This window comes from Megascapheus bottae, chromosome 24 (assembly GCF_031878675.1).
Source record: "Megascapheus bottae isolate mThoBot1 chromosome 24, mThoBot2.hap1, whole genome shotgun sequence".
In the NCBI taxonomy this organism is placed as follows: domain Eukaryota; kingdom Metazoa; phylum Chordata; class Mammalia; order Rodentia; family Geomyidae; genus Megascapheus; species Megascapheus bottae.
In genome coordinates, this window is record NC_143532.1 from 20818267 (window position 1) to 20962445 (window position 144179).

At 43.7% G+C, this 144179-nt stretch overlaps 3 protein-coding genes across 3 annotated transcripts; all 3 read right to left on the reverse strand.

Annotated features, from left to right (window-relative positions):
- Positions 1 to 23470: 23470 nt before the first annotated feature.
- Lpcat2 (lysophosphatidylcholine acyltransferase 2) lies at positions 23471 to 81227 on the reverse strand. Its single transcript, XM_090357631.1, has 14 exons — positions 81057 to 81227; positions 74675 to 74814; positions 68815 to 69032; positions 66927 to 67039; positions 64780 to 64840; positions 63691 to 63749; positions 62349 to 62383; positions 59750 to 59804; positions 52539 to 52621; positions 49965 to 50090; positions 48194 to 48347; positions 30858 to 30956; positions 28342 to 28477; positions 23471 to 25885 (listed from the first exon to the last, which is right to left on the reverse strand). The coding sequence occupies exons 1-14, from the start codon at positions 81225 to 81227 to the stop codon at positions 25701 to 25703; spliced, it is 1635 nt and encodes a 544-aa protein (XP_090213757.1). The 3' UTR covers positions 23471 to 25700.
- Positions 37894 to 38790, reverse strand: Capns2 (calpain small subunit 2). The gene has a single exon (XM_090357630.1). The coding sequence runs from the start codon at positions 38725 to 38727 to the stop codon at positions 37969 to 37971; it is 759 nt and encodes a 252-aa protein (XP_090213756.1). The 5' UTR covers positions 38728 to 38790; the 3' UTR covers positions 37894 to 37968.
- Positions 81228 to 83743: 2516 nt separating the features above from the next.
- On the reverse strand, positions 83744 to 104408 carry Mmp2 (matrix metallopeptidase 2). Its single transcript, XM_090357632.1, has 13 exons — positions 103965 to 104408; positions 101084 to 101310; positions 100146 to 100294; positions 98877 to 99005; positions 98461 to 98634; positions 95562 to 95735; positions 94933 to 95106; positions 92965 to 93120; positions 91185 to 91326; positions 89981 to 90123; positions 89647 to 89806; positions 86268 to 86377; positions 83744 to 84633 (listed from the first exon to the last, which is right to left on the reverse strand). Exons 1-13 carry the CDS (start codon positions 104115 to 104117, stop codon positions 84530 to 84532), a joined length of 1995 nt encoding a protein of 664 aa, XP_090213758.1. The 5' UTR covers positions 104118 to 104408; the 3' UTR covers positions 83744 to 84529.
- Positions 104409 to 144179: the final 39771 nt, after the last annotated feature.

The following is a 144179-nucleotide window of genomic DNA, read 5'->3' on the forward strand; positions in this document are numbered from 1 at the left end:
AGATGTTTCTCCCTGTATATTTAGGTCTTCTGTTACATCATATTTCCTATTGCTCTGTGTAGCTATGATTACAGGTGTGAGCCACCCGTAGCTGGCTGGAAATTGTCTTAGGATGGAGTGTGACATAGAGCTTTTACTCCATTATCTTTCATGTGACTAACTAAGAAGAGCTTATCTTGGCCTAATCACTAAGTCCTTGCATCTCAGCTCTGGCAGCAAAGAACTCCCATATCTTATTTCTATTGTTGGGAATTTTCTAAGGTTTTTTTCTGTTCTATTGGTCTGTTTATATGTGCTTGAGCAATAGCATATTGGCTTAATCAGCATTGCCTTATAAGAAAATTTCTTAGTAGTAGAGCAATATTCTCTAGTTCTTTTTCTTCTGGGCAGTGTTGGCAATATTTCTCCCTAGAAATTTCAGAATTGTCTTTAGTTTCATGAAAGATGATATTGGGATTTCAACCGTGTTTGCGTTCTCTGCAAATCCATTTGGCAAAACTGATATTTTCACAGCCTTCTGTCTTCCCATTCGAGAACAAGCTCAGGTCTTCATGTATCTTATTAGTTTTGTTTGAAGTATAAAGCATTATAAATACAGTTTCCGGAGGACCTGCAGGCTTCCACATGAACTCCATCCTAAATCCTTTCAAATGATCACTCATGACTGGACCCTGATGGCTCAGGCCTGAAATCCTAGCTACTGAAATCCTAGGCTGAGATCTGAGGATTAGAGTCCCAAGCCAGCCTGAGCAAGAAGGTTCATGAGACTCATATCTCCAGTTAGCAAAAAACCAGAAGTGATGCTGGACACTGATGGCTCATGCCTGGAATACTAGCCACCCAGGAGGGTGGGGTCTGAGGATTGCGGTTCAAAGTAAGCCTCCGCAGAAAAGCCCAGGAGACTCTTATCTCCAATTATCTTCAAGAAAACAGGAAGTTGTACTGTGGGTCAAAGAGGTACAGTGCTAAACTTGAGCAACAGAGCTCAGGGACATTACCAGATCCTGAGTTTAAGCGCCAGGACTGATTCCCCCTCCCCCAAAAAAAGCCAGAAGTGGAGGTGTAGCTCAAGAGGTAGACCCCAGCCTTGGCCAAAAAGCCAAGGGAAAGCATAAGGCCTTGAGTTTAAGGTATAGTACACACACACACACACACACACACACACACACACACACACACACACACACACGATTACTACCTACAAGTGTCTATGGTTTGTCACCTTTTACCTCAGGAAACATTTTCCAATGACTTCAGCCATAAAGCACTTGGATCATGTGATCCAACCCCCTTCCCACTGTGTCACCAGCACTTTGATGGCTGATCCTAGAAGACTCATCAAAAAATGGTTACCTGCAACCTGGGAGCCCAGAATGATGTAGAGGCTAAAAGCAAGGACTTAGGGGTCACACTGCTTGAACAGTAACCCTGGATTCACCTCTGAGTGTCTAGAATTTTAAAGTTAGGTTTATCTGACTTCAAATTTCAAGACTAAGAAGACATAACAAATGTGGATTTCGAATATGACTTTTGAAGTTAAATAATAAAAAGTTGAGTTATTTGCCACTGGATGAAGTTCAGCTTCCAAAATTCAGTCCCCCCCATAAAATGCAGTTAACACTTATTAAGACACTCTGAAGGTCACATTTATCAAGGCTCTGACATGACAAGGGTTACTGCTTTTTCCAACATACATTTTCCCTGTTTTGCTACTTTCCTAATAGTCTAGTATACTATTAAAAGAATATAATCCTAGGCCCCATTTCAGAAATTTGGATCCAGTGAGTCTGCAATGGAGGTCAGGAATTTGGTTAAAAAATAATTCAGCATCAGTAACATACATTTCATAACCACTCAACCCAAGTGGAAAATTGCTTTAGCAATTCTCCTACCCAACCCAAATGTGCTCTCTCCCTAGTCCTGGTATGTCTTCTAATTTGATCTGACCATAGCTAGCCCTTTCCTGGCTAAATCTGATGTTGATCCTTTAGGGACATAGAAAGAGAAAATAGCAAAAGCTTCGTAGTCATGCTCCAGGATTAGGAGACCCCCTTGGAGGTACCAGCAGCATCATAAAACCCTTAGAGCAGGTGAGTGGTGAGTTGAACTCAACTCCCACATGGAGCCCCACACTACACTAGGACACATCTTTCCATGGGAAGGGCAGAGTCAAGACCATCAACAGGTCTGCTAGAGTGTGGACATGGGGTCCCCAAGGATATACAGTCTTTGCAGGTAGATTCTGTGTGGATTGACAATGAGACTGACTCCCATAAAAGCACCGGAAGCTGTCCTCCACCCAGGGCTCACTGTGGCACCGGAGGGAGATAAGTGGCTATAGGAAGCCTAGCAGCCATGCCCTCTCCTAGGCAGGCAGGGAGTGGGTATCCTGCTTCTAGAAGCTTCCATGCTAAGCCTCGAGGTGCTAACCAAAGGAATTGTCTGCCTGAGGATTCTTGCAGACAGTGAGGGACTATGTCCAGTGACTGGGGCTGGCCGGGGAGGGGGTGAGCTAGAGGAAACTTTTCTTCTAAGTGTTTCAGAATTTGCAAAGAGTTACTTCTTCCTTTTTTTTCTGTCTCCATCCACGGCATCATGTGTCCCCACCTAGTTAGAGATGATGACAGTCTAGGCTTAGAAGGACCTGGAGACTTTTCCTGAGGGTATGGCTAAGGCTGCATAGGTCAGGGCTAAGATCGCCTTGAATCATTTAGGGTAAAAACTTCTTGAAGGTGCTGGTCTGGACTGAGCTGTGTAGCCCTTCACCCTCATTCCCACAGAGCGAAATCGGATCTGGGTTTTCTATCCCATAGAGTGTCAAGCCAGAAATTTCCTAACCATTTTCTGTTCACTACATTTGTTTCAGTTTCTTTCTCTATATAGCAGGGAGATTATTTTTTCCATTTAGGATGGTGACCATTTCTTTCATTATTTCTCACTTTTAACCTAAACTTTGAAATTGTGAAGCATTGTAGGCACAAAATGTAGAACCTGGTCTAACAAACACCAGCAAGTGGAACAAGTCAAACGAGTAAAAACTTGACTAAAGCCTCTGTGGACCACTCCTGCTCCTTCTACCACCACTCTCCAGAGTGCAGCTAATTCCCAATCAGGTCCCAATAATCCATAATCAATGACATGTTTCAATATATAGTATATGCCTATTAGCACTAATAAGTAGTTGAACTACATATACATAATGTATAAAGAGATAACAATTTATCCTTAGGGATGAACAACACTGAATGCATGTATAATAGGTATCTAATAAAATCACCAAATATATAGATGCATATATATATACAATGCTTACACTTGTGTATATGACTTACATGTATGCATGTTATTTATACATAGATACATACAATATAGCTACAATGTACTATTATATACATAAGCATGTCTATTTTATCATACACAGAAAAGTGAACTAATTATAAGTGCAATTTTAACAAGGTAAACACAACCAGGTAATCATACCCAGATCATTAAAACCTACCCAGCCATGAAGAAGTCCCCACCATGTCTCCTCCCGAGTGCCATCTTTTCCCTCCTGCCAAAGGTAGCCACTATTTTGACCTCCAATGGCATCCATTCATTTTACTTGTCTAAATAACAGAAAGTCTCATTTTCCAAATGTTTAAAGTTTATATAAATGCTATCATTCTGCACAAAACCTTCTGTAAATGTTCTTGAGATTTGTCCATGTTGATGCTTGAGTTTCCTTTCTAAAATAAATGGGTTTCATTAAGAAGAAGGAGTTGATTCAAAAGTAAACATCATGTACTCTTGGAGAAGTGGAGAATGACAGTGCAGGGTTTAAGAAATCACTGTACCTAACTCTACAGCCTTCCCTTGTTACAGATTTGTAACACCCTATGTGTTCCTAACACAGCAGGAATGAGGCTCTGGCAAGGGCCCAAGGCCAGAGATCTTTTCTATTATGTCATGTTGGCAAGAAGGATTCCTCTCCCCCCAACCCCTCGCCACAGTCACAGATATCAACTCTGTTTCCTCTCCAAGGTTAGTTCTCAACCTTGAACTATAAAGAGTAAACTGTATTGCATCAATTGTCTAAGAATTAAGCCTGAAGTGGGGGTGGGTTTGCACTGGGGGGACAGGGTCCCACCAAGACAGCTGTCCAGCCTTCAAAGTTATGACAAGTCTTTCACTTGGCAGCCCACCTCGGTGACCTATATTTTAATGTGTGCTATTAGATTATTGCTAATGAGACATCTTAGGGATAAAAGAATTATGCTCGCTGCCCAGGCCATGGTAAAAGTACAATTGAATTAAAGGCTGAAATCGTTTAGGACTCTGCTAGACAACCTGTCCCCCAGGCTGGGCCCGAATGCAGATATTAAGCTTTGAAATTACACAGGAAAAATAAGTATAATTGATCTAAGGTAACTTCACTCGTCTAAATTAAATAATGTGATTGTTACAGGCAGAAAAGCTTGGGATGAGGAGCCGGACGGAAAACGCTCGCTATCTGCAAATAAAGTTAAAAGTCAAAGCCCCGGGGAATCGGCCTTCCCCGGTGAGCCCAGCACCCTCTCAATGGCTCCTGAGAGCCCACTGGGCATCAGCAAGAAACGAACCTAGGCCCAGTATCCTAGAACTCAGGCTTGCCAGACTGTTCTCATCATCCCCTTTCTGACACCTGAGTCCATTTCTGTTCCCAAGCTTCCTGCTCCCCAGCAGACAGCATGGCTGCCATCCTCAGGAGTTGCTGGTTAGCATAGATCTCTCCCTGAATGGTTCATGAGCTACATTTTTAAAGCTACTGTCCACCCAAGTAGGACCCACCCTCTGCAATGTCACAGGTCAGTGCCAGCTCACACCTTTGAAGCACACCTTCTCCTCTTCCCCACATGCCATCATGTGTCATTCGTCAGATTGCATTTGCAGGGCTGCAGAAGACCCAAGCTTGTCTCTGTGAAGCACCTTCCTCTGAGCCAAAGTGCACACCAAGACTTTCAGCAAGTCTAGGTCATTTGAGGACAATGCTACTCCTTATGAAGTTCACTAAATGGCAGGGGTCTCTCATTCACCTGGCAGGCAGGTCCTGCTCACCTGTGAGGGCACAGGTCTCAGCTCTCCCCTGCAATTCCATTCTCTACCCCCACTGGCTGATCCCTGAGTCTGTCCTGGCCTCTGCTGGCTGCTTGTCAGGTCAGATATGGCAACCCAGCAGTTGTATAGTCCATCTGGGCACCAGGAGTTCGCACCTGTAACGCTAGCTACTCAAGAGGCTGAGATCTGAGGACTGTGGTTCTAAGCCTGCCTGGGTAGAGCAGTGTGTTGACACTCTGATCTCCAGTTAGTTAAGCACCAGAAAATCTGGAAATGGAGCTATGGCTCAAGGGCTAGAGTATTAGCCTTGAACAACAACAACAACAAAAAAATTCAGGGACTATGCCCAGACCCTGAGTTCAAACGTCAGAACTGACATTATAAACAACAAAAGAAACCCACACAATTAAACTTTAAAAAATGATTATTATTGGCCCGGAGTTTGGCCTAGTGGTTAAAGTGCATGAAGACCCGGGTTCAATTCCTTGGTACCACGTACATAGAAAAAAGCTGGAAGTGGTGCTGAGGCTCAAGTGGTAGAGCTCTAGCCTTGAGAAAGTCCAAGGACAGTGCTCAGGCCCTGAGCTCAAGCCCAGGACTGGCAAAAAAATGATTATTATCTTTAAGTAGTTGTACAAAAGGGTTTTAGTTTAATTGATGAGTACAATACAGCTTGATCGTTGTCATCCTTGTCATCATTTTCCCTCCTCTCTCCCAGCCCCATCCATCCCCTCAATTTCCCTCACACCGTTTTCACGTGTGACATTGACTATACTAGCTGTATATACTCATCCTTCCTTTGATCTCATAGTGTCCCCTTTCTCTTTGATCTCACTTGCCTCTGACAACAGGTTTCCAATTCCTGGTATTCATTTAAGCTAGCTTTTTTGCAGAGTTACACCATTGAAATTCTCCCTTGTATCATAGTTTCAACTATAGTGTGTGCATAGATATGCACATCACCCCATATAAGTTTTCATCTATGTCTATAACATAAACCTTTTACGTGCCACTCTTTGAAGCTGAAAACTAACTGGAAAGTGTAGATAGGCAAGACTTCTTTTTCTCCTTCCATCCTTTGCCTTTCTTTCTTCTCCTTCCACCCTTCCTCCTTCTCACAGAAGTATTTCTTGACGAACTGCTTCGAAACATAACTGCAGTGGTAAACAAGTCAGCAGAGATTCCTTCTTAAACTCTAGTAGGGAGAAAGGTCTAGAAACAAACAAAAGAAGAAAACAAGCAAAAGAAGAGTGAGGCTGAGCCCGGGACATGCTCTGAGCCAAGGTGTTCGCACGTGTGGCTCTCGCGTGAAGAGATGAAGAGATGAGGATACCTGTCTTGTAGGGAGTCAGCGAGGGCTCCCTACAGGAAGTTGAACTGACCGCCCATGTGCATGGGTGGAGATGGGACAGGGATAAGGGACATGAGTCATCCATAGGAGGCCAGTGCAAAGGGAAAACAAGGGAAGAGGCCTGATTTTATGAGAATTGGGGCTTTCCTCAACACAGTGAGGAAACCATTGGGAGCTTTGTTGCTGAGGGACTCTGAATAAGGTTGTGTGAAAGGATCTGGATGAAGCTGAGTGCTGATAAGTCATGCCTAGCTACTCAGTAGGCTTATAACTAAAGATGGTGGTTTGAAACCAGTTGGGGCAGACAAATCCAGGAGAATCTTAGCTCCAACCAATTAATCAGCAACAATTCAGAAGTGGGGGTATAGAGCAAGTGCTAGAGTGCCAGCTCTGAGTGAAAAGGGTAAGAGGAAGATCCCAGGCAGTGAGTTCTGGCCTCAGTACTGGCACAGAAAGAAGAAGGGGAAGAAAAGAGGGAGGAGAAGGAAGGAGAAAGAGAAGGAAAAGACAGAGGGAGGGAGAGAAAGGAAGGAGGAGAGAGAAGAGATGAGAAAGAGAAAAAAAGAAAAAGAAAAAAGGAAGGAAGAAAGGGAGAGGAAGGAGGGAAAGAAGGAAGCGAAAGTTGTCTGTCTGGTTAGTTACTGTGCTTAGGGAGGGTAGGACCAGAAGACTTGCTGAGGAGAATCTGAGTGGCCCAAGAAGGGTAGGGAGAGAAAGAAGCAATGAAGCCTTCCTTCCAATAAGAAGAAAGACTAGCGGAAAAAGAAAGACTAGATAGAAGACCATTCTAAAGTCCATTCTAAAGTCCACCACACAAGAACAATTTCTAACTCAGAAAATATACAAGTATCTAATTACTCAATAAATGTGCTCTCCCTAAACTGTCATACAGATGAAGCCTTGGCTCAGAAAACTTTATCCCATCCAGTCCTGCAGGGGAGGCCATGTTGGGCCTTTCTCTGCCTTTCAAATTTGGACAAACAAGGTTCTTTCAAAAGCTGCTTTACCCTTGACCAGTCTGTGAACACGACAGGGCACGAATTTCCATTGTTCTCAAGCACAACTCCAAACCTCACCCTGTAAACAGAAAGGTGACTCAGTCTGAGGGGCAGGAGAAATTACTTTTCCTCCAAAGCTGGTTATTGAGCCACTGAGTTACATATAAATCCCAGCAAATTATGTTTTTCAGAGCACGAGGGCGAGCTCTTATCTTTCCCGGTATGAACGTCTTTTTCTATTCATTCTGCAGAGGAAAACCTGACTCAGCTCCTGAACTCTTTAACCTCAATTCCTGCTTTGGGCAAGATCCACTGTTTGGGCCTTACCCTTTCCTTCTGTGCAATGGGTGAGATGGCTACCAGCACTCCTGTTCTGACAGCCTCCATTGGTGCCACCCGGAACACATACGCTGAGTAGTGGGGAGCACTGGGGTGGTAGCCTCTAATTGGGTTCTGGCAGGGAGGGATCAAGTGAGAGGAGAGCCAGGGACATGATTACATTGCCTCACTTTCCCTATTGTTTTGGTCACTGAGGTCCTTAGAAAGTCATAATTTCTCTATGGTTGTCTAATTCTCTTTTCTTTTCTTTTTTAAACCTTTTCTGGTTACTCTCAGACTTTGAAAATGACTCATTGCTCATTTCACTAGTTATTAAATTCTAAGTTCCTGGGTCCCATCTGCTGGCTCCCCTTCCTGCCTCAGAAGCCAGGCTTTACCTTTAACTCTTCCAAGGCAGCCACAAGTTAAACCACTGTCAATCATACCTGCGCCTCTAAAATACTATGCTTCTGGATCCATCCACCTCTGCCTATGCCGTTTCCTGTGATGAGGCTCCCTTTTCCATAGAAGAACAAAAAAATCTGAAAATTTTGCACCAGCTGGTGCACCAATGGCTCATACCCATAATCTGTACTTACTCAAGAGGCTGACACCTGGAGGATTACAGTTCAAAGCCATCAAAAGTCCACTGGACGTTATCTCTGGTTAACGAGCAAAAGGCAAGGCTGGAGGCATGGCTCAGGTATTAAAGTATGATCAGTCAAGCAATTGCACGGCCCTGAGTTCAAATTGTAATACTGGAAAATAAAATTAAAAAACAATAAATCACGACCCCACCTCAAATAGGCCAGATGATCCTAACATCCTGTCCTGAAGAAAGGAACTTCAGGGTTCAAGGCCGTCCCTCTCCTCACTTTCTCATCCTCAGACACTAGCCATTTGATATATGCTCAGCTACCACCAAGAGAGAGTGCCTGCTACATCCAAAGTCAAAGGGTGGCAACTGTAGACAACTCTGGTTATTCTCAAGTTCTTTAGGTCAGGATCTGCTTAGGTCAGTAGCTTCTACCTGATGGCTCTGGGTTTAGCTTTTACTCCAGACAAAAGGAGTCGATACTCAACAAGTCTGCAGGTATCTCAGGGATGGGAATGACAGACCCTCTCCCCACCCCTTTCCTCTACCACCACCCAGCTGGGTTCTCTCCTCTTTGGGGCTCTCTGTGTCTATGGTTGTCTTAAAAGACACTTATTTCAAATCAAGTCTCCTGGAATTGCTTTTGGAATTCAGCATCTGCCAGGGACATCAAAGCCAATTGTTGGAGAGGCCACAAGGACACATTTCATCCCTGCTTTGGCCATTGCCTTTCTCGAGTTGCCTTTATCTGGTTTGCATTGATCTATCCCTGTTAAACACAAACACCACCTGCCTGGCCTCACCATCCTGAGAGATCTGCCCCTTCCATCTCACCAGGGAAAGGCTCTTACCATGTGTGCTTGCTCAGGACGGTGCCCGAGGGTCATTGAATATAGGTAGGGTCATAGAGGCAGGTGTTCAAAGTATCATAGATAGAGTTACCTCCATGGTAAGGAAATCACTAGTCTTGTTTATGAGCCAGTCAGAGCTCTCAGTCATGTTGTATTTGAGCTTCCTCGATGCTTTGCAAAATCAGGAAGTCCCACATTAAAATATCTGGTCCTCCAATTTCTCATTAAGCATCAGCAGAAGCTCCGCCTTGAGTTTTAGGGATGGTATGAGTTATTTTAGTGGACCCCAGACTCCTTACTTTCTGCTCATCTTGCTTTTTTCCTGAGATACTTGGGAGTTTACAAACCCCTACCAGCAATGCCTCCCCTAGGAGAGCATTGCCCAGTGGAGGTAGCATTCCCTGGGAAATATTACTCTGCACCTACCTGAGCATCTAGACTTTTCCTTAATCACGGCTTGTCATCCACCTGGACTCTTACTTATCTGAATATTGGAAGTTGTTTCATGGCCAGGCCAAGCTCTTTTGACCTTCCTTGTCATTGCATGTAGCTTTACTTTTCCTAGGGTACCTCTCTTTAACTTCCCCTCCTTCCATGTCTGCTAAACAGCTGTCCATCCTACAAGACCAACATCCACGTCTCTCACATTATTTTCACTTTTACCCCAGAAAATAAGAAAGAAAGCAATCTCCTCTCCTCATCAGAGCTTACTGTCTACTTAGCAACCTTAGAATTGTACCTGTCACCACTACACAGGAGGTGAACCTCTGAGTAGCACACTTAGACTTTATACCAACCATAGCATACACAAGCAAGGGCATGCCAGTCTTTCCCTTCTACCTCATTAAGAAGCAAAGGCTTGGAAAACTAGCTGGGTGAATGAATGCTCTCTGGCCTTCCATAAACAGGAAGTACCAAGTCTAGGGACATATATGGTACTCTGTGGGATTGTCAGATCCAGGTCATGCAGGGTGACCTTGCTGGGTGGGAGAAATGGGGAATGCCTTCTCTGAAGAACATGCTATCAACTTCTTCAAGAGAGGAATGATTGCTTCATCAGTCAAAGGAATGCACTCCTTGTCCTAAATTAGCACGAAAGTGTCAGGACCCTGGATTCCAGAAAAGTACGGAAAAAATGCGGGGATTGCTCCCTAAGGGGGAGCTCTTTAGCTCTAGGCCATGGCTGCACCAAAAAGAGATGGTCGCTATGGTGACATGGTCAGCCATGTGATTTCCTGGCTAAAGGCTACAACTGTGAGACACCTGGATTTGGGCACCATCATGCTTGCATGAGAAGTGAGCTCAGGAAGTAGGAATTAAGAAACAGCCCAAATGAACCCAAGAGGGAGAAAGGTCGGGATGAGGGCTTGTGTTGTGAGTAACAGGTGCATACTTCCTGCCAGGTCCTGGAAGATGTCTGTGCTTCCAGCCTTGTCCCTTGATTAGGAGATAATGTTCACAGAGTTGGAGCATATATGGTCTAGCAATACTCCCTGCCTCCCCAGAGGCCTTGAGCAGGAAGCAGAAAGGTTCACTGCGCCCTCTTGAGGTTGTGTGCTGTCTGCAAAAGGTGAGTGGGAACCCATGGAGAATTCTCCGTGGCAGTTAAGAGGGAAATTAGGGATGGGTGATGTGGCTGTGAGGGAGTCACCAAAGTCATCTCCATTCCTGGGCATAACAGTGGAAGACAGAGCAGCCTGTACAAAGCTAATGGACACTTCCTGCCCCAGCTCAGGTTCCATTATACCCAGCAAGAAGACCTGAAAAGGATTTGTGGTGCCATCTCTTCCTCTTCTCAGAATAAGACTGAGTCCCAGGGCTAGGAAGGAGCAACAGGATAAATTTAGGGCCAAGAACAAGTTGACAGGTTGAGGGTTTTCAGAGTAGCTTTTTCAAGTATGTATTCCTATCTAAGGAACATTTGGGCCAACAACTAGCTAGCCTCAGACTGCAATTCTCCTACCTATGCCTACCCACATGCAGCTGGGATTACAGGTATGATTTGCTGCCCTGCTCATATCTAGATTGAGATGAGATCTGAGTAATCTTTTACTCATACTATCTCTGAATCACACAAGTCTTCAATCTCTACTGCTAGTGTAGTTGGGATTATAGTTGGGAGCCATCTTACTTGAATTGATCCTTCCTCTTAACAGCCCGCAATTCCAGCCACATTAGCATTCCTAATCCTCCATAGAAAGGCTGGTCCCTCTCTCAGCAGCTGTGTTTCTCCTCCTCTTTTCTTGGAGAATCCCACTTCTTCAGGCCTCAGTCTAGAAAGCAAAAGCAGTGGGGTCACATTTTGGTGAGTGCAAAGTCAAAACAAGCACCATCAAACAATAAGATCTGGAGAAAGATGTATTATCTGCAGTAGAGGTGAGAAGAGAATATATAATTATTTCCAAAATGATTTTACAAGGGAAGCATGGAGATTTTACTTAGGGAGCTTCTACATATCCATACAGGAAAGGAGAGTAGGGGTGGGCTCCCTCTTGAGCAAGCTCAGCGTAAAGTCATAGCTCAAGAAGGCAAGATGGCAGACATCTTTTCGAGCATGCTTGTCTCAAGATCATGAAACAGATGTTAACATGATCAAAATGGCAGAGACAGCTGCACTGTGGCATGGTAAGTTTTCACCACAGTTGTAGCCCTACGTGTCATTAGCTATCTGTGTTCCCTTCTATACCAGGAGCTACTGAAGTCTAGAAGCATCCTCCCCACCTATCTTGAGCCTCTAGCAACAGTACTGGTGCCAACTGTGGGGTGATTGGCATGGTGTTCGGGATCTGGCAGGGTTCTGGGCCCAGCCATCAGGGAGTGAACGATGCCACATTACCTAGTCAAACCTGATTCACAGAGAACAAGAGCACACATCTATTTAATGAGGGCCTGAGGGCCTGGGGGGGCTGTTGTTACCACTTGCAGCTCTGTTTGGAAAGGATACATTTATTAGAAGATTGTATGAGTTCCCCCCACCCCCCGGGCTGCTGTAACAAAGCTCCATGGCCAGGTAGCAGAGAGGATTCTTCACAGTTCTAGAGGCAAAGCTCAAAGTCTGAAGTCAAGATGTTGGCAGGCTGTTGGCTCCCTGTGAGACCTATCAGGACGCATGCACCACCTCTTTCTGTCCCTGGGTTTGAAGGTGGTCTTTGTTCTTCCTTGGCTCCTGGCTGCCTTACTCCAATCTCTGCCACCATTACCTGCTCGTCTTCTGCCTGTTTTGTAACTGTGGCCAAATTTATCTTTTCTTGTAAGAATTGGATTAAGACCATCCCCATGACTTTATGTAAAATGAGGTCACATTCCGGAGACACTGGGGGGTTAGCACTTCAACATACTTTTGAGGAAGGACATAACATAGTTCAGGTTAGGTACCAAGATCTATCTTTCACCTCCAGCCAGCCCATACTGCCTCCAAGCTAACGGCCAAAGAATGGCATCAGTAACAAAATCAGCTGAGCTGGCGCCATGAACCAGTACATAGAAAAAGTAATGTCTCTCTTACACAAATGAGGAAATTGAGTCTTAGGGAGGGTTCAACATGACAATAAGTCCATTAGTGGACCCTTGCTATCTGACACTGGCTCACTGGAGGCCTCTCAGGGGAGGCCTGAGAAGGGGTGGAATTAGCTGGAGAATCTACACTGTGTCAATTCTTTCCTAGCCTGGCACTAGTACAGTCCTCTCCTGGGTGCAGCCCTCATCCTGCAATGAGTACAGTCAAACGTGTTGGCCCCAAGCCTGGTGATCTAGCTGTTTGGTTATAAACAAGGCTTTCCTCTTCCCTCAGAACATTAGGTCTCCCTCTCCAATTCTTAGTGTTCCCCTCAACCCCTACCCTGGAGAGCCATGCGTCACAGATGTCAGCCGGTGGGGTTGGGTAACCTCCGCAGGAACTCATCCATAAACATATGGACAATGGCTCGGGAAGTGCAAGCCTTTGATGAGCTGAGGGGCCAGGCGACTCAGCTCTGCCCCTTCTCCCCTCACAGACAGCTTCTGGGTCCTTTCTTCTCTCATCTCATCACATCACTTTGCTCCAGGGCCTCCCAGGTTGACAAAGCCAGAATTATTGCTTCCGTTTAGTCACGGGGAAGTGGAGACACAGAAGTACCCAAGAGGCATAGTGGTTGTGTCCCACTGACCAATAAGTCAGGAGACCACGACTCCTAAGCTACTCTTTCCTGGACCTCTCTCCCTAGAGTTGGAACCAAGCAGTTGACTGCCTCCAAGTGACTCAGTTCCCCCATTTGTAAAAGAGAGGGGGTTGTTTCTTGTTTGGACACACTGATAGGGTCCATAAAAGGTAGCTTCTAGTCAAATGAGAAAATCATTGAGGATCATTAAAAGAAAACACACAAAATTCTGTGCCCCAATATTTTTCAGTGATCTACTGAATCACTGAATTTTCCAGACAAGGATGTATATGGTTGTTTGTGAGCCAGCCCAAGTTAGCAAACAAAGTCATCCAGCTCAAGACTAGTTCCTTGACTCCTTCTCTTCTGAGTGACTCACCGATCATATGTAAATGACTCCATAACTGTTCTCCCTTAGTGAAACTGGTTAGCTAATGGGTGCCCATAATACAGGTATTACAAGGATTGGGAAAACCTTGGCAGTTTCTTTGTCTGGGTTTTGTTTTTTGCTTTTTATTTTTGTTTTTTAACTCTACTGGGGGTTGAACTCAGGGATTCTACTACATTAGCCACACTCCCAATCCAATTTTGCCTTTATTATCTTTCAAATAAGATTTTGTGCTTTTTTTATCCAGGGCCAGACTCTCACTAATATCCTCTCACTCAGTCCTTTCCCATAGCTTGGGTCACAGATTTGAGGCACCATGTCTGGTGTTTTGATTGCTGTAGATGGGGAATCTTATGAAATTTTCATATAGTCTGGTCTCCAATTGTAATCCGTCTGATCTCTACTTCCTGATGAGCTTGCACCAAAGGAACATTCCACATAACCAGCCATCCTTGACTTTCTTTTCCTGGGCAGTTCTAGAGCTTGAACTCAGCACTTTACACCTGTTAAGCAAGTACTATTCTGTCAAAGCCACAATTCCTCAGGAATTTCTAGGAAGAAAAGGTTTATACAATCATGAAACTACAAGCACAAATGAAAATCTAATAGATAGGATCTTGGTGGTATAATAGTGGAATAAAAGACGTTTCTATTAGACTCATGAATGAAAGAAGCTGGACAGTACAGGAGTAACTATTTGGGAAGAACTGAAAACAAATAAAAAAGGTACTGAAGATCCCCAAAGAACAACGGTTCATTTAAAAGTCTGGTAAAAAGCTGGGCACCTGTAATCCTAGCTACTCAGGAGGCTGAAATCTGGGGGGGTGCAGTTGAAAGCCAGCTTGGACAAGAAAGTCCATAAGACTCTTATCTCCAACTAACCACTAAAAAGCCAGAAATGGAGCTGTGGTTAAAGGTGGTAAAGTATTCATTTTGAAGGTTCAGGGAAAGCACACAGGCCCTGACTTTAAGACCCAAGACTGGCACCCATCCCCAAATTAAAAAAAAAAAAAGTCTGGTAAGAAAATTCCTTCCAGACATAAATACACATTCTTCTTAGAATCCCATGAAATTGTCTCCAAAATAGATTATATTTTAGGACATTAAGCAAGTCTATGGGAGAGAAGGGGTGATATTGTTCAAAAGAAATGTACTCTTTATCTGACTATATAACTTTAACCCCCTCAATATCACCTTTATAATAACAATACAAAACACACCAAAAGAATACAGAAATTACCTCCTGTATTTCATCAGATTAAAATGGAATATACTAGAAATTAACCTCAAAAACTCATAAAATATTCAAACACATGGAGATTGAAAAATATACTACTGAGTAATAAAAAAAAATCCAAGAATAAAATGGAAATTAAATATAATGTCCAAAAACCTTTGGACACAGCAAAGTGAGGTTAAGAAATTTTAAGTTTAGGAAATAATCTAAGGATTCACTTCAAGCTCTTAGGAAAAAAAATAAGAACAAGCCAAATCCAAGTAAAGTCAGGGAAGAAATTAAGAAAATCAAGATTATAAAAACAATTGTATTTGGTTATTTGAAATTGGATAGGGAAGGGGGGAAAACAAAATGAGGGGTGGGGGTGGGGGAGATGGAAATGGGGACCAAGACATGAGAAGGGGTATCAATGTATGTGAATTAATGCACCTTCTATCTGGCGAATATAACGTAACCCTTCTATTAATTACAATAAAAAATATATGAAAAAAAGACAATACAAGCAGGGCACGGTGGCTCACACCTGTAATCATAGCTACTCGGGAGGCTGAGATCTGAGGATCAAAGCCAGCCTGGGCACAAAAGACCTTGAGACCCTTATCTCCAATTAATCATCAGAAAACTGGAAGTGAGGCTGTGACTCCAGGGCTAGAGTGGAAGCTGAAGAGCTCAGGGACAGCACTTAGGCCCAGAGTTCAAGCTCCATGACCCACAAAAAAAAAAAAAAAAGAATCAGTGATTCTTTGGGGTTGGAGTCATGGATCAGGTAGTAGAATGCCAGCCAGTGAAAGCAACTGTCAGACACCAAATATAAGTCCTGATCTCAGAATAAAAGAAAGAAAATTGATTCTTTGAAAAGATAAATACACTTGGTAAACCTTTAGCTACACTAACCAAAAGTAGGCAGGAAAAGACCTGAACTAGTAAATTTAGAAATAGCACAACCAAGACCAGCAAAATTCAGAAAAGAATAAAGGGATATGTTCTAATAAACTGCAAACTCTAGGCATGTTATTTTTCTCATTTGTGTCCTCAACATTTTTTCTCCCTTAAATGGCTCCTTTGTTCCATGCCCAAGAAATGTTATACTCTGGATGAGACATCCTTCAAATTCAGAATAGTTAGGGGAGTTTCTTTTTTTTTCTGTATAGTGTAGGAGACATACAGGTGAAAACACCTTTCTTTGAGAACTGAAAATCAGGCAAGTTTATTCTAAGAGGTCACTTGCCTTGTTACCTTTCTTTCAGACAAACTAGCTTTTGCCAGCTTTGTTCATCTTCCTATCTTACTTGCAAATTGACCTTCCTAGTTGATTCCCCAAATTTCCCCTTCATTGCCTCTTTCTTTTCCTTCCTTCCTTCCTTCCTTTCTTTCTTTCTTTCTTTCTTTCTTTCTTTCTTTCTTTCTTTCTTTCTTTCTTATGAATTTTGCCTATACAATGTTTGGTACCTCAAAAGTTTCCAGATTATTTTTCATATTTCAGAATGTTTATACATATACAAGGAAATTTCTTGTGGATGAGCTCCAGGCACAGACACAAAATCAAGTTAAATTTCTAATATAACACACACACACACACACACACACACACACACACACACACACCCTAAAAGCAAATGTGCATTTTTGGTACACCTATCAATTTTTTTTTTGCTGCTACCTTATCATCTGAGATCAGGGGTAGAATTTTCCACATGTGACCCCATATCAGTGCTCAAAAGAGTCTTGAGTTTTGAACATCTTGGATTTCAACTTTTTGCATTAGGGATGCTTGACCCAAGTCCTTTGAGACTAAGGACTCTTCGCCTGTTCACCATTGCATCCTGGTGTCTACACAGGCCAGGCATGGTGTACTAAGCAAAAATACAAAAATCATAAAGAAATCTGTCCTGTGGCTTACTTCGAATCCATCTTGGCATGCCTTCTCTCTATATTACAATTATCATTGATGTGGCTTTAAATACACTTCATGCATGACACAAGTTCTAATAAATCAAACACTTAGAGGGTGTTACTCCTGTAAAGTTCTTTACTATTTTGTAGCCCCAAAGCTTTTTAGGCTCTGCTTATCAGTTTTGTACATTCCTCCCCCCGACACAGTGACCACGTCAGAAGGCTGCCTGGAATTTATGAGTGATCCAGGAGGAAATGTACATGTTTATCATATGGAGTCAGCCTATACATTTACTTACGTCTCCCTAGCTTTTTCTCGCAGCCTTCACTGAATGTATTTTCGTAATGTTTCAAAATTTTCTCAGTAATGCTCTTGGGAATGGATTTTAGATTAAATCTCAAGTAGCTCTTTCGAACATTTCATTCTGCCATGGATAATAGTCTTTCTTGCTAACTCTCTTGTTAATTCCAATATCTTATCTGTATATACCCTTAAACTGAGCTGAGGGCTTTTATCTAACCTCTCCCATGATCTGCTTTTTCTTGTCTTCCTGTGTTTCTAAACCTCCTCTGTGGGGAGGAGGGTATGCAGGAACCAGGACAGCAGATTGTTGCCTTCCTTCTGGTTTTACAGGAATGCTTTCATAACGAGGATTTTTACAAGTTGCTGCTAGATAAGTGAAGGAAGTTTCTTCCTCCTTACACGGTCATGGTAAGTGAGGAATTCTGTAAAACATCGTTTATAGAAAAGTAACATATCTTTAAGGAATCATCTGGGATTGCTATGGTTCAGATAGGTTGGCTCCCCGCCACCCCCCACCTCCAAGACCGTGTGTTGTAGGCTTGGCCCCTGGCCTGGAAACTATTGGAGACAATGGAGTACCTAAGGAAATTAGATCGCTCAGGAATCAGGGTCCCAGTACCCCATGTGCTGCCTTACCATGGGCCCCAAAGCCACTGAGCCAAAAGACCAAGAATTGGAACCTCCAAAACCCTGAGTAAAGGTAAAACTTTCTTCCAGGCACCTATAGCTCACATCTGTAATCCTAGTTACTCAGGAGGCTGAGATCTGAGGATGGCGGGTTAGCCTGGGCATGAAAGTCTGTGAGACTCTTGTTCTCTTATTTCCAAGTAACCACAGAAAAAGCTGGAAGTGGTTCTGTGGCTTAAGTGGTAGAGCACTAGCCTTGAGCAAATAGGAACACAAGGACAGCACCCAAACCCCAGGACAGGCGAAAAGAAAAAAAAAAGTAGAAAAGAAAAAGCTTTCTTTTTTCTTTAAGTTGACTATCACAATACTTTGTTACAGTAATGGGAGTTGACTAGCACAATAATGATACTGTGACTTTTGCTTCCTAAAGTATACAATAACATTCTTTAAGGGAGACCCCCTAAGACATACAATAACATACTTCAGCGGAGATCCCTTATTTCCTGAGATGATTGAATAGGCTACTTTATATGGCAAAGGAGAGTTAAGGTTGTAGATAGAATTAAATATTATTGGCTACCTTGTCCTGAGTTACCTAGTGGGGCCCTTGAATGAGGAAAAAGCAGGCAGGGAAATTAGGATGGCATGAATCCAGAACAACTTGATTGTCTGTACAACCTTGAAGATGGAGAAAATAAGCCATGAGCCAAGAAACGTGGGCAACAGCTAAGTGATGTAACAGATACCCCTCCATACACTTCTTAGAAAGAGGAAAAGCAATTTTGCAGACACCTAGATTTTAGCCCTGTGACCTAATAATGATTTATACTATTTGAGCCACCAAGTTTGTGGTTAAGAGATGCCAAATGAGCTTGGCATTGTGGCTCAGGCCTGGAATCCTAGCTACTCAGGGGGCTGAAATCGGAGGATCTGAAGTCAGCTCAGGCAGAAAAATATGGGAGACTCTTATCTCCAATTAAATACCAAAAAACTCCCAAAAGAACAGCACTGACAAAAAAACAGAAGTAGAACTGTGGCTCAAGTAGTAGAGCATTAACCTTGAGCCAAAAAGTTCAGATGGTACCCAGGCCCCGAGTTCAAACCCCAGTACAGGCACAAAAAAGCAAACAAAGAAATGACATATAAAATTAATACAATAAGAATTTAGACACACAAAAATACTTTCTAATGTTAAAAACTGTTGAATTCCTAGAATTAATCCAACTTGGCCATAAATTAATTTCTTCTGTGATTTTAAATTAAATTTAATAGTTCAACCTATATTCATAAATGAAGTAGAAGGCATATTTTCATACTTCTTTATTGTGGTTCTTTTTTGCCAGTCCTGGGCTTGAGCTCAGGGCCAGAGCACTGTCCTTGGACTTTCTCAAGGCTAGAGCTCTACTACTTGAGCCTCAGCACCACTTCCGGCTTTTTTCTATGTATGTGGTATGAGGAATTGAACCCAGGTCTTCGTGCATGCTAGGCAAGCACTCTACCACTAGGCCAAACTCCCAGCCCCATTCTTTATTGTGTTTTGGCATCAAGATTATTTTTCTAGCTATATACCAGTGGTGGCTCATGTCTGTAATCCTATCTACTCAGAAAGATGAGATGTGGCAGAAAAGTCCATGAGATGGAAAAAGATGGAAGTGGAGATGTAGCTTCAATGGTAGAGCATTAGTCTTGAGGGGGGAAATGCAGGAAGATACCTAGGTCCTGAATTTAAGGCCCAGTACTGGCGCATGTACACAAGAACATAATTTTCCTATTCTATTAAAATACATACATTTCTAAAATTATCTATTTCGTGAATGTTTTAAGCTGAATGTTTATCTATTTATTAAATGTTTTAAATTTGTAACACTACAGATGTAGTTTCAGGCCACTAAATTCTTATTATGATTCCTCCCTCCCTTCCTCCCTCCCTCCCTCCCTTCCTTCCTTTCTTCTTCTCTCGATCCCTTCTTTCTTTCCTCTTTTGCGCTGATTCCAGGGCTTGAACTCAGGGCTTGGGAACTTTCCCTGAATTTTTCTGCTCAAGGCTAGTGCTCTACAACTTTGAGTCACAATGCCATTTCCAGCTTTTCTTTCTTTGGATCTACTTTTTCAAAAACTTTGGCAGAACATATTTTCAAGGTGACTGCCTAGAAGTTAATAGGGGATAATAATCTTTCAGACTCTTCTGCTTGGACTCGCTGTGATCTTCAGATCTTAGCTTCCTGAGGTGCTAGTATTATAGCATGAGCTTGGCTCCTTCTTGTTTTTCAAAGACTTTTAGGTGTGTGCGTGCATACACACACACACACACACACACACACACACACACACACACACACAAACACACATGTGCGTGCGTGTCCTGGGCTTGAATTTAGGGTTTGGGTAGTCCTTTATGCTTTTGCTTAGTTAATTGGGATAAAAGTCCAATAGCCTTTCTTGCCTCGCTGACCTCAAACTGCAGTCCTCACATCTGAAGCCTGCTGAGTAGCTAGGATATACAAGCATGAGTCACTAGCACCTGGCTTGGAATTTTCTAATTTTACTGGATACTTACAGGGTATGAGGTGATATATGGAAACACATAGATATATCTATTTTTCATCTGGGGTTAGATTTTTCTTGAACTTGTTTATATAATGTTTTTTTTATTAATCTTTTCAAAAACATTGACAGAACATGTCTGTCTCATAGAGTGCTGAGAGTTTAATTTTTTTCTCAATATGTGCTTATGCCCAGTTTTGTCTTCCTTAAATGTTTTTTCCCCCAGAGGGTCATAAAATTGATCCTTTTTTAAAAAATAAATGTAGATTCACAAGCAGCTTTGGGAAGTAACAGAGAGATCATTGACCACCTGGCAAACGTCCTTCAAGGTCACAATGGATATCACAGCAAGGACAATGACCTTGACACAGAGCTCCTCCATCACACGCTTTCTTGTGCTGCTACCAAGAGCCTCTCCATCTCCTTTTTTCTTCCACCTTTAGTCCTATAGATTCTGGAAAATGCAATCCATTCTCCATTTTCACACTTTCCTCCTTTCAATAACATTATGTAAAAGCAATCACTATGAACACTTCTACATAGTGAGGGATTGCCTCTTCTCATGGGGGTACACTCTAGCCCTCTACAGATCCTTCCAGAAAGTAGACTATGTCCATAATCTGTTCCTTTTCACTCCATGGTACAGACATTTCACAGGTTACTTGTTCACCCCCTGATGGATATTTGGGTCATTCTCAGCTATGAATAAAGCTGCTATAAGCAGTACTACAGTGGTAAGGTCATGCAGCAGCATCTTATGTTTATACAACATTACACTCCATCACTGCAGAAAATACATTCTTTCAGGGGCACATGGAATGTTCACCAGGTTGAAAATAGACACGGTTAAAAATGAATCTCCAAGCTTTTTAAAGCTGGGTGCTGGTGGATCAAGCAGATCTCAGCAGGCTGAGATCTGATGATTGTATTTTGAAGCCAGCGTGGAAAGTCTGTAAGACTGTTATCTCCATTGACCACCCATAATTTGGAAATGAAACTGTGGCTCAAGTGATAGAGTACCAACCTTGAGCTAAAAAGCTAAGGGACATCACCCAGGCTCTGAGTTCAAGCCCCAGGCCCTGTACAAAAATAAATAAATAAATTTACCATAGAACACTTCCCTATCTAAACCCCAGGCCCAGATAGAAAACATCCTCATAATATTGTTTCTTTGACAGAAATTTTTTCTAGGTCATTCTTTTCTTGATTGATAATGTAGCCCTTCATATATCTTCTTGTTTTTCTCCCCTGGGATCTCAGTTCCAAATCCCAGCTTTATATAAAAGCTAATCTTTGGTGGCTGGGAATTTGGCCCAGTGGTAGAGTGCTTGCCTAGCATGCATGAAGACCAGGGTTCGATTCCTTGGTACCACATATGTAGAAAAAAGCCATAAGTTGGTGCTGAAGCTCAAGTAGTAGAGCGCCAGCCTTGAGAAAGTCCAAGGACAGTGCTCAGGCCCTGAGAACAAGCCCAGGACTGGCAAGAAAGAAAGAAACAAAACTAATCGTTGGTCTCCCAAAGCTATAAGGCACAGAAGCCTTTTGGGGGCATCTGTTTTCAGGGTAACTGCCAGTTTTGTACTCCGATCCTGGTTTGCAGCTGTCTTTTCACTGTTGGTTGCTGGAGACAACCTTAGTATTTCACATGTTCATCCACACACTAAAAATACGTGTGTGGCATTCTTTTCAGTATCCCAGTGGTATTGTGGCTAGAGTGTTCTCAGATTATCTAGTTTCCATGTTTCTGGAACTTAAAGCCTGACGTGTAATTCTTTGGTTATTTTATGGGCTTGAATTACATTGGTCTAATCAAAAATCCCCATGTTCAGAGCCAGACAGATTTGGGTTTGAATTCCAGCCCCATTATTTACTCATTATATAACTCTACGCAAAGAACTAAAATCTCTCTCAGGGACTTAAATTTATGTATGAGTTTTGGAGAAAATAATTCCAGGTTTTCAAGTTCGTTGTAAAGATTTTCTCTCTTCTTATACCACAAGAGACACAACCAAAAACTGCTATTATTCATACATTCATCAAATATTGAGTGCTAACTTTGTGTCCAGTATATCTTCTAAGTGCTAATAATAAAAGTCAATCACGTTTATTTGCACGCGCACGCGCGCGCGCACACACACACACACACACACACACACACACACACACACACAAGTTTAACTGCAAAATAAGGGAGCCGGTCTCCTTCAATTGGCCACTTAAATTGTCATGCTCAGCCATACGATGCTCTCAAAGCAGAGTCAAAAGAAGGGCAATTGTGTCATTCAGGTATTTTGTCACCAAGCATTCACTGTTTTGGTGAAAGCAGGCACTTGTGACTCATGGCTATAGTCTTAGCCATGAGGCTAAGGAGGCTGAGATCTGAGAATCATAGTTCAAAGCCAGCCCAGGAAAGAAAGTCTGTGAAACTCTTATCTCCAATTAACCACCAGAAAACAAAGTGGCACTATAGATCAAAGTGGTAGCGCACTAACTTTGAGTAAAAGTTCTCAGGGACACTGCCCAGGCTCTGAGTTCAAGCCCCATGACAAAAAAAAAGGGAACTTTTTTAAAAATTGAAACTTATAGGTTTCTGTAAGTTTTAGGATCTTGTATTTCTCATTTCGACAAGTAACTTTTCCCCCATTAGTACATTGAACTAATTTATGGTTTCCTTCCTCACTCTGTCTTAGAAAGGTGTCTCAGAAAATCACAGTGTGCTCTGTGGCACTAAGGAGTGTGTGTGTCATTCCATACTCTACATCATGCCAAATACAGCTCTTTAAGAATAATGGCTGCTGCTGGCGGGGGGGGGGGGGAGGGAAACGGGTACCAAGACATGTGAAAGGGTATCAATGTATGTGAATTAATGCACCTTCTATCTGGCAAATATGTAACCCTTTTACTAATTACAATAAAAAAAATCTTATTACAGAAAAAAAAAAGAATCATGGCTGCTGCTACTATGATGAAAATCTGAGTCTGTCATTAGACTAAAATCATGCCTGACAGCTTATAAAGTTTAAGTGCAAATAGCAATGATCAATCAAGTTCATAAATATGAATTTAAAAACTTTATATTCAACCTCTGATATTAAGAAAGGTATATTTGAGACAAAATGGTAAGATTGGAATTTTTCTTTAATTGCCAAGAATTTTATATAGAAAGTTTGTTTATTCAGCAATGCAACCATAACACAGGAATATTACATTCATAGAAGTGGAAATAGAGTGCATAAAACATTATTTTCAACCAGAAGAGCAAAGAGGTCATTTTTAAGAACCTCATAGAAATCCTTTAATTTACAGTGCTACTCTCATGATTAAAAGGCTTAATGAGTGACTATTTTTCCATGATTAAAAATAAAATCAAGTTACTTGAGTGTGTATTCACTGCATATGACAGACATTATTATAAACATTACTTACTATTACAAATTACTTAAGCAATTATTTCAGCTCATCTCACACATTTTCTTAAACCGTTTAAGACATTAAAAAACACAAATAATTACACATATTTACAGAGGAAATTTTCTGGTATTCAATGCTCCAAATACATATTTACCCATTAAATTAGAAGACTAACTCCTAGTATGTAAAACAAGTTTAAAATAATAACTCTTGAATAGATACAATCTCCAACTCTCTCATGAGACTTTTCAGTTTGGAAAATGACTTCAAAATACTAGCTTGAGGGTGAATCACTAATACATTCTGAAAGACAGATACAACAAAGAGCTGGGTTCTTTGTTCAAAATCTCTAACATAAATGATATTAACACTATGCAATATGTAGGCATGAGACATAATACATGCAAGATGTCAGGGAAATAATTGCTTAATGTAGATGGAAAAGGTTACTGCTGGATTCTTGCCAGGCATATACATTATGGCCTTGAATTATTAATAAAGAATATTTGGGAGTTCTCTGGAGTTTAGTGATAGGTTGATTTTTTGTAGATATTTTAGACCATCTCTAAAAATTGAGAGGACATGTAACAAAATAAAACTCGCTTCTGATGGTAAAATATATTAATTCTACTACTATATAAATAGAACAAATCTGATTTACTTATTGGGCAGGTGCTACCTTCTGAACCATTGTTCAAATTAAATTTAATTGTGTGACAAACAATTCATTTTCTCATTAGGCAATCAATGTCCCTTTCAATAAGGCAATTCCCACTTAGCCTCTGGCCACAGCAGTCAGTCAGCTGTAAAACACAGTCCCAACCCCGTAACTCATGTAAAATCATATGATTTCTATAATTTAAAGAAATCTAGAGTAGAGATACAAGTTAAAGAGAAATGAGTCCTTCTGGGTGCTGGTGGTTCACCCTATAATCCTAGCTTCTCAGGAGGCAGAGATTGGAGGATAGAGGCTCAAAGCTAGCAAGGCTTTCTTTGAGTTTCTAATGAAGTAGAAAAATGATGGATGGGAGGTGTGACTTAAGTAGTGGAGTGCCAGTTTTTGGTTTAAAAAGCTGAGCAATCCGGGTGCAGTGGTTTATGCCTGTAATCCTAGCTACTCAGGAGGCTGAGATCTGAGGATCAAGGTTCAAAGCCAGCCCAGGCACAAGAGGACCTGAGATTCTTATCTCCAATTAACCTGTAGAAAACTAGAAGTGGTGTTTGGCTCAAGGGTAGGGCAGTAGCCTGGAGCTGAAGAGCTCAGGGACAGCACCCAGGCTGAGTTCAAGCCCCATGACCCATAAAAAAAGAAATAAATAAATAATAAATAAATAAAAAGCTGAGCAAGAGTGCAAAGCCCTAAGTTCAAGCCCAGTACCATCATACAGAAAGAGATTGGAAGGGGGGAGCGGGGCTGTGGAGACAGAGAAAGATGGGGAGGGAGAATAAGTGCTTGCAAAGCCTCATCTGTGACTGGAACTTTCCTTTCTAGATCCAGTGATCCAAGAAATCAATGTTTAAATGGAAAAGAAAATCTGTGGAAGAGAAAAACTCTGAAATGTTTCTCTCACACTCATAGTTATTTTCCCAGAAAGAGAGGGAACTAGAGAAAAAATGGTATTACTGTTTTTTTTTAAAGAAGAAAGTGAATTAAAAAGTATTTGAAAATTCTTTCAATGTCAATTAATGCTGACCAGTAAATAATAAGACCAATAGGTTCCCTTGGTTATGCCAATTGAACTAGAAATATCCATTATATACATATGTATAGTATTTAACCTCAGTAGACCAATCTAACAACACAACAAAGAGAAAAGGGATATGACTTGATATGCCATAGTAAAAATCTATCATTTTTACCAAAAAAGCTGTTTAAGATGTAATTGCTCAACAGATATTTCAAATATGATCAACAAATGCCTGCATAATTTCAAGCCCAGGCCACTGTGTTCTTCACTGGAAATCTGGTTCTCAGTCATCCTTTTTGTCTGATGGATTATCTTCACGGTTCTCGGGACTGACTTTATTACTTGCAACAGAGGGTGCGGGTTGGGCTTCATTTGGCAATGAGAACACATGACATGTCTGGAGGTCTAAGTATGTTGTGAATATCTTAGCATACTCTGGATGTTTTAAGGCAAAACTTTTGAATTCCTCTAGAAGGAGAGAAAACAAAACATCAAATAAATTGGGATAAATGTGCTTTGGGCATGATGCAGATTCCCAAACATCTTTGAACATACAGTTATTGTGAAATTCTATCACTCAGTATATCCATGATAGATGAATGACAAAAGAAATGAAGGCTATGCAAGTGTTTACCTCATAAAACTTCACTACACTATATTAATGCCTTAGTCCATTTGCTATTTCCGTTATTTTATAACAACTATTTTTTTTGCCAGTTCTGGGGCTTGAACTCAGGGCCCGAGCACTGTCTTGTGCTTTCTCAAGGTTAGAGCTCTACCACTTGAGCTACAACCTCACTTCCAGTTTTTTCTATGTATGTGCTACCAAGAAATTGAACCCACGTCTTCATGCATGTGAGGTAAGCACTCTACCATTAGGACAAACTCCCGGCCATTAGCAATAATTTTTTTTTAATTCCTATACCCAGAACTGTCTCTTGATGGCTTCTGAAACTATTTTCGATCTTAACTCTGTAATAGAAGGACCCAGACTTGAAAAATTGAGCTGGGGTTTATAGTCAACAGTGGCTAAAATAGGGTGCATAATAATCAGGTACAAGGCCTCTGAGGAGTAGACTGCTTCACATTTCAAATGTTTTAGGCTGAGAGCTGAAATGAGTATAGAAGGCTTTTCAGTGTCAAGACTGAATGCCAAGCCTCCGGTAAGCTGGCATTCCGAATACAGGGGCTGTTCTCTATTCTGAAGTGTGTCTACTCTCTTCTAAAAAGCTCCATGTCTATGTGGGAAAGAGGGCTTCTGGGAGAATTGAGCATGAGAATTGATCCACTGAAACCAAGGGCTTTCATTTTAACACAGTGCTTTGTTCAAAAGGTCAGCGATTTCAATGGAAAAATAATACGAAGTGATTTGTAGCTAACCTTACTGCTACTTTTTAACAGAAATGTGCTTTAAAATAAAAACCTCCAATCTTTTTCTTTTCTGAATATACAAAATGTCTCCCATTGGTGAGAGACCTTCCGTAGCATTAAAGGGTTTGCATTCAAGCTCCAATACCAGTACAAATAAACAAAACCCCACTAGACTGGGGGTGGAGGGAAATGGATAATGGGAAATGGAGACATTCTGTGTATCCTGTAAAGGGTTGAAGTTTATTTAGCATACTACTCTAGAAAAGTACTTAAATCGGTAACAGGAAGTCTAGCTGCATATCATTTCATATTATTTTCCAGTGACATAGTTGTTCTAGCTTTTCATCACTTGGTAGTTGAGAATAATAGAGTACTCATGAGAGTAAAATGGTCAGAGGAGAATTAGAACTCATGGATTAACAGAGTCATGCCAGTACATACACATCTCTATTTTATCCTGCCTGCTTTCTAATTAATTCAATTGGTTAAGGGCTCCAATTAATGAGCTTAAAGGAAATATGAGGTAGCCATAGTGACAGTAATTAAAGACAGAGTAAACCCTCTATTCTCCTCATTCAATGAAAGTTAACTAGCTAATACTCTGAATGCCAAGAAGAAAAAGAACTTAAGGAATTAAGGAATGCCCCTTTAGTCAGAAAAGAAGGTTAAAAGATAAGCCAGCCTGGTTTCCAAGAACAAACTGAAGCTGAGGCTGGAAAGAACCACCTAGCCCTCTCCCTTGTGCATGCAAGGAAACTAAGTCAGCATCCTTGTTTAGAAGTATGGGCTTACGCCATCAGGAGAAAGACCATCAGTTACTCATGGACGGACTCTCCCTCCCAAGGTCTGCTAGGGGGAGTGAATAGGAAAGCTTTCCTGCACTGCTTCAATAGAACAGGTACAAATGGTTTAGTTATTATTGTCGGTCCGCTGGTTCATATCCTACTGTGGTTTCAACCTAACTTGAACAACTTGCTCAATGTTGCCTGGCCATCTGCAGGAGACCACGATGATAGTGATACAGAGTGGATGAAGCAGGCTCTAAAGCCAAACTGTCTTGGATTTCTTTCTTAGTTTTGTACACAGGTCATGCCGCTCATTATGTAGCCCAGACTAGTCTCAAACCCTCAAAATCCTCCTGCCTTCCCCTCTGGGCGCCATAATTACACCTGTTGATTACCAAGCCTGGTCTCTGCCTTGAATTTTGAATCTTGGCTTAGCATTCTTTAGCTGTATGGTTATAGGAAAGTTAAATTCTTTGTACTCAATCAAATAAGAATAATTAAGAGTAGCTTTAAAAAAGAAATTAGGTTAAATTTGGCTTTTGCAAAGAGTAAATAAGTAAATGTTTAGAGGGGTGGTTCAGGCTGAAGTTCTCAAAAATTAGCTCCTACCACCACCACCACCACCACCACATAAAAACCATACTGTTAGTACCACCTTGATTGTTGCAATTATTTCAACTAGTAATAAAACTAAGAGAAACACTTTTGTATTTTACTTCATCATCTGGATGCCCTCTATGTAAACCAAGAGCCAAACTGCCTACTCACCGTAGGAAATAGAGTCCCCTTGGGCAATTTCCTTGAAGAGACCAGAGACATCAAGGTCAGGCACCCCAAGAGAAGCCTGCAGGATAGTGGAGAACTCTTCTTCCATTATGTAGCCATCCTCGTCAACATCAAAGAGCTGAAAGGAAAGACAACATAATTGTAAGCTCCCCAGAGCATAGCGGGTATTGAATGATCTTAGATAATAAACTCTTTCATAATTCTAACATCTACTGTGCCTGTGGCTAAGATGTGTGTGTATGTGTGTGTGTGTGTGTGTGTGTGTGTGTGTGTGTGTATGAGTGTGAAGTACTGTCCTATTACAGTTTAGTGGAAGAAACAAACATGACTCTAAAGAGTGAGAACAAAGATCATGGGAGGGTAACATAATGAATTTTGCCCCAAATGAGGCTTGAATAGGCTCTTTAGGAGAAGGAAATACAGGTTGTGCATTCTGAGACCACCTCCTGGCCTCCCAGCTAATTCTACTAAGGCGTAACTGTTAACTGAGTCTGTCCTATCTCTTGAAACTGAAAAACTGAGATCTAAATATTCTACCTCTAAAGGTCATTATGAAAATGAAATAAAAAATAGTAGGAAGTTAAAGATGAAGTGCTATCCAAAGAGAAGGATGTATAGGATCTTATGTAGTATAAAATATTAAATAAAAATTAAACATATGCAAAAGTATTTCCAAAAGCATAAAAAACAACCCAGAAAGCATAAAACTTATGCTTTGGTTAGAAATACCAGTGTGGGTTGGATACGGTAGTACATGAATGTAATCCAAGCACCTGGGATGGCTGAGGCAGGAGAGCCACAAATCTGAAGAGAATATAGCCTAAAATATACAGCGAGATTATTGCCTTAAAAAATAAAATAAAACTTGGCCTGGGAGTGTGGCCTAGTGGTAGAATGCTTGCCTAGTATGCACAAAGCCCTGGGTTTGATTCCTTGGTACCACATACAGAGAAAAGGCCAGAATTGGTTCTGTGGCTCAAGTGGTAGAGTGCTAGCCTTTAGCAAAAAGTTTCAAGGGCAGTGCCCAGGCTCTGAGTTCAAGCCAGGTCTGGCAAACAAACAAACAAACAAAATAAACCAAAAGAATCTTAACCAATTAACTAATGAATGAAGGAATGAACATAGAGCATGACCTTTGCCTTACTGGAAAAAACAGCTAATTATAGTTGTGAGTCCTCCTTTCTCCCTGCCTCCCATTCATCCTCAAACCGAGGTCTAGGCTAGACAAAATTCTCACGGCTTCTTTAAAAACAGTAATTACTATGATTCGGGAAGCCAAGTTTTCTATCAAGTCTTTCATTGGTAAACCCAAAAGTGACTATTTGCTTGCCTAAACTTATCATTACATTTACAAACCCCGAACAGAAATATAAATGTCTAGATTGGAATAAGTTAGCTATGTGCATAATTTTGGGTTTTATGAGGAACAAGTCTGTAAAAGCTGAAGATTTTAAACTTATTTTTGATCCTTTCTTTACGGCCATCTGCTAAACATCAACTACTTGTGTTCTTTATAAGCCTAATTCACTCTGCTTAAACCAACATAATAACAAACTTGGGACTCCGTCATTGATGGCAGAACACCCAAAAGTCCCTGAGACTACCTCTAATGGGACGCTGAGGCAGGTAGGAGAAAGAACTCTGGACAAAAGAAGTCTCTAGAAAATGGAAGGGGAAGGAAACTTGTTGAGGTCACAGTAGGGCTTTTTCCCCCTCTCTAAGAACATCAGGAAGGGATTAGAGTGGGAAGTAGGGAGAAAGAAAGTCCCTAGCAGTCAAACTGGAGAGAGGCAAAGAGACCATGTGACTTCACAAGAGGCAGACGTGTTTAAGTGGAGAGATGACGCCAGCCTAAAACTCATTTGCATGTGCCCACTCCCCTACAGAAACACTGTGCAACGTGGCCTTTTTGCCCCTCTAGATGAAAAATAGTATCTGAAGCTGCACAATGCCAATTCACCCTGTCATCTCTCCCACTTCTGATCCCTGTATGGCTGTGAACATGCCCTGACGCTCTGGGAAGATAACCCAGGGTAAGAACTTGGGATGTTTGTGATGGGGTCCTGTCAGCCAAAAGACTTAAAGTATCTCTGACACAGAATGAGAAATGAAGGCCAGAGCAGACTTTTCCAGAATGAATAAGGGCGAAGAGCGACAACTACTGGTGTATATGTATAAAACCTTACTTCAGGGCTTCAAAAATATAAAACCGAAAGAAACATTTTTTTTTTAAGTTAATCTGTTCAATCATCTGCTTGTTAATCTTGCTAGGCTGCTCCCATTTTCATTTAAATGGATGTTTGTGGTGTTACTTGAGGCTTTTTGTTTTTGTTTTTTTTAATTCTCAGGCTGCTGAGACGTAATCATATTATTCCTGTTCATGTCACAGTGAGTCTACACGCTCCAGTGACAGATCCTCTGGCTTTGCAGATAACACATTTAGAGTCAATGCTGGTTGACAGAGCTGACTCGAAACAATCAAGTGGGGCTGAGGCTACCTTGAATGCCACCTGGATGATCTCCTCTGTATTGGCGGGGTTGCAGAGGACAGCCAGGCCGATGACGTACTCTCGAAAGTCGATGCTGCCATCATTGTTCTGTGAAAGACAAGAGAAATCAATCTAGAAAGCTGCTGGTGGTGATGGATTGCTCAGCACACTGCCAGGTGAAACAGGAAGTACACCCAAAGCTCCACACCCAGTACTGAACCTGTCCAGTAAAATGTCTCACTGGTATAGAAGAGCAAGCCAGAATCCTGCCCTAGGTCCAATTCGGAAGGAAAAGAGGTCCCTGTAAATATCCAAATGTTTTGTCACCGAAGCCATTCACTGTGTGTTATCTTCACACACAGGTTGGGTTCTTGAGCTCAGCCTCCTGGGGGAGGCAGGATGGAAGACTTTCTTTCTTAGGGAGACCAAAACACTCATTCCAGCATCAAAATCCTGCCAGGGTGGCAAACACCTAGGATCATCAAAGGGTCCTGCGGAGTTTCTAAACAACCCTTCACTCAGAAAACAGATAAGAAAGGAGAAAGGGCCAACTGAGGCATTCATTGCATTCATTTTTGCTTCTGGCTTAATCTGCAGCCAACCTGTGTAGATGGACCACACTTGGGCAACTATAGTAGCTCCTTGAGGACATCAGAGCCCAGAACATTCCGCACTTTCTTTTAACTTTTGTTATTTTTCAGGTAGGGTCTCACTTGTGACTGGGAATGACCTGAACAGCAATCCTCCTATCTATTGAGATCACAGATACATATATACCACCATGCCCAGCTTGTGATTAGCTAAGATAGAATCCTACTCTCCCCTTCCTTTCCAACCCTGGCCTAGTCTTGAACTATATCTTGCTATATCTGCCCCTAGAATAGCTGGGATTATAAGTATGAGACACTTACCACACCCCGCCTAAGAACCTGAACTTCTAATCCAACAAACGTGAAACACAGGAGGCATTCCTAATGGCAACATAAACGAAAGGATTTCCTACACATTCAAGAGTCATCTAGATAGGGATACTGAAAAATTGTGAGAATGTGAACTTGGAACTAGACAGACAGCAGACAGAAGAGAGAAGTGAGAGATGGAGGCAGAGGGAGAAAGGGAGAAAGAAAGAATGCGTGTGAGGGAGAACAGAAGGTTAGAGAGCAGAGCTAAAAAGAGAAAGGAAAAGGTTCAGGAGAGAGCACAAGGAGAAGGGAGGAAAAGAGGAGGAGGAGGTGAAGAGAAAGGAGGAGGAAGGAGAAGGAGAGGCAGAGGGAGAGGCAGAGGGAGAGAGACGGAAAGAGGCAAGAAGACCCCTGTGAATCAGCACGGTGATTAGAATCTCAGGTGGGAGAAGCATTTTGACAGTAAATCCTTAAGTAGCGAATCCCCAGATAAACTATGAGCCAGCAACCACAAAGCAAATGCAATACTTACTGTGTCAATTTAATTTTTGGCATCAACAACAGTGTGATGGCCAACTGGGATTAATAGCTACGCTTCCACTGAGGCTCCCTTCCAGGTAAGGATGGCTTTCTTCACTAACCAGTCCTTCCTACATCCACCACAGACTCACCTAGCATAGAGCCTTTTCCTCATTGTCCTTACCCACCATTCTGGACTCACTGACCCTTACTTTAAATATACAATTTAAACAGCATGACAATCATTCCTCACCAGGGTGTCATGGATAAACTTGGGAAAGAGCAGGTAGCATCCTGGAACCTCTTAAAATCATGTACTATGTTTATATGTACATTCTTTTTTTCTTTTTGCAGTCCTGGGCCTTGAACTCAGGGCCTCAGTGCTGTCCTTGGGCTTTCCTCAAGGCTAGAGCTCTACCACTTGAGCCATAGCACCACTTCTGGCTTTTTCTATGTATGTGGTACTGAGGAATCAAACCCGAGTCTTTGTGCACGGCAAGCACTCTATCACTAGGCCAAACTCCCAGTCCCTATGTACATTATTTCTCAATGGCACTGGGGTTTGAACTCAGCCTCATCTTTGCTAGGCAGGTTCTATCACTTGAGCCAGGTTCAAAAATTTTGTTTTGTTATTTTTAAAGTAGGGTGGTGGTTGTTTTGGGCTTTTGGGGGGGGGAGGAATAGGATGGCCATAAACCACAATCTACATCTCTGACTCCTGAGTAGGTGAGATAATAGGTGCAAACCCACCAGATTGGGATATATATATATATATATATATATATATATATATATATATATATGCCAGTCCTGGGCTAAAGCTCAGGGCCTGAGCACTGTCCTTGGACTTTCTCAAGGCTAGAAGCTCTACCACTTGAGCCTCAGCACCACTTCTCGTGCTTTTTTTCTATGTATAAAGTACCAAGGAATTGAACCTGGGTCTTTGTGCATGCTAGGCAAGCACTCTAATCACTAGGTCAATCTCCCAGCTATAAATTTTTTAAGAGAAAAAATGGCAACTTTCATAAGCTTCTCAAATAATCAAGATTCAATAACAACAAAAATCATGAATCATTTTCTCCATATTACTTTACCTTCCTGGAGGGAGGAAATGAAAAGGAATGATAGTTTAATTTTACCTTTACACCAGAGGAAATAGAAATGAAGGTTTCAAGATTTCCCTAAAGCAACAGGGTTTATCCCCAAGATAAAAACCCAAGTCACATGATTCCATCATTGTCTTGAATCTAGCCTGTAAGAGAGTGTTTCCTGCTTCTGTTCATCAACTTCATGGAAATGTCATTTATATTCAACAGGATGCATCCCCTTCCATCTACAGTCTGACTGACAAGAGGGTACACACACCAGGGAAAGCACCACAACCAGCTGCAGTTCATTGTCAAGAAGCTGCAGAGAATAGGGGTACTTAATGAAACATAGTTATGTGGTGCAACATGGATAAATCTGTCTTCCACATTTGCATGTATGTTGTATGGGGTTTGAACTCAGGGTCTTGCACTTGCCAAGCACTTCACCAACTGATCCACACCCCAACAGGGTCTTGAATTTTTTGCTTGTCCTATGCTCCTTCCACCTATACCCCCTGAAGTGCTGGGATTGTACCACCACACGAAGCTTATTTAATGAGAGGGTTCTACTAACTTACTTTTCTCAGGCTGGCCTCCAACCGAACCGTGCGTCTCCTGCGATCTCTACTTCTGAGGTAACTGATTGCCAGTGTGGGCTTTTTTCATTAAGAAATCTTAAATAGGAGTTTTAAAGAATTGATCTAAAAATGATGCATTGTCTCTAAAGTTATAATGACTGATTGTCTGGAAGACTGGGAATATTCCTTTGATTTCAGGTTGTGTCTTGCTTGTGAGACATCCGGTCTTACCTATACCACCAAAACTCAATGTAACTCCAGCTAGAAAGATGGAAGCAAGGAATTGCTTATAGCCTTGTTGTAGCTCAACACCACGGACCTTAGCCTTTTCCTTGTGATCAGCAGGATCCAAAAAGACTGGATATGTGGGGCCATGGTGAACCCACAGCCTCCAGCACCACACTGGCTTCCAAGGTCAGCAGAAAGTTCTAGATCACTTGTTCAGACACCACCCATTTAAAATGTCAGGAGGAATTCTCGGGTACCAATCATCCTAGACTGTTCCACATGTGTATTTATTCAAATTTGTTGATTTGGATTCAGATACTTGGTTTTAAGACTAGCAACTTTTCTGGATATAGTTTTGATCATTTCATAATAGTGAGCTCTTAAGTATAGGGACTCTCTTTTATGTTCTATTTGGTATCATATTATCTTTGTAGATAGAAGATAATCAAAACTCATTTTGAAAATGATTACTTCAAACAGAATTTACTAGTCATCAACCAACAACAAAAGACTCTTTGTCTATGAAGACACTACAAATCCAGTCAATCTTCAGTTCTTCAAAAGTCAGGGAAGAGGCATTCTGTTCACCTGGGCATTCTGATTAAGAGTTTGTACTCGTGTACATCAGAATATTACCAGCATGTTTGGAATCAAATTGTTTTAATATAGTTTGCATTAAGTTCTTTTATTTTGGGGCAAAACTAGGTTTTGAACTTGACCTTGTACTTGTGAAGGAAGCATTCTAACACCTTAGCCCTGCCTCCAGCAAGAAAGCACTTTGGAAAACATTCTGAAAATCTTCAATTTTAATGCATATTAAATATCAATACTCAGAAGGTGCCTCTACAAATAGTGTGTGTGTGTGTGTATGTGTGTGTGTGTGTATACATGTGTGCACCAGTACTGAGGCTTGAACTCAGGTCTTCATGCTCTATAGTTTTTCATATGAATTGAACACATTTTTTAAGTTGTTAATTAACACTTCTAGTAACACTGCAAATGTGCTTTGAAAACATCAAATACTGAAGAACAATGAAGACATTCAATTCTATGCAATGCCAAAGAGTTGTCCATTTGGAGAAAGCTAAAGGTGAGTGAATTTTCTACTATCCACACTGGTGACTTAGAGTCTCCATTACAAACCCCAGGAGACCAGGAGAGAATAGCACATCCACTCAGAGTGCTCTTCCACACACATGCTGGGAGAGAGTCATAACTGCAAGTATTGCTCACCTTGGGAAATGGCGGAAAGACTTCATACTACACCTTGTGTGAGAGGATTGTCTTACCTTTAATAAAACATTTGTGGTGCATTTGTCCCACACTGCCATTCTCTCAACCATAAAGTGAAAAAATTACATTATAAATTTAATATTCTCAGTCCTTTAACAGGCAGCTTGACAGCTGTCTCCCTTTACTGGCTATTCTTTTGCCACCCATTCATGCCTGTCAAGATTCCTGGATTTCTTCTCAAAAGAGGGAAGTTCACTGTCAGCCAACGTAGGCTTTTATAACCATACATGCTCTAAGGAGCTTTCCAGACCAAGCGAAGTCACAAGTCCCCTGAGGAACGTGGATGTGCTTTGCGTGCTTGGCTCACCTGAGAATTACAGGCCTGTAGTGTTTCATAAAGATTATGTGATAGTGATGGTGGGAAGCACAGAGGCCTTATGCCAACCTCTTCAATTTTACCCAGGGCCTCAGAGACTCCTAACAGGCAATTACATAGGCTATAACCTACTCCTAAAAGAGTCAAAAGAGGAAAGAAGAATTTATCTTGAAACTCAGGAAGACCCTTCCAAATAGCCTTGGACAGAGAATCCATTAATATACATATATATGCATAAATATATACATATACCCACATATATATGTATATCCATTTATGTGTGTATATGTGTGTATAGATAGGTAGATATATTAGCAGAAGGGATAGAAACCAATGAACTAGTGGGCAGCTAGTGTCCGTACCACTTCTCCTGAGTCTATTCACATAAGGATCCTGTATTAACATTACAAAGCTGAGCATGGTTCAAGTAGTCTGCATATATGAAAATAGAAATATGAACCTTGTTGAAATTATATTAAGAAGGTAGGGCGGGCTGGGAGTGTAGCCTAGTGGTAGAGTGCTTGCCTGGCATGCATCAAGTCCTGGGTTTAATTCTTCAGTACCATATACATAGAAAAGGCTGGAAGTGGTACTATGGCTCAGGTGGTAGAGCACTAGCCTTGAGAAAGCCCAAGCACAGTGCTGAGGTCCTCAGTTCAAGCCCCAGGACTGGCCAAAAAAATAAAAAAAGGTAGGGGGAAGAAGGGTGATGGGGAAGAGATTGGTTGCAATACATTTGTACATTTGTGGAAATGTCCCAACAAACCATCCTCTTCCTCGTACAGCTAATGTATAGCTGGGGTGATCACATCACCCCAAGGGCTTTACCCAAGACCACTACCATGTGGCCTCTCCTGCATGGCCTCAGTTATGGCAGAAACAGTTTTGAAAGTCCTGGGGAGATGGCAGGGACAGGAAGGGTCGTGGTATGAACTTGTAATCTCCAGGGCAGCTTAGGAATAGTCCTCCATGGGCTCTACTGCTGAAGAGGCTTCTTTTGACTTATTTTTAGTGGGATTCCAGTACTAGTTTACTCAAAAAAATTCTCCCAAGGATTCTGACTTTACACAGGGCGGAGAAGAGTCAGCGCTATTTGTTTTCTAGGTTGGGCTATATTCCACTAAACTGATTTTTTTCATATATTTTTATTGTAATTAATAGAAGGGTTACATTATATTTGCCAGATAGAAGGTGCATTAATTCACATACATTGATACCCTTTCTCATAGCTTGGTCCCCATTTCCCTCCCCCCACCCCCACTCCTCATCTTGTTTTTCCCCCCTTCCCTATCCAATTTCAAATAACCAAATACAAATCTGATTATTATTTTTATGTTTTTGTTTGTTTTCCTTGTCTACAGTTTCCACAGATAAGCAAAAGAATTTTCCTTGCTCTGAGGTAGGGCAAGACATGACAAGAGCTGGCTAATGTTAGCTGGGTAGATCTCGTTTTATGTGAAGTGAGCGCAAGAATGATTCTTTTGATTCCCTGAGGCCATCAAAGGTGCTTTTAGCCCAACTCTGTTTATAAATTTACCAAAACAGAGCAAAACTCACACCAAATGTTTAGTTACTATAGAAGAAAATGAAGGATTCTATAATTAGAGATAGCTGCACTGACATTTAAAGCATGCTACCCTTATATGAAATCGTTTAACTTTGCATTTCTGAGCCTATTCCTAGATACCGTAAAGGTTTCCTAGAGAGCACTTTTCATGTTTCTATATAATAGAAATACCCGATAAAAAATTATAAGAAAACAAGGTTTTGAACTTACACACCACACATACACACTCCTAAGTGCTTTCTTGATTCATTCCAGGATTTAATTGTCTTCAGTTGTTAACATCTCACCACATGATAACCTTCTAACTCCATTTACCAAACAAGCAACAACTTCAGGTAACCTATTCCATTTGAACCCCACCCCATACCTCCTCATTACAAGTCCCTACAAATCCAGTATCTTAAAAAAGCTGATATACAAACCATGCAGAACAGTTTTCATGGGGTAAAAAAAAAAACAGTGTTTTACTTAAGCCGCAAAGCATTACACATGCTCAGAGCCATGCAGGAGCTGTGAGGGCTGGCTGTGAGTATCTGCTGATACCTCACGTTGTCATACTGCAGCAGGACAGAAAAACGCATCAGAAAGCCCAGTCCTCCAGTGCTGGTCCTGAACTCTTGGCATTTCCTTTAGGAATACATGGTCAGCTGCAGCCACTCTCGGATGGACACTTGAATCAGTCCATCGGCGTCCCTATCCAGAGATTTGAAGGCACGAAACATGGCATCCAGGCGGACCAGGCAGCTGATGAAGTTGTTGAAATCCATCCTCCCATCCTCATCAACATACCGGCGGAGGATCATTTGGTAAAGCTGTTCGTTTAGCTGGAAGCCTGCGGCCTGCAGAGCACCCTGCACCTGAGAACTTCGCAGATGGCCGGAACCATCCCGGTCGTATTGTTTATACACACACTGCCACTTCTTGATGTTGTTCCACAGGTATTTAAATTCCTCGAAGCCCAGCTTCCCCGTGGTGTCACTGTCCATGACAGATACAATGCTCCGGCAGGTGTCAAGACTGAAGCCGTCGGTCTTCAGATCCTTGTGCTTGGCCAGGACTTTGTTGAGGATACGCATCAGGTCAGTGGCGCCCACCTCCATGTCTGGTCCAGCCAGCTGGGCAAACTGATGCCGGAACCGCCTGACTTCTTCGCTTTCGGAGGCCTCCACATTGGTGAAATGCTGCTGAGTGGGAGGGGGCTCCGGGGTGTACTGAGCAGCCGCAGCCTCGCTGATAAGATGGACAATTCCTCCAACGATCCCTCCAATATTTCCTCCTGCTCCTGCTCCCCCTCCCCCTCTCCTCTGACCACCTCCTCCGAGAAGACCACCCAGAGCTTCTCCAAGGCCTCGATCCGCCCCTTCTAATATAGCCTTTGCCAAGAACATGCTTCCAGATTGAGAAGCAAGCCGAAAAGCTGTGGAGATCTTGCAGATGGGATGAAGAGGCTGGAAAGGAGTCCAGGCAGCTTACCAAGGCAGAACTGGCTTTTCCAAATCTGCTTGGAAAGCACCACACCCATCAGTGGATGGTTCATCCGAAGTTGCCAGGACTCCACAAGGTCCTAGCACCTGCCATCTTTGAAAGCCTTAAAATAAAGACTGTTTTCTACTCTTCTAGCTAACTCCTCCTAGAGGATCACCTAGGGCACATTAAAATACTATCTTCAATAGAAAATATCAAACGATACATTTCTGAATGTCCTTGTTTTCTTCACCCTCTTAGCACGTGAACAACAACGACAGGCACTTTTTCCAGCAGGAGAAGATTAACTCAGAGAAGACATAGCTTCCTCTGTTAAGAAATATTTATTGCTAGGCAGGCATGGTGGCTCACTCCTGTAATCCTAGCTACCTACTCAAGAGGCTGAGATCTGAGGATCTCGGTTCAGAGCCAGCCCAGGGAACTAAAGACAGTGAGACTCTTATCTCCAATTGACCACTAGAAAACCAGAAGTGGCACTGTGGCTCAAGGGGTAGGGTGATAGCCCTGAGCTGAAGAGTTCAAGAATAACACCCAGCTCCAGGGGTAGGGTGGTAGCCTTGAGCTGAAGAGTTCAGGGACAGCACCCAGGCCCCGAGTCTACGGCTCATGACAGATACACACATACAAAAAACAAATATATTGCTGAGGGTTGAACTGAAGAATCCATTCCCTTCCTTTAGAAGATTATTGAGATCTGGTGATCTTCACAAAAACTTTCAAAGGGGATTTTTCACATGTAAAGTCCCCAGGTCCTATATTCAGAAATTCACAAGTCTGAGGATGTTTTCTGGGACCCATCACAGCATCAATTGAATCTTTTTTCAAGTGTAACTCTTATATACAACCTTCATATGTGTAGCTTCAAGAATTTCATCCACAGACACAAATCAGAAACCTGAAGCCCCCTGAATACTTTTTTCCAGTTACTCCCTTCTCCCACCAGCAATGGATTCCCTAACAGCTAACACCACGCATTCACTTTTTGTATCATAGGTAAATGAAATAGGATAAACACTGCTTTTCCTGGTTTTCAACTTTAAAAGATTTTAAATTGTGATTTAAAATCTTACACAAAGCATGCACATTTATTGCCTTCATTAAGAATGGGCATTCTTATGAAAGCATCACCCCCTCCCTTTCATTTTCAGAACCTTTTCATCTTTCCAAAGTGAAATTGACAAAGGGAGCTAAAGGCTATCAAGTATTCAAGAGATGGCAAGTTAGGAGTTGTATATTTAGGAGTTGTATATTTCTGGGAGTTTATTCTGAGGGTGATACCAAGTAAAGAGAGATCAACAAAAATGAAACTGAGGCTGGGCAGGGTTTTGAGTTGCAGGTGACTTAGCCTGCCTTATAACTTATTGCAGAACTACTGACTAGTGACATGTGAAGCCTAAAAACCTGAACTTACTTTGTAAACAGTATGACTGTAGAAGTGATCATAGTAGCTGGTAGAGAACAGGAGACACAGGAACAAATGTCCTGTTCCCTTCTACCATACACAGGGGTTGTGTGAAACTCTATAATGACTGTTTTTCACAGGCACAATGACAGAGCACCTTTGAACACCCAAGGGCAGATTATCTTCCTTAACCACATAGAAGTCCCACAAAGGGCTGAGTTTCCTTTGAGGGGATCACAAGAGGCCATCTGGCCTTAGACAGATTTAAATCCTTTCACATAAGGCTCTCTGATAGGAAATCACCAGGGTTCTGTTTTTGTACTATTGTAAATTAATAATCACAGATAGCACCCACCATCATAAACAATGTACCTCCCTGTGCCCAACCCAAGTGCTCTTTGGCTGCAGTTAAAATCAAGTTCCTCTCATTTTTTTGTCTATGAAGAAGGAGGGCATTTGGCTAACAGTAGTTAAGTAATATTAAGACGAGTAATGGATTAGCAAGTCTTTTCTTCTTAGACTATTTAATCCCAATGGATATTTATCCAAACACTGATCGTAACCTTAATTGCTATCTGGGAGAGAATTCTATTGTCCAGCTATAAAGGAAAAGGGTAGGGGAGTAGGCCACGTAGAAGGAAAAACTTAATCTCATTTGAGGGAGGAGTTGGCAAACATAAAAGGCAAACAACAGTACGTGAATATTATTGGCCACAATATTTGTAACAGTCCAACTTTAAAGCAATCTAAGTGTGAACCAAGCATGACTAGATAAATGTATTGTACTACTTCTAGGTGAAGATGAAGAATCACTATCCAGTAATAAAATGGAATGAATTACATTACTAATGCCTTCTAAAGGGATGGAACTTCAAACATGCTAAACAAGACAGACGAGACCAGAGATCTCATTTAAAGTATACAGCCAGGAAAGAGAAATCTATTGAGACATAAAGTAGATTAGTAATCGTCTAAGGTTGGAAGGTAAGTGGGTGGCAGCACAACAATCAATGATTCAAAGGATCCGAAGCTGACTGATAATAATAGTTGTAGACCTCAGTAACTTCATCAAAGAAAAGAAAACTGATAAATTGAAAAGTCAACAGTGACAGTCTGTAGTGATAAGAATACCAAACAAGAAATTTTTAGTCCTAGTTCTGCAATTAACTAGCTATTAATTCAGCATGTTAACTGGCTCTTGTGGCTGGCAGCTTCCTATAAAAATAGAGAGGATAGGCAATCCAATGGCAAAGGTCCCGCAGATTCTGTAATTCTAGGGGTTTAAGACATTTGCGTGCGACGAAAGGGGGACGGCAGCTTATTATTAATAGCCAGTTCGGTTCCCTTTCTGTGCCTATGCCTTACTGCTATACACTAATTGAATTATCTACATCTTGAGACTGGTTCTGAACATTTTAGGGCTATGCTTACTTACCCTCACTTGGACAAATTACCTGGTGTTCAACCTGTCAACTATGTATGAATTCCAAAGTGATGGAGGTGAACCTGATCTAACCCTACATGAAAGGGCCCACAGTCCTTGCAGCTGCAGAGTGGGGCTTTCCCCTAACTGCAATCTGATCTAGACCAGACCTTTGTAAGTCACTGGAGTTTTTAACCATGCCATGTTGAATGAAATCAGAAGTCTTTCTAAGAGTTCATAGAAACATATCTATATCTATCCTTTTTACTTACAACCCTAGGCTGTCACAGTGGGAAATTAAATTGGTCAGAAAGTCATGTTCTTAAAGTTCTTGACTTCCTTTTGCTCTTAGAGAAGACCAGTAACTTACTGGTACCTATCTGTGCTAGTACGGAGATTAAGCTTGAACTTTTACAGTCTGCTTTCCTCTATTTGCCTCCCAGACACACATACATCAAAAAGCCACAAGTAAATTTTAAAAAGCCAAAAGTACAAAGCATGTTCATTCCTCTGTCCAGTAACTCTCAGTTAAATAACAGACAGAAAACACTCCACGAGGCTACATGGAAACAGCTAAATCAACCCGAGAACCGAAGAGAGGCAGGGTTGGCCACAGGAGCACCACTTTCAGGACAATTTGAATAGAAAAGTTGGTCTGTCCCACCCAGAAAGCCACAGAGTTCCTCTACAATTCTATCACATAGACTATAGAATGGATTTCACACAGCAGCCGATACTGATGAATGACCATAAGCATGACCTAGGAAACATAAAAATTGATCTGGCACTTGTTTCTCAACTACTTAATACCCCTTGGTGTCATGTCCTAACTCTAGCGTGCAAAGAAAACCTGCACAGGGCAGTGGCCTGCCTCCTCTTAACAGGAAGAGGCAGGCAGGGATGCTGGCTTGTTATTATTGGCACTCTAGGCATCCACTTGAACTAATACCAAGAGCAGGCAGACAAGAAAAACTTGGGACAAAGAAACATTCATCCCACATAATGAAGCAGTAATAAAAGATCCACAAAAATTAACAATAGCCAAAAAGGTTGAGTTGCCGAAGTGCTGAAGTATACACAACCTTTCTTTTTTTCTTCTTGAGCCACAGCACTACTTCTGGCTTTTTCTGTGTATGTGGTACTGAGGAATCCAATCCAGGGCTTTGTGCATGCTGGTTGAGCACTCTACCACTAAGCCACAATCCCAGCCCTTACACAATCTTTACTTGTCTAATATTTAAGCAAAGGACCAAGTCAGTGAGAAGAACTCAATACTAGACAGCAAAAGTGGGAAAAGTAACAGTAACCTGTCCATTTGTTTGCATAGAAATAGTAACTCACTGAACAATGGTCTACTATATATGCAACAGCTCTAATAAAAACAAAGAGAGAGAGAGAGAGAGAGAGAGAGAGAGAGGCAGAGACAGAGAGAGAGACAGAGAGAGAGACAGAGAGAGAGAGACAGAGAGAGAGAGAGAGAGAGAGAGAGAGAGAGAGGCAGAGACAGAGAGAGAGACAGAGAGAGAGAGAGACAGAGAGAGAGAGACAGAGAGAGAGAGACAGAGAGAGAGAGAGAGAGATTCTGAGTTCTTGCCAGACTATAGCTAAGGAATGATAAGCCCATCTTCCTCTTTCTTTTTCTATTTTCTCTGAAGATGGATGATAAACCACTAGTGGAGGTATTAACAAGAGGTAGCCAGGTCAGTCAAAAAAATGAAGATTCATAGTGATCTGCTGTAAATTGGATGTGGAGCAGCCCACCAATTAACTAAGGTCAATCTAAGCACCAAATGCCATTGTTGACCCAGCCCTTCAACCAATCAACCTGCCTTGTTTCAGCATCCTAGGCAATGAAGCAGGAACAGCAAACAACAGCTGGTGGGCCCAATCTACACAGGCCTACGTTACATAAAGTTTTATTGGGACCAGCCATGCGCCCTGGTCCAGTGAACCATCTAGGCCTGCTTTTGTACTACAATGTCAGAGATAAATGCTTGCAACAGCAATCAGAGATTCTGAGAGGGAGAAACTGTCCTGCATCTGGCCCTTTATAGAAAAATTTTGCTGGCTCTGGAATCTAGCTCTATCTCTGAAAGTACAATGTTGTTGTAGTGAGGATGTCAGATGGTTACACGACTGTATTATGAGAGGCAGTGTGTGAGAGTGTAAGAGGTGAAAGGCAGGCAACATGGAGTGTTGGCAAGCAAGCAACAAGTATGTGATAACTGAAACACGTGGCAACTGTCTCACAGGTCAGAAGGTCAAAAGATGCTACCGTCCCAATAGCGCACAATTCTGCTCAACAGCACAGTGCTTAAAGAGGTTGAGATGCAAACTGCTGCCACGCACAATATGACTGTCGCTGTGCAAAGGACTGCTTCAGCCAGATGGGGTGGGCCACGCCTATAATCCTAGCTACTCGGAAAGCTGAGATCCAGAGGATCAAAGTTCAAAGCCAGCCTGCACAGAATAGTCTGTGAGACTCCATCTCCAACATAACCAGCAAAAAAGACAGGCATGACTAGAGGTATGGCTCAGGTAGTAGAGTACCAGCAACAATGAGGCCCTGAGTTAAACCCTAGTACCAGCAAAAGACAATAAAAAAATATCAAAAACAACTGTATGACAAGTATGCTCATTATTTTTATTTAAATAATAATTCTTTCAAATTTGACTCCTAGTAAGAGAAATTTAGCATTTGAGTGATGAATATGAAAATACTGAGAAGACACTGGTTTAAAATCAGTTTTAGTGCTAAACTTGAACTCATGTGGATGTTTAACTTAACTCCAATTACCTTTGATCTGGGGAATTCAATTCATATTTGTGAAAAATAAAAAGGTAAATTAAACTCAAGAATGAAAAGGGTCTTTTTCCACCCAGGATTTGGGAACTTGCCAAAAGAAAGACCTCAAACTAATACACAATGCCATGTCTCAGATCATGAGCCATACATTCCTTGCCTTGAATAGCCGAGGATCCGAAGGACAATTTGCAAGTAGCTATATTTTTAGAACTACTTGAGACAAAGGCCACTACTATGCTTTCCTAGACTAGCTAAGAACACATTGTGCAGAAAGAGTGATGGAATGGTGGAGAATGTGAGGCCTTTTGTCCGTTTTTAAAATTCTGACAATGGTGTTACGTTTGAGGAAAGACTGAGAGGGGAAAAAAGGAAAGAGAACAATGGGGAGGTAGAGGAAAGGTATATGAGAGGTCTTATGGAAGTTTTGTATCACAAGAAATTATGGCTACTGAAAAGCAACAGGAACAGCCTGCCCTTTCTTCTTTCCCACCCTTCCTTCCCCGCCCCCATGCCTCATTACGCACTAGATTTAACCGAGATAAGAGAGAAACAAACTATAGAGAGGCTGAACTTCCTTACTTTTCCCATCAAACGTTCCCCAGCTAAATCACTTAGCTACACTGGGAAAACAAGCCTGGCATGGAAGTGAGGAGGTGCCCAGGGTGGGGTAGCAATTGCATAAATCAGCTTTACAAAACAGAAAGCCAAAGCCATGGCACAGGCACAGACCTGCAGGTGTGTTAACAGAAGAGAGGGAGAAAGAAAGATCGAAATGGAGTGCATTAGTCATTGATCTTAGACTATTTTCTCTGTCTTCTAATATGAAGAAGATCAAAAGAAAAACACCTTAGAGATGAGCTTAAGGTTTCTAGCTAAAGCTACTGAGAAGCAAATCCTCAGACAGAAATGACTGAGGAGGGGCCAGGAGTGTTGTCTAGTGGTACAGTGCTTGCCTAGAAATGACTGGGGAGCCTCATAGAGCAGTCCCTGGAGAAACATGATGACCATTCTCACAGCCTCCCCAGTGCCTGGGGCCACCTGTCTTGCCTAGTTGAGAGTGAGTCAGTCGGGATAATTGATGGTTATTTTCACCCTTGCTCTACCAACTCCCAAACCTTCTTGAATTCCCAGTGCTATGGAAACAATGGGGTTGGTAGCAGATGGGGACTGATACCTGAAGGCAGAAAAACCTCCAGAGATACTATGTTTAATTTTGATTTATAATGCTGGTCTAAGATGTGCTACAAATTTCCTCCTTTGTCTATGGTTTCATATCTCTTCTCATTTCTGGGTCCCTGTTCTTGTTTGTATGTCCCAGCGATATTCTTTCTGTGCCTGGTTATGTAGACAGAGAAATTTTCCTTATAATTGTTAAGGGGAGCAGGGAGTGTTAAGGAGAGCAGAGACTGGCGCCATCCACAATGCCTAAGAGTTCCCCCCCGCCCCATTGTAGAAGGTCGACAATGGTACAGGCCAGCCACCTTGACCTCCTCCCCCCATGAGGAGGGATATCTGGTACAGCCCAGCCACCTTTGTCCTTCTAGGGAGGGGCAACCTTGACCTTCTCACCACCCCCATGGGGAGGGATATCCGCTTTGTGTGGAGACCTTCCCAATTTGCGCGCCAACTCCAACTAAGGTGATAGGTAAATTCAAACACTGGGCTGTAACCCTATTGGCTACCTGTGTGTGGCCCGAGCTGGCAATGGTCCCTCTGTGTATGTAACTATCCCATTGGCCACCTGTGTGGCCAGGTTCGACTGCATGGGTTTTGCCCTTAAAAACCCAGCATGAGAGCTGCTCATGAGTGTCAGCTCCCAAGTCTGCACTGTGTCCCTGGCCGGTCAGTTCACCACTACTTCCCCAATAAATTTACCTTTTTATATGAGACTGTCTCTGTGTGGTGGACTCTGGTGTGACGTGGAATCCCCACCTGGAGGGATGCGGAATCCCCTCCTCTTGACCCCATAACAATAATGAGTTGTATGGGTTCTCAAGCCATAGTGAAAATTACTCTAGAAATCTCCCAGGAGCACTTAAAATTTTGAAAGTGAAAAAAGTACCTCTAATTTTTCAACTTTCATAGATACATCCAACAATTGACTTCTCCTCCCCTTAAATCTTCATTTCCTTTTATACAATACCATGTGTCATGGCACTGATGCATCGTAATTTCATGTCAGAGGACAAATCATTTATATACTGCTAGCACATCCTGAAGAGTGCCCCAGACACTACCTACAGAGGAATGTTACTTAATGGCATTCTGTTGAAGAACGTTACCAAAGTTAATCATTAGAAGGAAAAGCATGCTCTGGAAAAAAAAGAAGAGTCCCATTCTGCTGTCCTCAACCTATGGCTTCCTTGAAAAGTTTTCATTTTCTAGAAGTAATGGAGGACTAGGCCTTCTGGAAACAAGCCTAGTTTAGTATATCTCTCCCAAATATGACTAATCTCTCAAGAAAAATATAAAGAGAAACAAAAAAAAGAAGGAAAAGAAAAGAAACTGGACAAAATACCATAAAAAGATTGGTAAGGAAAGCACAACTTGGAGAATGATCAGATGGCAAAGCTGTTAGACCTTGGGGTTCAAAAGGCAATGATGGCATATCTTCAAACTGTTAAGAGTCAATTCTGAACTCTATATGTAACAAAAATATCCTTCAGGAACAAGTTCAAACCAGTCATCTTCAGAAAAGGAGAAAGAAATCATATTCTTAAGTCTTTACCCAAGTGAAACAAAAAGCCTACATTTATACAAAACCCATCTATGAATGCTCGGCTATATCTACATGCAAAACTGCTCCCAGTTGGATACCAGTGTTGATGGTAGCATGTCTACACACTAGGACTCTACTCAGTACTAAAGGAGGCCAGATAATGGACACATCTACCAGCCTGGAATCTCAAATGCATGATGGTAGGCGAAAGATGCCAGAACAAAAACACTAGTACCATACGGCTGCACCGATCTGGCATCTGGGGTGTACAAACTTTCAGGGATGCACAGCAGCGCCAGAACTGCCAGGACAGCGGTGGGAAGGGTTTAACTATAAATGCAAGGCATTAAGAGCTTGGATTTTTGCATAGTTGTGTTTTGGTTGCTGGGGTATTTTCATGCTCGATGAATTAGTTGGAACTCAGAACTGTCAGGAAAGGACTAAATTTTCCTAGCAATTTCATATGTGAAAAAAAGAACTTGAAATCCTACTAACCTTTTTGTCAAGATAGCTTTTTGACTATTTTTCTAATCGTGAATACTTGTATATTTATAAGCAGAAAACAGTTGAAAATATCTACTTGTGGTTCATATATTTTAGGGGAAGTGCAGAAACCATTAGAATAAAACATTACAACCCACACACCATGCCATAAATGTATAAATCTTTATATAAACTCTGAGATCATCACCAATTACTAAAAAAAAAACCTTCTCTAATTCTACATTATGGATATGACTCTATGGTCACAATATTTAGTATTGACCTTAAAAAGATTATTTCAAATGAATAAATTGAAATAAATATGCACTATCATTACTGTTGCAATACACACACCATGAAATTATTGGTATTCATACTAGATGATAAAAATATAAAAAAAATGTGCAGTAAAACTACAAGCTCAACCTTGATTGTTCTGCCACTGACTTAACAAGTGCTTGGAATGCTTCTAGTATTGATCTATGCCCTGTGAGGATTGGCGAGGTCCAACTGTTAAAGATTAAATTTTAACATACCCTGTCAAAGAGTGCGAAAAGTTGTCTCAGGACATCGGAAACAGGCAACTTCAAGTACTCTGCAAATTCTTCGATTCCAATTCTCCCTCCTTTCGAGGAACTCGCAATGGAGGCATACTCATCCAGGTGTTTACGAATGCCGTCCCAATCTAGTCTGAACCAAGAACCATAAACACATGTGATTAGCTCTTTACAACCCTTAAGAACACTGCGTTATTCCCTTGTCCAAGGGAAAAGACATTGTATAGGTTAAGATGAAAAAGGAGATGAAAATGAGTTCTTAAAGGGGCAAAGTGAACACAACTGCAAACATTTTTTTAAAATGAAAAGCATCTTCATATAACTGAAGAATATGAGAATATCCCTGGAATATGAGAGGGAAAGAAAAGGAAGCCAGGAAAGTGTGGTGGAATAACAAAGCATTTCATGAGAAGAAAATGAGACTATAAATTCTATTCTAAATGTCAATAGTATTTACTGAGTTGCTACCAAAGAAGTTGTAAACCTTGCTTTCAAGGACCTTTTGGGTTGAGAAGTTGTATTTCACAAAATATTGTAACCAGGAGATTCATCAAACTATAGATACTTTCTCCACTACCAGTTATAATAAATAAATAAGTCAGGATGGTGAAACTCTGAAAAGCTACTGCAGCTTACATCACTTCTGACTTTGTCATATAGAATGAAACAAGCAACATTTCTACATCCAATTTCAGTGTGTAGTTACACTTTCCAATCTGTGGGCTATTGCAGATATAATGCTAAAACAAGAGCAACACAATTTACTACTTGCAATAATATTTTATACCATTTATTAAAAATACAATACATATGTGTAGATATGTATATGTGTGTGTGTATATATATGTGAGTGTGTGTGTGTGTATGTGTAATTTTTCTAGTCCTGAGGCTTGAATAGGGCTTATGTACTGTTCCTAAGGTTTTTTTTGGTTTGGTTTTTTTTTTCTCTCTCAGCCTAGTACTTTGAGTTACAGCTCATTTCTTACTTTTTTTGTGATAATTAAGTGGAGGTAAGATCCTCATGGACTTTTCTACTGACCTCAAACTGTGACCTTCATATCTCAGCCTCCTGGGTTACTAGGATTTTAGGAGTGAGAAATGGGTGCCCAGCCAAAAGTACTGTATTTTAACACTGAACTTGGACATAGTGACTCCTTCTGCAACAACTGCCTAAAATAGACATCAAGGTCCACTAAAGCTCTACACTCTTCTCATTCCCGCTAGGACTAAGAACAGAATGAACCTAGAATGTCTCTGCACGATAGCTAGACCAGAATATTGTCAATGGTTTATACCAAATTGCAAAAGCACCAACTGTGTTTTTGCCTTTGGGGGAAATAAAAACAAGTACCCAGAAAATAAGAAAGGTAGATCTAGGGAAAGTATTTATTAGTGGTCAGAAGTATTATTCGAGATTTTTTTTTCCATGTGAAGTATCATGGTACCTTCTGGTACCGAAACAGGAGGATTGATGGATTGTGAGGAGACATCCCCAACAAGGAAGGCCATCTGTATCCATGTTCTCTGTCCCTCGTTTTCCTCCTGGAATCAACACATGCACAATCCACAACTGAACTGTTCTCAGAAATAATTAAACCAAACTCAACAATAAAATGGAAGATAAGCTCCTGATTCTGGCTGTTAGGAATAGCAAACACCACAGGATCTGTGAATGGAGCCATAATATAAAGAGAAAGAAAAGATGAGATCCCCTTTTAAGGCCGATCTGAAAGTCTAAGAAGACACTTACTTCAATTTACGGCTGATTTTGGTAAATTCCACCAGCCCCGCTTCCATGGGCAGTGTGAGTTGTCCCGCAGAAATCATCAGCCTGCAGTCCTCATACGTGTGGTCTGTCACCGGCACACCCAGGGCTCTACAAGAGTTAGGAGGGGTGGGGAACACAATGTTTCACAAAAGGTGATGATGTTTTCCACTAGGCTTGAACTGATTAACAGACAATACATGGAAGAGCATAGCTCTTAATCCAGTGGTTGTGACTTTCCTTGCCAAAGAAACATTTTCTCTATTCCTTCACAGCCTTTTGCTGTGGCCCAAGTAAAGCTTTTCACATCTATGCTTCTGTGTGTATAGCTAGCAAGTTTTATTCTGTCTCTGTCTCTCTGTCTCTCTGTCTCTCTTTTACTGGGGATTGAACCCAAGGTCTTGCACATGCTAGGCAAGTGTGAATCACACTCTTAGCCCTTAGCTTGTGTTTTCACTACAACAATAATAATGAACTAACTTGAATTTCATGTAATTCAAATATTTTGGTTTCAGACTTAGACTTAATGTATCTTTTACCAGCTGGGGACCTTGTGGCACTGGCCCTAAGATTCACTCTTCTCATTGTACCCAGGGCTAATTACAGGCAATACCTGGGTAGGTGCAAGTACTGTTTAAACTGTAAGTGGCATTTGTACATCGCAAGAGAACCAGGTACCCAAGCTGTTGCCACCTGCCTTTCCTCTTGCTCATTTTTTTTTGTAATGAGGGGTTCTCTTGCTACATAGCAATCTTCTAAAACACTGAGACAAATGGCTACTGAGCTGATATTTCTTCCAAACTTAACAGCCTCCATAGCTACAGCAGAGCCTCCCTCCTTTTCACCTCCTAGCTGCTCAGAAACTGAACGAACCTAGATTTGGGAAAGTCATTATTAATAAGAAATGAACACACACACACACACACACACACACACACACACACACACACACAGGCTATACAACACATGAAATTATTTCTTCATGTCTCCTCTTCATTAAGCTTTATTAGCAAGTAGGAATCATAAAATGTCTTCAATTTTATTTGACTTTGTTGAATCATTGTTATAAGCAGTAACTTTTGAATGAATGTGATTTGAATAACACATGTTTTCCATCTAATACCAGTTCTCTAGGCTTTTTTAAAAATGAATAAATACTTGGATGTTAAAATACCTAAGAAGGAAAACAAAGCTTTAGAGTATATCAGGAATTACAGCAATAACTTGTGTCACTCAATAGTGAACAGCTTGGGCTCCAGAACCAGGAAATATGGAGGTGAACCTTAAAGTGGTCTCCCCTATGGTGGTATAGGGCCTGAGCTACTCCTCTCCTAGAGTTGTCTTGATGGCACTAGCTGACACAAAAAAAGAGCTAAGCATGCTGCCTGGGAAATATTTGCAACTGCTAAGGCTACCAGCCCCTCATTTCTGCTGGCTCTTCATCATTTTCAATGGCTGTTATCTCACACTTTCCTACTTCAGCCTCATAATAATCAAAACCACAAGAGGCCAGGCACTGGTGGCTCACACTTGCAATCCTAGCTGCTCAGGAGGCTGAGATCTGAGGGTCACAGTTTGAAGCCAACATGGGAAGGGAATGTCTGTGAAATTCTTATCTCCAACTAACCACCAGAAAACTGGAAGTGGTACTGTGGTTCAAAGTGGTAGAGCACTAGCCCTGAGCAAAAGAGCTCAGGAAGGGTGCCCAGACCCCAACTCTAAACCCCACGACCAACAATAACAATGAGAAACATGAGAGGCAAAGCAATAATTCCAATTTCCATGACAAGAGGGAACTTTGGAGGGGCCTAATTCAAGTTTGTGTAGCAACCAAAGTTCCCCTTGGCCAAGTAAAACCTTGAAGCTATGCAGTTCTTGCTGAATTTGGGCTTCCTGCTGAATTTTTACTGAGATCACAAAGAGCCAGTTAGCTCCAGGGCTCCTGCAGGGGGCGACAGAGACAGACATGCTTGGGGTAGGGGTTGAGTGGGTACATCCACGTCTGACAGGCCCGAAGGCTGCCTGGGAACTGGCATGGTATAAAATCTCTCTGATTAGGTTTCTGGCCAGTTAAAACTCCATGATGTGCAGGAAAATGTTCACGTTACGTTTTGCAGTTTCTAAATCCTGACATTCTACTCTTTCCTGCCTAGAATAGAGCCTGTGCATTTGTTCTCTGCAAACTCAGACCTTTTGGGGCAGCTATTTGGAAGCTGAAGGGAGAGGAGGGAGACCACAGGAATGTCACAAGGCTCTGTCCCACAGTGCCAGGCCAGCTGGAGACTGGCTGTGAAAGATACCCACTGATCTCTTCTGCCTATCACACCCTACCCCCTCTTTTTGGGGAAGGCATTTTTTCCATTGGTTTAGAGCTACAACTGGGAAAGTATTTTAGGTTATTTTACTGACAGCTTCCTTATTTTACATATCCAAATAAGTTTAGGAAGGAGACATTTAGGAAAAAGAGGAGAGAAACTGTAAGGCAAGGTTAAACCACTTTTTTTTTAAACCACTGACTTCCCAACTATTTACTAGTTATAATGGTGTACAGACACTTACTCTGCCATTAGACTCCGGACTCTACTGGCGAAAAGCACAGGGTCTTTTTTCTCTTCATCGTTTGGTACTTGAACAGGCATAAACTGAAAGACAAATGCACCTTTCTGTAACATTCCTTCTGCCCAAGACATCCATGGATAGACTGCCAATCGGTGTACAGAGTCCTTTATCATCTCAGAGTGCGATGACTGGACAGAAAAAAAAGAGCTCTAGATGTGGGCTCAGGAGATCTCCATGTATGTCCTGGGTCTGCCTGTGTGCTTACTCTGTTGTAAGGGCTCCTCAAGTCTGAATGAAGGTCTCTGTCACAAGTACAGGTTTTTGTAAGTTACAACAAGCTGAGGTGTGCAATTCTGAGGCTGTAAAGCTGTAATTACTAATGCTGGTCTCTCACACCTGCATCTCCCCATCTTAGGTCTTTTTTTTTCTTTTCTTGTTTTTGTATTTCATAGTATTATCTATCCATTTCAATGTCAAGTATATTTTACTATTTGATTGGACTTTATGTTTTGATAATTCTCCTTCAGTTTTCTTTCTTTCTTTTTCTCTGAAGTCAGCTTCCCAGTCTGTTATCTCAGCTATGCAAGAGGGTAAGATCAGAAGGCAGTAATTCTTCACTAATCTGGCTAAAAAAAATCCATGAACTCCACCTCAATAGAAAATCTGGGTGTTGTGGTTTGTCTGCCATCCCAGTTACGAAGGAAACATTAATAGGAGGATTGCTGTCCGAATTGCCCCCTCCCCTATAAGACAGAGAAATACAGCCAAAGCAGGAGGTGATGCCTAGGGAAAGGAACAGTCAGAACAGCTAATTCTGCAGACAGTGCCCTATGAGGTGTTTGCACGGGACTGCAGCTTTTCAGGGGTGTGATTTTGCTAATAGTTACTGCTTATTGAATTATAAGTATGCACCAGGTACCATGCTGGTTTTAGGTGCATTGTTTCACTCAATTAACCCTTTCTCTGTTTTTATCATAAAGAAGAAAGGTTAAAATAGCCATCGTGGTGGTACATGCTTGTAATTCCAGCTGTGCAAGAGGTAAATATTGGTAGAGCATGGTTCAAAGCCAAATTAGGCTTTGAAAAGTTACCAAAACCCTATCTCAACAAGATAGGCGTCAGGGGTCCATGCCTGTAATCTTAACTCTGTGAGAGACAGAGCACAGATAAGATTGGGGTCTGAAGCCAGCCCCAGGGAAAACAAAGAGCCTTATTCACAAAATAATGAAGCAAAAAGGGAACTGGGGTGTGATTCGAATGGTAGAATGCCTGCTTAATAAATGTTAAGCTCAAACCAACACTACCAAGAAAAAAAAAGAAAAGAATTAAGGTTCAGAAAAATTAAATGATACTCAAAATATCATGGCTAAATGAATTATATTCAACAAGTATTGCATGAACATGCATCTGTCATGTGCCAGGCAATGTTCACATTCCTGGGGATATGGCAAAGAATGTTTGTACAGGAAGCCCTCCACCAAGCAGAATTGTGTCACACCATGAGAAGCAGCAGGGAAAGCTGGCACCTGTGACTCAGGGTTGGGTACTTTACACCCAGGGCTTTGTATGATTAGCTCTCAATATTTCCCTGCTGTACGTTCTACTATAGCTACCTGCTAGAAAAAGAATGGGTAGGAAGAAATTACATTACAGCCAAACCAGGCTTACACAGCAGTAAGGATTTAAAAAATAATAATAAAGCAAAGATTAAAAAAATAATAAAGCAGGTCCATATAGGTCTGAACAAGGAAACCTCACATTTTCCAAAGAGACCTGTTTCTAAATCTTGTTACTCAAGGGTACAGGTAAGCTCAGAGAGGAAGCTGAAGCAAAGGATATAAGAGCAGGCCTCAGGTTTTGGCAGTAACTTGAGTGGAAGGGTGTGAATGAGGCTAAGAGAGAAAAAGACCTACGATTTCCTGCAATGGCCCCATGAGAGAACCCAAGAGCTGGGTCAGGAGGAGGGAGCAAAAATACACAACACAGCTGGGATGCAGGGGGCATTTCATGTGCTCAGAGTCTGAGTGGTTTCACTGTTCACATTCATTTTATTAACATCTCCAAGGGGGCAGTGGGAAGAGCATCAGGTCCTTGCTTTGCTGTTTCGGTCCTGGAAGTCATCCGAGGATCCCACTCAAAAGGGTCAATCCCATTTGATGAACTCGAAAGCCCCTTTCCATTGGAACTGTGCAGCAGCAATGAGCATCACTAGTCTCCCGGGTGGAGAAATAAACCGCCACCAGGGGTCCCCACGCCACTTTCAAATCCCAAGTAACACCTGGTAAATGAGTACCACTAAAACTTCCCTGCATCCTAACCGAATAAATCTATTTCCTATATTTATGTAGTTTGAAAGGAAGAAAACAGGAAGTTGAAATCACTATTCATGAGATCTCTAACAAAAAATGTTTGAAGAAAGTAAATTTTTTAAATTGCCAGATATTTCTCAGTGTGTGTGTGCCTGCTCATGAGCCCGGGAGCGCATGAGTGAGTGTGTGTGTGTGTGTGTGTGTGTGTGTGTGTGTGTGTATGCGTGCGTGTGCATAGGCCAAATGGCCATATATAGTACTGTAGTTTTATAAGTCATAAAAGTACATAGGGGGAAAAAACCTTATTGCTACAGTGTTGATCAAACACAACACATGAAATATGGGCTTGGTTATTATTTGTGGGGGAAATATTGTCCATAAAATGCTTTTCCACAAGTCTGGGTTTAGCCTGGCATTTTATTCTTGAGGAAATAAACTGCATGAGAGTATAAAATAGTAAGAAACCGGAACTCAACACCATTGGGCCTCAGAGACCCTTTGCCTCCTGGAGAAGCAACGACATACAAATTCTAATCAAGTATCTAATCTCCTAGGTAAGAAACCCCGCTGCCACTTTGCCGACTGAGCTACTAGCTGGAGCACATCTTTTATTTGAAAGGAAAATCAAGCAAGGGAGAAGCCCATGATTGTTATTGTAATGGCCCCAACACACACTGAAATGCTCTAGGGACTTCTGTTTTCTTCACACCACCACCATCTCCCATCATTGCTCTTCTCCCAGCAATAATCTAGTGCTCTCTTGATTTCCCAGTCCCTTTACCTGGCCACAGACATTGTCTTCAACACTACTACCTCAGCCATGCTACCAAATACATCACCCTACCGTTATCCTCTGACTTCTTCAGCCATCCCCTCTCATTATGAATTAGGGCTTAACTTTCCCTCACCTGCTGTGGCACAGGAACAGCCGATGGCACTCTGGAAGTCTGTCTGCCCATCTAGTTCGTACAGAGGAGGCATTTAGCCTTTCTATTTCCTACAGTCTCCTGCCACACTCAAGGTACCTATTCTCAATCTCTTGGATTGGGAGTAGGATCTCTTCTATCCTGCCTTTTCCTCCTGAAAGAGACCATGGAGGGATGCTAGAGGAAGTTACACCTACTTCATGTTTCCAAAATGTGATTCCTCTTTTACCTCATTCTGCCTGGCCCGCTGGCATGGATATCACTTTCAGCTTCAGAGAGAAGGCAGCGGTGGGACTTTTCTGTTTCCTTCCCCTCTGCATCTGAGACTGGTCCCACAGAGCCCCCAAACCAATGAAAACACTCTCAGACCTTACTGCCATCCTCTACTCAGACAGACTGTCCCAAGGAGAAAAAGAAGGCTGACACATTGCCAACTGGTGCCTGATTTGTGCTTTGGGGTTCACACTTCCTCACCTCTGCAAAAGTGTTTTTAAAAAGTGACTTACATTAATTTATTCTTAAAGAAATAAAAATCTTTATCATGTCAGTATAGTCTAAGTGCAGAGTGACCATGAAACCCACTCATGCCAAAGGCTTCAAGCTCCGGCTACACTCACTGTGTGGCAGCTTGAAAGCTGCCATGCACCTGAGGTGTGCCACAGGCTAGACCATCTCAGGTCTGTAGCCCAGCAGCCATAGACTCTGCCATAAAGCCAAGGTGTGTCACAGGCTAGACCATCTCAGTTTGGGTAAGCACACATTACAGTGTTTGCATAAGGGTAAAATAGCCTAAACTACATTTCTCTGAACATATCCCTGTGGTTAGGCAATGTGTGACTGTATTTAGCCTTCCCTAAGCAAAAGACTTTTTGAAGAATTAAAAAGTGGTCTATAGGACTGGATGTTGATTCTAACATTGTTGCCATAATCTTTCCTTTCCTAAACTAGATATTCTTTTTAAAGCAAGAAAACCCATTTGTACTGCTGAAGGCAATACAAAAAGTGCTTTAGTTATAATGCCAGCCACTACCATCTCACTGTAAGTTTTGTAAAGGAATTTTTCTGAAGCAATATGTACCTACAATGTGTGGATTCTAAAGTCAATATGCTCTGTATTTTTTTTTTCTTTTTTGGTACTGGGGATTGAACCCAGGAAGCTGCACTTGCTAGGCAAGTGTTTTGCCACTGAGCTACATCCCAGCCCAAAATGGTTCTTTTGTGGGGCGGGGAAGGGGCTTGAACTCTTGGCCTGTACGCTGTCCTGAGAAGTTCAGCTCAAGGCTACCACCTTACCCTTGAACCAAGCCCCACTTCAATATGCTCTGAAGACATGCTAGTATGTGAAGAAGAAAGCTAGCCTCAAGGTCAATGTGATAGTCATGTTTCCATTCACAAAGTGGCTGCTGCCACATGGTGGTATTTGTTCGATTTAGCACTCATTCACTGTCTTGTAATAAATAAACTAGTATATTCTGAATGTGTCATATTTGATTTTTGTTTTTCAGGGTTTGGGGTTGATTTTTATTTTTTTTGCTAGTGCCACAGTTTAAACTCAGGGCCTTGTACTTGCCAGGTTTGCTTGCATGGCTGGTGCTTTACCACTTAAGCCATGCTTCCAGCACCAGCTTTTTTGCTGGTTGGAGTCTTTTGGACTTTTCTGCCTGGACTTTGAACCATGATACTTTGGGTCTCAATCTCCTGAATAGCTAAAAGGAAAGGCACGAGTCACTGGCACCTATCTAACTAGTTATCTTATTCCCTATGTTACTGAGTGATGTGCTTATAGAAGCATATTCTGGAATGGCAATTTGACACATGCAATCACAAAGTGACACTTTAGAAACATACTATATCACCATGCACTGATTAAGGAATAATTGTCAGCAGGGATACACTGCCAACATACACACTGTTCAAATGCATCTTACTTAAAAATGCCAGAGACCAATTGTGTTGAGCAAGAAGAACTTACATTCTTTTTCAATCCAGAGTCAAGATAATGGTAACTTTTTCCAAAAAAAAAGTCTCTATGGTGCAGAAGAAGGAGATGGATGGAGAAAAGGCAGCAAAAATATCACTAAGCATTGTTTACACACACTAGATATCTCTGGTAACAGTTTTAGTAATTGAAGAGTTTGGTGTTCATCATTTCAGAGAAGATGTAAAATTCTACGCTACACTACTCACAATACTGAGCTGTCTCATGACTCCGCAGAATGAGTATCTAAAGGACAATCCACTCAAAGATCATCTTAAAAGGTGATACCATATTGTTGAACAATCCGTGTGTGTGTTTGTGTGTGTGTGTATGTGTGTGTGTGTGTGTGCTGGTCCTGGGGCTTAAATTCAGGGCCTGGGCACTGTCCCTTAGACTTTTTGCTCAAGGATAGCACTCTAACACTTAGGTCACAGCTTCACATCTGGCCTTTTGCTGGTTAACTGGAGATAAGAATCTCATGGACTTTCCTGCCCCAGCTTCTTTCCTCCCAGCATCCTGAATAGGTACAATTAGAGGCATGAACCACCAGTATCTAGTATTGAATAATGCATTTTGGACTAAGTTTAACCAATATGCAAGAAATTCAGGACTAAGCATGTGTGGCTCAGGGGTACAGAGGTACAGGGCTTGTGTGGCTCAGGGGTACAGAAGTACAGGGCTTGTGTGGCTCAGGGTTATTGCCTAGTGTTGCAAAGAGGAAAAGAAGGGGGAGGAGGAAGAAGAGGAGGGAAAGGAGGAAAAATTATACAAATATATTTATAATAGCAACAAGGATTCCCATTCATTTTAAAGTATAAGAGAAAATAGGAGAATTTCAGAGCAAGGCCCGCTTTTCTGAGCCACAGTGTGGATAGTGCCTGGAGAACTGCTGAAATTCATTTTTAGTTACATTGCAATGGTAGAGAATTAAACCATTCAAATATCATAAAGCAGTTAAGAGCTGATGTGGCACACATCTGTAATCTCAGCTATTTTGAAGGCAGAGGCAAGAGGATTGCAAGTTAGAAGCCAGTTTGGGCAATTTAGAAGGACCTTGTCTCAAAATAAAAAGGACTGAGTATGTAATTCAGTGTAGAGTACTTGCTCAGCATGAGACTCTAGGTTCAATCCCCAATAATACCAAAAAATACAATAAAAAGTTTTATGATTTGCATAGGAGAAAGATAACATTATAAATCTAAAATACATATAATTAAAATAAGCATTCTAAATGTAAAGTCCCTGTATTTCCAACTTCCTGCCATGCAGCACAAACCTAACACATCAAATCTTGATGGATGCAACTAGTTCCAACCAGCTGAAAGTCATTTTGTTTGTGAGATTAAGAAACAAAGGATACATTATTTTCTTTGCCAGAAAGTACTATTCAAACAGATCTCAGAATCAGCTGGAAAAATGCAAGTCTTGTAAGTTTAAAAATAAAAGGTCTGGGCACCAGTGGTTCACATTTATTATTCTAGCTGCTTAAGACACTGAGATATGAGGATCAAGATTTGACATCAGCCTGGGCAGGAAAGCCTGTGAGAATCTTTTCTCCAATTAACCACCCAAAAGCCAGAAGTAGAGCTGTGGCTCAAATAGAAGAGTAGTAGACTTGAGAAAATAAAGCTCAGGGAAAGTAGCCAGGCCCTAAGTTCAAGCCCCAGGACTGGCACATATACAAAATGCTAATACAAAATCAAACAAATAAATGGGAGGAAGGAAAGAAGGGAGAGAGGTTCAGGAAGGGAGGAAAAGAAGGAAGGGAGAGAGAGGAAGGGAAAGGAAAAGAAAGCAGTAGAGAGGAGAGGGGTGGAGAGGAGAGGAAAGGAGAGGGGAGGAGAAGGGAGGAGAGAAGAAATCCATGCAATAGAAAGGAGAGGTGATGGCAGCCATGGTTCCCAAGGAAGAAATGTCCTTCAGCTGTCATACAGCTGGACCACAGAAAGTTCTGAACAAAGCTCTGTGGCAGTTCCAAGACAGCATGGACTGACTTACCTCCACTTCCACCTTTGTGAAGGGTTGGCAGAAAGTGAGTACACACAGCTGGAGGCTGAGAAGAAAAGAAGAAGACATCTTACACAGGAATATAAGGGTCACCTACTGCTGCCCTCTCCACCCAGGCGCCCATCACTTTCCACTGACACTTCCCATTTATAAACAACAGACCGCAGCTGGAACGCTTCTTTGGCTCAGATGATAATTCTTGCTATTCAAAAATTGCATCACTGATGGCACTAGCGATGTACTTGCTGCATTATGCTCATGAGTCAGAGCCACAACTTGATAGACTCATCCCCAAGATTGCAGTTTCCCTGACAACTTAGACCTTCAAGCCAGTAGCCCCAGAGAAAGTACCCCTAAGCCATTTTAAAGTTTATAAATGTGTTTAAAGGAAAATTCCTGAGAGCAATATTATGCTTCTAGATCTTTGGGTAATAATAACTGTAAAATATCAGGGAGCCTTTCCTTAAAAGAAGGAGCTATATCAAAATTGTCTCTTATTAAATATTTTCCTTATAATGAAATCTTCTGAAAACTGCCAATTTCATTGTAAAGCTAGACTAAAGAACTTGCTTTCAAGTTGTTGGCCAGATCTCACAAAGATTTATTTTTTTTTGTGCCAGTCCTGGAGCTTGAACTCAGGGCCTGGGCACTGCTCTTATGTTTTCTCAATGCCAGCTCTCTACGACGTGAGCCATAGCACCACTTCCAGCTTTTTATGTATATGTGGTACCGGGGAATCGAAGCCAGGGCTTCATGCATGCAAGACAAGCACTCAACCACTAGGCCATGCTCCCAGCCCACAAAGATTGTTTTTTAAATAGTTGTTCCTCATTGCAGCTCTCTAGCATATATTTACAGACTCTGGGTAAGATTTCTGCAAGATTTTTCTGTTTAACCTAATTAGACAATAGATCCAGAACTCAAGCAGACTAGGTTAGTTCACATGTTTAACAAAACAAATAGTCGATCTCTTTGCTATTTAAAAATCAAAATATAATTTGCCTCTTAAAAAAAAAAATCCTGGGCCATATGCCTATAATCCTAGCAACTCAGAAGGCTGAAACCTGAAGATCCCAATTCCCAGCCAACCCAGACAAGAAAGTCTATGAGACTCTTATCTACAATTAACTACCAAAAAGCCAGAAGTGGCTGTGGCTCAAGTGGTAGAGCACTAGATTTAAGCAAAACAGCCCAGAGACCGTATGCACCCACACCCTGAATTCAAGACCCAGTATTGTCACACACAAAAATATTATCTGAAGGGACTCTTAAGGAAGTTCGGAATTAAAACAAGGAATTCAATTAGAAGAATTAATTCAGGAAGTAAATTTAGTGCTTCTGTAATTAGTTATGAATTATTAAGCAGTGATTCTCAAGTCTTCTTCCTGAAAGTCACTCCCACTCCATGGACAGCACAAAGGTGGGCCCACAAATATAAATATGTTTGGAAATACAAACATGTAATACCAAATGCCCAGGCACTGTTGTTTCTAACTCATTCCTCCCACTACTTTTATTGAATAAAAGTCAAATACCAGGAATTCAAGATTATGGCGTCTGTACTCTAGTTTAATCGAAAAGGTGATTTCTTTGAGAATTAAAGTGAATATACTATCTAAATATCTTTTTCAATTTGTTCTTTATTTGTTGTGTTATTCACTTAATGTCAACCACCAAAGACCAAAACACAAGAGAAACACAAGTGTTTTTCACATGTGCTAACTCTTCATTCCACTCATTTTTAAATGATTTATTCTGATTTAAATTTATCCCTTCAAATGTATACATACATATTCATGAGAAAAAGAAGCTAGGCAATACTTCATTCTTTTGTTCTCTTGATTTTCAGAATTTTGTGCAACTGAATGAAAGATATCTTTAGAGGAAATTGTTCTGTTTGAAACTTCTTTCTGCTTCCCAGAAGTGACTGGTGTCAGAGCTGTCTTTAACAGTATCGAAACTGGGCAGGCTTTGGGGAAATATCCTCCAATCCATCCTTCATGTGAGTCTCACTAAAAATGAAAGAGGCTCAATTTTTATCCTCCATAGGATGGGGGGAACTATGTAAATGATCTTGAAAGCCAGATTCTCTACGTTCTGTTCTTTTCAAAAGTGAAGTTTACTTCAGCTTATTCAATAGTGAAACCATTTCTCTTCCTCTTCTCTTTTGTGCATACAGAAATGGCTCTTTACTGCACTTTGGAGAGCAGAACTGTAATCTAGATCAGTAATTTTCTCAACACAGATCTGACTCATCAAATTATTTCAGATTATAAAACTGAAGTGTAATTGAATTGCCAACACCAATGTTGCAAAATATGGCTGGAGACCCCAGCTAATTGAGCTGCAGTGGAAAGGAGGTGCAAAATTCAAGTTGACTATGATGCAGACTTTGCCTAAGACCCACCCAACATGCCGGCTGACTTGGAGACACCAGTGATGAAAGGGCAAGAGAGTGATGCCCTCTGTAGAGATATTAGTTACAACAAATAAGATGCTGATTAGGTAACATTACCAAGGAATAAATAGTCTTTGATCCCTTCATTGAAATAAAATGCACATGGACTAAGACTAGAAATCAGTGACTTACAATGTAAATCCTTGCCACGTCCAGGTCACGGTATCCTACAACAAACAAAGGATGTAAACTGTTGGTGGGAAAATATCCAATTCAACAACATTCTTACCTTCATACCAGGATTCAGAGCACATGTAAAATACACATGTACAGTGAACTGATCTACAAATTACGGGCTTAATTATCTGCACAGCAAAGATTTATTTTTCTATATCAATCTTTTTATGTGCCTAAACTTTTAAGGAAATGATTGAATATGCTCCATGATTTTCCTGTCTAAGAGACTAAATTTGCTTACAAAATAAAAAAAATATCAAGAAAATAGTTAAGTGCTTGATATGATGGTTCACAAATCAGAAGGGAGAAACAAATCAATTTTAAGACTAGGGATGGCTCTGGCTAAGATAGTAAATACCCTGAGTTCAATCCCAGGTACCACAAAAATGATTTAATAAAAACAAAAGAGCTGGATTTGGTAGCTCATACTTATAATCCTAGATATTTAGGAGAAGAAAATCTAGATCTCATACTAGCCTTGACAAGTTCGTAAAATCCCTGTTTCAACCAAGGAACAGCTGGGCATATTAGTGTGTTTCTGTCATCCCAGCTATATCAGAACCACTGACAGAAGATGGAGATCCAGACTGTTTCCAGTTAAAATTCAAGACTATCAGGAAAACAACAGAAGCAAAAAGGACTAGGGACATGGTTCAGTTGAGTGGCAAGATGTTGCCTATCAAGCACAAAGTCCTGAGATTAAACCCCAATGCCACAACTAAAACAAAACAAACAAACAAACAAAAAACCCATAATGCATCAATTCTCAAAAAAAGGAGTTGGAAAAATTTAAATTGAATATTTAATACAGTCAAATCTTCAAATAAACTTATATGTAAAAGTCTGACAGATTTTTATTCATTTTCTAACCACATACATCTAAGGTTAATAAATTAACCACTGAATAGAAGAACTGATCAAAACTCTTAAATGTTTTTCTCTTGTCAGTGTTTGAACTCAGGGCTTCCGCCTCTCACACAACTTGCTAGACTGACATTCTAAAATGTAAGCCAGCTTCGCTGTTGCTGGTTAAGTGGAGATAGAGTGTCTCAGACTTTTCTACTCCAGCTAAATTCCAACTTCATTTCTCTAGATCTCAGCCTCCTGAGTAACTAGGATTATTGGCATGAGCCACCAGCATATATAGCTCTCTCTGAAAACATTTTGAACACTAGACAGAAAAGCAGAATGCATCTGCCCACTTTGCTCCTGGCACTTCTATATTTATTCCCTTCTTCAAATATTAAAAGGGCCATTTAGAATAGTAAAGTTCTCCCCATGGTAAAATCTTGCTTACCAGTGTGTTGGGGTATCTGAGGAGGATGGGCTGCACTGGAACTCCTGGAATGAAGGCCCCTAGAACCACAGTGACATTTCACAGCATGGATTGCATGAAAATTAAACCAATAGTCACATAAACATTCATTACAAATAGTATAAAGGCATCAATAGTTTAACAGTCCATATATCATAAACTATTTGCTAAACTGTTTACCCACGTGAGGATCTTCTTAAATTAAGATGGAAGCAAAATATTAAATGCTGTGCCTAAGCCACAGAAGCATTTATTTACTTAGGTTCACTTTCCAAATTATTCAACAAGAGCTTTTTTTTTAAGTAGTGACAAAAGTCAATGCAAAGAGAAAATAAGAATATCTGGATGAAACCAAATAATACTCGAAGCGAAACTGCTGCACTGGCAGAAGTTGGGTCATAACTCAGGCCCTGAGTAGTCAGGCAGCCCATGCAAAACCCCTTAGTGTGTGCAGGAAGGCTGCATGCAGCATGCAGAGTTTTCCCAGTGTGCAAAAGGGAGTGAGTCCATTGGCAATGGAAGGTGTCAATGGTGCAACTCCTTTGAACAATCAATTTACAGGCGTTGTAAGGCAAGGGGAGGGGGTGGAGAATGGAGGGAGGAAGGGTGAGCGAAGGCAGTCATAGTCACAATTGTCACTGCACATACGTGAAAATGGACCCAAGCAACTTAAACAGATGGAGAATGACGAAAGAGTGACACATCAAGATGCACTGTACTCACACACTGACATGCTGAGTTCTTGAAACCCCTTTGTACAACTACTTAAAAATAAGAAAACAACGCCATTTTAGAAAGAAGGATAAGGAACTAAGATTTCAAGGAGAGGGGAGTCCAGGGGAGAAGAAAGTAGGGAGGGAAGGAAAAAGGAGGGAGAAGACGTTACAAAACAGTTATTTTACCAAAATAGAAAGTAAAGGAGAAAGTTCCGTGGAATCACAATGTGAAAAACATTTTATCAGGAAAGAAGAAAGGCTCAGAGTAAATTCTAGTTCTTTGTGCATTTCATTTAAATAATTTGAGAACTCTTCCACACTACTTGGTTACAGTATATAATTTAATTCATCTCACCTGGTTTAAAAGTAATCAAACAGGACCGATTAGTACAAGTGCCTTCTGGGAAAACTAGTATCTTGGGAGAAAAGGAATAGATTTAATATTTCAGCCTAATTAATAGATTACTTCCTTACACAGGCCTTCACAGACAGCTACTTAAAAAACCAAAATGACATAACTAGTTGACACTGGACTCTAATGAGAGCTAATTATTCTATTCTCCTCTAAGAGAGGCATAATTGGACCTTTAAGATAATTAGAAAAATAGATTTAAGCTTTGAACAAAACAATATAGTTTATTGATAAAAGATTCAACATTTGTTTTATAATGATTTTTTTACTAATGATCTGTTTTTAGTAAAGAAGATACATAATAGTGTAAATCATCATCCAGATACACACACCATTTATAGTATGTTAATTCTTCTAATGTTATATACCAGTAGGTAGATACTATGTTCTCACAGATTTCCTGTGATATGCCATCTTCTCCCATAAGAGACACCGTAAGATCAAAGCTGTGTGCTTCCTGAACTCACACGGGGAGCACAACTTAATATAGTGGGTCTGTGTTGTTTGAGGAAGTGTTCCTGTTTGAATGGATTCCTTGTGAAAGATACATGATATGGCTAGTTTCCCCATTATCTAGCTACCATAGCACCGCTTCAACTTCGAAAGCTTTTAAAACCTTAATCCTAAGTAAATCGCTAAGTATGTAAAAGAAAGTCCCTGCAGTAATGTGCACTTCACAATAATTAAGAGGGAAACATGTTATTGGGTGAAATGACTAAAATTAGTTTATTTGCATTATGAATAGGTATAATTGTACCTTCCAGTTTTCAAAAATGGGTTTCCTAGGCCATTCAGCGATAATAATATGTTGTATTCAATGGAAATCTGACATGTACATTACTATGTTACAGGACTGAACAGAGAGGAAAGTCTAATGACTCCAGGGGGCATTAAAAGCACTCTGCCAACTCTAATTCTTTGGATATCTCTCCCACCCCACCCAACACACACGCACCACTGGTTACACAGTCAATGTCTGAATATCCTGAAAAGGTTTCTAAATTGTTCTACTTCTGGATAAAGGAAAAATTCCCTCGCAAACTGAGCAAAATAAATGGAAATAAACCTAATTATTACCTCCCATCTAGTAATCTTAGATCGATGTCTTGAATCCAAAGAGAAAAAAAAATCAAACTGTTGTTGTAACAAGGACTACCTCTTCACAATCCTTTGTGAAATCCTTGCTCACATGTCTGAAACCTGCCACCCCTCCAGTTCTTGGCACTGTGGCATCTACAAATCATCTTAGGTGCCCAGATCATGATGGGATCCTTAATTTACCACAGATCTGTCTTTATCTGAGTAAAGAAAGGGAGGTCTGTTAGAACCAGCCTGGCTTACTGGGTAGTAACTATTGCCCTGCCTTACTCAGAGGAGATGTTTTGGGCAAGCAGGTGGTAAAATGGCAAAGCATGACAAAAGTTAAAATGACCGTGACATGTCTCCTGGACTGCAAAGCACTGTCTACATGCATCTCCTCCAGAAACTGTGTTTTGTTAAGTGTAATTGAGTTTTACTATTTCCTACATGACATATTCATATTATTTAATGGTGATTAAAGTCAATGGTAGAGAATTTGGCCTGAAGAATCTGATGAATAAAAAAAGAAAGACACATTTCAGCCCATGAGAATATCTTATGGGAAAGAAAATTTCTTTCCTTTTTTCCCCCTTGGGGTGTGTGTGTGTGTGTGTGTGTGTGTGTGTGTGTGTGTGTCCCGATAATAAAGCTTGAACTTGGGGCCTGGGCACTGTTCCTGAGCTTCTTTTGCTTAAAGCTAGTACTCTACCACTTGAGCTGCAGCTCTACTTCTTGCTTTTTTTCTGGTTAATTGGAACTAAGAGTGTCAGAGACTTTTTTTTTCTAGACTGGCTTTGAACTGTGATTCTCAGATCTCAGCCTCCTGAGTAGCTAGGATGACAGGCTTGAGTCACTGATTCCTGGCAAGAATTTCTTACTACTCACCAGTTTACCACACATCCCACACTCATGATGCTAAAGATGCCTATCTGTGGATCCAAATTAGCAAGCCCACAGTGGCACAACACACAGCCGCCAACATAAATCAACTGCCAACCACTGTGTTTTACCTGGGGCCATTCCCCTCCTGATGTGGCTCGCTTTATTATCTCATTTATTGTGTTTTTTCGAGAATCCGGATCTACACGGGACACCAACACTGGTTGCAGAGCCCGCAACAGTCCTTTAAGACAAATACAAGATCACAATCCAATCAGTCATGTATGTATTAACTAAAGCCACCATGGCACTAATACAAGACAAATTATAAAACTAACTTTCTGAAACATTAAAATGGTAACAAATCAAAGACCACGAGCAAGGGGAAGAAAAACATTCCAACTAAAAGTTTATCAGAACTTAGATTCTAAATTTAAAAGGAAAGGTGGATATTTACACCTAAAATTATTTTATCCATTTAATCAATGTAAGCAACAAGAATACGGAAAGCAGTCCCTGGAGATCTCTTTCTACTGACATGGAACCTTTGGGATATGTGATGAGATTTTTCTTGTTCAATTTTAGGAAGACCTGAAAAGTCGGGGCTGTGAATTCATGGTACACATTGCTTATTTCCCTATAATTTTCATCACAACCGTCTTCTGAACAGCTTCCTGGGACATGCATGATCAACCCCAATTTACCAAAAATCTGCTGCTTATTCCCAATTTTTCAGAATAAAAGTCTCATGGCACCAAGCAGTGGAGTAACACACTGAAATTAAAGACCTGTCTTAGGAAATGACAAGGCTGTGTGATCTCTCCAGAGGTAATGATCATCTTCCTTATTATCTCTCCAGAGACACCAGGTGACATTGGGAAACTTTCACAGCCACTCTCTCATCTCACTCCCGTCATAATAACCTTGGGACATCTGGGAGCTGGGAAGATGTTACTTGGAGACTGAGCCCTCAGGGAAAGAGTAAAGATCTGGTAAAAAAAAAAAAAAAGCATTGCCCTGGCTTCATCGTGGTTAATGGCAGAAACCACCTATTGTTCTATATCATAATTTTAAAAGATTTACACACAGAGACTTCAGGCAGATTTGGAGTATAATAATAAACCAAGATAAAAAGAGTACATTTATGAGCCTAATACCCTGGAGAGAAATTCATAAGACAACATGTGTCTAGGGTTTTTTTTTTCTAGCTCTAAATGAGATTGACAAGGTACAAAGGTAGAATGACACAGGTGAATTTTAGGGAAAAAGATAAAGATACAGAGAAGGCCAGCTTCTGATTTATTATTTCCCACAAATTCATTCTTTCTATACACTCATTCTCTCCACATGTTATGATCAAAGCTGATAATATTTTAAATGTTCTATAGTTTTAAAAATGATTATCAAAAACTATACATGGCTGGGTACCTGTGGCCCACACCTATAATCCTAGCTACTCAGGAGACTGAGATCTGAGGATTGTTTTGAACCCAGACTAGGCAAGAAAGCTCATGAGATTCTTATCTCCAGTTAGGCACCAAAAGAGCCAGAAGTTGAGTGGTAGAGTACTAGCTTGAGCATCAAAGCTTAGAGAAAGTGTCCAGGTCCTGTGTTCAAGCCTCAGGTTCAGCACAAATACACATACACATACATATATCTAATATGTTTTATATTTTATAATACTATTGTATACTATATATTTATATATTAATGTAATATATATTAATTATCAATTACTATCAATATATTACATTACTGTATTGTTATATTTTAATATATAATAATATACTAAATAATATGTTATACTAATGTACTGCTTTAATATATATGGTATATAATATACATATGCAATGTCTAATAAAACATATACATATTAATATATTTTATATTCATGTTATTACATATTCCATATTAAATATGTAATCATAATTTATTAAATTGTATGTTTAGTATACTATATATTATGTTACGTATTCTATATTTATTGTAATTGAAAGCATGACCATAGAAAGTACTTACTGCCAACCAGAGGGGTGGATGCATTCTCATTCCGAGATACCAGGGAGGGTAATCCTGCCATAACACAGGCAATTCCATCAAAGAACGTTGAATGAGGAGCAACAACAAAAATCGGTGCTTCCAAAGCACTGGCCATCTTTCCTTTCACAGTAACTAGAAACCCCATTGAGAAGAACAAGGCACGTCCTAGAAACTTCAAAGCTGGGTGAGTAATTTTTCTACAAAAATAAATACAGAAAAAGACATAATTAGTTTCTTAAATTGAAGCTAGCCAGCAGGACTTTACTCTGAAATACAATAAGGAAACCCAAATATGTCAGAGAATGTCACTAATAATAAGAGGAAAGAAGACTAACAGCTAACATCTCCCTGAAGCCAGGCACTATTCTACTTGCTTACCTACACTAATGGGGTTAAGTTGTTGGTTTTTTTTTTTCCAGTACCAGGGTTTAAACTCAGGACCTTGTACTTGCACAGACGGCACACTACTACTTGAATCATGCCTCCATCATGACTAGTTAATTGGAGATGGAGTCATGCAGGATTTTCAGCTCAGGCTAACCTCAACAAATAATTCTCCAGATCTCAGCCTCCTGAGTGGTTAAGATTACAGGCACCTGACTCCTCACTAATTTTTAACTGACAGTCTAATGTGATGAAGTGTTCATGATAAATAATATATGGTACTTAAATTAAGTACTGCTTATCATCATAATGTTTTCTAATTATGAACTAGTACTTAGTATTCTCATTTTGCTGATGAGAAAAAATGAGGCACAGAAAAGTAAGCCAAATTGGCTTGAGAATGTGAAGCTAATAAATGGACCCATCATTCTAGAACCATACATGATAGAGGTGAATTTTCAACATGCATCCCACGCTAAGACCATCCGAGCCCATAAAGACAGTGCTGGCATCTTCCGAAGCACTGAGAAACTTGATGCTGCATTATTTTAGGAACAATTTTTGAAGTGAATCTTAACTGTCATAGCACTTAGACGTTATCAAGAATCTTTAGATGTGAACTTGCTTCCTGGTTTTCACAAAACAAAAACACACTGAGGGGATGCTAGCATTTGCAGACTCACATCTGTAATCCCAGCCACTCAGGAGGCTAAGATCTGGAGATCTGGGCTTGGAAGTCACATTGGGTAGAAAAGTCCTTGAGACTTCGTTTCCAAAATAGCCAGCCAAAAACTGGGCTGGAAGCATGGTTCAAGTAGCAGAGTACCAACCATCAAGGAGAACATGCTCAAGGTCTTGAGTTCAAAACCTGGTGCTGCCGAAACAGTGGGATTGAGGGTGAAATAATTCAGCAATGATATTTACTAGGCTATATGTTGAAAATAAACTATACAACTTGGAGCAAAGTGAAGGGATTGGGGGTTGGGGAGGGGAAAAGTGGGAGAAAATGAAAGAAGGGTGAAACTGTTGAAAAAAGAAATGGACTCATTACTTGATGTACATAATATAATCCCTCTATATGTTCACTTCACAACTAAAAAATACTTTCTATAAAAAGTGCTAGCAAAAATTATTCTAGTACTACAGATTAATCAAGCATGTAAGACAAGCAAGACCTGTTTCTGATTTCATAAGCTCAAGAAAAGCACTGAGACAATTGTGCTCCTCAAATGGAATGGTTATCTCAGTATGTAAATAAACACAAACTTTGTCTGGAAAGTAAAATAAAGTATGTGCTGTTCTCCCTGGCTATCTGTGGGAAATAGTCCCAGGAAGCCTGGGAGGTAACACAACACTCACGCGGTTGTCTTTATATAGCATGATGGAGCAGTTGCACACAGTCCATAGACTCTAAACCATCTCTAGATTACTTATGGTAGCTAAGCCAAAGTAAATACTGTGTGAGCATTTGGAGAAAAATATCAAGGAAAAATGTTTGTGCATATTCAGTACAGATGATGCTTTATTTCTGAGTATCATTTATCTATAGTTGTTAAGTCTGAGGGTGTGAAACCTGTGGATACGAAGGGCTGTGTATGCATCACTAGATATCCAACAACTTAAAAATGTTTCTTTGAAATAGGGAAGGGAAGGGGGGAAACAAGATGACTGGGAGGTGTCAGGGAAGGGAAACGGGGACAAACACATGAGAAGTGGTATCAATGTTTAAGAAGTAATGCACCTACTACCTGACAGAATATAACTGTAACCCCTCTATACATTATCCAGACAATAAAAAAAGCAAATAAAAATCACTGACTACTTTAAAAAATATAAAATAAGTTCCCAGACAAGTGCTGGTGTCTCACCTAGCTAGTCTGGAGACAGAGACCAGAGAATCCAGGTTTAAGGCTAGCCTTAGCAGAAAAAGTCCAAGATACTCTTATCCAAGCAACTAGCAAAAAGTCAGGATGGGGGCATGGCTTAAGTGGTAGAGTGCCAGCTGTGAGCAAGAAAGCTGATCAAGAGCTCAAGTCCCTGAGTTCAAGCCCCAGATTGGTACCAAGAAGAAAGAGGCGGAGGGGGAAGAAGAAGAAGAAGAAGAACGTTAAAAAACGGAAAGGGGATTCCACAGACTCAAAGGACAAATGTAACAGGTTACACTTGTGTGTGTGTGTGTGTGTGTGTGTGTGTGTGTGTGTGTGTGTGTGTGTGTGTGTGTGTATGACAGAGACAGGGAGAGACAGAAGGAAAGAGAGAGACAGAAAGAGGGATGGAGGGAAAGGGGGAGAGGTGAAGCTAGAAGGAAGTCTTGGAAGAGGAAAGGTTCCATCAGTAGGGGAAGAAGGGACAAGAGAAGCTGATATGAGGTCCAGAGTGACTATGATGACAGTACTTCATATAAATGTATGAAAATATCATAATAAACCCCATGACTCTGAAGCTGAATGCAGGTAGCTCACACCTACTCAGGAAACTGTCATCTGAGGACCTCCTTTCCAAGCCAGCCCAGGCGGGAAAGTCAGGGAGACTCTTATCTCCAATAAATTGCCAAAAAGCTGGAAGTGGAGCTAGGACTCAAATGGTAGAGCACTAGCCTTGTGCAAAAAAATCTCAGACACAAAACATAGATCTTGAGGGCCCTGAATTCAAGCCCTAAGACTAGTTATAGATAGATAGATAGATAGATAGATAGATAGATAGATAGATAGATAGATAGATCTATATTTATATAGTTATAGATAGAGATGGCAGTACAATTAAGTACTTTCTGTCTCTGTCATTGTCTTGGCTGTGTTGCAGAATGCAGTGAAGTACTCTCCGAGGATGTTTCTGTGACTTTAATTTCATAAGAGCAAGTGACCCAGCACAGGCTCTGTGGGCCCAGGGGAAGGTCTGTTCTCCCCTTCTTCCCCTTTCCTGTAGAGCTGAGGTCTAGATCTGAAGACTCCATTTCTACACTTCCTTTTTTTTAAAAAAAAAATCTACACAGGAATGGGGAACATGTGGGCTATGGACTATACAAAGGTCCATGAAATCATCTGACACTGCAGGATATGTCTGCTTCTCATCGGCTGCCTGAACTGACAATTTTGTAAGGCCCATGAATGATGTCATAAATATCCAAATAGGCCATGACAGAATAAAGGTTCCCCAGCCTCAATGCACTGGTGTGGCTTCTTATATACCCTCTTCAAAATTCCCCATATTCAAAGTCATTAACACTGCAATTTAAATGTTTAGGAAACTGGATAAAAGCCAGGTGCTTGAGCTGGGGGTGTGGCCAGTGGTAGAGTGCTCGCCTAGAATGCACAAAGCCTTGGGTTTAATTCCTCGGTACCACATACACAGCAAAAGCCAGAAGTGGCATTGTGGCTCAAGAGGCAGAGTGTTAGCCTTGAGCAAAAAGTGTCCAAGGATAGAGCCCAGCCCTAATTTCAAGCTCCAGGAAGGAAAGTCTGTGAAGCTCCTATCTCCAATTAACCAGAAAAGAGCTGAAAGTTGGGGCCGGGAGTTTGGCCTAGTGGTAGAGTGCTTGCCTACCATGCACGAAGACCCGGGTTCGATTCCTTGGTACCGCATACTTAGAAAAAAGCCAGAAGTGGTGCTGAGGCTCAAGTGGTAGAGCTCTAGCCTTGAGAAAAATCCAAGGACAGTGCTCAGGCCCTGAGTTTAAGCCCAGGACTGGCAAAAAAAAAAAAAAGCTGAAAGTATGGCTGTGCTCAAGTGATAAAGTGCCAGCTACACACACACACACACACACACACACACACACACACACACACACACACACACACAGGCTAAAAAAAAATCTGGTGCCACATACTAACTTTAACATTATCTGTCTGAGAGGGGACAGGACAAGCTTACTACTTTAATTGGCAAAAGTGGAACATTTTCTTCTAAAACAAAACCCATCAAAATACCAACATTGTGCAGTATACTTAGGTCATTCCTCTCACCATCCTAAATTTTCATAAGCACCTAATAACAGAATGTTCTGAACACATGTTTTGTATGAAGAAATGAGTCAAGCAACCCGTGAATTGGTTTTCAGCTGCACACCCTAGAGTTCTAGAACAAAGGACTGTGTCATACAAAGGCTGAGCTTTCTCTGGAGTGTTGACAGCACTCATTTATTTTCACTCTAAACTAACCCCGTTTCATACTAACAATTGTTCATGAGACTATGAAACAAGCATTAAACCACACATTTCTTTTTTAGTACATGCAAGGGTTTGTCCGGTATCTGGTATCAGGGCTTTCTGCCCTCACTTGGCTTTTCCCGCAAGGCTCATGCTCTAACATTTGAGTCACAGCTTTTTGGTGGGTAATTAGGAACAGGACTCATGAACAAATGTTAATATCAAACACAGAGTCTGGGCTGGCCTTGAACTGCTATCCTCAGATCTCAGCCTCCAGAGAAGCTAGGAACAGGTCTGAGCCGTCAGAACCAGCTTCTTTAAAAAAACAAAAACAAAAACTTCATAGAACAGCATTTCTCAGAAAGTTTGGAGGACATACCCACGCTTGAGATTTGGAGGAAAGCAAAACATCCTTGTATATAGAAAAAAATGTGCCCAATTTTGGAGAGTTCATGGTGCCCTAGAAGAAACCTGTGGATGAAGAAGCCTCACTTTCCAGAGAGATGAATGGCAGAGTTTTGATTCTGCCAAACAGGAATGATCTTTTCCCAGGAGCTCTTTGTTTTGGTGGTACTGAGATTTGAATTCAGAGCTGTGCAATGATAGGCAGATTCTCTACCACTTGAGCCATCCTCCAGGTGCTTTTGCTTTAGTTATTTTTCTACATGAGAGGTCTCAGAGCATTTTTGCCCAGGGCCAGGGAGCCCTGAGAAAATGGGAGCCACTATCTCCCTACTTCTGTCTCTTGCATAGTGGAAAACCAGGCACATTACTTATTGAGATGGGGTCTCACTATCTAGCTGGCCTGACTTTCTTGATCTCTCCCTTCCGAGTAAGCTGGTATTACAGGGATAAGTAACCACACACTCAGCTTCTGTGCATCCTTTGTTTTCTGAAGCCATCCAAACCAGATATTGCTTGAGACACTTTTCCACCCCTTTAGTGCTGACATTTTAAAACACCAAATTATACTAATTAATAACTAAAGTATTGTTAATAACAATCACTAGATAATTAACAAAATTTACATAATTGATCCACACAATGAAACCACTGCATAAAGCATATCACTCATGTAGGGAAACAAGAGCCAAGTATGAAAGTTGAAGAACAGAATCTTTTAACATAAGGACTAGGACAGAAGGCAATCAGAATGTGATGTGCAATTACTTCTACATAAAGTAAGGCCAGTTTCATTGGTCGAGAAAATTCATTATTGAAGTTGAGTGGGTAGAAACTCAAGCTACTCAACACGGACTAAACCACCATCAACCATTTTTGAGCTAGATTTGGAGACAAGCCTCTCTTACCTCCTCCAATCCATTATTGAATGGGTCAGCCTTTCGGGGCAACACGCAGTGGCCACTGCAGCAAATGGCCACGCCAGTAATAAGACGAACGCCACCATCAAGGCACGGACTGGGAGCAAGATGATTCCAAGAAGGAAAATCTGAAAGTCAAAGTTAAGAAACAGACGCATGTTGGATGCGATTTTAACACACCACTCTACCAAGCAGAAGCACGCAACAGGAATGTTTTATGCTACGCATGCATACTCTCAAGGATGAACTGCTTTCTACCAGAAAAGGGCTTATATGCACAGAAAAGTCAGAATTGGCCTTTGACTTCACAAAGCCTACTTCAGGCGAAAGAAACAGGGAAGGGGAAGGAAGCCACAGAACTACCTAATCTGTGTGTGCATAAAGGGGAATCGAGGATGCGGAGGGGCACAGAAAACATGTGCCTGGCTTGGTTAGCAAGGGACAACTTCCTGGAGGAGCTGTTACCTAGATGGTCCTTGCAAGCTGCTATTATCAGGGTAAGGAGGGGTGATTGCTTTGGGGACATATGGGTAGAAGGAAGAGTGTGAATGAAGCTATAGGTGTGTAAAGAAGACACTGCTTTATTCACTTTTCGACCCTCTGAAATGGATGAAAAAAGAAAATACAAATGGCAATGGAAAGTATATAAACCAGAACAACAAATTATGTGTGAAAGCTTAGTACCTGTCAGGCACTTTAAGCCTATAGCAATTTAGTTCTTACAACCTTATATCACTTTACATAAAAGAAGGAATGACATACAGGGATAAATTGAGTTGCTAAATTGAGGTTGCTAAGGTCATATGGTTAGAAAGTGTCAGGACCAGAATTTGAACTCAGTTTCATTATAAAGCCTTAACTCATAATTCTTTTACTACCCTGCCTTTTAAATGAAATAAACCGTTGGTAAATGTAATACTGATGTCTTGTTCTATAAACCAATGAGGCTATTTAAGCAGGGCCTTCCTTCTATCTCTGCTAGCTTTGATGAGAATCTAAGAATCATTCAATAATTTTCAAAAATGTCAAAAATATTCTAGTAATCTGATCTCAGTTATGTTCTTAGTAACCATAGTTTTAAAATGAGTCTTGGAATCAGGAAATGTGTCCTTTAAAGTTTTCTCCTTCAATGTTCTTTTGAAATATATTCTAGATCCTTTGCATTTCCGCATAAATTTAAAATTGTCAATGTCCATGTAATTTACACAAGCCTATTAGGATGTTTATAGACCATTGTGGAAGGAGCTGTCATTATAATATTGATTCTTCCAACTCATAAATATGATTTATCTTTCATTCTTTATAAGTCTTCATTACTCTCATTAGTAGATGACTGATTTTTTTTATCATATGTTCTGCTGACATGGTGAATTATACTGATATTGAAATTTGTATTGTAAAGTAACCCTTGTATTCTAGAGATAAAACGAACTTTTGATATATGACACTGTCCCATCTGTAAAATGCTGTATTTTACTTGCTGCTATTTGGTTAAGTGTTCTCATATCTCTGATCATGAAAGCTATTAGTCCTTACCTTCTTTTCTGTGTTTTTTTCCCTCATATTTGGGGATCATGCAATTCTAACCACATAAAACTAGTTGGAAATCATTCCATTCTTCTTTACCCTTTGAAAGAACTTGTGTATGTGTGCTTGTCATGTTCCTAAATGACTGATGATTTAAAAGTCACATAATCTTGGCAAGGAGTTTTTTTTTAATGTGGATACATGTATGAGAGTGAGTGTGGTGTGTATATATTAAAAATTCACACTCTTGGGCTGGGAATGTGGCATAGTGGTAAAGTGCTTGCCTAGCATGCATGAAGCCCTGGGTTTAATTCCTCAGTACCACATAAACAGAAAAAGCCAGAAGTGGCTCTGTGGCTCAAGTGGTAGAGTGCTAACCTTGAGCAAAAGAAGTTCAGGGACATTACTCAGGACCTGAACTCAAGCCCCAGGACTGGAAAAAAACAAAACAAAACAAAACAATAAAAACAGAATATTCATACTCTTGCCAGGTTCTGGCTACTTAGGAGGGTGAGATCTGAACACAATGGTTCAAAGCCAGCCCAAGCAGGAAAAGTCCATGACACCTTTATCTACAAATAACCACCAAATAACCCAAGGTGGAGCTGTGGCCCAAGTGGCAAAGTGTTAGCCTTGAGCAAAACAAGTCAGAGACAGCATCTAGGCCCTGAATTCAAGCTACAGGACTGGTTCATGCACATGTATAGGCTCATGCACACTCTTTCATAAAAGTTTACTCTTAATTATTTTGCTCTTGTGTCTATTGTGATAATTAGATTCTTGTTCATCTCCTATATGCCTCAAGTTATTGTTAATGTCATCTTATTAATCATTTATGTAATGACATGTGTACTTTCATTCTTGATGCTTGATTATTAACTTATTCTATGAATATACTAACCAAAGAGATACTTTCATTAATTTTCTCTGGTTTGTTTTTCAGTTTGTTGATTATTGCCTTTATATTTATTTTCTTTATTTAACAGTGTGTGTGTTTTTGTGTGTGTAAGTATGCGTTTCTGGTGTTTAACCCATGTGTCTCATATTTACTAGGCAGACACTCTACCACTTAAGCCACGCTTCTAGTCTCCTCAGTTTCCTCCTCCTCTTTCTCCCTTCTTCCTCCTCCTCCTCCTCCTCCTTTTTACTTTCAGATATTTTCCATATAGGCCTTGAGTTTTTGTCTTTCGTGTAGTTAATATCATATACACCTATCACTATGTTCAGGCTACTCATAGAGATGGATTCTCAATTAACTTTTGGCCTCCTCTGCCCTCAAAGGCAGACGTCCTGATTTCTGAATAGCTGGAATTATGACCCACCATGCTTGGCCCTATTTATTTCCCTTTTAGACTTACTTTGTGCCTATTTTGTATTTCTTTTAGCTTCTGAGGGTAATGGTTCAAATTATTGGTTTTGTATCTTTAAGTATTAAAAACTCTTAATTTGCCTCAAGTATTGCTTTCTATTTTTACAAAAACATCCCTCTTTATATAATACAGCACATCTTGAATTCTATTTAATCTGTTATGAATATAGTAAAAATCAGCATTTTATACTTAGGGTTTTCCTGATATATTTTCTTCCATCCCATCTACATTTATATTGAAAAATGCTGGATCCTATATTTTGTCATTTGATATTGGCCTTTAGTTTACATACACTTAATATAATTATTGATGTATTTGAGGACAGGCTTTCAGTTTTGCTATTTATCTCTTTTCTGCAAGTCTCATCATTTGTCTTTCTCTGTTTTTCTTTTTCTGCTTTCTTTTAGGGGAGTGGGGAAGGGAAGGATTGGGACCGTGATTCCCGGGCTGGCCTCCTGCCTCAGCCTCCCCCTCCTATCATCTTCTATGCTCTGTAAAGTCCATTCAATGAAGTTTTTCTATACACCTACTTCTAGAGGCAGTTAGGACTACTTTTTCTCTTGACCTAGGCCAATTATTTCATTTCTCTGAATTTCCTTATGCTTTTAAATTGTCTATTTTGAATGCTATATTGTAGATATCTAGATTCGGTTACTTTCCTCTGAAGAGTGCTGGTTTCCTCCATGTCCTGTAGGTAGATGACTTTCTGGCCAATGGACCCCACCCAATAGAGGTATGGTTTTATATTTTGTTAGGGAATTTGGGGGGAGAATCTGCCCTTAATGTGAAAAATGAAGCCTTAGCCCTGGAACACAGTTCTTCTCCTAGGACATTGCCTCTGTGAGATTGTCTTCAGAGGTCTTCTGGGGTACTCACTGAAGTCCTCTTCCATGGTGGGGCTCTAACTATATTTGCTGTGTGGTAAGCACTAGTCAAAAGGTCCAGTTAGCTTCTTCATCCTTCTGTTGTTGCTTCCCTAGAATCCTTGCAGGCTTCTTTGCTAATACACACTCTGAGGACTGAACAAAGATCTGAGAGAGAGTCACATAGCAATTGGAGTCCTCTTACTTTCTGGATTTACTACCTCAGTGCCTAGACACCGTGATTATCCTGCCTTTTTCCCTCTGCCCGTTGCCCTCTGCCACAATAGACTTATGAGACTAAGAATCTGCTCCTATGGTGTCAAGAGAACTCCTAGGGGAAAAGAGGAGTGGAGAGAAATTTCACATAATATCAGTACTATTCTTACAAGAAACAAATCACCACCCCCTGTGTTTCTGTCTCATTTTTCCCCTTTCAGAGTGCCTTCATATAGGAGTACTTTGAGATTATAATTGTTATCTGTGGGGAGATCTGTATGACTTAAGTTATACCACTATACTTGGGACCCAGACTTTCCCTAGTATATTTCACTTGAGAACTGGCTCATAAACCCAGTGAAACCTTATCATTCTCCTTCCTATCGAACAGATAAGTATGAAGTCAAGCACATAGGAAGTTCAAAACTAGGGGCCAGGAGTTTGGCCTAGTGGTAGAGTGCTTGCCTAGCATGCACGAAGGCCCGGGTTTGATTCCTCGGTACCACACACATAGAAAAAAGCCAGAGTGGTGCTGAGGCTCAAGTGGTAGAGCTCTAGCCTTGAGAAAGTCCAAGGACAGTGCTCAGGCCCTGAGTTCAAGCCTGGGACTGGAAAAAAAAAAACATGAAACTAAAGCTAAAAGAAGATGCAAAAAAAAAAAAAGATAATTGTCCTTAGTCAAGGTATTGGTCATCATTCAAGATTCAAATTAAGTCTAAAATTGTATTTAAGTGACAAGGTGCCTACATTTTAATCTGGATGACATATAATACTGTTTTTAAACCAGGCCCATCTTATGTTTCTCTTTACCCAGATCATTCAAGTCACTGAAAAATCTGTGGTATCTGGTCATTGTGGATGTTTTAAAACTTTTTATAAAACCAAGCCTTTTTCTCTGCCTCTTTTTCTTCCTCCTCCCCTATCAAATGACCTGATCCCTCAAGTGTCCTCAATTCCTAGGCACACATTATTGCCTCTCTCAGACTTGTGATCTTTCAAAAGCCTTCCCCTTTCAGGCCCACAGCTAAGAAGTGAATTTTAACTGCAATGTCCAATTTGTAGACAATAACTAGTGTTAAATACCAATATTAAGATCCACAAATAACACTAGATTCTTCACATAGTGCCTCAATTTTAATTTTGTGGTGTCACTACTCCAATGTAACAGGTGTAACTGAATAAATAAATGGTTCAGAAAGATTAAGTGATTAAAGCAAACTTTGAAAGAGTTCTCTAAACAATAACAAGCCGTGTGATTTTAAAAAAGAAAATTCTCTCTAGGTGTAGTAAGAAATAGTTATAAATATGCTCCCTCCCAAGCATCAGGCCAAATAAAAATGTGTACTTTCATTTGACTATAACTGATTTGACTAAGTTTAATCTTGAAGGATGGCCCATGGATTTCAACATGTTTCAGATGTCTCAAGATAGAAAGGGAGCATGCACACACTGAAAGACAGGAAGATCAACTTTGAAAACTCTTTAAGTTTCGTGACCCTGAGTCTTTCCTCGCCCCTTATCTGTCTCTTCCTCTTTCATGCTTCCTTTGACCAGAAATCCATCTTCTCAAAGAGGAAGTCAGCTGGGTGACTGTAACTGCTAAAGATAAAGGTATGCTTACACAAAAGAGAAGGGCAGAAACAGTGGGGGCAATCCGAACCCCCTGTCATCCTTTTCTGATTAAACACGGATTCCCAGCCTGGGTGCCTCTGCTCAGCTCCGCCATGCCAGCCTCACCTGTGCTAAGTCCACCCCTTGGCTCTGGAGCCTCCTGCCTCTCTGCACCCATCCCAGTCTGGCTCTTCTCCCTCCTTCAAGGAAGAAAAACATAAAAGCCCAGTGTAGGTCTGTCTCTGCCCCCACTCACACCAGCTCTCGTCAGGTTTCCTGGGGGCCCCATTCCCTCTGGGATCCTCTCCACCCGGGACCCCCTCAAAAAGGTCGGGTTTCGGGACCACCCTTTGCACACCCCTCAGGCCGGATGATCCCTGTCAAGTTCCTTCCTCCACCCTCAGGTCTGCATCTCGGTCCTCTCTGGACTGGAAGCCCCTCCAAAGTACCTTGTCTGGTCAGACTAGACCTCCCTGCTTCCCAGCCGCGCGCCCCGCGTCCCGCGCGCCCCTCACCTGCACCCGCCCCGCCCCGCGCGCTCCTCACCTGCGCCCGCGCCTCGCGCGCCCCAGGTCCCTCACCTAGACCCGTCCCCGTCCCCTTCGCGTCCCGCAAGTACCACGCCCCTCACCTTCACCCGCGCCCCGCGCGCCCCTCACCGACACCCATTCCCCCACGCGCCCCAGGACTCTCACCTAGACCCGTCCCCTTCGCGTCCCGCGAGCGCCACTCCCCGCACCTGCACGCATCCTCCGCGCGCCCCGCGTCCCGCGCGCCTCTCACCTGCACCTGCCGAGCGGCGCCGATCCGCGTCTGCTGCACGAAGGGGTTGGGCACCGACGGTGGGAAGAAGGACGCCTGGCGCGGCACCATGGGGGGCCGCAGCCCGGGGTCCCCGACGCCCGAGCCTGGCACTGTGGCCGCCACCGCCGCCGCCTCTGCGCACCGGTTCATGGCTCAGACGCGCGTGGGACCAGAGCCCAGGCAGCGACGCGGAGCGAGGGGGGGAGGCCCCGGCCAGGACACAGTTCCACCACAGTCCCAGCCCGGGCGTCGCTCTGGGGCTTCTGCGCACGCGCGCGGGTTACCTAGACGCCTGGCGCAGCGGCCCCGCCCCTTGGCTCAAGCCTCACCCTCCTATGTGCCTGCCCCGCCCGACCCTTGACTGAGGTTAACTGGCTCCCTTGCAGGTGAGAGCTTTCCTTCAGGACAGTGATCCCCCTGGTGGACCTCCATATCCCTAACCCTGCAAGGACAAAACTCTTCCGTCAGCTTTCTCTGTTTGTCCTGCCAGACAAACCAGGAACTTCACTGCATGGTCCTGGCTCTGTATCAAGTGTGCCTAAATCTCATCTGACTGTGACTCAGTTTACCCAAATGAAGAGAAGCAGAACCCAGGTTATTCCACTCAGTGAATGGATTCGTGGAGGTTGGCTTTTGTTCATCTGTTCGATTTCTGTTTGCACTATTTTTTTTGTGCAAACCGATTTGCATTGGTTATTTGTAAGTTACAACTGAGAAAGCGAGCTAATAAAGACATTGGTGTCAGCAGGTACAGTCAGACTCACTAAAACTTTATAAACTGACAGTGGGGAGAAAGCTCCCCACAGGAAAACCTGCCCTGCTGCTACTACTAGAAAAGAAAAGAAAAAAAAATGTGGCTTCCTTGGCCAGGAGTTTGGCCTAGTGATAAGAGTGCTTGCCTAGTATGCAGGATCATTGGGGTTTGATTCCTCAGTACCACATACACAGAAAAAAAGCCGGAAGTGATGCTGTGGCTCAAATGGTGGAGCTAGCCTTGAGAAAGCCCAAGGACAGTGCTCCGGTCCTGAGTTCAAGCCCTGGGGCTGGCGAAAACAACAACAAATGTGGCTTCCAGTAGAGATGAGGAAGCTGACTCTGAAAAGGGAAACCGTGCAGGCAGTGAGGCTCCATTCCACCCTGAGGAAGCACGAGGTCCTACCTGGGTCTATGTGAGTAGGAACTGAGGGGTAGGGGGAAATGAGGGTTGTTCCAGGATCTGAAACCAGTTGCTGGGGTCCTGAAGGGGACCAGTCATCTCTAGTGCTCAGTCTGCTCCAAGCAGGCTGAAGCCAGGAGACTCTGCCTGGGCCTGGGACAGCTGTTCCAGAATCTTCCCATCCTGTCTTAACCTAAACCTACTTAACACTCTCGGAGCTTGTTGCCTCCTCTGAAAGTGGGAGCTTATGTCTACCAATGGGATCATAGTGATGATCAAATCAAGCAATTCATGAGTATTCTAGAAACAGTATGCCTGGGATCAGCTGGCTTTTTTCTCTTGGTATAATAGAGAATATCCCATAACAGTGTGTTACAGCCTCAGGAATCTTCACAACCTTCAGGATTGTTTCTACTGTGGCCATTTATTCAGACACCTGCCTTCCAGAGCTCTAGGTCCAGAACTAGTGGGCAAACCATAGTGGAGATGGGGCCCGGTAATCACCTGCAGCGAGTCAGGACCAACCTTTACTCCCTTCCTCACCAGCTCTACCTGAACCCTGAAGGAATGAATGGACCATCAGCCTACCAGGAGTGGCAGGAACCTCTGAATAAACCTAAGCTTTAATTTCTGAACAGGAGGGGACTGGGAGTGTGGCAGAAGTAAGCCCACACTCTTCTCCCCCGTGTGTCTTAGGGAGATTTTGGAGGAAGGTCATGCTGCCGCCAAGGAAGACTGAGGCTCCTTTGGTAGGCCAACCTTGTCCTTGACTCAGTTCTGTTACCTAACAGCTCTCTGACACTGGGCTAACCACAGGAAACCAGGACTCTAGGCCTACACTCTTCAACACTAAGATGCAACGAGCTAACCACTTTCCCCTGGCCCTCCTCCTCCAGTGGTACTAGATATTGAATTCAGGGTCTCCTATCTTTGCAAGGCAGGCTTACCACTTGAGCCAGACCTTTACTCTGTTTTGTATTTTTTTCCCCAATACTGGGGCTTGAACTCAGGACTGAGAGCCTTTGCTTGACTTCTATCCCAGTTTCAAGTCTCATGAACTTTTATATCCAGGTTGGTATCAAACCTCAATCTGCCTCTTAAGTAACTAGAATTACAGGTGTGGACCCCTATATCTTGGCTCCACAGCCACTTCTTTGGGTTAGAAGTAACTAATATGTATTTGAAGTATCTGGCACAGGGTAAGCGCTGCTAAGAAAGGTCTGACTGACTTGCACTGTTGTAGGGCCACAATTCGAATTGCTAGAATTGTTAATGGAAAAAAAAAAAACAACTCCAAGAAAGCAAACTTTGACTAGCCCCTGTAACTAAAGAAACACAACAGGATTGACTACTGCTGTGTCTAGCTCTTCCCTATTGATGGATGCAAGGGACTGACCGTCTCCAGCTGTTTATTTCAACATTATTGTATCCTACAGAGAGCAGAGATCCATCTTGTAATGTTTTCCTTCTGTCTGGGACTAGAAGGGCCCTAAAACAGATGTCAATCTCGGCCACTCAATTATTGTCTTTATTTACACTTGTTGCCATTTCCCATGGGGAACTGTGGAAGGGAGAGGCGGAGAGGGCTGCACACGGCCTGGGTTTCCTCCATCCAGTGGAAGAAGCAACGCTAGAGAATGAACAATGGAGCTGTCCCTACATGGGCTGAGATGCGCTGGGTGATGACTTCAGACAACCTGAGTCCTTCTGTCAGGGAAACACCATAAAGCAGAAAAATAAAAAAGATCAAAAGAAAAATAACGAAGTGCACACAAAGCAAACGGCTAATGTATGGAAGGTTCTAGGCAGCCAGTAAGTGAGAATCCAGGTGTCTGCCAGTGCCACCTGGCTGTACCTATATAGTCCACTGTCCCGTGCTATTGGGCTATTGGGCCACCAGTGCCCTCTTGAGACAGTCTCTGTTGGCTCTGAGAGCCACAGAAACTTGTGCAGAGAGGAGAGTCTGAAGTTGGGGGCAGCACCAGGGCAGCCAGAAGGCAGGGCTGCATTGTGAATCTGGAAACACCTCTTTGGGAGCAATGGGATAAAGAGAGAGGAGGGTGCTCCAGGGAAGGAGCACGGGGCGGGAGGAGTTACAATCAGCACCTTTCTTGGGCACAGGAAGGAGGAGCCACTCTCTGGAATCTTAAATTACCAGGTGAGGGTGGGAGGACTGGTTAACTATAGAGCTGAGGGCAGGCTGCCAGGCCCCTCCTTCCTTGTCTGACCCTGGTACTCTGGGCCTGGTTTGTCAGAGGGATGGGGCAAGGAAGGCTCCTGTGGAAGCCATGCCAGCTCAGCAGCCCAGCCAGTCTGACTTGATGCTTCCAAACTTCACGCTCTTCAGACTTTGGTTCTCCAACTTCAGATAATAAGCACCCTTGAAAAAGAAGCTGTGACCTGGGAACAGAGGAAGGAGAGAGCTGTGACCATCCCATCCTGACATCCTGGCACACAGGAAGTCCTGAGGAACCTGCATGTCTTCCTGGTTTAGGAAAGAAGCTAGAGGAATGAGAATCTATGAATCTGATCTCTTAGATCCTATTTACACTCGCCCCACTAAAACAAGGGGAACCACACAGCCTCCTGAGACTTAGTAAGAGTAAGTGAGGTAACAGATGCTGTTCGTGGGAAGAGTGGCAGTCCTCTACTTAGTAGAACCACTGAGCCCAGCACTTTTCATACACCAAAGGTAGGAAATCAGGAGGCTTCTAGCCCTATTCCACCCTAAAGATGGCTTATATTTTTATGTTTTGTTTTGTCTTTAACATGTAAACATCTGAAAATGTTACACCACCCTACAGAACTCTGGGCTTTTTTTTTTAACCATTTCTTTTTTGTGCCAGTCCTGGCACTTGAACTCAGGGCCTTGGTGCTGTCCCTAAACTTTTGTGCTCAAGGCTAGCACTGTACCACTTTGAACTATGACTCTAATTCTGTAGTTAATTAATAGTTAAGTGGAGATAACAGTCTCAGGGACTTTCCTGCCCTACCTGGTTTTGAACCATGATCCTCAGATCATGAACTTCCTCAGTAGCTAGGATTATAGGTGTGAGCCACCAGCACCCAGCTCTGGCTTCTTTAAAAAAAAATAACTGGAGTATACAGAAACATAGTCCCTGATTCTTATAGAACAGCAATCATCAGAAGCTGAGAAGCAAGGGCCCAGTTAGTGAATCTTGTACTCTGTCTCATCAAAAACCCCTTCATCTTCCTACCTGGCCCCTAAAGGCTTTGGATTCTGAATTTCTTCTGGCATATATGATCCTGTTGATTTTATTTAAAAACCTTATATGCAGTAGGTGCTCACCAGATGCTTGGTTGAAGGTTAATTCTTAACCTATCACCAGTATACGTTGCTTTTCTTGTCTTTGGCTTGCATGTTCAAACGTTTAGCCACTGGATTTTAGAGCTCTGTGCTTTTAGCAGATGGAGAGGTTCAAAAACATTGTTTGTGGAATCAAATTGAAATCTTTAAAAAACACAAGTTGACCTCATTTTCAGGGCCCTTAGAGAGCTCTCAGCAACCTCCTCAAGAATATGTTTTTCAAATCCTAAATTCCATTCTTTACAGATAATACCAGAGGTATAATACCAGAGGAGCCCAGAGCTGAGTGGAGAAGCTTTGCCACATGAGCAATGGAGTCTGACAAAGTTTGCTTTGTCTCAAACAGACGTCCTTCCGCTAATGGGAGGTGGTCCTAAGGCCTCCTGCAAACCCCAACAGGGCCTGGATCAAATCTCAGAACAAATCCAGGACACCAGGCCCTGTTCTTTGCCCTCTGGGGGCCTCTTCCCCTCCTCAGTTCTGGCCCCAGGCCCTGCAGCTGCAAGGGGCCTTTCTAGGTCTTACCGCCTTGGAGCCTGGCTGGGTGAGCAGGGACTAGAGTGTCTGGATGCCTTCCCAGCACTGGCTGAAAGGGCTGGTTTGTTTTCCCAGAGTGCAGCAGGGCCTTTCCTGCACAATGAGGGAGTGTGTGCAGGCCGGGGTGTGACTGCTAGAAAGCAGAGAGAGGTCTGGGTAGTTGGCTCACCGCTGCCTTGAAGGTCCACGACAGCATCCAGGTTATCAGGGATGGCATTCCAGGCATCTGCGATGAGCTTGGGAAAGCCAGGGTCCATCTTCTTCTTCACCTCGTTGTACCTAGAAAGGGAAGGGACTTGGTGTACCAGTTGGTTTTCCTCATCATGGAGGGCCCTGGGTGGATCTGGGAAAGTAAACCTAGCCAGTCAGGGAGGCCTGTAGCAGCAGTGGGAGGGCCTGGAGTCTGACCTAGGTCTGACTCCCAACACCCGCTCATACCAATTACATGATTTGGGATAGTTGTGTAAAATCAATCCTATGATTTCTGCCCATGTGTACATGCAAAGTGTCTGTTCCTGTGTCTGGTTCTTATTACTTGGGAAACATTAGATCCTTATCAACTTAGATCCCTGCCCGACCTGGCTTTAAACTGATCAGGCATCCAGGGACAGGGATCTGCCCCATGGTTTTTCTCTGTGTGCTTTGAACACACAGTGGCCTTTCCATCTGTTAGGTAGAGCTGACAGCCACAGCTGGAAGATGTCAATGGCTGAGAGAATGAGGTTACAATGCAGTGTGGCAGATAGGAGCCCAAGGCCTGTGAGTCAGAGGGTGGCCTACCCGCCACCCTCTTGCCTGCAGCTGTCAGGGCATGTTGGGAACCTGGGCGCTGCCTTCAAATCAAGTAAATACCTTAGCTGGCATGTTTTCCCTGGCTCGTGACACTACAACTGTTTTACTTCATGTTCGGGAGATGAAATCTGGGTCTTTGTACTTGCTAAGTAGTTTTCTAGCACTCGAGCCAAACTCCGGTTGTTCTGCTTTCAGGTTGTTTATCAGAAAAGGGCATCCTATTAATGTTTTCCCCAGGTTGGCCTTGAACCATGATTATCCTACTTCTACCTCCTGAGTAGCTGGGATACATACTACCATGCCCAGCTGAAAAACCCTACATCCTGTTGTCAGAATCCCTTTGCTTCTCCACGTAGCTTCAACCTATTCCCTACACTATAATCAGTTAATGAGCTCTCACAAGTACCTTTGGATCACTCAGAAAACAAGAGCGAATTCTCTAGACACATCCGGGAATGGCCAAACTTTTCTTTTGTGGTGCCTCCTAGCTGACAGGATTCTTCCTCAGGGTCAACCCTACCATCTCCACCATGGAGACCCTAACAGTAGCTTTCCCCCTAGGCATCCTTCTATAGGGATCTGCCACTTAATCCAGCATCCCTAACTCCTTCCTAACTTTAACCATATCAGAAGACTACTTGCAAAATCTCCTTTCTTACATTCAGGGTTAGCAAAATCATGTTTCCTGGCTGGAAACTCCATATCATCCCCATGTATCTCACCTCCACCAACCCCTCAGACAACATTATTCTGAATTATGATGGCATAAAGATATCAATTATGTTTTTCCCCATCCTCCCCAAGATAGGAAAGGACCACCCTCAATCAAGCCCACTGTAGAGGTAAGGAAACTGAGACTCAGAAAAGGGAGCCAAGGTACTCTACAGCATGGTAGAGTGACATGTTGGCCCCGAAGGGGACATGTTTTCGTCTCACACCTGTCTCCATCATCTCAAGCACCAATACTCTTAAGCTAGCACACTGATAACTCTGAAAGGCTTTATGAAGTTTCTCCTTTAAGCTTTAGGGAGTACAGTGTCTACCAGGTGTAAAATATAGAGCCACTGTGTTCTAGATTTTCTACATGTGTCCTGGCTGCCATGTCCTTGATCAGCAAAATGACCCTGATGGCAATACGGCCCTTACAAGAGAAATCCAGGTGACATGCTCAGCCTTGACATGCTCAGTCTTCGAGTGGGACAGGGCACAAACTATGAAGACAGTTACATTAGTGACTCAAATGTGAGAGACTCTGTCTCCCTCACTCCACTGGAAGCTCCACAAGGGCAGGGAAGGACCATGGTCCATCCACTGTCTCCCCAGCGCCCAGCTCAGCACCCCATGGAGGAGAAGTTAAATATAGTAGACCCAGAGGGACACATTTGTTCTTGTGTGTACACACATGGGTCTCATGTAAGGGACAGAGTGGCTGTCAAAGTCCTTTCTACACTGCAGGGGAGATACCAGGGCCTTTTGAACCTAACAGTGCCATTGTCATTGCCATGGTTCTGGCATCTGGAGTGTGGAGGGCCTTTCTCAGGACTGAGGCAAGCCCTAAGACAGTCTGAGCCCTGGTGGGTAGAAGGCTGGCTCTGTAGTTTCCTGGATGATAGTTTTCCTTTCCTGAAGCTTTCTTAGCAGCTTAGGCTGCTAAGTGGCTTAGCCATGTGTCTAGAATTCTACCTTGACACCAGCCAGCCAGGGACATAAGCAGCTTCCAAATCAGGGCAGTAGGGGGGAGGGATGGTGGCAAGAGGGGAGAAGAGAACACAGAGGCTTGCAGGAAGCAGGATTGTTGGGGAATACATACCATGGCCTCAGTGGTGCCCTCTAAGTGCCCGGATGGAGTGGCAGCCACAGAAGGAACATGGGAACATCAGAAGGGAAAGGATGGAAAGACATTCTTTTCCTCGACTGACTAAATGACTTTAGGTACAGTGACAGGGCACTGGAGAGAGGACAGGAGAAACAACCATCTTCTGCATTCTATGCCAACACACTTGTATTAAACAACTTATCTGTGTTAGTTGATTTCTTTGGGTCTCAGTTGCCTCATCTGGAATGTGTTTAGAGTCAGGATTGCATCTCTGGGGTTTGGCCTGCCTCTCCTCAGCACCTCTTCAATGATGGGCTCCTGTCCAAGGCCTCTCGCCTTTCCCTTCAGATGGTCTAGAACAGAGCTCTCTGCTTCCCCAGTGTCCTCTGCCCATCTGTGCCCATCGGCACTGAAGCTGATTGCTTTGAGCAGCCTCTTAGCCTATCTCAGTTTCATTCATGGGTTCTCCTCCAGTCCTCGCCTCCATTCCCTTCCATCTCCCAGATTCTACAGCACCAAGACAGTACAGTGAAGGGCAGCCTGCCCTCTGAGAGCCAGAACACCCAGGATCAAAGCCCAACCAGCCTTTACCTGACTGGGTGACTTGAAGCTAGTTTCTTAACATTCTATAGCCAAGTGTCCCCCTGTGGGAAGGAGAAACGTGACAACTGTCCACACAGGCAGCCACTCTGGGCTTTTCCCAGCCCCTCCCCTGTGAGTCACCTGTGAGGTTGGCTTCAGACATACCCAGAGCCAAGAGGAGGGAAAGAAGATTCTAACCAGAATTCTACCAGCACCAAAAGATTTCTCAGAAGAGAGATCAGAGCAGGGCACCTGCAGCCCATCACCCATGAAGCCTGACCCAGGAGGCACCAAGGTGTAGCGTGTGATGGCCCAGGCAGACAACTGTGCTGTTGTCTGGCCTTCTGGCCTCCCTTACCTCCAGAATTTGTCTCCAGCAAAAATATATGTCTTCTTATTCTTGCTCCAGTTAAAGGCAGCGTCCACTCGTTGGAGATCAGGGGGCAACCCCAGGCTGGTCAGAGGCTTGGGGTACCCTCGCTCCAGGGTGCTGGCAGAATAAACCCAGTACTCATTTCCTGGGTGGGGAAGAAGCATGGGAGGTGTTAGTGACTGTGCTGAAGTTCCCTAAACCAGCCTGTCTCTTCGGTAGTGGGATTGCAAGGATGGATCCCTAAAGGAGACACAGCGCCCACAGGTGGCGATGTGGCCACGCAGAGCCCAGCGAGAGCCAGCAGGACCCTCCCACACACCTGCGAAGAACACGGCCTTCTCCTCTTGAGGGGCCTCGTACACAGCGTCGATCTTTTCTGGGAGCTCAGACCAGAATGTGGCCACCAGCAGGGGGCCCATGGGCTTCTCACCAGGTGTCGTTGTCCCCGTCCGCCAAATAAACCTGGGGACAGGAAGGAGACCCAGGAAACCACATCTTGAGTCAATCTACAACTCAAACCACATGCGCCTCCCCTAAACCCACCCAGAAAGGTCCGAGCAATGTGAGAGGGGAGGTGAAATCAGGAGAGCTTGAAGAACGATGGAGAAAGGGCGGAGATCCCCTTTGCTCCTTATCTACACCTCCACCCTGAAGCCTTCCCTGATTGCCTCTGTCTCCACTGTATTATCTCTCCCCTACATCTCTCAAAATCATCAACCACACTCTGAATGGATGACTGGCAGGAGGGGCAACAGGTGACTGACAGATCAATGAGGAGCAATGGATAGCCGAGTAGGTGAGTGAATAGATGATGGGTAGATGAAAGTAGGGATGGATGGATGGATGGATGGATGGATGGATGGATCTTTTAATGAGATCCTTGACACTTTTGGCCACGAGGCATGGGACGAGGATACCAGCGCAAGTTTCAGTCCTTGGTGAAATGAGTGAGACCATTTTATTCGGTAGATGATTGATAATTCAGCCAGTCTCTATCCTTGCTACCCACAACTAGAACAATTTGGCCATTTCCAGCCAAAGTCATTCCAGGAGCAGTACAATATGAGACTGGCTAATTTCCCCTAATCCTTCCTTCCATCTTCTTTAGAACTGTCGTCTTTTGGGGGGCCGCAACATTGCAACTGCCCCTTCAGAGTAGATGTTGGACTTGGCCATGTGATCTGCTTTAGCTCCTGGAATGTTCTCAGACACATGAATGGAAGCTTTTAATTTGCTTGTGTGGTTTCATTTGGCCTCTTATGCTCTGTCACCTGCCATGAGTCTCCCCACCCCTGAAAGAAGGAGTCGCGGGCAGAGTATCCCATGTCCCCAACTGTAGCCAGAAGCCCGGATACCTAGTAGACCCACAGAATATGAAAAAGCCAAAGAAATGTTTTAGGATGTCACCCAAAGAGACCCACAGGACAACTGAGAACCCCAGTGAGGTCTTCAGGCCACTAGAAGAACAGAGAAGGGGCAGAGGACAAGAGCGAGAAGGACACGCAGTCGGCTCCTGAGCTCACCGATCTTTGAAGAAGAAGATCTCACCACGGATCTGAGAGATACCATCGAAGATAATGTCGTTTTGGCAGAGTTCCGGAGTGACGGGTCCCAGTGTGGGAGTCGGGCCAGTACCCACATCAATGTCCACGTCAGGAGAGGCCCCTGGGGAGGGGGAGACACCAGGCCTTAAGATTCTCCCCAGCTCCAAGGTTCTCCTAGAGCTGCCCACCTAACGTGTTATGCTCAGAAGGAAGAGCCTTCTGCCTTCACGAAAGCTCAGTAATGAGGATGCCTGGGCTCGGATGGGAGTGAGGAGAAAAACACAGTATTGTAATCCTCACCAGTGTGCCCTGGATCCAGCCTCTTTATCCCCAGCATTATCTCTCATTGCACAGATGAAGAAACTGGCTGAGAGATGCAGATAAAGATTCAATTCAATCCAAAGTTTTGGTTCTTCTACCCACAAGAACAATCAAGGGTCTCCTATCCGATCAGCTATGTAGTATGGCATCTTTTCCAGGGTTCATTCCCACATCCTGGAGGTAAAGATCGTCTCACTCCCTTGCAGAGGAGGCAGGATTTGAACCTGGTACCTCTCATTCTAGATTTCATATTCTATCTGTGTCCCTGGGTTTCCCCCACTTAGGTCTCAATGCCATTTGTTTTTGTGTATGTGTGCTAGTCCTAAGGCTTGAACTCAGGGACTGGGCAGACTCTTGAGCCTTTGTGCTCAAAGCTAGCAATCTATCACTTTGAACCACAGGGCCATTTTGGGATTTTTGATGGTCAATTAGAGATAAGTGCCTTTATTCTGAATGTTTTAAGTGTCATTAGGACTACTGTGTAAATGGCTTTCTTTATGAAGAAATGGACTGTCGGGTGCTGGTGGTCCATGCCAGCAATCCTAGCTACTCAAGAGACTGAGATCTGAGGATCCACAGATCAGAGCCAGCCTGAGCAGGACAGTCTGTGAGACTCTGATCTCCAATTAACCATCAGAAAACGGAAAGTGGTGCTGTAGCTCAAACAGGTAGAATGCTAGCCTTGAGCAAAAGAACTCAGAGATAGCACCCGGGCCCTGAGTTCAAGCCCCACAACCAACAAAAGACAAAACAAGCAAACAAAGAAAAAAAACAGAACAAATGGAATGACTTTTCATTCCAGTCTGTCTCACTGCAAGCATTAATAATAAATATAGCACTGGCTCTAGGAACTTGCTTTCACATTACATATTAAAATAAAAGAGGAGAGGGCCGGGAGTTTGGCCTAGTGGTAGAGTGCTTGCCTAGCATGCACGAAGACCGGGGTTCGATTCCTTGGTATCACATACATAGAAAAAGCCGGAAGTGGTGCTGAGGCTCAAGTGGTAGAGTGCTAGCCTTGAGAAAGTCCAAGGACAGTGCTCAAGCCCTGAGCTCAAGCCCAGGACTGGCAAAAAATAAATAAATAAATAAATAAAAGAGGAGAGTTTTCTCTCTTCTGTTTCGACAAGGTCGCCCCACTCCATGAAAAATCCTGCATTGTGATCAGCTCACTCTCCTGTACCCTAAACCCCACCTGGTTGCTTCAACCTGGGTGACCTTGAGTCAACAAGGTGACCTTCCTCAGGCCTGTTGCCTTGTCTAGACAATGGAGAGCGAAACCCAGGGACATCCCAGTGTCTCCTTGGAGAATGGCTCTGAGGCCCCAGCGTCCAGGTCCCCATTCTCCTGCCTCCTTCTTGTCTCTGGCAGTTCTGACAACAGTTTGTCCCCACTCCCTGGGCCACCTCCAGGCTCCTCTAAGCTGAGATTTACCTACCGTAGAGCTCCTGGATGCCCTTGATGTCATCGTGGGACAGGCGGAAGTTCTTGGTGTAGGTATAAATGGGTGCCATCAGAGCCCCCGGGTCTTGTGAGTGCTCCAGTCCCATGGCGTGGCCAAACTCATGGGCTGCCACCAGGAACAGGCTGTAGCCTAGAGGCCATCGCCAGAACAGGGTAGAAGGCAGGAGAGAAAGAGGACACAAGTCAGGAGGCAGCCCCAGCGAAGCACACCTGGGGATCCCTAATCCCTGGGGATTGGCCCGTGTGTTGCTTTTTCCTCATCCTGGGAATTCTGGGATGACTGGACTAGGCTTGTTACTAGTTAACAAGCAGAGTTAAGCTAAAGTCTCTCTCCCCTTCCAAGGCAGGAGATCATCTCTTAAAAAGGAGGACTAGAAAAATGACAATCCACTTCCTAAAACCCCACTTGTTAAAAATCCTGCTTCCTGCCTCTTTGAGCCTTACTGTAAATAGAGATGAAACTTGCTTCTCAGAGTCTCAAAAGAGGTAAGGGATGGGGACAGGCTGATCCTATGACTGCACCACTTTTGTCCCCTAGGGAAACTATTAAAAATCAGTCCCTACTTGGGATCAAACTCTACATCACACACCCTTCTATGGACTGAATTATGGTTTCCCACAACAGACAGGCGCTGGTGGTTCATGCCTATAATCAAAGCAACTCAGAAGGCTGATACCAAGAGGACTGCAGTTTGAGGCTGACTCAGTCAGAAAAGGTAGGTAGGCACCATCTCCAAAAGTAAGCAACAAAAAGGAGGCCTGGAAGAGGTATGGCTCAAGTGGTAGAGTGCTACCCAAGTAAGCTTGAGGACTTGAGTTCAAGCCCCAGTTTTTTTTAAAAAAAAGAAAGAAAGAAAAAAGATTCGAGTCCTAACCCCAGGTGCCTGGTAATGTGAACTTATTTGGACACAGGATCTTTGCAGATGCAATTCAGATGGAAATTAAATAAACTACATACTAGAGTGGGCCCTCAATACAAGATGACACAGAAATAAGACCCAGACAGGGAGGAGGACACGGGGCAGATTCAAATGATGCCACCTAGAGGGACAACACAGCCCTATCAACACCTGGATCTTAGACTTGCAATTTCCAGAAACAGGAAAGAGTCTCTTCTTGTTGTAAGCCATCAATTGGGCAGGCAGGGGAAACTAGTATTCATTCCAAACTAGGGTGGCGTCTACCACATTCATCTGATTGTGAGTAAAAAGAATTAAAATAGCACGTAGAAAGGCTGACCTCATTTTGACAGGCTCTGGACTTCACCTCACCTGACCACTGAGTGCCTGAGACTCTTTGAGCCCCAATGTCCTTGGGCTTTGCAGACAAATTGGTGCCCTCATGTGGCTTGGGACACTGGTACAGTAAGGTCCTGAGCTATCCTGGTCACTGCCTTACCCTGCCTAAGGCCTAGAGGGCAGAGGACAGGCCCATCAACTGTGTCCTTGGCATCCAGCACAGATGAGGACCCTGTTTTTCTGGCCAGAGGACAGAGTTGATGGGACAGGGTAGGGCGATTCCTTGCTCCTTCTCACCCACTGCCTGCAACTTGAGGGCATCTCTGTATCAGAACAGGATTTTTCTGAAGGGAAAATAAACTGGGCACAGAAATTGCAAGTTATTGTAGCAACAGCAGGCTAGAAAGAGCGCCTATAGGGCAAGGATGGAAACCAGGAGGTTGTGCCCATCTAGGATTTTGGAGGGCTGGGTGTATGGGTGTCTTTTGGAGCTGTAGCTTTGCCTGTGTGGGCAGAATCAAAGCAGGGACCCTGTGCTCCCTGAGGCTGTGCAGGTCTGGGGGCACTCTGTCCCTACCAGCGTGTATGTGGTAGTGTGCGTGGGGAGGGGGGAGTGTACGAGCTGGAGGTGGGAGGAGACTCAGAGCTTCCAATCCAGGTGTGAGGCTTATCCCTCCCTTCTATCCAAATGCCAGGTGTCATACCTTGGTCTGGGCAGAAACCCCATTTCCGGTCGTCATCGTAGTTAGAAGAGGTTGCACACCACAACTTCCCATCGTTGCGGCCGGCACTGGTGCAGCTCTCGTGTTTGTTGCCCAGGAAGGTGAAAGGGAAGACGCAAGGGGCACCTTCCGAATTCCCACCCACGGTGGACATAGCTGTAGGAGTAAGAAGCAGTACAGGGGCCGCTGTCACCATCCATCAGGACACAATGACGATGGGGACATTAACAAAACCACACTTGCTGGCATGAACAAAGCACTTCTCACACACACACACACACACACACACACACACACACACACACACACACACACACGCACACACACACACACACACGAGTAACCCTGCATGCACCATCCAGACCACCTACTCCCACTGTGTGTCATGGATGGGGAAACTGAGGCTTAGAGAGATTATGAAATCCAAAAGCTGAGGCCAAGAACCAGTGTTGTGTGGCTGGGAGGAGAAGCCAGGAACCAGACACCCGGCGGGTGGGAGGAAGGGTTGGGGCCCTGGTCCTGGGACCATCAGGACAAGTGATGGGCAGGGGGCATCTGTCAGGCATTAGGATAGAGGGCTCTGTGGAAGCAGGGGAGGTAGCACCACCTACCGGTCTCAGGGCAGAAGCCATACTTGTTGTCGCGGTCATAGTCCTCGGTGGTGCCACACCAGCGGTAGCCATCCGTGCGGCCTTCCGTGGTGCAGCTGTTGTAGGAAGTACCCTGGAAGCGGAAGGGGAACTTGCAGGGCTGTCCCTCCGCATTGCCACCCATGGTGAACAGAGCTGGAAGGAGAAGAGAGGGAAGATGGCGCTAAGTGAGGGCTGGCTGGCCACCCCTCCACCGGCTCACACTGATCAACTCAGAATATCAGAACAGGCTCCACAGGTTGGTAAGGGCTGCTCCTCTGAGCTCCTGGAGCACTCCTGCCTCCCAGGCCACCCCAGCCTCCCCTGGGATCCTGGGGAGACCACCCTAAAATCGCACACAGCAGGGACCTCTGAACCCCTGCCTCAAGCCCCAGTCACTGTCTACTCTGCCTGCTCATTCCTCACACCAATGGAATTGATCAATACAGAATCATGAGAAGACCTGCAAAGTTTCCCTCATGATGCTCAGGGAAACTAAGGCTCAGAAAGCTGCTTCCAGAATGCTTGTTGTCAGATAAATGAGGGAGGGAGTGAAGGTTATAGCTGAAAACTACAAATTAGATTTTTCCTCTCCTTTCCTCCCTCCCTCCCTCCCTCCCTGTCTTTGTCTCTGTTTCTCTCTCTTTCTCTCTCTCTCTCTCTCTCTCTCTCTCTCTCTCTCTCTCTCTCTCTCTCTCTCTCTCTCTCTCTCACACACACACACACACACACACACACACACCACACTCAATCCCAGGCTCACTTCAGAACACCCTCCTTAGGTCCCTGAAAGATGAGAGGAGGGAAGAAGAGAAGGGAGGGGCAGGAGGTGTCTCTGAGAAACCTTTCAAATATATACCCCAGGACCCCTTGACCTGCACAGACCAGAGGTCAGGACTAGAGAGAGTTAGGGGAAGAAGGGAGACAGAATCTAGCCCGTCTGTCTTGGGTTTCCTTCGCCCCGCCATTCCCCTGTCCCCTCACCCACCCCAAATACAAAATGGTTCATCTTGGAATTGCCAACTAGCAAAACCACAAGTGCGTAACAAGGACCATCTGTGCAGGACGGCGCCAGAGGTGACCTCACCAGCCCCGTTAACTCCACCACGGCCAGCATGGAGCCCAGGCCCCATCCTCTCACAGGGTACGAGGCCCCTCTTCTCACTGCTCTGTACTCTTTGTTCTGCAATGCCAGGAGCCATAGGGCCAAGAACGAGGCAAAACTGAATCCAGAGACCCTGGTGACTTCCAAGTGGGGCAAGTAAAGGCATGAATTTCAACTCAGGTCATACTCCATCCCTGGCCTCCCACCAGCTGCCACCCAGGAAGCTGCTCCTCTGGGACCCACTCCTGGATCCCCTTCTTCCGAGGAAGGGGAGGGAAAGACATGATTGAGCAGTCTGGGGGGCTGAGTCATGAGCTCAAACAATCGTGCACCGTATACAGTGTGAGTGAACTTATACCTGGCCAATGGCCAACGCAGGGAAACAAACCTCTTGAACTTACAAAATGCAACTATTTCCACACCTCCTCTCAGTGCACACTGTTCCCATCACAGGGGCTGACTTCTGGAAGGGTTCTGGTCTCTAACTCCCTACTGGGAAATGTACAATGCAGGAAACACTTTCATCTAAGATATCTGACTTACGGATGGTCAATAGCTGGGAATCTTACTCAATCCCAGGTTCAGCTTCCATAAGAAAAAGCATAAACAGGGTTAGGAATGAAGCTCAGTGTAGCCTTGCCTGCCTAGAGCCTTGGGCTCATCCCAGCACCAAACCCAAGAGTAAACAGGAAGATATTAGTAAGCTTTTGTTTCTTTCCTTGGTGCCCCATGTTGCAATAAATTTAAAAAAAAAAAAAGATGGACAGTCTACAAAGACTGAAGGGTCTTTAGGAGGTGGGGTAGTAGGCAGTAAGTTTATTTTTTTAACATTTTTCTCCCATTCTCAAATTCCTCTGGGCTTTTGACTTCTAGATAATAATCAGATATGAGGACTTAATCATGTATGACTATAAATTGTGCCAGGGACCTATTTTTTTAAAAAAGGTTTTTAACCATTTCTTACACTGGATGGTAGGAATCTCTGGGAAAAGTGAAGTTTCAAACATTGAGAAACATGTAAATACTGAGTGGAGTCTGTTACCTCTATTGTAAGCAGAAGGACACACACCTAAGCTAGATTGCCTGGAGCACAAAAGACAGAGCCGTGAGAGACCAGTGGCCTTGCTCCTGAGGCCACACTCACACACATACATGTGTACGCTTGCACACCCTGATGGTGTTGCCATCAGAATCAATGCAAGAGCAATGAGCTAATGTACCCAAGGCTGGAGTTTCCCAGCCAGATGGGGTACCAGTTTTGTCTGAGTCCTACCGCCCTCTGCCACTGGCTTTCCATCCATCCCTAGACTTCTCTTCCTGGCCCTTGAACTCTCCATCTTGACTGGAGAATACAAATGCCACTGGGCATTGTCATAATTCTCAGTTCATCTCATGAATGTTAGGAAAAAAATCATCAGCACATCATGCACCAATATTACGCAAAAAAGAGCCAGTCCTTTGAGTAAACAGAAAGGAAGTGACCTTTAAGTCAGTAACAGTTCACATACACAATGGTGGTGCTGTAAGATTCTATCTCTGGAGTGACACTGTGACCATCTTATTTGTATGACACAAAAGTGATGAAACTGCCCAGCTGCACATTCCCAGGATGTGTTCTGTCACCACGTGATGTGTGGCTAGCACAGTAGCTAAGGGTTGTATCAGGATGCTGGGACCTGCCTGGGCCCTAGACGATGCTGGCCTGTGGAAGATGTGGTAGGAGCCCAAGGAAGCTTGGGGACCAGAGTAGAAAATGGAGGTTGGGGCCATGCTTACCTTCGTGGGGACAGAAGCCGTACTTGCCATCCTTGTCGAAGTTGTAGGTAGTGGAGCACCAGAGGAAGCCATCTTTGCGGCCCGTGTCAGTGCAGCTGTTGTATTCCTTACCATTGAACAGGAAGGGGAACTTACAGTACTCGCCATCTGCATTTCCATACTTCACACGGACCACTGTGGAGCACACGGGGGGTGGGGGGGTGGGCTCTGACTTCCCCAGGCCTGTCTCCAGGGACCAGGAAGCTGTTCTACCCTGGGGAGTCACTATCCATCCTCTCCCATCACCCTGGTCCCATAGAGGAGGTGAAAGGGCTCAAGACTGCCAGGAAGGGGAATCAAGGCCCATGGGGCTGCGGGAACAGGAAGGCAAGTGCAGGCCCGGAGAAGCTGGGCGCATGTTGAGGATACCCTCTTACCTTGTCCTTCCCCCAGGGTCCACAGTTCATCATCATCGAAGTGAGAGTCTCCCCCAACACCAGTGCCTGGGGCGAAGGCATGAGCCAGAAGCCCGTCCTTTCCATCGAAGGGATATCCGTCTCCGTGCTCTGAAACCACACAGGAGCTCAGCTTCTGTCCATAGCGGGTACTCCCAGAGCCCCACCTACACCCAATCCCTGACCCCCTTCCTGTCTCATGGGAGTTGTCCAGGATGGGGAAGGCAAGGAGTCCATGGAGATTTTTTCGGATTGATCATTGAGATCCTCTGGCTTACCTTGCTCCCCAAAGTTCACCTGCCCTCTCTGTGTGACCCCCTACCTCTGCTGTCTACACTGCTACTCATATTTCTACTCACCTTATGCCAGCATCCTCCATATCTCTAAGGTCTACGACACCTAACCTCTTGTCAATACTGCAATCAACCCCCACCATGCTAATCCTTAAGGCTACTGTGCTATGAGGTCTGTTCCACCTACCCTCTTGTCTACACTGCTTCCTGGGCCTCCGCTCTCCACTGATTGCTATATTATACCTCCTACCTCTGTGTCTGTGCGCCTGCCAGCATTCAGGCTGGACATGTGCCCATCACTATCACGTCTATACTGCTTCAGTGTGTCTGACCTGCTGACCGTTATGTCACAACTCCTCAGGGTCTATCCATTAGCCGGCTTTCTGTGATGACATAAATACTCTTTGTATGTCTATTAAGCAATTGGAAAGCAGCCAATATGACTGTGAAATTGAATTATGTGTGTGTTTGTATGTACGCATGTATGATGCCAGTACTGGAGCTTGAACTCAAGGTATGGCATTCTTGGCTATTTTTTTTCAAGGCTGGAACTCTACCACCTAGGCCACACCCCCCACTTTGGGGTTTCTGCTGGTTAATCGAAGATGAGTCTGATGGACATTTCTACCTTGGCTGGCTTTGACCTTTGATCCTCAGATCTCAGCCTCCAAAGTATCGAGGATTATAGGCGTTGAGAATTACAGCTTAGAAACAGGATTTGAATTTAAACAGTCATGCGCACTTAGTGGCCCCCGTTTGGATGCATAGTAGGGTTCTCATTTTAAGTCTGTACTTCCTTCAGGTCACACCATGGCCCTCACATCTAATCTCTCCACTGTCTGCACTAGAACCTGCTGCCCCTGTCTAAGCCACCAACAGTGTCTGCCCTCACCACACTAGACACATCGCTTTAACGTCCAGACAGTGCCTCGTCCCGACCAGTCCCTCTTCTGCCTACCCCAGCGACCGAAGTTGATCATGATGTCAGCCTCTCCATCGTGGATGCGAGTAAACCGTAGTGGGGTAACATCACTCCAGACCTGGAATGCCCGAGCGAAGGCATCATCTACTGTCTCTGGGTCAAGGTCAGGTGTGTAGCCAATGATCCTAGAGAAGACAAAAATGCATGTGAGCATACATGCATAAGTGTGTTTGAACAATATGCAACTCTGTATGTGTAATGCAAGCAACTGTGTGTGTGTGAAGAGTATGCATGAATATATATATATATATATGTATACATATGCACATGCATGGGTGGGTGCAGATGAGCACATGATTGCGCAGGTATGTGTGTGTTTGTTGAGCAGAGCCCATTGAGAACAGCTCTCCAGGATGCCTTGAACTTCCATGGAATCCTAGACCAGCCAATATTCTCAATTCTCACTTCAGTCTGATATGGGGAGAAAGGGGAGGGATTGTGACAGAGGACTAAGCAGTGTGTCATGGGACAGGGCAGAGACTTTACCCTTGGAATCCAGTATCAGTTATACAGAGCAGAGCACTTTGCCCAATTATAATTATTACAACTCTATAATATAAACAACCAATTACTAACTAATCGAGCTTCTTCTGTGTGTCCCAATAACCCATCTGAAACATAGTGAACATTTATTCTGCTTTTGTTATGCTGATCACTATGGAAGACCTTTATTTCTATTTAAACATCCCACAAGGAAGAAATTTTTAGACCCAACTTGTGGATTGGAAAGCCAATGCTCAGAGCACTGACAAATAAGAATCTCAATGCTCTGCGCGTTGGAAGATGATACTCAAGTCCAGCTCTGTCTACCTCCATTACCAAACTCCTACAGATGTCCAGTTTTCCTGGGCCACTTGAGTGGGCCAAGGGCCAGGTAACTCGTATCTCCCCCCAATCCAGCCAGGCCCCAGCACCTGTATGTGAGTTGGTTCTTGTCCCACTTGGGCTTGCGGGGAAAGAAGTTGTAGTTGGCTACATCCGGGTTACCACAGCGAGGCTTCCGCATGGTCTCGATAGTGTTCTGATCAAGTTCACCTGTCTGGGTCAGCCCGAAGAACTTCTGCATCTTCTTGAGGGTATCCTTCAGTACGAACAGATTACAGCTCTCCTTGGGACAGCCGTAGTATGTGTTCAGGTATTGCTGGAAGGAGCAAACGTACACTAAGGAATCACGATGGAAGGACACAGCATTGACTAAGGTTGGTTGCCACATCCTGGCCCTAATCCACACAGGACAGAATGGATCTAGGAGGGGGCTTAGGCTCCCAAATCAGGTCTGTCCTCCACTAGCTAAGAGACATAGCTACCCTGTCAGTACATATTAACTCACTTATTACTCATTCATGTAAGAATTATTACTGCCCTGGAGCTGGGAGTGTGGCCTAGTGGTAGAGTACCTGCCTAGCATGCATGAAGCCCTGAGTTCAATTCCTTGGTACCACATACACAGAAAAAAACAGAAGTGGTACTGTGGCTCAAGTAGTAGAGTGCTAGCCTTATTCTAAGGACGGTGCCAAGGTCCTGAGTTCAAGCCCAGGACTGGCGAAAAAAATAGATAGGTAGGTAGGTAGGTAGCTGTATACATATACACATATATACATATATCTGCCCTACCAAGGAAAAAACTGAAGCCCAAAGCACAGATAGGTTGAGAAATGTAGCTGAGACCACAGCACTTACACATGGCAGATCTAGATAAGATACCAGAACTATGGCTTTAGACCCCATGCTAGTACCATAGGACTCCAGCATCCTTCCCTTTACCACCATGGCTTCATTTAGTGGCCCAACAGCTGATAAGGTTAGCATGACTTATTTGCTTCTTTCAAGGGTTGTTTAATTGGACTCTGACAGCACACCTCGGTTCAAATCCTGGCTCTACCATTTCTTTTGTTTGTTTGTTTGTTTATTTTAGTTGTGGCTTTGCCAGTCCCGGGGCTTAAATTCTAGGGTCTGGTCTGCTCCTCCAAGGGCCCTGTCCAAAATGAGGCCAAAACCAAATACATCCCAGTAGGTAGGTAATCAACCAATCAACTTGATATATTTGTTATAACATGTATTGTTTCGTGCTTTCCATGTAGATAGATTCGAATCCCAATGCAGGGAACTGGAGGGATCCCAAAGAAACACGGTGTCAAATAAGAGAAAAGAGCTGTGCTGGAATGCTGAGAGGAGCCAGCTCATATGACTGAAGCTCTAGACTTGGGGGTAGTCAGAAAAGGCCGAAAAGTGGATATAAAATAGTGGCCAAAAAGTGGACACAAAATATAGTGACAATAGCTAACGTTTATTACCGAATGCCAGGCACCCTTCCAAGTGTCCAAGATTATTGTCTTTTAACCCTCAGATAGGGACCATTATTATCCGTTATTTATCATTACAATTACCATTACCCATTATTCATTCGCAGGAGAAAGTAAAGCATTTGTTCAAGGTTGTCAGGCTGGAAAGACTGGTGCCCTTCCTCTGGGTTTTGAGGCCAAATAATCAAAATGTGAAGCTCCTCTCCTGCCCCTTACACCCCTAAGGCAAGGTCTGTGAGCAACATGGATTTCCTCAATCTGAAGGGGGGGTGGGGTGTACTCAGGTGGCAAACATTCCACTCCCCCTGTCATACCCCCCCACCCCCATTACTATGACAGATCCTTGTAAAAAGAACTCTCAGAATGATCCAGAGATCTCCTACTCCATCTACCTGAGGAGGACATAAGCTGGGGAGTAAGGGTTTCTTGGTGAAGGAGTCCCTGTAGAACCCCAAAGTTCTGTTCTGGGCAGGCTGGAGAGGATGCTGGCTGGAGGGAACTGGATTTCTAATGTGGCTGAAGCCATGAAGAACTGGTGGCCTAGGATCCGGCAGCACAGTCTTTGAAGGTACTGCCTTACAGCAGCCTCTCAGCCTGGCTTATGCAACACTGCAGGCCAGGCCAGGCCAGGGTTTCCCCCAGAGTCAGGCTTGCACGCTGCGGCCTCCTTCTCAAAACAACACTTGAGCCGCAGCCCTGGAGCCTGGCCCAGGAGGGAGGAGGGCTCTCTGGCCGCTGGCCGACCCCAGACCGGCTCAGTCCGCCCCTGCCCCACGCGCCAGGACCTTCCTGATTCTGCCCAGGCCTCTCCCTCCCCTGGCCCACTGGGCCAGGTCTCTCTTCTGTCCTCAGACCCTACTAGAGAGTTCGAGGAAACTTTCCCGGGCTCACCCCTTGACCTCCTGACCAGCTTGTACATTACAGCAGTTGAAAAAGATGCGCTTTCTGCGTCGCCCTCCTTGGCTCGGGTTCCTGGTCACCTCCAGATGCTTACCTAGGGTCCATCTCCAGATGGGTGCCAGAGGTTCCCAGAGGTTTGCCAAGCTTTTCTTTGGATAAGTTTATGCAAGTGGTGGGGGCTTCCCTATTTTCAAGAGACTCTTCTAAGTTCTTTGCCTAAAGGCCTGCGGGGTTTGCTTGCTCCGGAATCGGATGCCAGCTCTCCAGGCGTCTCGAAGGTCGTTCACCAGGCCCGCCCTTCACCAAAGCCCCCAGACCCTGCGCGGAGTCCTCACTATTTACCAAATATGCCTTTCCTTTGGCCCAAGCACCCCGTGGCTCTGTGGGTCTCCAGAAGTTTGCCAAGTCGTTTATCCAAGTCGTTCGCTACTTGCCACGACCCCCCGGCCCTCCACTTACAAAAGAGATCCCCCCTCGGCCTGCAAGGCCCCCCGAATTGTAGAGGAATTTCTTTCCCCAAACCGCATACCCACCACAGGGACCTCCAAACTTTTGTCTAAACTTGGTGCTCCGAAGCCGCAAAGCAACTCACCACGGCCAGCTCTTTGTCCGTTTTGGGGGCGACATCGCCGGGAAACTTGATGATGGGAGAAGGCGCAGTGGCTGCACGGCCCAACAGGCACCCCAAAACGCAGAGGGCGCGCAGAGCGCGCGCAAGGGTTCCCCGAGCCGCCGGCGCCTCCATCGCCGCGCTGCGGGGCTGTGCGTCAATCCCAGGGGAGATCGCGGACCCGGGGGTCTCCGGCTCGGATCCGGGAGTCGCGGTGGCCTTCTCTGCCTTCCCGGAACTCGGCGCCCACCTCCTCCCAAGGATCCTGCTGGCTGGGTGGCCGGGGCTTCGGCGGGGCTCAGCGGCTCATGGTGGGCTCCGGCGCTCCGGTCGCTCCCCGGCAGGTCCCGGCGATCCCTTTGTATATTTAAAGCCCCAGAGGCGCAGCCTCCAACCGCCGCCGCAGGAAGTCTGCGGGCAGCGGAAACAAGGGCGGGGGGAGCCGCCAGATGTGGCCGGCTGGGCCTGAGGGCGCCGACGGCTCCGCCCTCCCCACGCGCCCCCCTCCGCCCCTGCCCCCGCCTCGGGCCCTCCCTCTCCTTTCTGCTCCGATTTCTGTCTCCACCTTCTTTCCCCCACCTCCAGCTACCCCAGGCTTCCAGCACCGCCACTGGTGTGGCCTTGCGCCCCCCCCCCGCCCCCTCCACGCACAGTCCAGACACCCTGTGGGCCAGCATCTACTGCTCAAGCCCCCGGCCCAGGATGGGGTGTGATTCAGGGCAGCCTGGGGTGAGGACCCCTGCACATTTCCTGGGTCGGAGGGCAGAGATGGGAGAGGGGTGGTCAGAAACACACGATCAGTAGCTTGGATGGTCTGAGATTTTAGATTTCTAGCCTTGGACAGTCTTGGAGACTGGCGAGTTGGAGACTGAGATGCCCACCAGGGGAAGAATCTGGTTGGCTTCCTTCCTTCCCTCCTCCTCTTCCTTCTTCCTTCCATCTATCTACCACCCTTTCCTTCCTTCTTTCTTTCCTTCCATTTCTTCCTTCTCTTCTTCCTCCTTCCCCTTTCCTTCCTCTTCCCTGCTTTTCTCCCTCCTGTTACCTTTCCTCCTCCCCCCTCCCTCCTCCTATTCCTCTCTTCCTTCATCTCTGCTTCCCTTCCTCCCTTTTTCTGTTCTCCTTCCTCCCTCCCTCCCTGCTTCCTCCTATCATTTTCTTTCCTTCTCTCTTCTTCCCTTCCTCTTCCTCTGTTCTCTCCTTTACCTTCTTTCCCTCCCCCTTCCCTCCTTCCCTCCCTCCTTCTTCTGTTCTTCCCCCCCTTCCCTTCTTCCCTCCTTCCCTCCCTTTCCATGAAGAGCTTAGCACTCAGGGTGTCTGTCCCTGAGGAATGTCCCCTCCCTCTCTCAGGAATAACCAGTGTGGGATAGCTGGAATGTGGAGACCCCCCCGCCTCTAATGTGGTAAAGGCAGTCTAGTCTGGGAAGGATTCTTGGAAAAGGTGATCTCTGGGATAACGCTTGGGAGCTGAAGATGGGTGCACTTAGAGGAGATATTTGCAGCCATGGGCTCTGGGGAAGGAAGTTCTCTCTACCTGAAAGCAGGGGATGGATGAATGGAAGGCCAGTAGGGATGCCTGGGAAGGGAGGAGATGGGGAGGGTCGTCCTCAAGTACCAACATGAGGAGTAAAGTCATGATCTGAGAGAGCCAGCAGAAGTCTGACCTTGGAGGCCCCAATGTCAGTGTGCAGATGACTGTCTTTTCTCAGACACTACATTCTCCGCAGTGCAGCTGTGGTCTCCATGGGCTTCAGGCAAGTATGGGCATGCCCTGCAGCCCGTGGCTGGCTGGCCAGTCCATGGAGGACGGAGCCTCTTGAGAGGACCTGGCCCCACAAGGGGGAGCCAGAACTCCCTGGGAGCAGCCTTGGATGTCTGGGGGAGGGTATCTGAGGCCTGCTGGGGAGGGGGACCATCTTGATCCCCATTTGGCTCAAAGCCATGCCTTGTGGATGATTAGAAAGCCAAGTTGGAGAGCAGAAAGCAGGGAGTGAAGATGGAAAAAGTTATCTCACTGAAGCTGGGTTGCAAACTCGTGGCCTTTTGTGGGCTGAATCCAGCCTGAATAGCATTTTGAAGTTTGGGAAGCTTTATGTAAAACTCAGACATTCTTTTTTTTTTTTTTAATCCCTCAAATTTGGCAGCATGGAATGCCAAATCCCACAGCTGCCTTTAAGTAGTGGCTGCTCTTTTAGGGTAAGGCTAAGCCTTAGGTTTGCCACACTCCCCGCCTCTCTCCAGTGCCTGCTGTAGAACTCACTTCTGTCACTTTGGGCTTATTACATCTCTTGGCTGGTTGGAGGGTTAACCTGTTCCAGAAAGTTTTCGTAAGGCATGGAGCTTAAACACATCCAGTAGGACTCCTTGGTAGAGCCCAAGCAGTTTTGTCTGTGCCTCTTCCCAACTGTGGTAATTCGCCATTCCAGGGACATTGGTTCCAGAAGGTGTATGGTTCTCCCTTAGAAAGGGCAACAGGTTGAGACGAAGCACTCCAGGAGAAGGGGCTTCAGTGCCCCAAAGAACAGTGAATGACAGTGGCGATACTTCCCAGCATCGAGGGGAGCAAGGGTAGGATCTAGTGGTAACTGTCGTATTTGAAAAGCAAATAGTAAATCACTGAGACTGGGAGACAGGTTTCTTTCAGACAATCCATGGTCAGAAAAGGGCATAGAATGGAATGGGTAGACGCGGTGCCTGAAAAACACATGCGTCCTAATCCCATGATATGCCCTCTTTTGGAAATAGAGTCTGTCAATATAATCAAGCTAAGATGAGATCCTATTTGGCTGAGGCCCACCCAGCCTTTCCCCATAACTCGTGTTCTCAGAAGATGATGAAAATCTGGACGTGGGAGAAACCCATGTGACTTAAGAGACAGAAAGAGATTGAAGCAACATAACTGCCAACCCATGAAAGTTTCCTCTGTGGAAACATGCCCTGAGCACGCATGCATTTGAGCTTTCCATCTCCAGAGCTGTTGCCGAATGCAGGTGAGGTTTGTGAAAGCTCCCTCTAGCACTAGGGACTCTTTACTTAGGGTCCTTGACTTTTGCACAAGTCACAATGCTAAGTCAGCTTGGCAGAGCTTTATTGAGTAGGCAAAGGAGCAAGTACTTGGGCATGTCAGACAAACCAGCAAGCAGAACGCCAGGGACCCACTCTAACAGAGCGTGGGTGCTCTGAAGGAGATACACACAACTCTTTGTCCCCCAAGGTATTTATACGATAAAGGTAGGGGGTTCTGACTTAAGAAAAAAATAGGTGTTTGTCTGTGCTCTCAATCACTCATTGGTGATATTGCACTTTCTAAGTTCTTGGCTCTTGTTTACCATTCTGGCTGTTTTATGTTTTGGGTCTTTCCTCTTATTACTTTGGGGAAGTTTTCTCTCAGAGAGACACCTATCTTGCCAAATAAATGTTCATTTTGGGGGTGAGAAATACCTCTCTCTCTCTCTCTCTCAGCACAGGTTGTGCTTCTGTTTTTAACTAGCTTGTTTCTGAATTGCATTCACCATTTTCTCTAATTTATCCTACTTCATTTCCCCCCAAAATGACTTTGGTCCCTTAATCGTAAGGGAAATAGATGGATGAATATTTTAAGTGTGGCTGAAATGAGACCACCATGCATTTCAGTCAGAAGAAAGTTTATTGAGAGAGCCAAACTGCTGGCCTACACCACATACAGGTGTAGAGAGGCATGCCAGGCCACATTCAAGAGTAGGGTGTAGAATAGTGTGCAGTGTGCAGAGGGCCAGATGTAGACAGGCAGCAGGTCCTGATAGTGAACACGTGTATGTGTCTTTGGATGAAAGAAGTCATGTGACAGAAGTCTTACCAGGCAGAGGCTGAGCAATAAGAAAAGAAAAAGAAAACAAACAAACAAACAAACACATTATTAAGGGCCTACAAATAGCAGAGAGGTCAGCCATCTGTTCAGGGTAGAAAAGAAAAAGTTGGATATCTTGGCTAGTTCCTGTCTCCTGCATTCCAGGCAGTCCTGGAGTTGGTGGATCTGACTGGTTAATGTCTGGTGACTGGCTAGGAGAGAGCATAGTGGACTGGTTACGAATAACCAGTCAGAAACTGGCCGGTTTGGGATGATTAGTGGTCTGGGGGGGAGGCCTTGATCATTTCCTGGACTATTTTCTGGACAATAAAGTATGGATGGAAGACCCACCATAAATAGAAATCGCAGCTAGTGGATATATGTTCTTGTCCAGTTAGAAGACGGACAGGTATGGGCACTGGCTACACATGCTTATCAACTATTTTCTCTTAACCCCCTGGCTCTGGTTAGTTCTGAAAGGGCGAGCACAAAGTGACACCAGCCCCTCTTATCTGCACATTTTGTCCAGATGCCTCTGGGTGGACTCTTGTCACCAGGACTAGGTTTGGAGATTTCTTCTTGTTGGGTGATATTGTATTTGGTATTATTTCTCACTGCTGGAATGGCATGTCCTAGTTAAGTGATGGAATTTTCCATAGTGGGGTTGGGGGAGGTGACGGACAGATTAAATGAGAGATGAGAGTTTTTGCCCAGAGACCCCCCCCCTTTTTAAATTCCATTTGAAGCAACAAGAAGACCAATAGAAATAATTTTTGAGCAGGGCTTACCTGGAAATTGTGAAGAATAAAAGTTAAGTTTTACCAAATGTTGCAGAGGATCCAATCTTTAATAATAGAACTCAATAATGGCCATAATGAGAGTTTTAAAACAGCAATTGATTAAACAATCTGAATACAGCACATTAGGATACAAATTAAGATCACCCATGCCTGTAATCCTAGCTACTCGGGAGGCTGAGATCACAGTCCAAAGCCAATCTGGGCAGTAAAGTCCGAGACTTTTATCTCTAATTAACCACCAGAAAACTGCAAGTTGCATTGTGGCTCAGAGTGGTAGAGCACTAGCTTTGAGTTGTGGAGCTCAGGGAGGGCACCTAGGCCCAGAGTTCAAGCCCCACAACTGACAAAAAAAATAAATAACTGAAAGACTGACATGACTGTTAGCTCTGTATCCGCAGTGGCTTAAATCTCATCCCAGATTATACCTCCGCTTACATATCATCGCCATGTCCATCTTCTAACAGGGCAGGAACTTAAATCTACAACCTGCTATTTCTATTTATGGTGGGTCTCCCATTCATACTTTATAGTCCAGATAACAATAATCCAGGAAATGATCGAGGCATCCCACCGGGCCCTTAACCATTCCAAGCCAGCTTCAGCTTCTGACTGGTTATTCTTAACCAGACCACCATGCTATCCCCTACCAGTTGCCAGACGTCAACCAGTCAGGACTGGTCAGGGACAAGATCCATGTGCTCCAGGGCCACCTAGAATGCAGGAGACAGGAAGTAGGCAAGTCATCCAACTTTGTCTTTTCTACCCTGAACAGATGATTGCCCTTCTCTATGCTGCTTGTACGCTCTTAATGTTTATTCTTTTCTTATTGCTCAGCCCCTGCCTGGTAAGGCTACTTTCATATTTCATCCAAAGGCACATAGGCACATTTACCACCAAGAAACCATTATCACTATCTTCTTCTAGGACCAGGCCACATCTCTACCTTCTCCCAATGTCGACACCCCTTGTTAGCAGGAAGTAGCCAGAGATAAGTCAGCGCCCTTTTATAACTATCAAAAGGCTGGAATTTGAGGTCAGGGCAGGGGCAGGGCGGGAGGATTAGCATAGCCAAAAGTTATTACCTGAGTCCTAGGCTAGAGGCCACGAGATGGAGTCAACCACTTGCCCCCTCAAGAGTCCACTGAGGAAGAGACACAGATTAACACAAAAGGAAAGGAATTATAATGTGACATGGGTGCATGTTCCACTACATGGAGAAGAGAGGGCTTTGGGAGGTTTGCTTCAAACCCTGGCCTGCTTTCAATAGCTGTGCCTTCGTTTACCCATGGGGGCTGCAGGGATTCAGCTGGTATGGTCTCCTCCTGCCTCCACTGTGGCTACTGACCCACACCTGATGAAAAGCAGGTCAAAATCCATGGTGAGGGGATTGAGAAGCAGAAGGGGACTCATTCTGGGTCTTTGCCTGGTCTACTCTGGGAAGCCTGCCCTTCTCCCTGGAAATAAGGTTGGCGTGAGGTAGGATGGAGTCTGGGGATTCCTGAGGTTAAAGCCAAATGAAGAGAACAGACCCAAAGGTGTGTGTGAGAGAGAGGAGGGCGGGGGTGGGGGAGGAGAGTCCTAGCCTAAGCTTTTGCTTCAGCTTGTCTAGATTGTCTGTCACTTGAGGCTTCAGAGTCCTAAGTGACCCATTGGGAAACTCTGAAGAGCAGGGCTCTCTGCTCTCGCTCCCTCTGGTCCAGATTCACTGGAGGAGCCTTCACAGGAGTCTACCCAGGTGCCAGGCTCGCTGCTCCCTGGGAGTGGTGCAAGGCCATCCCCAGGGCTAGGGTGTCCCAGATAGATGAGGATTTCCAGTCTGGATCCCCAGGACTGCCCCGGGATTCCAGCCTCCAGAGGCACTGCCAAATGCTGACTCCCAGGAGAGAACTTAGTGGGTGGCTATGCCTGAGGGCCTCTGGGATCCTACATGTGCTCTCTCCTCTGGTGAGAAGCCAGGGGAGTGGTCCACTCTCCCTCTCTCCCTCTCTCCCTCTCTCCCTCTCCCTCCCTCCAGCAGGAGGAAGGTTGGAAGAACATTCACTGGCAAGGCATGTGGGTGGCATGCTGGAAAAGTCAAGAGTGATGGGGGAGCTGGAGTCAGAAGCACGAGGATTGTGCAGGACTGGGCTTTGAGGCAGCAGCCAGACAGAGCCATTCCACTGTGCCCCATGCCCTCTCTGAGCTCCTTCTGGGCTCCCAGTGGGCTGACCTGAGCACAAAGACTCTGGGCTGTGAAGTCTGAGGAAGACAAGGAAGCATCTGGGGCAGACTGCCTGGGGACTCCTACCTCCTCCCCAGCTCCTGGATTCCCATTTCTCTTTAAGGCTGGGCCACTCTGCCTTCCTTGGTGGATGGAAGGTGGTTTCCTCCTCTTCCTCTTCCTTATCCTCCTCTTCCTCCTCCTCCTCTTCTTCCTCCTCCTCCTCTTCCTCCTGCTCTTCCTCTTCCTCCTCCTTTTCCTCCTCTTCCTTTTCCTCCTCCTCCTCCTTTTCCTCCTCCTCCTCCTCCTCCTCTTCCTCCTCCTTCTTTCTGGTTTTAGGCTTGAACTCAGGGCCTAGGTGCTATCACTGAGCTCAAGGCTCACTCTCAAGGCTGACTCTCTACCGCTTGAGCCACCTCCTCTTTGAAACCCCCCTTGAATGCCTGTCCTGGGCAAAGGATTTGCTCTTGTGTTATTTCATTTCTGGCAGCTACAGTTGTTTCAACACAATCTTGTTTGTTTGTTTGTTTGTTTCTTTCTTTCTTTCTTTATTTATTTATTTATTTTGTGGGTCATGGGGCTTGAACTCGGCCTGGGTGCTGTCCCTGAGCTCTTCAGTTCAAGGCTACCACCCTACCTGTGAGCCAAGCCCCACTTCCCATTTTCTAGAATTAATTGGACAGAAGAGTCTCAGGTCCTTTTGTGCCCAGGCTGGCTTTGTACCTTGATCCTCAGAACTCAGCCTCCTGAGTAGCTAGGATTACAGGCATAAGCCACCGTGCCTGGCTTGTTACCTTATTTTTTATTGACTCTGATGCTAGAATAGATGTCACCTGTGTCTCTAGTACCAAGAATTGAGTTTCCCCAGTAGCAGTTGCTCATTAAGTCTTCGTTAGCTTAATAATTGGTTGAGTCAATGAATGATTCTCCTCTAAATGTGACAAGATGGCAGGGTAGAAGGAAGAGTCACAAGAATGGCTGCAGGAGTCCTCTGACAGTTTCTGTGTACAGGTCGGTGCTCAGGTGAGCAGAAATCAACAACTCGGAAGTGTCACATGAGGCCCTGGATCCAGCCACAGCTAAAACGAACACAGCCTTGGACTTTCCAGCTTAGTGAGCCTTAACAAAAAAAAAAACCCAACTGTTTCTTAGCCTGGCGCAATGGCTCATGCCTGTAATCCTAGCTACTCAGAAGGCTGAGATCTGAGGATCAAGGTTCAAAGCCAGCCCAGGGCACTAAAGACTGTGAGACTCTTACCTCCATTAATCACAAGAAAACAGGAAATTGCGCTGTGGCTTTGGGGTAGAGTGGTAGCCTTGAGCTGAAGAGCTCAGGGACAATATCTAGGCCCAGGGGTAGGGCTGAAGAGCCCAGGGACTGCACCCAGGCCCAGAGTTCAAGCCTCATGACTCACATACACAAAAATACCGGTTGCAATTTGAGTCACGATTCCACCATGAAAACATAGCAGTTCCCTGGATCATTGGATGGGCTCTCCATGAGGGGTTAGGGTTCCTCCCTAGTCCCCGAAGTGAGCACCAGGCCATGGTCTCCCCTCCAGCACCAGATTCATGTCTGCTGTCTGGTTCCAGAGTCTCTGCACTCTGCATCCTAGAGCCATTCTGCTGAGGGGGGGAACTTGAGGCACAGAGGAATAGGCAGTAAGGGGAAGAAACCTAGCAATCCCAGTGGCTTACTTTTAAGCCAGAACCTGCGGCAGTCTCCCCACCACCATTTCTGCAAGTGAACCTGGAAGTGACTAGCATGACCAGAAATGATCCCAGAGTGGTTAAGGTGCTTCTCTAGGGACACACAGCAAGTCAGGACAGTGCTGGGTTCTTTTCCCTAAGAAGATGCTTCTAAATTGTCCACCGCTGGATCGCCTGTCCTCCCAGCTCCTTCACCGTGCTGTCTTCTGCCTCCCTGAAGCCCAGCGTCCTGCTGTCCCTCATGTCCCTGGGCTGTGGGCTTCTCCGGACCAGTAGCCAAACCAGGACTCAAAATTCACTGCCTGCCTGGAAGCCCTCCTTGGTTCAGAGCTCTTGATCCATCTCCCACTGTGAAGGAGTATGGCTTCCCGTGTGACTCCCGGGTCAGATGACCCCAGAAGTCATGCCCCAGGGCTGTAGTGAGACCATGCCTACACACACACACACACACACACACACACACACACACACACACACACACACACACACACCATGCCTGGCATGCATACAGTAGTGTAAGGCTTCTTCACTGGCAGCAGGTGCCAAGCCCATAGCCAGATGGACTCTGGTGGGCATGGGGTTGGATGTCCACCACCTCCCCAGTTGGCAAAGCTTCTCCAAGGAGCCTTAGCACCAGTTCTCGAAAGCGCAGACACGCTCCGCCACCTGGTGGCCAAGGTCGGAGAAGCAGCTTCCAGAGCGCAGAGCCGGCAGGGTCTGACCTTGCTCCGGCCTCGTGCTCCATCTAGTGGTCAAGATGCACACTCACACCCCGTCAGCTTGGACTCCACCTTCGAGAACTGTAATTGCAGACACAGGGTCTTAACTCTGGGGAAGTTTGTGTTTGGGGGCGCATGTCCCAGACAACTCCAGTAGCAAATGAACACCCCCCCCTTCCAATATTATAAATGGAGACACTCCAGATGGAATTCTCCTTTCTGATTTAGATAAAAGGGTCCCTGGAGTGGGACCTGCTGGCACTGAGTCATTCCATGCTTCTATTTGTCTGTTGGTATAGCTAACATCCGACTTTCCTGCAGGGAAGGCAGGATCAGATGCTGACCTGTTGGCCACATCTGACAAGTCTGCCGTAATAATAGTTAGAATTTGTTCCCGTCCTGTCAGGTTCTTCTCATAGGATTCCCTGTGTGGTGGTCCCTCAGATCCTCCAAACAGACCCCCGAGAAGGGATTTGCACAGGGCTCCCTTTACAGATTAAAAAGCGAGGCACAGAGAGGTTAAGACACTCACCTGAGGCTGCACAGTGGAGGGAACCTCATGCCATGCGGTGACCCAAGCAGGCAAGGTTGGGCTTCCTCACCTGGTGCACCTGGCCTTTCCCTCGGGGCACCCTTGGCCAAACCATGGGCTCTCGAAGTGTCTTTATTCCTGTGTATTTGGTGGCAGGTGTTTTGGAAGTCTTGTGGTGGGCCGCAGGTCAGGCCAGACAAGTTGGGGACTGACGGTGAGGACCACGGCCTCCCTGGCCTCCTCCAGCAGGCAGTGGGGGTGGCTTTCTGCCTCGGAGCCTTTATTCTTACCAGGCAATCTGCCCAAAGAATAGGTGTGAAGGAAGAATCCAGACAGCTCAAGCATCTAGGTGGGGTGGGCTGGAGGTGCAGCCAGGGGTCAAGCCCAGCTGGGGCCACCAAGTATCTCTTCTTGAATTCAGAAGCATCAGAGATACCAGAGCCAGCAGGTGACCCCAATCCCTGTGCCCAGGAACAGGCACTGGGTCTCGATTTTCTAAGAGCTGGTCGATCTCTTCCTGAAGGTACCAACTGATCCATTACTGAGGCTGCATTGGCTGTGGCCTGCCTGGCTGAGATACTCTGTGCCCAGTGCCCATACCAGAGCATGAACGCAGGCCCTCAAGTGCTCAGAGATCCTGCTTGTTCTTTTTTCTCTTTGATGCTCTACCACTTGAGCCATGCCTCCAATCAAGCATTTTTCCTGGTTATTTGGAGATAAGAATCTTGTCTATTTCTCTGCTGAGGCTGGTTCCTTCAGGTCTCAGTCTCCTGAGAAACTTGGATTATAAGCATAAACGGCTGGCATCCTGATGGTGTGGGGTGGAGTGTGTGTGTGTGTGTGTGTGTGTGTGTGTGTGTGTGCATTTACCATTGTAAGAGTCACATATGCAATGCCCAGGTCAACCTGCCAGGCTTGCTTGTTCTATTAGGAGAGTCTGTCCTGGAGGTTATCTGGAGAGGAGATGCCACTTAACACAATGCCTCAGTTTCCTCCATCAGATCACCTCTGAGACATTGTTCTGAGAGACAAAGCATAGAACATTCTTAGGTGCCCTGCAAGTACCGTTCCCTTGAGTAAAGCTATCACAGAGGAGAACTTTGCAGCGCCCCCTCCAGGAAACAAAGTTAACTGCACCCTTCATCCATTCCCAATTCCAAGTCACATGGCAGGAATGGGAGACAAGGGTTACAAACCTGCCCTCACAGTACTTGAAATGATCTCTGTCCAGGAAAGCAGACACAGATTAGTTGCCTGTTTCTGTCTCACAAACAAATTAATGGAGTGGTTAGCTTTCCGTGCAAAATAACAGTTTTTGTCCAAAGGATTATATGTACTAAATCCAGCTAGACTAGGTAGTGATGTGTGTGTGTGTGTGTGTGTGTGTGTGTGTGTGTGTGTGTTTTAAGCAGAGAAGCGATAGTCATATATCTACAACTAATAAATTGGGCCCTTTAATCCCATCGCAGTAAGCCTTTGAAGGATAATTCCTCTTTTCAGACCCACAGAACATAACCTTTCATAATTAAAATTCTCCAGCACACATTACTCCTTCTAATTAAATTCTCATTTTTTTTTAAGAAAAAGAAATCTGAAGCTCATTTTGTGGATTATCTGCAGGGGTGATGTTGTGATGGTAACATTACTATGTAATCTATTGGATACTTTTGGTTTGTTTTTGGATACAATCTGCAGTTGATCAAAAGCTGAGATGAAGGAAATATACACTGCTTCTCAGCACTGGGCTTGAACAAAGGCTGAGCAAAGCCTGGCATACAGCATGTTTCTCTCCCTCCCCTGAAAGGGACGCCCCCTACCCATACCAGCCACCTGTTACCTGAAAAGACAGGTTGAATTATCTGCTGAAAAGGACACACAGAGTCATAAATTATACAGAGAAGTTGACTGAAGGCCCTCAGTTGGGTGATCAGAAGACAAGATACTACAAAGCTCCATGTCAGTGTACCTTGCCCAAGGCATGCACACATGTGCAGTCTTAAAGGCAAAGGAAGGAGAAACAGCCAGAGTTGAAGGGAACTTTGAACTCAGAGCTAGGCACAGAGGAGGCAGGCACTTGTGGTCTAATAGTGACATCCTGAGCTCTGGGTACAGAGCAAAGGGGTTGTATTGCCATTTTTACAAACCCTAGACATACACAAGCTAATTCTTCATGGCTTAGCTGGGTGAGCTCACGAATGAGTGTGATCCGGACTTAGGCCTCAAAACGTGAATACTTCCTCCAAGATGGGATTTCTAGAATGTCAGGGAAGAGCCAGATCCCCATGCCACCCTCAGCAAGAATACCCTTCCAGGTTTTTTCCTTGCCCCGAGGCCCAGGAGATCTCTGCTTATATGACTTAAGAGAGGCAACTTGAATGAGAAGTCAAACACAATGATCAGGCACCATGGTGCCTATCTGTTATCTTCTTGGGAGGCAGAGACGGGGAGGATCATGACAGGAGGCTCCTTGGGCAAAAAGGAAGTAAGAGTCCACATTAATAAATAAGCCATGTCTGGTATGGTGATTCCTGCCTGCCATCCCAGCTACATAGGATGCATAAGCAGGAGGAGCTGAACTAGACTAGACCAAAACCAAAATCCAAATTGAAACCAAACCAAGGAAAACAGAGCAAAGCAAAACAAAACTAAAAAAACCCCAACACCCTCTTTGGAAAATAAAGCAGAAAGGACAAGGTGCATGTTGGAAGAGTGCTAGCAAGTGGGAGTACTTGAGTTCAAGACCCCATATTGTCACACAAAAAAGTAGGAGGTGCAGGAAGAAGAAGAGAAAAAGAAATGATCACTGTGATGGACTGTGGCCTTGATAAAGATTCTGCAGATTCTCTGAAGAAGGGAAGGTTAACGCTCAAGGTCATACACAGGTTAGAGGCTAGGATATGTCTAAAGAATTTAACTTTGATCACTGGCCTGTGTTTTAAAAATATGCACATCGTGTTACTTTAAACGATCTTTCCCCAGTCTAAAGTGAAAAGTAGGTAAAAAGGGAGCTGGGCAAGAGATTCGACTTGGTATTAGAGTTATTTATGTTTCTATCATATTGTTTTACACCTGGAGGCATTTGACAAATATGCCATAGATGAATGAGTGCACCAGTGACTTGTGTGTAGATGAGAGGATAGTGAGTAAATACAAGAACTGAGAGAAGGAGAATGGGCAAATGGATGGATGGATGGATGGATGAATGGATGGCGGATAAAAAGATGGATACATGATGGCTGAGTGATAGAGAGATGAAAGGATGGATGGTAGGTGGGTAGGCAAATGGATGCCTAAAAGGTGGATAAATGGAAGATGGGTGGATAGATGGTTGGTGGATGAATGGATGGATGGTAGGTGGATGGGTGATGGATGGAGAGATGGATATTGAAACTGAGGAAAGAATAAGGCTTAACCATCCCCTTGCAGGACTGAGACTAGAGTTCACATACATAGAGATGTAGCTTCTGTCACAGGCTTACCCTAGGAAAAGTTGTTTGTTTGTTTTTAACATTTACTGAGTCACCAGTACAACTCCAGAGACCTCACATCTTAAAAATGTAGACTTCTAGTTCTTCTTGAAAGAGTCCGGAGACCTGAGCTCACCTTCCACATGTAAACAGAGTTGAAGCCAAGTCTCAGCTGCCCACATCCATGCCCGTGTGCCTGTCCCTCTCCCACACCTCATTACATATCCTGTCTGGCCCTGGCGGCCTTTGTGTTACCACTCCAGAGCTGAAGAAAATTGTGGCTTCTAGGTACTCAGCATCCTGTGCTGGGCTCACCTGAGACCAGTGTTTTCTCATCCTTCAATCCCACCTGTTGACAGCACCAAGCTGTGCCTCAGTTTCCCTCCAGCCTCAGCTGGAGACAGAGAGGCCTTCACAGGCTTTTGTAGTCCGCATCCTTCCAGATGCCCTTGAGGGTGTGGGGATTCTGCTCCACAGACTAGATAGGGGCTCTGGGGGTGGAAGAGAAGGGGGCCTAGGTGTCTGTGCTGAAGGGTCCCACAGGGAGCTGGGGAGGAAGCCAGCTTTCCGGAAGTGCGAGGGAACTGCTTTCTGTGAATGTCCCCCATGCACTTTTGTATTTAATTGACATTTTAATTATGACTGGAGCACTCTTTGGGGAGCTGTGCTCTGCCACGGAAATCACTTTAATATGCTGCCCTAGCATAAAGCTGGGGATGAATGGGTTTCTCCTCTGTGCCCTGGTTCTTAGTGATGCCCGTTCACAATGCATTATGATGTTAAGACGGTTTAGGAGTTTCTACTAGCTAAGTGCAGCCATATCAAATTATAATTTTGCTCAGAGGATTTTGCTTTAAGAAGATTAAAGAGCACCCAGGCCTTGCTCTGTGGGGAGCAGGTCCCTAGAATACCTTGATCTCATGAGACAGATCCACAAGTGAGAATGGCTGCTGTGCAGGGATGAGGCAAGTTCTGTGACAGGGACAGGTGAGAGGTCGCTGCTGAGAGCCCAGCCTCCACCTGGGAAGAACTCTATTCTACGTGAAAACTTCAACTCTCACATTACAAGCTTGTGTTAACAAGGGGGTAGGCATCTTGCTTTGGCATTCCATTGTATTTTTTATCTCTTAGCATATAAATCCTGAAGACAGTAAAAAATGCAGTATGAAATATTCTCACTGTATCCTTCATTCATTATTTTCTGTTTGATGTAGTGCTGGTATGTTTGTGATTATTGTTATTTACCACCATGCTTCTATCTTCTATCACCTCAAATTTGTCCAAAATGACTCAAGTGATCTGATCAGTGTATGGTCATTAAATCATCTCTATATAAGGAAATGCCCGAAGAATGTGCCACCACAGTCTGGGGACGTGAAGTCTCATTTGATAAACATATTTGGGAAAGTAGGTATTTGTTTGGAAAAATTATAAAGTTGGATCTCTGCCTCACAACCTTTACTAAAATCAATTCCCAGATGGATCAGTGTTTTCCCCATTTCCAAACATTATAAAAGAATTATATATATTCTGTATTATATCTAATATATGTAACATATATTATATAATATATATATAATATTATATAATGTGTTATATTATATATATAAATTATATATTATAAAAGAATTATCCAAACATTATAAAGGAAAATATGGAAAAACTTGAAGATAATATCAGAATGGAACTTTTCAAATTATGGATGCAATGTCAGAAGTCAGAGAAGAAAACATCCATCAATATCCCTACAAATAATTCTTAATTTTTTGTTATGATAAAGGTAATGTACAGAGTGATTACAGTTACATAGGTCAGGTAATGAGTATGCTTCTTTTTCCACAAATAAAATTTTTATAAGACTGTATAACCCTCCTCCCTCAAATGTCACAATGCTAAAGGTTAATTAAAGGTGGAAAAATATTTGTAGCTCATATCCTCCAAGGGTGAAGGTACTAAATATGTAGGGTTCCTATAAATCAAATAAAAAAAATCAAACAGAAAAATGTGCTGAGAATATGGAAAGGTAAGTCCTGTAAAATGACATACTGCTTTCATTGATCTGATTGGTAAATATCATAAAGGTAGACGAGAGATTGCATTTAGGAGTTTGATTCTTTTTTTTTTTTCCATCAATGGTAGTTAATCCTTTGTCACAAGTCCAAGAGCCAATACTTTTGGAATAAGCATGCTTAAATTAACAAGGACTATTCTCCTTTCTCCTCTGCCTTCCAAATGCCTCACAACCTCAGGCCTAAGAAAACAAACACATGGCAGGAACTCAATAAACAGTGTTGAGTGGGATGAATGAACAAATGAATGAATGAATGCATGCATCGGATTCCACCTGAAGGGGAACTAGGAAGAATCGCTTCCCACCACATTTGTCAAGGGCAGAACCTGGAAGTCTATTTTTCTTGATTTTAGAAAGAGTATAGAACAAAATGGTTATCCACTTGGGAGATGGTTAGGCCTAGCCATACGCTTTTGGACAAGTTCCTTAGATTCTTGAAGTCTCCTTTCCTGGTCGGTAAAATAAAGGTAACAACAGGTCCCTCTCGATATAGCAATAAGTGTTTGTTGAATGAAAGAGAAAACTCTTGTTCACAATGGAGAATGATGGAAGTGGAGGGCAGGAGAAGGGGTTGGTGATGATGGCCTTTGGGAAAGAATAAAGGAAGAGCAGGGAATAGACGTATTAGAGATGTGCATATTCGTCCATTTCCAGTTGCTGTAACAAAACACAGCTGGGTGCATATAGAGAGTAAGGGAGCTTAGTTAGCTCATCATTTTTGACACTCCACAGCCGCATGGTGGGAGCATGGGTGAGAAGGAGGGGTTCCACGGTGAGACAGGAAGCCAGAGAGAGTTAAAGATGAAGCTCCATCATTCGGAACAATCCCACAGTGGCAGCTGTGGTGTGCCAGAGACATGCTGTGTGACTTCTCCAGGCCCCATGTCCTCTCTTCCTTCTCCCATCAGCCCTGCGGAATCACCATGGCGGCAGACACCTGTGGTTGGGCCCTCATTCAGTCATCTCCTCTGCAATCAGGTCCAGATAGACAGGGCCAAGAGGACCCCACCGTCGTCCCAAATGGGCATGTACCCTTGACCCCTGTGTGTGGCTCCAGGATGGGAAGAGGGCCCCATTAGAGGCCGTGTTGAGACCTTTGGGCCAGAATGGATGACACTTCTCCTGGATCCTAGAAACATGAGGGCTGATGAAACTCCTGGCAGCCCTTTGGTTACCACGCGACAATCATCTGTCTGAGGATGAGACCCACAACAGCCTAAAGCAACAGGACAAAGAGAAACTGAGTCTTGTGGGTGCTGGCAGAGTACCTGGGTCCAGGTTGTCCCAAGTAGCTTCTCCGTTCTTTTCTGTGTAAGGTCTTGATTGCTGTTGTTTACTGGAACCTACTGGACTTGTTTTGTTTTGTTTTTTCCACTTAGGCTGGGTTTAGAAGTAAAATGCTGCGACTAGGTGACTTATTGAAGGACCACACTGGGCTATTCTAGCATGAGGATCTCAAAACATGGTGGCTCCTACATTTCCCCGGTGTGAGTAGAGCTGAGAGGGATACTGAGTCAGAGGGCTTCAACCTTGGTTGCTCAGACATTTCCAGAGACATCACCCTGCCTCTAATAACATAGTGAGGGCTGCTCAGTACCTCCCGGAGAGAAAGAAAGCCAAGATGAAGCCCAACAATCGGTCTATTTCTCGGTTAGTGTGGCCCTCTACGACTGACTTTCCTTGGGCACTCTTACCATCCCATATGCCCTCTTGGAGTTGGACACATAAAACATCATCCCTACTATGTGTGTGTTGGGGAGCCATACTTTGGCAAGGAAGAGGGATAACCAGAGAGATACTGAGTGTGACAGGATCCTAGGTAAAAAGACCTGGGGTTTGGGGCAGGAGTTAAAGATGAAAACAAATCAGAAAGAAAGGAAGGAAGAAAGAAAATGATTTAAAGGGTCCTGCAAAATAAGAGAGGCTCCGGGCCCCTCCCACACCCAGCTCAACTTCTCCATAAAGTAGTGGGCTTTGTGTGAGCAGATGCATTTGGTTTTCCTAGGAGGCCCCCATGATTAAATTATCAGAACCCAAGCTAAAAAGCAGGCTTCCTGCATTTTCCCCTCACATCTCCCCTGGGTCCCCACCTCCCCCACTGGGCCAATATCTCCTGCTCACAAGGTACAGGCATTATCTTCTAAGCTTTACTTTAAATGTCCAACACATCTTATTAATGAAAGTAATAAGTAGTTGTTTATAATATGTCATAATGGAGAATATGACTATTTAATATAAATCTGACATTTAAATTCCACTTAGTTCTGAGATGTGGACCATATCAAGGCATAACTCTTTTACCCTGGAGTGAAAACTCCCCTGGTCTTTGCATTTTAAAGCATTGAAGTTTTCAAAGTAATCAGGTTCCCTTTTCCTCTCTCTCTCTCTCTCTCTCTCTCTCTCTCTCTCTCTCTCTCTCTCTCTCTCTCTCTCTCTCTCTTTCTTTTTTTTCTTCCAGAGGAACCAAATTGTGAAGACATCTGTTCTGTTATTAATTTCACATAAATCTTAAGCTCCTCAAGGCCAGAAATGAGGCTTCATTCACGTTGAATTAATGAAACATGATTGTAAGTCCCTTGCATGGAAATGCTGTCACAGGACTCTGAGCTGCTTATAAGCACTGAGCAATCTCCAAAACTGCCAGGGGACAGTCGCTTGAAATCCACCCTCCCTGTCCCCAATCCCATCCCCCCCCAAGAAAAACAATATCTGAAAATATCACAACACTAACTATACTCTGAAAGATTAATAGCAGATGAACATTTCTGGGAAATGAATCAGACTTTCTCAGTAAAGGATACAAAGATCTCTGGCAAAAGCAGATTGCACAATACAAGAGCTCTTTGGATACAGTTTAATAACAGCCTCTAATACACCCACAAGGAATGGTGGGGGGAGGGTGTCCCTAAGATTTCTTAAAGGGGTCTTTTGGAGAGAGGAGAATGTGATGCATGTGACATAAATTTAAAACTGGAAACCCTGACTGGCCAAAGCATCATGCACATATTAAGTATGTGGAAGAATGTGTGTGTGTGTGTGTGTGTGTGTGTGTGTGTGTGCACAAATCTATGTGCAAATGGGTGCATGTGTATGAACACGTGTAGAGTGTGTGTGAGGTTGTATATGAATGGGGTGGAAAATCTTGGGTTACAAGTTTGTGTTTGGGTGTCTGAGAAGATGTGTGTGTGTGTGTGTGTGTGTGTGTGTGTATGTGCACGTGCATGTGTGTCTATGAATATGAGTGAGTTAGTGTGTGGTGTGGAGAGTGGGAAAGCATCTGTGTGTGTTTACACAGACACATATGGAAGACCTCTCAAGATGGGCTTGAATCACTTCATTGGGGATAGACCTTAACATGTAGTCCAGTATAACCGTATGCCCATCAGAGCTGTTCTCAGAATAGGCCTTGCTCTTGGCATGGAAACATAAGTGTTTATTAAGTAATCAAAATATCCAGCATAAAGATTGTCTGGAAAAAGACAGGAAAAGCCTGAGATTTCTTAATGAAACTTTCAAGTGGTATTTTTGGCCTTCTGATGAACTGGGACTCTCCTCTACACGCCACCCCCCTGAAAAGAATCTGCATATGATATTTACATCCCAAATCTTCAGAGCCTCATTAGCTTTGATATTTATTTATTTATTTGCCAAAAAAGGATCAAAATCAAACAGAGAGAGGCACAAAAGCAAAAGCTTTGAATGTAGTGCAAAAGTAATTAAAACAGACAGTCGATGGGTAGAGCGGAATATAATAGATTTCAGAAAAGCAATGACAATGAAAATAATTAGAGTATGATGAGAAAACTCTTTCCTCATTTGGTGATCCTGAATTGGTGATTAATAAGTCACAACTATTGATAGTTGGGAGGGGGAGGGGAAACAGAATTTTAACCTTTATTTTGCTAGTAGCTTTCCTCTAGATTTTCTTAGCCATTTTCCAAAGTAAGCCAATCAAATTGTGGGATATTGTATATAAGACTTGGGGGGGAAATGGTTTGGTTTCTATCAGCAACTAGTTAGCCCTTACCAACCATCTTCCAACTAGTGTACAGGCGAATCCAGTTCAACTGCAGCAGATAAAGCCACATTCAAATGCAAGGGATGCTGAACTCTAGCAGTCAGTAGGAGCCCACGTGGCAGAAACAATTTGTGTGCATGGATGGACGCCATCCTTCCATTTTTTTGCCTGTGGATATTTTGAGGCTTTGACCGGATCTGTGCTTTGTGGATCTGTGCTTTGTAGATCTGTGCAAAGCATTTTCATGCACCCAGTTGAAAATCCCTTGACCATCAATGTAAGAAAAACTCTCAGCCTTGCTTAGCATAAGTCAGCATCAAGGGGGCTCGCTTTCTTGTGGGAAGCTTTTTGGAATGAAAGGATCAGTTAGCATTTATGCTTTTTATGCTTCTGTATTATGCAAAAGCACAAATGTACAGCTTCCCGGCGGGACAATTTAATGTAGAGCCAGCCGTCACAAATCATTCAAGTTGGCCACATGTGTCTTTGGTAAGGTTCCTTTCAGGTTCTTCTAGATTCTGTGTGTATGTGTGTGTACCCAGTACTAGCCCTTAGTTTTTTGTGGGGTTTTTTTTTGGTGTTATATCTCTTGTGCCTCAGCTCCACTTCTTACTTTTCTCCCACCCCTGATTAATTGGAGATAAGAGCATTTCAGATTTATCTGCCTGAGCTGGCTGCAAATAAGGATCCTCAGATCTCAGCTTCCTGAGTAGCTAGGATTACAATTGTGAGCCACTTTCTTGGGGCTTCAATTCTTTTTGTTACCACAGCTCTAGCCTAGTGTTGAAGGTTCTTGGGTCAGTGCTTCCTTGTAGAGGGTTGACTTTGAAAAATACTTGGATAAACTTTAGTTCAATCTTTAAAGATGACTAAAACACAAATGATGGAGGGTGGACCTTCAAGCTCCAACTGGATGAAAGGGATGCTTTTGGGAGGAAAATGACCCATCTAATGACCGCTCAAAGCCACAATGCCTTGTCTAGATCAGTCAGTAAATTTTGCTAGATGTCAGTTTTCTTCTTTATAAAGAAGAAGAAAATGAACTAGAAGGAGGATACTCTTCTCTTCAGGATTCCTTAAAACCTGTATAATTAGTGCTTGTAAAGTACAGGGAGACTGGGAGATGGAAGGAGAGGGAGAGAGCATTGCTGTTGTACCTAGACTCCTTATCAGTAGTGTATGAATGCATACACTACTGTGGCTGGGTCGGGAAAGATCCTGTGCCACACAGTTCTTGTACATTTCACTGAAGCCTTACACAAACTGTGGACAAAGGCACTCCTAAGAGGACTGATATTCAGTTTATTTAACTACCAGTAAACCACAGGAAGTGGACCAATCTGAAAGCACTAGAGCAGAGTCCTGGATGCCCTTGGCTGGGCCAAATACTCCCATTGAATGAGGAAACATGAAGCCTTGGAATGGGGAGGGGTGGAGGGGAGGCAGGTGGCTGCTGGAATGGGCCTGGGAAACTATTTATCAACTGGCCTCGGAAATGATTTTCTTTTTCATTGACCAGTACATGGGGTATCATCACATATGTCTGAATATTAGTTCAGCTTTTCAATCACTCCTTTCTTCAGGATACCATAACTAAGGTTCTATGGAAAGTCTTTTTTTTTTTTTTCAGATCAGTCTTTCAGAAAGTGACAGGCCTGAGTGGGAAGTCACTTTAAGTCCCCAAACTTCATATTCTTTATCATGATTCTGATTATGGTATTGTTGATCTTCACAGATGCCAGGCTGGCCCAGCACTTCTTTGTCAAGCTTTGATGGACTACACATGCCAGAATTCACCTTGAGTGACTAGGTGGGGCTGGGAAAGGCAAAGTACCAGATTTAAACAAAGAAAAATGCAAGATATTTGAGGGCTGGAAGTATGGCTTAAGTGGTAGAGTGCTTGCCTAACAAGCATGAGGCTCTGAGTTCAATCCCCCATACCACCAAAAGAAACAAAAAAAACCTCAAATAAAACAAATAAAAAAGACATTCACATATGAACTTCTGATAAATAGTAATAATAAATGTATGCTTAGCTGTAGTCTTCTTGATTGGAAAGCCATAGGCGGCCAGAGGGGATATTATCTCAGCCACACTCCCTGCCTCACTTTTCTTTTGTCTATCCTCTCTCCACCCCAAAAGACAAAACCAGGGCATTGGCCTTGTGGCTCGGCTTTGAAGCTGGAGAAACATAGTCCACGAAGCATGACCTCTTCTTGGTGCATGTGGAAACGATTCTGTTCCGAAGGTCTTCATGGTTTCCCTGCTGCAAGTCTCATGGCTTTCCAGCTGCAGTGGTAATTTCTAGAGCACCCCAAGCCTAGCCCAGATGGCATTTATTAGAATACATTGCTTTTCAAAGGAAAATTGCATCTTAATTACAGGTTGGCTATCCAAAGCCTGTTTGCAAATGAGAAAAATTAAGCAACTACTATGAGCAAGAGAGGCTGTTGCCTCTGTGACTTATGCTTCTGCTGTCTATGGAGACATGTTGACAGTTTCCTGTGTTTCAGGCTGTGTTTTGTTGCACAACAAATACAAATGAGCTGTGAGACCAAACCGAATAGCTGAAATAGCTTTCAAAGCAAAAGAGGCCCCGTCTTCTATCTTAATCGCTCCCTCAAAGGCTGCTGCCCAAATGCAATGCCAGGGTGGGGGCTGAGAGAAGGGTTTTGAGGGCCCCCTCCAAGGCACTGCCTTTTTTGCTACTGGATCAGTACCTGAGACAAGGTGGAAGCTGGTCTTGCCTTTGTCTCATTGCTATACCAGGAAAGAAATAATTTGGTGGAGAACAGAAATAATCTTTCTCTGGGGCTGGTTTTTAACTTCAGTTTCACCGACCAGAAACTTACAGAGATTGTATAGAAATAACTCATATATATATGTGTGTGTGTGTATTCATATGTACATATATATATGATTTTCACTAGCTTCTAATTGAAAATTAGCATGCCTTCAGTTCTGAATATTAGCAGCACATCTGAAGTTTCTCAGTACAACACGAGACATCTGTATCAACAGAACTCCCAGATGTTTTCACATCACATTCTAGTTGTTATATGATATATTGAAACTGACTCATAACTACCTAGAAATTATTAATGATGACTAGGCCTATATTTAATATAAGCACATATGCTACTCTGTCAATTAAAAAAATAGATCAATGTTGTTTTATATATTTATTCATTTATTTTATTTTTTGTATCAGTGCTAGGGCTTGTACTGGGGGCCTTGTACTTGTAACTTGGCTTGCTTTCACTTGGCCTTTTTCACTCAAGCTTGGTGCTTTACCCCTTGAGCCACACTTCTACTTTTAATGTTTTGCTAGTTAGTCTTACAGACTTTTCTGCCTGGGCTGGCTTCCAACTGAGATCCTCAGATCTTGGTCTCCTGAGTGGCTCAGATTATGGCAGGAAATCGTGAACCATTGCTGGATGGGGTCACAGCTCCAATTTTCCAGAGTCATCAAACAATCCTCACAGTTCTGGAGATAGATAGTGGTAAGAGTCTCATGACATCGAGACTACCTCCGGGCCCTGAACTGAGCACTTCACAGTAGTTGAGATGCTAAATTGTACATCGTGCATGTGTTATCACAATTTTCAGAAGTCCATGGGAGCTGTGGGTTTTGATACCACATTGGAGTTCATGTGAGAACCCCATAACATATACCAGGCCAAGACCCCTGGTTCTAGGACAATTGCCTAACCTGCTACATGCTGCAACTTTTCAAGTTGGTTCAGCCAAGAGGAAGCAGTGTCTCCTTGGGGACCAGCTCCAAGGCATGCTCTCTGTGGCCCTGTCCAGTTTCCCAGGGGATATGGTCTTCATATTCCTCTAAGCATCATCCTTCATCCCTCCCCCGCCTTACTCACCCAGCAACAAGATGCAGCCAGGAAACACTGGACCATCCTGATGCTGTGGAGGTGTCACTGATAGGAGAAAAGTATGGGCAGGAGAGGAAGAAAGGGCGAGCCATTGATGGAGTGGGACCTTGGTTTCGTCATCAGGAAAACGGGGATAATGAATTGTACCTTGAAAGTTGAGAGGAACCTAACTCCCTATCTATATACGAATGCACACTTGTACTTGCATGGTTTTTCTTTTTCTGTTTTCATTAGATGTATTTTTTAAAGTAAAAGTAGGTAATTGTTGTTAAGGTGTGCGATGGCATACATCAATGGGACATTTATTATGCAACAAATAAATGACACATTTGAGACAAGCAAGACATAAGCAGCCAGAGTTCTCATGTGCTTCAAGGCCGCCTCACCAGAAGTTGCGGTGGGGGGGGGGGGCCTTCAGTGCCACCTGACATTTACCAGGGAGACACTCAATTTGAGCAGCCTAAAATCAGGGCTTACCACAGGGAGAAGCTTCTCCCTCACATAGAGCTGAATGGGGCTCCTAGGTTTCTTAACGTGCCCACCAGGGGAAGGAGAGACACGCCAGGCCCACAGATACAAAGAAGGCAAGAGCTCGTCATTCCTGTGACACGTGGCTGTGTCAGCTTCCTCTGCCCTGGCCTCTTATCTCCTGTGGGCGGAAAGGCAAGGCTGATGGGAGACCAGATTGCAGAACAGCCCTGGCTGCTTCTCATCCCCCCAAACCACTTCCTCTGGCTCTCTGGAGCTCAGCACATCTGGAAACCTGGTGGGCTTTGGCTTACTGAGCAGAGAAAACACAAACGCAACAGACGCAGACACCCTGGTGGGTGGGTGTGTTTCAAAAGCACGTGGTGTGGTGATGGGAATTCTGACTTGTTCTGTGGCCCTGAACAGGTCATCATCAGCCACTCTGCGACTCCATTTCCTGGGTTGTGTAATTGTGCAGGGCACTCAAGCCTTGCTGATGTCTAAGAAAGCTTGTTCTTACAGTAGAAATCATAATAACATTGATGCGGCTCTTCTATACAAATACAGATGTGAAAGGAATGCAGAGAGAAATATTGAGGAATGCTGTTGCCTTTGAAAGTCTCTTTTCTACAGGGCCAAATGCCTCCACAGAAAGAGAAATCTCCCCAGACACATAGGAACCACCAGCAGCCAGAGACATCTGAGATACTTCAGAGGTGGACATCCCAGGAAGGGAAGTTTGTGAGTTTTCTATCTCCAATAGACCGCCAAAAAAGCTGGAGGTGGAGCTGTGGTTCAAATGGTAGAGTGCCAGCCTTGAGTGAGAAGGCAAAAGGACAACACCTGAGCCCTAAATTCAAGCTACAGTACACGCACACACACACACACACACACACACACACACACACACACACACACACACACACACACACACGGGAGGGTGGCAGAGCTGTGTAAACTTAAGAGCTATTATACACTTGCCTCAAATTATTGAGTTTGATCTGAATCTATGTATGTCAAAGATATATAGGTGTATTTGGTACTATGAATTTTTTTAAATGAAAGTGAGTAAATATTTAATAGCAAGCTTCCTGGGTGAAATTCCTAATGAGGCATGTCTTTAGAAAAGTCTATGCTCGATTTGAGGCTTCTTTTGGGCAGGATAATATCTGGGTGTCTGCGGCAGATATGAAGGTGACCATACTGGAAGGATTACCAGTCTTCTCAAGGTGGCCAGTACGGACCTATAACTATCAACCAACCTGACCTTGGCTGGGTACAAGGCCTGGTGGGCATCTGGCTGAGCCTTTGCAGAATACCTGGCTCCTCTGAAGCAAGAGTCAGGTGGCCAGGGCTGCAGTCCATATGCTTCCCAGGAAGGCCCAGCCTCCCACTAAATCTGTTTCCTGTAGAACCTCCTAGCACCTACTGATAACATGGTGGCTTTTCCTTTTCTGCTGTCCTGGGCCTTTTCCCAATGTGTGACATGGTTTCCACTTTCTTCCTTTTGGGAAGTGTCCATGCTCTGTGCATAAAAAGATTTTGACTTTGCAAAATGACTTTGTAGAAAGGTTTTTCCCTTTGGGGCTTTCAAGACTCTACCTACTTAGCTCATTTTCACTCTTTTGCCTGGCTGCAACAGGCTGTATCATACTGCCCCACCCCACCCCAATCTCCCACTGGGGGAGTCAGCAGGAGAGGCACAGAAGGCTTCCAGAGGCTGGATCACTTGAGCCTGTCCATAGTGTTATAACTTAAAAAAAAAGAGGCAAGTGAAATAGAAAGCTGGGGCAGCTGCAGAGGGAGGAAGAGCTGAGTCTGTTCCCGGGAGCATTTGGTGGTCTCCAATATACAATACCTATGAGCATATGGTGGAGAGTGTTGGTGAATGGTGGAGAGGGAGAAAGGATAGACTGGGGTCGGAGCTCACAGTGTGAATACCCAGTTTCACTTTGCCAGCATGTCAATGAGAACAATTGGAGGCCTATTGCCAGATCAGATATCAGATTTGATATGAGCAATTGATTAATTTGGAAGAGAGAAGACTGAACAGAGAGAAGACAAAGTGAACTTGGTAGATAAAAAGCTGAACTGAGTAGAGTGGCAGGCTAAAGCAAAGGGCAAGAAGAAACTGATTTGAGGGACACTTCTGTGAGTCCATGTGTAGCATAAAGAAGAGGGTGGAGTTAGAGATGCCACCATAATATCTACCCAGGTGCCTGAATGATCATCTTTTTGTGGGACAAAAATATCCCACAATAGAAGATCATTTTTCTCCAACCCCCCTCCTTTCTCCCCTAGCGCAGTCACCCACCTTGTCCACTCCGATGACCCAAGATTCCATGGGATGCCTGCACTCGACACAGTACCTGCACCCTCAGTGAGCATCTGCAAATATTTATGGAAAGAATAAGGAGAACAAATGCAGAGCAACACATCTTCTTAGGCTCAGAAAGCAGCTTCCTCTCTGCTGGTGACTGCGGTTCTGTTTGCCCACACTAGAGCAGCAAGCCCTAAGATGATCAGTACCTCTAGCAGAGACCTTAGAATTCAGCTTGGAACTCTTGTTTGGCTATTACATTCTTATGTCCGTTTCTGTTTACAATATATATTTGTCTGGCCAGGATATCTTATCAGAATCAGTTCTGCAAAAAAGGAAAAACATCTAACATCCCTTGCTCTGAATAGGAAGGTCAGTATAAAAATAAGCAGAAAGCAAAGAAACCAGGTGATGGAATTTGGTCAGATGCTGTTGCCTGCTGGAGGAGATGAGCCTGCCTCATCCCCCTTTACCATTTTAAAGGGAGCAATGGAAATACTGGTGAGGAACCATAGCATGATGCTGCGAATTTCTCTTTAGAAGGAAGCAGAGGTTAGAAAGAGATTCCGAAAGTGATTCATTTCTTCCTCCAGATGTATTATTATTATTATTATTATTATTATTACTACTATTATCACTTTCACTGTTGTCATCTTTTCAGTACCCACAGTCAGAGTACTGTTCCTGGGATTTTTTTTTTTCTTAAGACTAGTGCTCTACCACTGGAGCCACAATTCCATTTCTGGCTTTTTGGTGGTGAATTGAAGATAAGAGGCCCATGGACTTTCCTGCCCGGTCCAACGTCAATTTGTGATCCTCAGATCTCAGCCTCCTGAGTAGCTAGGATTACATACAAGAGACGCTAGCACCCAGATTATTATAATTATTTAATGTCACATCCTTACATGTCACCATGGTGCCCAACTGTTTGTGGTCCTCATTCAATCTCTGGCTAACTGTCTTAAACTCTTAATTGTATAAAATGGAGACTCACAGAGGAAGATATACTATTTGTCCATGCTTTCCTGTAACTTATATCTATTAAACACTTCCTCTATGTATGGTGCTATGAATCAAGTAGGCCCAGCTCCAGCTACCAGGAAGCTCCCATTGCAAGGACAGAAGGACTGTGCTTCCTGCCCCCCACCAGTGCAATGCTTGTTCCTTCCCATCTGGCAGAAAAAGTTTTATAAACACTCCACCCCCTCACCCCCATTGGCATGAGTGACTTGGGTCTTCCATGTTCTGTTAGCATCTTTTCATTTTAAGAAAGCAATGACATTTTCCCCCTATCCTGGGCTCCACTTCTCTGCTCCATGTACTTTGAGAGTGCTGCTAATTTCAGAGTCTGGCTGCCAGACCCAGACGTCAAAACAACGACCTTTCATCTCAGGTTTGAAACACAGAAAACCTTCAATATTGGGAACAGATAGGCTGTGAGGTGGGTTCATATCTCTCAGCAAGATTGCTGTAACTTAACTCTTCCCTCTCGATCAAGGCTTGCTCTCTGTCTCATAGGTATTTTAATACAAATGTTCCTTTCATTTGACTGATTGAAGGTCTCCAACCTGCAATAAATGAAACATCTGATCCCCTTGAATCCAAATCACTTTTTTCTTTGATTTTCCTTTTACTTCTATTTCTTCATCCTTTGTTCTGTAGCTCGAGTCAAATTTCCCTTTAGAAATTGAAAGAATGTGTGTGGGGTTTTCCTGTTCCCCCCACTCTCACTCTACCCCAACCCCCACTGCGCACTGCGGGCTTTTTTTTTTTTCAACCAAGCTTCAGTGCAACTGCTGGCGCCCAAGATTGGAATATTAAGATTGAATGCAATGGAAGACCATTTCTAGCTATGTGCCACCGTGTGCCTTCCAAGTATGAGCGATAACTGTACAAATTAGCCTCTGTGGAACTGGTCACTGAAGCTGGCCTCTCCAATCATCCCTAGACTTCAGAGAAAACATAGACAGAGGATCTTCCCCGTGTTGAAAGAGCTGTTACTTATGCACGAAGGCCTTCGTGTTTAGTGTTTAGCTTCTCGCTGTGGAATTGAGCATTGAATGGCTCAGACACAGAGCGTTCAGCCCTCAGTTGCAAGTAGTGGGCAGGAAGGAATCTGTTAGTCTCTGAAATGACCAGCTTGTACACATCAATCAATCACTTGGAAAAAAAAAGTCTAGAAGGCTTATTTGACATCTGCTGTGTGTTTTCTTCTCTGGCTGTGTCTACACTTAACCATAACACTGGTCCCCTGGGTCGTCATGGCCTTCCTTCTGTGGTGGTGAAGTCATAGGGAGCAGAACTGATGATTGCATGCTGGAAAAGCCATCGTCTCCATTTTTGAATGGGTAGAAAGGTTTGCTCTTGGGGTGGTTAGGTAAGTGTCTGGAAGCGAGTTCATCCATTTTCTGTCACTGTGACAGACAACTTAAAAAGAGGAAAGGCTTATTGTGGTTCATGGTCTCAGAGGTTTCAGCTTGTGATTGATTGCTTCCATTGCTCAGAAACTTGGAGTGAGGCAGAGCATCATGGCAGAAGGCATGGAGGAGGAAAGCCGCTCACCTCAGGGCAACCATGAAGCAGAGGGAGCCAGGTAAGAAGGAGCAAGGAAGAATGCATGCATCAAAGACAGGCCATCCCCCACAGTAACCTGCTTCTTCTAATCATGCTGCACCTCCTAATAGCCCATTTAGCTATGAACTCACCAATGGACTAATTCATCGATGACGTGAGCAGACTCAGGAACCAGTTGCCTTTCAATGGTGCCACCAGCTGAGGACTGTCTCAACACATGAGCCGGTGGTGAACACTCTACATTCAAACCACAACAGGAAGCCATCACAGGAACATGTTGTCTGAATGGTCTTAATGGTTGTTGTCTGCTATGGTCTGAATGTTTGAGTCACTCAAATTTGTATGTTGGGAATGCCAATCCTCAATGTCATGGTATCAAGAGATGAGGCCTTTGAAAGTGGAGTAAGTCACTAAGTTCCCTTATCAATGGGGCCAGAGGAGCCTGTTTGTCCCTGTCAGCATGATAAGAATGTGGCAAAAAGGTGCCATCTGTCAGAATCAGGCCCTCACCAGACACCAAATTGCTATTGCATTTTTTTTCTTTCTCTGTCTCTAGAACTGCAAGAGATAAATTTTTGTTGCCTATTAGTTAATATTATGCATAATATTTTGTCTGTTATAGCAGCATGAGCAGAACTAGGATATGCTTCCTTACCATTGCCCTACCCCTGGTTAGTGTCACTCATCCAGGCTTGCTGAGCCCAGGTATGGTGTCTAGCCTCAAGGAATTCTTTACCAGGGACCTATTCTCAGACCCTTTTCTCTCATTCATCAGCCTCTCACTGCAAGTATCCTAGAATGCATATCCTGCATACCCTTCTTCCATGTTGTGCTAGAGTTGACTCTGTGACCAAAGAAAGAAAATGGTAGAGGTGATTGAATGTCCCTTCTGAGAGTGACTATGGGCTCTCATCTTACTGATTATTCTGTCTTCCTCCCTGCCTTTTTCAAATCTTTGCTCTAGAGCAAGCAAAGTGCTGTGTTGTGAGCATCCCAATAAAAGGCCTGCAACACAAGAAAGTACAGTCTCCCGCCAACAGCCAGTGAGAAACAGATGCCTCTCCAGTTGATAAGCATTCAGTGAATTTGGCCATTGATATTCTTTTCTTTTCTTTTTCTTTTTTGATGGTTCTAGGATTTGAACTGTGGGTCTAGGTGCTATCCCTGAGCTTTTGTATTCAAGGCTAGCACTCTACCACTGAAACTATAATTCCACTTGAAATTCTTTTGGTAGTTTTAGTGGAGGTAAGTGTCTCATAGACTTTCCTGCCTAGGCCAGCTTTGAACTGCAAACCTCAGACATTGGCCTCCTAAGTAGCTAGGATTACAGGCAAGAGCCACCAGCGTCTGACTTGGCTGTGGAATTTCTAGCTCCAATCAAGCATTTAGACAACTTAAATCATGGCTCAAATTGGACTATAGCCTTATTAGAAATCAAGCACCAACTAGCTAACCTCCTTCTAGATTCTGACCCTCGGAAACGAGTTAACATATTTGTAGTGATAGGTAGTGAAGACACAGTATGAATTCATTCCAAGGCTCTTATGTTATTATTCATTAGCTTCCTTAAGATGTGTGGAGGAAAGTGTATGTATTTTCAGTTCTTCCTTCAAGAGGATCCCTTTGCTATTACATGGATATTTAGCTGCTGTGATTTCTTACATTACATTGCTCAGCTTCCCTTGCAACTAGATGTGGCAATATTCTAGTTTGTAGACATCTAGAGAAGTGGAATGTCCAATATCTGGGGAGTGCCTATAATTAAGAGGTTAATTTTTCTCTCTGTCTTCCTCTTCCCTACAGCAGCCAGCTTGAAATATTCAGTAAATACAAAGCAGCAAGATAGAACCAAATCTTTATGTTATGAGTTCAATCCTAGACCTCTAATCTATCACTTTTCCATGAGGAAGAAATAAACTTCAGCTTGCTGTTTCTTGCAGCTAACTTGAAACTGGAAGCTAATTTTAAGCAAATCAGTGTGACTCTTAAATAATGGTTATATCTCATATTATATCTTCCAAAAGGAAGATTGGCACTGACTCTGATCTAGTAGTGTGTGTGTGTATGTGTGTGTGTGTGTGTGTGTGTGTGTGTGTGTGTGTGTGTGTGTGTGCGTGTGTTGGTCCTGGGGCTTGAACTCAGGGCCTGGGTGCTGTCCCTAAGCTTTTGTGCTCAAGGCTACATGCTATCACTTGAGCATAGATCTACTTCTTGATTTGGGGGGGGGGTAGTTAATCAGAGATAGGAGTCGCATGGGCTTTCCTTCTTGGGCTGGCTTAAAACTGTGATCTTCATATCTCAGCCTTCTAATTATCTAGGATGACAGGCATGAGCCACCAGTGTCTGGCTGACCTAGTGATCTTGAAACATCAAAGCAGACAAGGCATAGAGAAAGTTTTAGTTTCATCTTTGACTTTGTTACCGTCAGATGGCTTTTGTTAAGATTTTAAGGCCTTAACCATATGCCTCTGCAGTCAAGGAAGGATGACACCAGGGCAGATGTTCTTCTCTTCAGGGGACAAAAATGGCTGCAGTAAGAAGACAGACATGATTTATCTGGCAAGGCTCCTTCCCAGGAGAAAGGACTGGGGACATAGCTCAAGCAGTAAAATTTCTGCCCAGCAGGAGAAAAGTCTAGTTCAAATCCCAGTACCACCAAAAAAATAAAAGAAAAAAGTCTATGTGTTGGGCCAGGAGTTTGGCTTAGTGGTAGAGTGCTTTCCGAGTATGCACGAAGATCCAGGTTCAATTCCTCGGTACCACAGACATAGAAAAAGCCCAAAGTGGTACTGTGGCTCAAGTGGTAGAGTCTAGTCTTGAGAAAGCCCAATGACAGTGCTCATGACCTGAATTCAAGCCCCAGGACTGGCAAAAAAAGTGTCCAAATACAGAGCAGACAGGAGGGGGCAAGGGAACTGTACTTAGTGATGGACCATACTTTCAACACAGAATTTGGGGTTTTGTTATTGGATATGGGCTGTGTGCCACAATACCTGTTGGTATATATCACAAATAGGTTGAACCCAAGATACTTCCATGCCTGATGCCTCTGATGGTGAAAGGACTGGCCAGTCACTTCACCCTGGCTTGGCAGGCAGGCATTCACCCCACCTCAAGTGTGTGGGAGAGGAGGGTGGGGGCTTTATGTTCCTGCCTGAAAGGAGCTTCTCTTAGCCAGGGAGAGTTGCCCTATGCTTTGGAAGCTTGGCCCTCGGCTCTTTAACATGCTCTGCAGTTCATTTCAAAGGGTTTCTTTGTCCAGAGTTCTCTCAAACAATAATCGCCCCCTCTCTTCCTTCTCCATTTCCCTTCTTCGTTTTTCATCTCTGGATCGGTTTCAAGCGTGATTGGAAACCTGCTGTTGTGAGTTTGCATGGAGAAGCGAGGCCGGCTCATATCCTCCTGCTAGATCTGTGCAGGAAGGCCAACATCAAAAGAGCCTGTGCAGGCTCCCTGCGCCGCCCAGATCTTCCTGTAGAATGTGCAGAGGAAATTGAGGCCTGAACTTCCCATGCGCAGATCCTATCAAGTCAGTTTTCCCTCCATTTAATTTGTAGCTGCAGTCGTAAGGGTACAGCAGTGGTGGATGTGGAGGAAGGTCAGGAGTGGCAGAGAAAGCAGCCATGTGCAAAGCTGACAAAAATGGAAGGGCAGGAAAATGAGGCAAAGGGAAGACCCTGCACAGCCTAAGGTCACCCCTGGTCAGAGGGGTGGGAAGTGCTGTGCGGCATTAACCCTGTGTGATAATGGACTTTCTAGGGTTCAGCACCCTTCTTGTATGCGTCTATCAAAAGAGGAGCTGGGAATGGATGGGAGGGAGTGGCCTGTTACTTTGTGATTAAGTGCCCAGTTCTGCCTCTTAAAATATGGCGTTGGAGTCAGGTACCCATCATGTGGCTCAAGCCTCGAATCTTTGCTACTCAGGAGGCTAAAATCTGGGGGGGGTCAAGGTTGGAAGCCAAATTAGAAAGAAAAGTCCAAGAGATTCTATTTCCAATTAAGTAGTAAAAAGCTGGGTTGGAGGTGTAGCTCAAGTAGTTGGGCACCAGCTGAAGATAGCTGAGCAGGTATAAAGTCCTGAGTTCAGATCTTATTATTATTTTAATAATAAATTATAATTAAAAACTGTCTGTCTGTCTGTCTGTCTGTCTGTCTGTCCTTGACCAGATTACGTAATTGCTGGTTTCTTTTTCCTAACCTCTGTGGGGGAGGCCATGAGATGACTCTCCCTGGGATATCTACCAGAGCTTGTTTAATTGCAGCTCTTGCTTCTATCTTCTGGTGCACTCAGCCAGAGCCCAGAGGCTGTGAATTTGATGTATTTATCCTGGCAGATATTTTAGGCATTATGGGCCAGCTATATAAAGTCTCCATTGCATATTTTTCCAACCATTTAGAAATGCAAAAGAAATTTTTATCTTGTAGAGTGCACGCAGCTGTGTAGTGAGCTGGAGTTGTCTTCTGAGCCAATTTGCCCCTCCTAACCATAGAGATGGACTACTTGTGTTCAAATCTCAGCTCAGCCTCTTCCTAGCTATGTGGTTCTGGGCAAGTCATCTAGCCTCTCTGATCACTTTCTTCATTTACCTAAATGGGATTCTGAGTACTATTCTTTTTTCTAATGATACTCAAGAATTACACACCAGTATTCAGCATGGAGCAGAATGTCTTGCATACAGTTGTCACTTATTAGTGGTTACTTGTATTATTACTTGTTTGTAGTCTGTCTGGGTACAAACTTGCTTGGGGACAAAGGTTTGTTTCTCTTGCCACAGGATCCAGAGGGAAGAGATCTCTGAGCTCAGTGTCCGGGAGGTCTCTGAACTCTACATTCATTCATTCACTCACTCACTCATTCATTCATCTATTCCTTCCAACACAACTATTTAAGGAGAGCTACTGCATGCCAGCACTGGCGAAGAACAGTTGGGTGAGGTGCTGCGGGCTCATACCTGTAATCCTAGCTACTCAGGAGGCTGAGATCTGAGGATTGCGGTTTGAATTTAGTCTGGGCAGGAAAACCAGTGGTACTCTTTTATCTCCAATTAACCACTCAGAAACATGGAAGTGGAGCTGTGATTCAGAGGGCCAAGGCCCTGAGTGAATATTTATGACAAAACAACAAAACAAAATAGTTGGATGTAAAGCCTAGCACACTCCTGCTGACAGGGAGCTCAAGTATTTATGGGGAAAGTCACATGATTCACATCCAATATGTCAGAGTACTCAGGTAGTAATGCCACACAGTGGAGTACACACACACACACACACACACACACACACACACACACACATATGGGGGACACAGAAGAGCCCTCTGGGCAAAGGTCACATGAACAACAAGCTTCAGGAGGGGTGGGAATCGGACATCTGAATATTTAGAAAAGCTTAGAAGTCCTGGTGCAGGTAGCAGCCAGTGTAAAGGCCCTGAGATTGGCCCCTATTTGGCCTGTTAGAGAATTCCAAGAAGAATTCTAGTGATACTGTTTAGAATTCTCTTTAATTTATTATATCAGTTGGGTTTACCTATAGATTTATAGGCACCTTCTAATTGCTAGAAATGAGGGAAACCATGCAACCTTTGTTCTTTTGGGTATGGCTTACTTCATTTAAAACAACGTGGAGATTTTACCCCAGTTAAAATGCCCATTATCAAGAAAACTAACAATAACAGATGTTGGGGGGAAGGTGGCCAAAGGGAACTCTACTACACTGCTGGTGGGAATGTAAACCTGTTTAACCACTCTGGAAAGCAGTTTAGAGGTTCCTCAGAAGACTAAACATAGAACTCCCTGTGACCCAATAATCCCACTTCTGGGCATTTATCCCAGAGAACACAAATAATGCCACACTAAAGCAACCAGCACAACCATGTTTATTGCAGCATTGTTTATCATAGCCAAGATATAGTATCAATCCTCATGCTTCTCAGTGGACAAATGGATCAATAAAATGATGGATCAATAAAATGATGGATGAATTCTACTCATCCATCCGAAAGAATAACATTGCCCAGTTCACAAAGATTCTACACTCTTGATGTTTTCCTGTTTTTTTTTAGATGTTGTCTTTGATAGTCCCTTGTAACCATGCTTGTTCACAGGTTTCACTGCTACATTGACATAAGGGCTTTCTGATCCTGGCTCATTCTCCGATTCACTGCAGTTACACTCTGCTTCTTACTAGGAGTTAAATATTCCTGTCGTGACTTGACCCTGTTGAATGTGTCTGATGGCAGTATCATAAAACAATGGCCAGGCAGTTTAATTGAATCTTTTTACTTAACGTGCACACTGGCTTGAGAGGCAGAATACTAATGCTTAGCAACGTGTAGAGACCTTTTTTCTCTTTGAAGCCCCTGGTGCTCTGCACAGCCCTGTATGCTTCGTGGAGGGGAGCCTCATTGGATCTCATCAGCTGGAATGTGGAAGGAGCAGGAAGGTAGCAGGGTCATTCAGATTGCTGAGTTGTGCTGAATGAGCCTGTGTAAAAACAGTATATAGCGATGGCATCCTCAGTTCATTCCAATTCTTCCCCGTTTGCCATTCTGTTTCTTTGCTTAGGCAGGATTGGCTTGTTTACACTGCAAAGACAAGCATCCCCTTCTCAATTCCAGGGGCTTCTGACTAATGCTACCTGTCCAATGGGCCAACAGGGATTCTGCTCAGCACCTATCCTACACAGGGGCCCAGGAGAAACTTGAGTGGTGATAAATGCCATGATAAAGGGAGAGAGAGAGAGAGAGAGAGAGAGAGAGAGAGAGAGAGAGAGAGAGAGAGAGAGAGAGAGAGAGAGAGAGAGAGAGAAGAGAGAGAGAGAGGTGGATGGGGTTGGGAGGGGAGATGGACTCACTTATTACCAACCTCTTCCAGCTCCCACCTGTACCTGTCACATATCACTCTGCTCCCACTTCATTGGTTGGAATAAGTCATATGGCCACATCATCTTATTGCATATGGTCCCAGCACAACTTCCCTACATTGTTTTCTTGAACATGACCACTTTTCCTTCCATTCCTACCACCAGCAGCAGCAGCTGGATGTAATTTGAGCAGAACTTCCACACCCATTTTCTCTACATTGAGTCACTCCCCCCTCCCTTCATCTGCTTTCTATCTTCTCATATGATTGAACTTTTCAGCCTGATAATCTTGTCACTGACTTTACCTCAAAGCAGCCTCCCTCACTCATTTCCCATTGCCGTGAGAACCCGGAACCATGTCTTTCATGGCATCCATAGAACCCTGGAACCTCCCTGCCAGCCTCATCTCAGACTGTGCCCCGTCATCATTTGCTTTCTAAGTCCTTGTGCACTTCCCAATCTCTTTACCTGGACAGCTTTTCGTCCCATCATCTTCTCTCAAGTGGCACCTAATGATCCTTCAGCTCTTTGACAGCTGCTTCCCTCTTGCCAGAGAAGTCTCTCTGATAACCCTAACAAAAATCTCTAGATTCTCTGTATTTACTTGTTTTATTCGTTGACTCGATGAATGGTTCTACATTCCCACCGCCTTATTAGGTGGTGGTACTTTGTAATATTGATGATTTAACTAGTGAATTAGACCCGGGTATAATGGCATTTGCCTGTAATGCCAGCACTCAGGAGCAGAAACACAGTCCTGCCTGAGCTACAACCAGTTTCAAAAGCCAGGGTCTAGGGAGGCAGCTCAGTCGTGAAGCATTTCCCTAGCATGACCTACCCAATGTCTTGGATTAGATCCACAGTGTTGCCTAAAAAAATTAATTAGTACATGTTTCATCGTTTTTCCCATTTTTGTTTGCCCAAATATTTGACACTTTAAGGTTCATTTAGGTCAAAGTCAAAGTCTCTGGAATGCATTGATCTAATGTGAATGCTTCATTTCCTACCTGCCACTACCTCCTGATACTGCTGTCATATTGTGAATCATCAAGATACAAATCACTTGGCTAAGTTAGAGACCTCAGGACTCAATCACTTCTCCAAAGTGATTGAATCTTCCTGACCTCCTTCCCATCTCCCTTCCCCATATCTTACCTCCTTTTCTATCCCATCAACCTTCCTGTTCTTCCAGTGCCATCTTACTTCAACTTCAGGCCCTTTGCTGTTCTCTGACTGGAATGTTCTTCCCTGGGGTCTTTTATGATTTTTCTCCTTCATTTAATTTAGGTAAGTGTAGAAAGCATATTTTCAGAAAAGTCTTCCTTGTTGAAAGCAGAATTTGCCCTTTTCTATTTCCACACTCTCCTTTTAATTTTTTAAATTGCTTGTTATGGTGTGTGTGTGTGTGTGTGTTGATCCTTCACTGGAATGCATATTCCATATGCCTTGCTATTCACACCATCTTCAGGATGGCGCCTTGTGTATGGGGACTCAATGAATACCGTTTTTGTTGTTGTTGTTCCAGTCCTGGGCTTGAACTCAGGGCCTACAAGCTGTCCCTGAGCTTTTTTCTAAAGGCTAGTGCCTTGAGAAACAGTGAACCATAACTCCACTTCTGGCTTTTTTGATGCATAATTGGAGACAATGTGTTCACAGACTTTCTTGTCCAGGTTGGTTTGGAACCAAGATCCTCAGATTTCAGTCTCCAGGAGTAGCTAGGACTACAGGCATGAGCCACCAGCTTCTGACCAAATACCTAATATTAACTATGGTATCAACAAATTGTCCTCAAGAAAAATAAGCAATAGATTTAGCTCAGTTGATTGTTGTTTTATTTGTTTGTTCAGTTTTCCAGTCCTGGGGCTTGAACTTAGGGCTTGGGCACTGTCCTTGACCTTCTTTTGCTCAAGGCTAACACTCTGCCACTTGGGCCACAGCTCTACTTCTGTCTTTTCTGGGGTTGTTAATTGGAGATGAGTCTCACGGACTTTCCTGCCTGAACTGGCTTTGAACCATGATCCTCAGTTCTCAGCCTCCTTTGTAGGCAGGATTACAGGCTTGAGTCACCAGTGCTCAGCTTTCAATCAATGTTTTAATTATAACACATATTTTCTTATTTCTATACATATAGGAGGAATGGTCTTTCAAAATTCAATTTATTCCCCTCCATTTATTTATTCTTCATTTCACCCTGTCTATCTGCTACACATGCTCATGACAACTTTATTAAATCGTTAGCATGAGGTGGTGGAAAGTTGACATTCTTTGATTTTTGTCCTTCATATGTTGTGGATTTCCAACAAATTAAGTTAGTTTCCAAGAAAACAAAGCCTGAATTTTACAAATTTCTGAGGGAGTCATTGGGCCTAGGTCTTCACACAAATATTTCCAATCTTCATGTAGTAATTACATTTTGGTCTGGATTCACATGTGTTTTTCTGATTCCATCACGTCCATGTTGGGGTGTACGTATTTTTCGTTTCTCTCTTGCTCTTTTTTCTTCTTCAGAAAAGCACATAAAATACAAATCTCTGAACTTCAAAGTGGCAACAGAGGAGTTAGAGTTCTAAATATTCTCTGATTTGGACCGCTGTTCCCCTCGCACGAAACCAACCCTTCATCAAAGTGGTTTGCTTCAATCAGGGATGTACCGGTGAGCTATAAATTATAAATCAGATCTTCTGTTGAACATGGGAAATGGGAGCTCTGGGGTGGCTCTCACTCTGACAGATGGACTCCAGGTAGTTTCATGTCTTTTTCGTTGCTTATGTTTTGCTTCTAATGTCATTTTCAAAGATTCCATCATTAACTTCAGAGGCACCTGGGCAGAGAACTTTCAACAGCTAAATATGGGTTTGGGCAGAGGTTCCAGTGGTTAACCAAGGCAGGGTGATTGAGGTGGCTAAGGAAACACAAACAAAATGGCCCAAGGGACAGGCAGGAGGGACAGACCTTGGGAGAGAAGCAAGAGACAGAGAAAGTCAGACCCTGGACACCCACACTGAGTTCTCAGTTCTGTCCTGGGCAGAGAACCAAGTGGGAGGGAATGCAGGAGTTTGCGATGACACCTAACTGACTTTGTCTGCAAACCTAGAGAATCCTAAGTTTCTCTTCCTCCTCTAAACTCTGGACCAGGGCTGCTACATGTCAGTCCTACAATTGGAATTGCTCTAGGTTGAGATGCTCTTATCACAGACGGTGATTCAAAAATAACAGAAGTTTAATCTATTGCTAAGGAATGATGACCAAATTCTAGGCATCGCTGGGCACTAGGCATCTAGGCATCTAGCCATCGGGACCACTGTCTTGAGAGGAAGTTGGTTTCCTGCCTTTTCTGTTTCCACTTGGTCCCACTGGCTGCTTAAGGCAGTGTGCTTCCCATCTCTGCATCGCTATTACAAGGTCCACTCTGGGTTCCTCCCTCTCCTCACTCAGTAACCGGTTACTGGACTGAGGGTTCACCTTAAATCTGAGATAACTGATTTCATCTTGAGATCACTTGCCAATCATATCTCCTCCAAACACTCTTGTTCCAAATAAAACAATTGCTCTCAGGATGGAGAAGAATTTGAGTCCCCTCGATGCACTGATGATGCTGCTGTACTGGGTTTCTGATACTTGCCCCTTGGAATCTGAGCCCTCTTTCCATCCATATCAAAGGTGCTAATGGCTGGCACAGTCCAGAACTATAGGCTCCAGTCCCAGGCTGCTGGACAAGAATGGTAGGCCCAAGGCTCTGTCAACTCTGGTGTCCTGACCCAGTAGATGGAGAAAACATTGGGCACTGAGGAACTCCGTTGAGGACCAAGATTCATGAGACTGAAGAGGAGGTAAAATGATTAGGTGGATAGAGATTGTGCCGAGGGTTGAGTGGATACAGGAGTAGATAGTTTAGTTTCTAAGTTGGAATTCATGGCAGCTTCAGTACTATCTCATCAGCCAGGTTACAGTTTAAAATGTGGATCTTAGCATGTTTATTTTATCAATTCCTTGGTAGTTTAAATTTAAAAACAAAACAAAGGAAAGGAAAGCAGAAAGAAAAGAATTAATACTTGCTACTGAGATAAAACTGGAATCAGCAAGTGTTGATAACCATTTTTCCCATTTCTCTTTTCTCTGGTCTAATTGAATGTGCTGATTTATCTGCTACCCACAGCTCTTATCTACTCATGCATTCCTGCAGGTTATTTATTCCACAAATATCTATTGAGACATTACTGGGTGTCAGTTACTTGGATGGGGACAAAGTAGATCTGATGTGATCTACTCTCGTAAGAAACTCTCAGTTGCATAAGGAGCAAGGGCTGATGTATGCACGGTCCCAAGGTGGAACATAAAGTAAGATATAGGAGGGTAGCAAAAGCCTCACAACACTAACCCAAGATGGTTAGAAAAGATCCATCAGCTGTAGGGCATGACTTATCTGTTTCTCTCTATCATCCTTTATCCTTTCACTCCAGCATCCTCCTGATCCCTTTGCAGTCCTTCCTCATCCTCAACTCCATAGTGGCTCTCTGAGTATGTCATCCTGTGTCAGGTGAGGAAGCAGAGGCACAGAAGGAGAAGCAGGCACTTGAACCATTGGTCAGGGCTGGCCTATACACCATGTAGCCAGATGGTCTGTAGCTCCAAGACATTGAATGCACCATTTTTAGGCAGGAAATTGGTCTACAGTAGATAAGGAACTTCCTCATGTGACAAAGGCCATCTATGAATTCATGTAAAAAATGAAAGCTGCAAT

What these genes read in the sequence shown, in the direction of transcription:
- Capns2 (XM_090357630.1), bottom strand. Translation starts at nt 38,727, where the DNA reads ATGTTCTTGGCAAAGGCTATATTAGAAGGGGCGGATCGAGGCCTTGGA.
- Lpcat2 (XM_090357631.1), bottom strand. Translation starts at nt 81,227, where the DNA reads ATGAACCGGTGCGCAGAGGCGGCGGCGGTGGCGGCCACAGTGCCAGGC. An exon ending in GTCCGGAGTCTAATGGCAGA is followed by an intron (nt 50,091 to 52,538) that starts GTAAGTGTCTGT and finishes TAACTCTTGTAG; the next exon opens with AGCCCTGGGTGTGCCGGTGA. An exon ending in AGGGGACTCTATTTCCTACG is followed by an intron (nt 25,886 to 28,341) that starts GTGAGTAGGCAG and finishes CTCTCCTTCTAG; the next exon opens with AGGAATTCAAAAGTTTTGCC.
- Mmp2 (XM_090357632.1), bottom strand. Translation starts at nt 104,117, where the DNA reads ATGGAGGCGCCGGCGGCTCGGGGAACCCTTGCGCGCGCTCTGCGCGCC. An exon ending in GGGCATCCAGGAGCTCTACG is followed by an intron (nt 91,327 to 92,964) that starts GTAGGTAAATCT and finishes CCCCCTCCCCAG; the next exon opens with GGGCCTCTCCTGACGTGGAC. An exon ending in GAAGGCCGTGTTCTTCGCAG is followed by an intron (nt 89,807 to 89,980) that starts GTGTGTGGGAGG and finishes TTCCCCACCCAG; the next exon opens with GAAATGAGTACTGGGTTTAT.